Genomic DNA, 144179 nt, shown 5'->3' on the forward strand with positions numbered 1-144179 from the left:
TGGGGTAGATTGTTCCATCACTCCATAAGTCGATATGGTGCAAGCCTTCTCTCCTTATTTTTTCCCTGTGCATGGCATCTATTCTTGGACCTTTTCTTCATTTTTGAAGAGGAGCATACTCTTCTTGTAAGTCCAATGTGAAGATGGTAAAGCCTCTTCTTATTAGATTCTTCAGCCGCTTGATTGTAGGTTGCCATTGTTTTTCTCTACGTTCTCACAATGCAGCACCTTTTCATGAATCAAAACTTTGCAATGGCAGTAAAGATCTAAAATGTTCAAAAGAACAAAGATTTTATATGACATGTCTGAAGGTAGTTATGGGCACGTTGTTGGAATTAGGGTTGCAGGAAAGCACACAAAGCTTGGAGAAGAAGAAGCAAGAATGCACACAACACACAATGTATTAGATTGTGTCAATGTACAAAAGATAAGTTAGCCCTAGAATGATGGGCGTATATACAAGCTGGGGGAAAAAACCTCCTAAAGAGGGAAAAAGTGCCCCGACGGTCCTAAGTGTGTTCACACACATCACTGCCTATATATATGGCAACAAATCCCCCCTGGGGGAGTGATGGTGTGAAACGAGAGCTGGCATTCATGTATAGGGAAGTGCCATGCCCTAAGTAGATCAGTCCACAAAGGGGAGCAAGCCCAAAGCTTTGCGGAAAGCTTCGAACTTCTCATGAGGAAGTGCCTTTGTGAAAAGATTGGCGAGGTTGTCCTGTGTTGGCACATAGGCCAAGCTGATCTCTCCTGCTGAGAGTCTCTCCCTGACATAGTGATAATGCACCTCAATATGCTTTGTACGAGCATGAAAAATTGGGTTTCTCGCAACAACTGCCAATGCGCTCTGATTGTCAGTGTAGATAGAGGTGGCAGACTCCTGTCCAACACCCAAGTCAGCCATAAGCCGTCTAAGCCACACACAATCAACCGTAGCTGTGAAAGCTGCCCTGTACTCAGCTTCACAACTAGAAGTGGCCATAGTAGGTTACTTCTTGCTCAACCAAGATATGCATGAGCTACCGAGCATGAAACAAAAACCACTTGTGGACACTCTTGTGTCATAGCAACCAGCCCAATCTGAGTCCAAAAAAGCATGTAAATCTGGCGACAACAATCCCCCCCTTGGGATAAAACAACCCAAGATGTATGGTGCCACTCAAGTAGTGAAAGATGCGTTGCTGAGACCCTGGGCTATGCATAAACCTGCTCACCTGTGAGACTGCAAACTGAATGTCCGGCCTCGTAATGCATACATAAATGAGGCAACCAACAGCTGTCTGATAGAGTGTGACATCAAAGTGATCTCCAACATCATGAAGACTCAACTTCAAACCTATCTCCATTGGAGTAGCAATAGGCTTGCAGTCTTCAAGGCCAAATCTCTGCAACAATGTCTCAATATACTTTGTCTGACACAAAGCAATACCTCCATCGCACTGCTTAAATTGTATCCCCAAATAATGATGCAAATGCCCCAAATCTGACATCTCAAAAGAGGCATTCAAATCAGCAATATGACTCTCATTTGGTCCTGTGAGCAGCATGTCATTGACATAGAGAGCAACGATTAGATGTACATCATCCACACGTTCAACATACAAGTGCTTTCTGTTGGACTATTCAGAAAACCATGTGCAGTCAAATATGCATGTATCTTTTCATACCAAGCTCGTGGAGCTTGCTTTAAACCATATAAAGCCTTTTTCAACCTACACACTTTGTTTTCCTGCCCTCTTTGAACAAAACCACGAGGCTGCGATACATACACGTCCTCATGCAAATCTCCATTCAAGAACGCAGTCTTTATGTCCAATTGATGTACATTCCAACCATTATGAGCTGCCAATGCACAAATGCTACGAATGGTAGTCATACGACAAGTGGGAGCAAAGGTCTCATCAAAATCAATGTCCTTTTCTTGAGCATAACCCTTTGCAACAAGTCTAGCCTTATAGCGATCAACATTGCCATCTGGCTTTCGTTTCAACTTAAAAACCCACTTACATCCAATGACCTTTTTACCAATAGGCAAATCACACAAAGACCATGTACCATTCTTCATTATAGCATCATATTCACTTTGCATTGTAGCCAACCAATTTTTTGATTTTTGTACCTCATCAAATGAAAGAGGTTCTTCCTCTTCACACATACTTTAACAAGGCCTCACCTATACTAGTTTTGTAAGGCACTACACCTCTTTTTATAACAAAATCTTATCTTTTGGTAAGATGGCTCTGAAGTATATAAACTATTGTGCTTGATGCTAAATAGATGAAGTCTTGGAATTCATGTATATATATGTTGCGTCGGCTAGACAGAGTGTGAATAATAGCCACATAAAAGTAATTTTGACATTAATAAATGCGCAATCTTTCCCCATTACATAAAAGTAATTTTGACATTAATAAATGCGCAATCTTTCCCCATTACAATACATGCAATCTATCTTCTCTTCTTCTCTACTCTATCTTTTATCATTACGTGTGATCTATCTTCCCTCTCATCTCTCATCTCTACTCTCTACTCTCTACTCTCTACTCTCTACTCTCTCTTTGATCCTTACATGTGATCTACCTTCCCTCTTCTCTCTACTCTCTCTTTGATCCTTACATAGCGTTATGGAAGCATTCTTGGTTGGGAATGGTAGTAGGATCTCTCTTGCATGAGTTTCCCCTGTCTTTTCCATTACTTGTGAGATTGAACCAAGTATAGTGATATTCCTTGATCTCCATCAAGGTGGATCAAGGTCTCCGTCCACACCCTACCGGCTATGGAGCTCTTCGATGTGACAACATAGTGACAATCCGGGTAGTGAGCTAATGCACACATACAAGGGAGCTAAATTTTTTGACTCTTAGTCTTCATGACATATGATTTGGTAAGTTAAGTTCTAGCGTTGAATATACTTGAACTTCACGATCAAAAGCAACATTTTTATTCACAAGCAATTAACATTGGTGCTCCCCTTACTCCATGTTTCTTTAAACATTAGATTATTTTTTGGGTTCAGAATGAATACTAGCTCCCAACTCAATCCATGTTTAAAAATTAGATTGTTTTAGCATTCAGAATGGGTTCAGAATGGATAATAGCTCCCAAATCAATCCATATTTCTTTAAACAGTAGATTATTTTTGGATTCAATATGGATAGTAGCTCCCAACTCATTCCATGTTTCTTTTAACATTATACTATTTGTTGGTTCAAAATGGATAATAGCTTGTTTGATCAACTTACCATTTATTGTTGGAAAGTCTTGCCATACCCTTACTTTTTCATCCTTCGATTGGTATGTTATCAACAATGGGTCAGGTGGATGAGGTTTCTCTTCACATTTTCCTTCACATAGAAAATAGTGGTTCTTCCTTTGGTCAACTTTAGTTTTGCACTTTTATCATCACTCTAATTTATTAAATGCCATCACAAGGCTCCAAGCTAAGACAAGAGTAGGAGTCAAGGGAACATCCAAGATTGCTAACAAGAAGAAGGCTCAAGCTTTAACCTGGAGGCCAGCAACCAAAGAGCTTGAGATACAAGCCCCAAAGGCTGTAGTAGTCTCTAAAAAGACTAAAGGACCAAAAAAAGAAGAAAACATCAAAGAGCATGCAAAAACACACAACACACAAAACAGTTATCAAAGATAAGAACGTCATGACCATTAAATTATCCTAAGCTGCCTCCCTTAATAACAAAAGAGTGATCTTTCGCATAAACGAGATATTCCTAAAGAGAAGAACCACATCGATTATGAAAACCTTCCGAAGAAATCAAAGAGTACCCCAACCTCACATTGGAGAAAGAGAGAATAAGAAAAGCCCAAGAGCTTATAAGGAAGGTGCATGCTAAACAAGAGCTACTAGTACTTGAGCAAGTGGTCGAGTACAAACCACTAACCCCACCTAAGCGTATCTCTAAGACCCTGTACTAGAGCCAAACATAGAACCTAGGACCGCGTCCATGCTAAAGGCCTTAACCAAACCCATAACGATTCTCAAGAGGCCTGCAAAAGAGCAAGGACTAGAAGCTCTACCTCTCGAACCAATTCACCCAGACCCTACATTGCTAGATGTACTCACAGTGTGGGAGGAGAAATCTGGCCTTCCAAGGGTCGCCATTGTCACCACAACATTTTCTCCGAGGTGATTGGCACTGACAACGATGACATTTCTTCAGGGGCCCCGCCTCCTAGGGAAGCCTATCAATGCATATCCCTTACACATTGCAGGTCCTAGCCCACCTTAGAGAGTATACAATTCAAGTGAATGAGAATATCCGAGTGTGAATATCATCATCCAGAGAACATAGTAGGCCTCACAACCTTCTTGTCCTTCAAAGTCTAATTTTCGATAAGTTCTCTTATGCAAGGAAATTATGAACTTTAGAGAGACTTATCTGACTAGATGAATGGGGATACTTAAGAGCCCATACAACTGAACCCTGAATAACATGAAGGGAAGGGGGGATGAGCCGTTCCATGTTGCCGCCTTCCATAATCCAAAACAAAAGACATCTAAAAGTTCCCATGAACAAGATATACAAATGTCGGGTCCTACCTGGATAATCACCACATATATACCATACATGGTAATAAAGAATCATCAACAAATAAATTTTTATTGCATCTCCCCAGACCAAAATGGAACTCTGTCCTCAAAGTTTGCTTGCATCCCATGATGTTATGTAGCCTGTAGTGGCTACGTACAGGAGGCCCAACCGGCTTCCCATTTCTCCCCTGTGATTTATTTATTTATTATATTTTGTTATTTATTTATAAAATAATAAAAATAACAATACTTGAAAAATCTGATTCTAGCATGACTAGCAGGGGTAGTTCACTGCCATTAGGTGGATTAGGGGGATTTTTTCAAATGTGTTCCTCCATGTCTGGCCTATCCCAAGCCAAGACCATATTCGTCAGGTAGTGACCGCTCGCTAGAGCGAGATGATGCAATCTCTTTCAAGATCGTGAGGGACCGGGGATGTTCCCATTGACGTAGCTCCTAATGTTTCCCTATCTGTAGATGACCTCGTAGGTCCGTCCGCAGCAAACAGATAGCATGGAGTTAGTGGACGATCAGTCCTTGTGCAAGCTAATAACACTAACAACAAGAACTACTCTGAGGATGATCTTCTTGATGATAAGGATGCCTATGGAGATGGTACTCGACCCACAGATGTGGAGGTAGAGGCCGAGATGGATATCTCGAGGGGTTCCTTAGCCCAGTTGTTTGTAATAAGGACCAGCACATTGGAGAGAAACCAAACCAAGATCTTGTCTGTGTTGTTTAGTAATATTCATGACCGTTTAGACGCTAGTCCTCCTACTCCTACAAGGAGTGTTGTTGTGCGCCGAGATCTACACACAGGAGGGTGCATTTTCCTCCTACTGAGGACATAGTGCCTCGAGTAGGATCGTGGGGCTAGAGTGCCTACGAAGCAATCCGCACTGACTTCTAATCTCCTCAGGGACCTCAAGCCACCAAGCTTTGGTATCCACAACCTCAAGTAAGCACCAGAGGTGAGGCCCATAGAGGCGAGCCTGTTGTTAATAGGCAAAGCATACAAAATTTGGTGGATGAGTTTGACCGAGAGTGCTAGACTTCCGAGAACTTAGGTATAGTTTGAAATGATGTTTTGGAAATAGTTTTTGTATGTTAATGAGTTGTAGAGGTCCTCGCATGATTGGGATCAATACTTGATGATGCATTGCATCTCCCTCACATAATACATCTCCAAAACTACCTCCAGATTGTGTTGAAATTAAAGGGAATCAATGAAGACTTTACACAGATTCTCTTACATCATTTTGTTTCCATAGATGAAATAAATGTGGTTGATAAAGTTTCCATAGTTAAAACTAATTTAAGTTATGATAACTTAAATGGCCTTGATCGAGACCAATGTTCCCCAAAGCCTGTTTTGTCTTCTTTTGAACAAAACGTTAATACCAAGGCTAAAACCAAGACAATAAAACAAAAGTACGTAGTTGCTCTAACTGATTTATTGCGAGAGTTTAGGAATGTGTTTCTCGATGATCTCCCAGATGGTGTTCCTCCACCATCTAAAAAGCTTGACAATGGCATTAATGTGCTACCAGCGTCAAAACCTAGAAGAAAGCCTACTTACAGGTTAAGCCACTCTGAGATATAAAAGAAATGACAATTGGCCGAGTAAGTGAAGAAAGGGTTTATACACTCGCATTCATTGTCATGGGCTTTATCTTTGGGTAAAAAAGAAAGACATGTCTATGCGGATGTGTGTAGACTATCGTGCTCTTAATCAGATAACGATAAAAAATAAGTATTCAATGCCCCACATTGACGAGTTGTTTGATCAACTCAATGGTGAAAAGTATTTTTCTAAGATTGATCTTAGATCAGGGTATCATCACGTGAGGATTGGGGAACATGATGTTCTCAAGACTGCATTTAAGACTCGTTTTGGACATTATGAGTTCCTAGTCATGCCGTTGAGCTTGAACGAATGCTGTAGCGACATTTATGATGCTGATTGGAAAAGGTTTTATGTCCAAATTTGGGAAAATTTGTAGTAATTTTCCTTGATGCCATACTTTATATATAGTAAGTTGAAAGAAGAACACTTATAACATTTCTGCTTAGTGTTCAAACTCCTTAGGGAAAATAAGTTATTTGGGAAGGAATCCAAGTGCATTTTTTTTGCTAAGGAAATCCACTATTTAGGCCATATTGTCTCACAGAAGGTACGTGGATGGATCCTGACAAGGTCGATGCCATTGTCAGATGGCCTGAACCTAGAAGGAACAACATGCCGCCCATGCAAAACTTGAGGTCATTGTTGCCACTATCCTCACCGGCTTACAGTCCCAAAGTGCTTCCCGAGTCTTAACCTCTCATGTCTTTTACATGCATATAGTCTCATTGTATTCTCATTCCCTTATCGCATTATCTGCTAAATTGAAACACCATATAGTCTCGTTGTATGGATATAGGATGAGATGGATCCCTACTCCTGCTTCTTGGTGTTCTAAATTGAGTATTAGCACTAATTAGGAGCTGAATTAGTTGTAATTAGGCTTGTTATTATCTTTAATTAACCTTATCCCTACACAATATGCTATGTTGATTCATGAGCGTGATGAGAAACAAGGCAAACAATATATTGTATAATATAATAACAACGTACTGTACTATATTATTAGACTAATCATCACCTACTATATAGCTAACTGCATTTTATTCTCTGGATTATTAAGTATGTTCCAAGATAAAACTATTCATTGGGGGGATCCTCAATGAAGAAGTTTTGAGAAGCTCAAGGTTGCCATCGTGAAGAACAGCACTAATATTGAGCATTTTAGACCCCAATGAGCCATTTGTTTTGGAGACAAATGCTACTCGGGAGGCCATTGGGGCGGTTTTATTGCAAAGGGGACACCCACTTACATTTGAAAGCAAGAAGCTTGATCATGCTGCCTAGAGAGTTACTTGCTATCATTCATGCTCTAAAAAAGTAGCGATATTATTTGTATGGTGCTATGTTTAAGGTCCACATGGATCATGAAAGTCTCAAATGGCTTTCAAGTTAGAGTGAGTTAAAGGGTAGAAAAGCTCCATGGGAAAAGATCCTACAGGAGTTTGACCTTACACCACTCAGTTACTAGAGAGGTAAATTTAGCATAGTAGCGGATGTGCTAAGCCGCATGCCGATGGTGAACAAGTTGAGTTTCACCACCTTCAAAAGTGATTTCTTGGAGTCACTATGTGGGTTATGTGATCATGATTTATCTTTTTTAGAGGTATATGGCGTGTTGTACGCGGCCACACTTATATACAACAGCCACCTCCCTCGTTAGAAAGGAGTACTAGTCCAGAGAGATTAGTCGAGGTTTCAATGAGAAGAGGAGTGAGCGCTAGTCTGGAGTGACCAGATGAGTCTCTCGGGTCATAAACCAAGCCGGAGAGTTTGGGGGTGGGCCCTTCACAACCATTTGATACTAATTCACTTGGGGGTGATAAACTTTGTCTTGAGGGGAAAAGTATATACACTATTCCATTGAAGATGAGTGCCTGCTTTGCAAGGGTAGAGTTTGCATACCAGGAATTAGTGATTTTTGGGCCCAAATTCTTATATTGAAAGTTACGATAGTATGAGTGCTGGTCATCCTGGGATACAGAAGACCTATATGCACTAGTCAAAAGATAATTTTATTGGCCTAGTTTGTTTAAGGACATCCAATGCTTCGTGCTAAAATGCAAGAAGTGTCAGGTCAATAAGCATGAGCGCCTTAAGGTTGGAGGTTTGCTTCATCACTGGATATTACCAAAGGGAAATGGGAAAGTATTTCCATGGATTTCAGTCTACCTAGAACGAATCGAGGGAATGATTCCATTTGGGTAGTGGTTGATAGATTAACCAAGACGGTTAAGTTTATACCTGCTAAAAAGATGGTGAAAACACTTGAGTTAGCTAGGTTGTTCATCGAACATCTCATATAGTCTCTGATAGAGATAAGAAGTTTGATAGCCACTTTCGGAGGGAAGTCTTCAAAAATCTAGAAACTACATTGAGCATGAGTACAATAGACTGATGGTCAGATGATAGAAAGAGTCAACCAGGTGTTAGAAGACATGCTCTATGCATATGTCAGTAAAAAGCAATCCAATTGTTGGGAGGCGTACTTGCCACATTTTGACTTTCCTTATAACAGTTCGAATCATTCCACACCTAGATTTAGTCCATTCATATTGATGTATGGCCGTAGGGCTAGAGAAGGAGAAGTTGTAGTCTATCAAGGAGTTCCTTGAAGACATGCAAGATATGCTGCAGGTAGCAAAAGATTACATACATAGTGCACAAGATCATGCGAAGATGTATGCGGACAAGGGTCGCATAGAAGTGGCCTTTGAAGAAGGTGACTTTGTATATTTGAAAGTCCTTGCAAAGTCGAAGACTGTAAAGACGAGAAAGTGTGAAAAGTTTCACCTAGATACTGCGGTCCCTTTGAAATCCTTAAGAAGGTTGATGGATTAGCATACAAACTTGAGTTGCCAGAGAGCTGTCGAGTTCATCCTATTTTTCATGTCAGTAAACTGCGAAAAACTGTTGATCGTTAAGAGAAAGTAGTTTCTCCAAGCATTTTGGTAGAGTGATAGAATCACCATCTATTCCACATGAACCCAAGAGGATTCTCAGATTTAGAGATTGGAACATGAGGTATACTGTGTACCGTGAGGCACTTGTTAAGTGGAAAGATTGCGAAGATGAGGCTTCTTCATGTGAGTGCTTGAGAATGCTAACCAAGAACTTTTCGGAGTTCATTTTCGACGAAAACTCTTCTTAAGGGGGAGTAATGTTACGCAACCCGTAGTGGCTATGTACGGGAGGCCCAGCCGGCTTTGAGACTACTATATCCACCAAAGCGTAGACAGTCAGTGAGCCGAGGTTTACGGGTAAGGATGCCAGGATGGAGTTCCGTGGGGGTGGCCGTGCATATGTGGGCAAGGATGCCCCTATATATGCCCGACGATGGGGAGGATTCCCCATTACCTCAGGTGGTGATCCAGGGCTTCCCTCCTATGTGTGCATGGCTACATTTCTATGACGCATCAAGATCCATGCGCATGAAATGAAGCCAACTTATCTTTATTCACCCAATGTGAATATGTCCCATCAAGATCCTCTAATTCACAAGTGTCAATATAACAGTGTGCCTCCTTCAAATGGTATGGGCTAAACCATTATGGTAAAAAACAACTTACTAACCCACTTTTCATGATGGGCATTAAACTCCTTCACAATGTCACCTTTCTTCAACAACTTTGTCTTCATTTTACATCAAATGCCTTCTTTTTTGCCTGATTTGTGCCTTCAAAACATTATTCATAGCTACATGATGACATTTATCAAGATAAGGAAAATCCAAAAAATGATGCTCACCTCCACTCCTAAATGCTCTGTGGTTAAGGTCCCCCAAGTAGCAATAGGAAGCATCCCCTCAACACCATAAACCAACCTAAAAGGAGTAAAAATATTAGAAGAGCCAAGAGTACATCTACAAGACCACAATGTAGCATGAACCTTCTTATCCCATGAGTTTTTATCTTCTTATATAGCAATCATTTTACATAAAGTGTGTCTAATCTTTTTGACCAATCCATTTGTGCTAGGCTTATAAGATGTGGTGACACAATGAAAACCTATCTATCAAAGTTGCCACTACACCACCAAGAAAGTTCTGACCTTAAGCATACGCTATCTCTTTTGGGTATCCAAAATGAGTAATGATCCTCTCATGTTGCATTCTTAATAGGTCTTGCCTCAACCCATGCTCAGTGATACCACAATAACCTGATTCCTCCTAGGTGTTACAAAGAGTGTCCCAACAATGCATATCCCCCTTTTTTCAAAAGGACTAAGAGGAGGGATAGGATGAAGTGGTCCCTGTGTAGTTGACCTATTTGCAAAGGTTTGATAAATATCAAAAGTATGACAAAAGGAAAAAGCATCCTTAAGGCCAATAATACCCAATAAGGAGTTTATGAGTAGTAGCCTTGCTAGCGTAATGACCTCCACATAATCCTTCATGAAACTTCTCAAGAAGATTTTTACCATCTGTATGAGAAACCACCTTACAAAAAATCCCATCACTACCTTGGAAAAGGTTGGCTTCTATGTGCAATGCTTTGATTCTTCTTCTTTTCTACATCATTAGGAAATTTTCCCTTTGTAAGATAATCCCAAATTTCTTGAAAATCCTCTAGAACAACATCTATAACCATAAGATTCACATTAAAAAAAATCACCATCCTCTGATTTATCCCCTACATAATTATAAGCTCAAGATAAAGCATTTGTACTGATATGGCTTGGCCTATCCAAAACCTCAAACTCACATAGCAAGGTGGATTATACCTTAAAGCTCTATGATCAATGACATCAATGAACTTGTTTCCCAAAAGTTTATGGCGAAAAATTTTCACAACAAAGATAATAGTAAGAGCTTCTCTTTCAGCGTGACATCGTTGTTTCTTTCTATTGGTATGAGGTGCCAACCTGCAAAATGAATAGGGTGGTCATCCTTTTGGCGCAAAGTACTCCCAATAGCCTACAAAGACCATGCACACCAAAAACTCTCTCTCCAATTAGCTAAACTTAAGTGTAGTAGAGTGCCACCTGTAGCTTCTCAAATGCATCATATGCATTCTCATCAAGGTCAAAAGGTGAATCCTTCTTCAAGAACTTACTCTAGTGCTAAGAAATGTGAGAAAACCTTGAATAAACCTTGTATAATACCCCGCATGCCCTAAAAAAGACCTTAACTTTATCTTTATTGTAGGAAAAGGCAAGGCCAAGATCATGGAAACTTTATCTAGATCTATAGAAATCACTTTATTTAAGACAACATGACCAAGCAAATCACCTTGAGTGCATCCAAACCTGGATTTTGTTGGATTCAATGAAGCACATGCTATATCAAGCCTTTCAATCACTTTTTCAACTTGTTCAAAGTGATTAATCCTCTTCCCATACGCACAAAAATAATCAAGGAATACCCTCACAAAGTGACCAATAAAAGGCTCAAAACTCCTATTCATGAACCTTTGAAATATAGAAGGAGAATTACATAAACCAAAAGGCATCACACGATAGGAAAAAGTACCCCATGATGATGTAGGGAATGTTCTCTTTAGTTGAACCTACTTTAAAATGCGTATTTGATTATACCCACTATACCCATCTCCAAAACTATATCACTCATTGCCATAGCCACTTTATCAAGAATTTGATCACGAAAAGGAATAGGGTAATGATCCTTCTTAGTCGCTGCATTCAACTTTTTAAAATTCACACATACTCTCATCTTTCCATTCTTCTTTATTGAGATTATAATAGGAGAAACCCAATCAAACTCTTCCACAGGAAAAACAACCCAGCTTGAAGAAGCTTATCAATTTCTTGCTTTACCACAAGTGAGAAGTTAGGGTTCATGCAACCCCATATCTTCCACAATGGAATACGGCCCTTGAACCTTGGAGAGACCAAAGTCAACAACTCCCAAGTGCCTTTTTCTTCTTCAAACTTTGCTGCTTTCGCCCTTTTCCTTCATTTGTCGCTTTTGAAGAGGCTTCTCCTCTTCTACATATTTATCCTTCATTTGTCACTTTTCCTCTTCTATATCTTTATCCTTCTTGGGTCTCTTCTCTTCAGCATACGCATCAACAAGAGCTTTATCTTTATCTTCAACAACACGTTCTTCCTTAGTGGCATCTATTAAATTTAGAGGATTGAAGGAAGAAGAAGCTCTCTTAGAATAATTTCTTTGATAATGCCCTTTGCCTTGACACCCATAGCATGTAATGCGTGAATGATCAGGACGACCATGATTTCTTACCATGTTTCTAGCATCCACTTACACTAGGGGAGGCCTTCTTTCATGAGCTTGTAGAAGGTCAAGCCGTTAACTAATCCATCCTTGTACTGAGTTGAGACACCAATGCATCAAATGCATTGGAGATGGCCAAACTTTGTTTTTCTTCAATAAAGGCGATCACTTTAGGAGCATTAGAAGAAGGTGTAACCAATCGCTATAGGTAATGCATCAAATGCATTGGAGATGGCCAAACTTTGTTGTTCTTCCAATAAGGCGATCACTTTAGGAGCATTAGAAGAAGGTGTAACCATTGCTATAGGTAATGCATCAAATGCATTGGAGATGGCCAAACTTTGTTGTTCTTCAATAAAGGTGATCACTTTAGGAGCATTAGAAGAAGGTGTAACCATTGCTATAGGCAAAAGCAACAATACCTGAGGCTTTGGTTGACCTACATCGTCCTCTTCAGACTTGATTCCTGATGTAGGGCTACCTTTAAGGCCCTAGCTAAGTCTTTAGCACCTTCATACTTGACCATTTTCCATACCCTAGGCTTCAACCCAGAGATAATTTTTGCAAGATCAACCCATCAATCCCTACCATGATTAATGAGGATTCCTTGACCCTAGCTCTATGCAAATTATGTTCAATGCGCTCTCTCAACTTAGTAGTCCGTTCATCAACATAACCTTTCATCACAGAATCGTTGCTTTGAGAAAGATGTGAGACCTCAATTGATCATACTTCTTCTCAAGTGGTAAGAATTCATCCAACAAGGCTGCACTTAGCTTATCCAAGTCACTCAACACTTCTTCCTCTTGCTCTTCTAGCCACTTAAGTGCCCTTCCCTCCAAAAGTGAAGGAAATAATTCGGTCCATTCTGTAGACTTCCTATCCCCATTACCAATGCAAGCTCTTTTAAACTCACGAAGAGAAGCTTCTAGATTCCCCCTATGACTTCCATGAAAGATGGGTACTTTTCCCATTATAACTTGGATGGTGTAGAATAATAAAAAAGAAAAGGAAAAGGGAATCAACAAGGTCCCCAAAATTAATTATCTCCTTCTATTTGTATCTATCACATCCATAAGGTAGAATCCTCACTACTCTCAAGAAAAGGATTGTCATGCATACTGAGCATAAGAGGTAATTGATGCATAGAGGACAAAAACACATATCTTCCTTCCTTCTTGATTAAGGTTCACAAGATCAATATATGCACATCCCATGTTATTTCATATTCAAGTATATGAAGGATAAGGGGTTGAGCTGATTGCAAGATTTTCCTTAATCTCTTGGCACCATGTTACTTCATATTCAAGTATAGAAAGGGTAAGGGGTTGAGGTGATTACAAGGTTTTTCTTAATCTCTCAGCACCCAAAAAAATACAATAAATTGCTAAGAGACGGAATTTTTTTTAACTCGCTATAGGATTCACAAACAAGGTAGGGGAGGGTTGGAAGGGTTGATTAGGTTGAATGTGAAGATTTGGATGAAAAATTGAGACATGAAATGGGTTTTTACCTCCCCTTTTCAAATAAGATTGATCTCCCTTCAATCATGAACACTCTTAAGCCAAATAATATGCATGTTAAAGCCTTACATTATCTCTTCCATTAGCTTTACTTCCACAAATCAGCCCCACCATATCTCATCTTTGTATGAAGCATACCCAACAAGGAAATTTGTACTCGTTATGTAGTGTCCCCTTCTATACAATCTATATCATAGTTAAATATCTACTACATATGAACTAAAAACATGATGCAAAATAGCTCATTACAAAGATCTTAAAGAGTACTACAACTTTTCATTTTGAAGCACTTAAAAATTTATTCATTTGCAAAAGTTACAACCAAAATAGTGTAGCTAGGTGCCCAAAAACAGTAATTTTGAGAATCCCTTTCACATGAATTATGAATGCCCACATATACCTATAAAGCTTAAGACTACCAAAGATCCAAGGTGATAAATAAAGATATTCATTATCACTTCCAATTTTATCTTCCAACTTTAAAATACCTCTTTTGGTGGTGCTCAATTACATAGCCCAAAAAGTGACATTTTGAAACATCTTTCAGCCCTCTCCACACAATTGACTAACTCAGAGCTTATTATACTCTACATTTTAACTCAAAAAGTGGCATCCATAGACTCAATGAATACAAACCTTACTACAAATTTACTTTTTGAAGAACGTTAAAATTCTTCATAGTTTGAGAGAAATGTTCAAAATTGTGAAGGTGGGTACCAAAATAACGACTTTTTCCTTCCACATGTGAAGAAGATTCCTCACATCATAGCACCTTGTTGAGAATGATCTTTGTTGCAGTGATTTAGTCTTTGTAGTGCCTTTAAATCCCCTATATCGACCCAAAATCGATGACTTTGAGGTAAAGCTCCTCTTCTTCTCCCTTGAATTTGATGAGGTCCTAGTAGAACCAAAATATGTACACCCTCACGAATCTAAAGGCTATGGATGCTCATTTGTGCCCTTGTTGAGTGCACAATTGTTGAAGGACAATGATAAATGAGGAACAAGACTCAATTACACACATGTTAGAAGAGGTAATGAGTAGACAATGAAAGAGAACATAAACACAAGCATGAGTCACATAATATACATAGAAAAACTTACTAAATTAGAATATTACCATCAAGATCCAATGAAACTAGATTTCCATTATTAACAGACATGAAGCAGGAAAGTAATAAGCTACAAGAGTGAGGGTAGCTCTAACATCTAGGGATACTCTATGCTCCTTATATAGGAGATTTATCACCCTCTTCTCAAGAATTACTTTAAGAGATAGAAGAAGCACTCAACTTTGGATTGCCTAAGCACAGATGTCACTATCACATGCCCTTCTTGGCTACTTTTAACATGTGTCTCCTTGAATTATTTAATCAAAGTTTTGTTAACTTGGAAGATAGGATCAACCCCACCTTGATCCTATGCAAAGGCCCCTCAAATACACATGTCCATAGTCTCCTTAGTCCACAAAAGACTTCTAGAAGGATTCTTCTCTATTATGCATACTTCCACACTCCTCCACATGCTCCCCACATGCCTAAATTTCACATACCCAAAGTCTCCTTAGTTTACATAAGACTTCTAGAAGCATTTTCCTCTATTAATGCAGACCTCCACCTGCTCTCCACTAAGCTTGGCATGCGTTACAAATCTCATTTTACTAGAATTACTATTCCATGTAGACATATGGCCCATTCCTATTTTATGACTCATCACCTTTTCTTTATACATTTATCACTATAACTCATTCCAATGCATTTATAAATCATACACATGGTAAATAAGTACTCCACTCATTCTCACACCCAATATAAAATATTACATAGAAACCCTCAGAATCCTTCATGTGAAACTAAATATTGCCGGATCATCATAAAGCTGTTGACAATGATTCGTCACACCACTTCCACCACATTGCTAGCTTGTCACAGAAGTTTCTTGGGTTGCCATTAGAACCTCATGAGAAAGTCTTCGCATACTTCTTGTACAACCTCCTTTCCGATGAGAATTATTGGCATACCAAATGCCGTGTCCCACATGGATAATCACAACACATATATATTATACATTGCAATAAAGAAGCCTCAATGAAATAAAATTTTTGGTATTACACACCTATCAAAGTTAAACCACATAATTTCAATCCATATGGGGGCTATCCAAACCCAACATAAAGAGTTTCCCTTTCAAGAGGAAGAGGTCATGCTTTACGGAAAGACACTCCTAGTCAATAGAGGAAGAATTCACAGATGAGATTCAAGCCTCACATTAGATCCCCTTTTTGATAGGTGGATTAGTTGATCCCCCTTTTCTCCTCACACTCTTGTGCTCCACTTCAAATCCCGACCTCTTTAACTTCATCATCAGTTAAGGCCAACAAATCTTTTTTGAGGAAGTGGTTGCATCCCCTAGCATGAAAATGGTCTCTCAAGTTTGTAAAGGTGGACTAGTGCCAACATGTTTACGTGTAAGGTATGACTTGTAATCAGCCAAGCCCCGTGAGGGGTGGCCCAACTTCAACCCTGAGTGTGGTGCGTTCTTGCACACATAAACTCACAACAACAAAACACAAGAATATTTTTGCATCCATTCCCTAGTAGTTAAATTAAGTGGGAAAAAGATCTCTTAGAACATAAAGACAAGCCCCATGAGGGGTGGCCTAAGTGTGGTTCCTTCTTGCATATAAAGTCACAACAACAAAACACAAGAATATTCTTGCACCCATTAATTTGTAGTTAAAGTAAGTGATCAATTAAGATCTCTTAGAACATAAAGACAAAGAGCCAAAAACCAAAGAGACCTCAACATCGACTTGTCATAACAAGGATACAAACAAGTCATTCCACCACATCCACTACACCACATTTTTTTACTATTCTTCATCTCCTCCTATCCCACTGACCCTCAAGCAACCTTGGAAAGCATTGCAACTTACTTTGAATCACAGGCAAAGAAAGGTGCATTCATAAATGCCTTCAGAGATACAATTGTTCACCAACCTCATTCTCCTCAAAAACTTCTACTACAAACATTTATAGGCTTGCCATCAAGGCTTCTAAGAACAAAGCCTCCGTCAAGTAGGGAACACATTAATACCATTTTGTATCCCAATTTTGTAATGGTCTGTCAATATATTATTTTAATGTAATAAGCCACTTGCACAATTTATTATTAGCGATCATGAAGATTAACAATAGTAGAGTGGACCTTAGGGGGGCTTCACAACCGTCCGCCCAAGCGCCTTGGAAAACGAATTGTCCAAGCGGTGGCAATTCACACGAGGATGGACACAATATGTATTAAAAGCCAATGCTTTCCATCACAAGCTTGTGATTGGCCTAATGGTTAAAGGTGGACATGGGATTGCTGACGGCATGGGTTCAATAACCAATGAATGCAATTCGCGGCTCTTCTGTTGACGGACAACTTCCCATCTGACCTCTACACGCCGCCTAGTTTTTTTTGAAAAATCTATCCGTACCGTGTAAAGTGCCATGCATGGATTGGTCCACGTAGGACAACGCCCTTTCCTTGAATTTTTGGGCGGATGGTTGTGAAACCCTCCTAAGAGAGTGAGCGACCAAACGAAAGCAACATCTCAAGGTTGAGCTCGATGTAGGTAATTGGTAAGTGCTACACAACTATATTTTCATTCTAGCATAGGTTGGGGTGGGAAGCAATAGAACAATACACACATATGCTTTTGAATAGAACAATACACACAGATGCTTTTGGATAGGCCCAATGTGTGCACATGTATGCTTCTCAACAAATCGTGACATGTATGCTTTTGGATTGTGTATTTTGTTACACATACAAATTTGGATAGATTGGTACACACGTAGCCAAACAAAACTTTAAATAAAGAGGTTGGTTGCATTCAATTCTTAGGGGTCCGAGGGACAAATCAAGATACGCTCTAAAACTCTAATCCTCTACTCCAAAACCACTAGAACTTAGCTTTGATTAGGGCTCGTAAGATCGTTTACATGCTTACATGGCGTCACAAACAAAGGTACTGAGTGGTCGCCAAGGTGGAGGACATGCAATTCCAAGTGCCAGATGTGAAAGCATGACATACCCAAGTGCAACTACCCAAGCCAACCCAAGCATTGTGAAGAATAATATTGTATTATATTATATTATGCCACACCAACAGCATCATCAACAAGCAGCCACCAGCCCAGCAATAATGAACACCAAGACTAACAATCATCATCCCAACATCATATAGACAAGATATAATGGGTCCTTTTTCTCGGGAAAAAAAAAACTCCACTCACAAAAAAGACTAAAATCCATGGATATAAGGTGTTCACATAGACTACAAGAAAGGAAGACAAGAAGGATGCTGCAATGGCTCGTGATGCTGGAAAGACTTGCACTCATCAGGCACTTAAAAGTCTTCTACTGCTTCTCTGAATGCGTGTTTTCCACCTTGTCTTAGAAAGGTTTTCAAAGGTATAGTGCTAATTTATTTACTAAAGAGAAATAGATTGGCACACTGATCAACCCTAATGTGTGAAGTGTGTGCACTCATTTTATCAATTTTAAAATACTGAAAACATTTCATTCTTGAACCCTCAAAATTTGGGTCCTTCAATAGTGTTTGTTTCTAGAGACATGTCCTGAACAGTCTCCAGCAATCGTCATTATAGTCAATGGTTTTCACTTTCACTTCCAAGCATTATTTTCAAGTTGCTCTAAACTTTGACAGGCTTTCATTTACTTTTTCATTGTTTCCTGCCCTTTATTTACTTAAAGCCTTCTCATATTGATGCTGAAGGTGAGTGGCATTTAATGCACGGATTATATTTGTGTTCCAATATACCAGCTTGTCTTCTCCTTCAATATAAATACCATCCCTCATTGGTGCTTGTGCACACATGACTCATGCCACCTAATCAATTCTCTTAGCATGGTGACATATTGGTGTTTAGGAACATTGCACTCTCTTGCATCCCAACGTGAAAGGGCTAATCATCTTGAAAGACGAGCATACTGAGCTAGGAGACCCCTCAACCTTTTAGCTTCCTTGTCAAGTTTCTCAATAGCTCCAGCTTCACCTATCCGCCAGGCCCAGTTTCCAGACTAAGTACATGCCACAAACACGCCACAGTTAGATTAATCAAATGCATGTTAGATCCAAAGTCAATAGACATGCATCCACCAAGAAGATACGAGACCACTGTGGCAGGATCAAACACTTCAAAGTATCTACCCAATGCTAAACCAAGATCTGGTGCTATTGTTGCATTGCAATAAATCACATATTTATGGAAGATGCACATACACTGTACCTTGTTCATGTCTACGATTATCCGGGTCTTGACAGCTCATAGGAGGGAGGCAGTATAACAACATTAAAAAAACAACAGGAAATTTAGTGTAAGAGCTGTCCTCCCATTGCCCATCTCCAGATTATGCCAAGGGCAGGAGATAGAGACAAAGGAGCACTACCTGTTCGGAGGCCCATCATATTACAAGATATGGAGAACTACGGGATATGTCCCTTTGTCGTCGCAAGTGATATATTACAAAGATCAGAGATGCCTAGGTCTTTTTGTGCTAGAGATAGCATCACCACAGGGAGACTCAAATGAGGCTACATGCCAGGACAAAGACACACTGCAGGAACTTCTTTGGCCCACACTTGGTGACAGCTAGCATTCCAAGCAGGCAGCAGCTCCAAGGAGCAATCACCGACCAGGCAGGAGAGTACACATGTATTATCTACCCGCGCTAACAGTATCATGAGAGAAAGAGAGCACAGGTTCTTCAGAAGGCCACACACCACAAGCCTCCAGATCTGGACCCTCTTCTTACGAGCTCCAGATCAGGGATGTACTCCAGTAACATATAATGTCTCCACCACAGGAGTTTTGACACTGATGCCACCCATTCGGCTCTTGATGAGGATACCGCATGATTGATTGGATTGATACCATTGTACATGCACATTGCAGACCTCACATAGTGTGTGGGTCCTATTTTGAGTAGCTCATTTTTCCTTTCATGTTTTGTTGGCATTCAGTCACTTGGCTTTTGTAGCACAAACCTTTCTTTCTTTCTTTCTCTCTCCTTCATTTGACCCCCTTTTTCAAACTCAGCCGTAAGGCAACAATTGTGAGCATTTTGACATTGCAAGTCAATATTAGGTAATTTGGGAAAAATCTCACATTTTGGGAATCAATTACTCCATATAGTTTTGGACATATCTTAAACATACTAACTCCAAATTTGTCGGAGATCATAGATTTAGATTCTACTCTTCAAGATCTTTCCGATGATATGTCACATGAGGGGGTTTTGACAAACTTTTGGACAAGTTCACCATGCTCCCATTTTTCAAATGGGAATGGGATTTTTCCCAAATTATCTAATATGGTGTTTTGCGCCTTGTTGTGTGGAGGAGGCTGCTTATTATTCTCAGCAATTTGCATTCAATTTCAGCCATTTACATTCTGTTTCAAACTTAGTCTACTACTATCTTTTGAATTGTAAGAGCCTCAATCACTGTGACCTCACAAGCAGCAACCACACAAGTTTTGGAGCAGCTGACGTTGGCTCCGAGGATCACGAGCAGATAATGGATGTGGGCAAAAAAGATGTTGAGATATGTGGTGCCAGATGAACAAGAGAAAAAGCATGCACATTAGAAAAAGGAATAGACTAAGGGTCTAATATCAAAGATTGATTTGTAAGGTCACTTGTAAAAGGTGAAGTCAATGATCAAAAGGTGACACATGGAAAGCACAAGATTACACATGTAGTGTGAGCATTAATGAACGCATGGTTGGCACTAGGGTGCACAAAAAGCATGGATTGGAATCCTTCCCAAGACTATAAATATGGGTGTATGGAACTTGATTATTACAATGAGATTATGTGACATTTTGTGAGAATACCAATTCGTTGTTAGCATTTTATTTACTTTCTTAATTATCTCATTAGTCTTCTTAATCATGCCTTCAATCACTTGCTATGAGCCACCCTAGATCTATGCTGTTTAACATGATATCAAAGCTTGGTTGGGCTAGCCCATAGTAAGAGATTAGAAGCTTTGAGTAGGAGATTTGCAAATTTCATTTCTCTTCGATTAGTAGCTTACTTAATCCTTGGTTACTCATTAGGTTAATTAGCACTCCGTTTCTTCTTCTACTCAACTGAATAGAGAGATTTCATCTTGAGAGAGAAGGAAAAGAGCCTTGTAAATCTATTCAAATCAATTGTGTGGTAGAGCAACAAGCATCAAGAGCACATCTAGGTGAAGTTCACAGAGCCCACATCTACAAGATTAGATCCAAGAAGATGAGGTTGCAACGTTGACTACAAAAACTCAGATCTTCAAGCAACATAGCTCTCGGCAGCTCTATGTAGTAGAGCTAGTATAATTTAGAGTGCAGGCAAATTGACCAACGCAAGACTGAGAGCTGCAAACACTCGTTGGGCACCAAAGCAAAGTCAAACGCAAGAAGATTGGATATTGTTCACACATAGAAGCAGCACACAAGCAAGCTCTGGTGAAGCCCAATATCATCAAGAAGCGCATGAAGAAGCTCAAGCGCACAGAGTGACTACAGGATCTGTGTTAAGCCAACCTGGCGCGCAGATCCAAGGATATTGGTTCTCGAGAGTTCAAAAGATTCTAGCATCTCCGACCGTGGCAGCAGAGATTACAGAGAAAAACTCCACAGCGCAAGCAACTCTTGAGGCAGCATAACAGTGGTGTGAAACCACCAGCATGCAACAAACGTGTCCCAACTTCGAAGAGAGGCCTGCAGGCCTGAACAAAGACATCGTAACCAAACGCAAGCTATTGCTCAACCTTCCTCTAGCAAACGGAAGCTCGGGAAGAGAACCTCTTTTATGAGGAAGCTGATAGCGAAGCAGCACAGTCTCCACGAAGGCGAGCAAAAAAAAAAAGCAACGAGCGGCGGGCGACAGGCGGCGGCCTCCAGCACAGATTATGTGGCACACGAATTCTTCTTTGTGGTAAGGTTTTCCAATAACCTTTTTAAAAAAAATTAAAATTAATGGTGTAAAAAACCTTACACTAGAGGCGTTCATATGCAAAATCATGAAAATGGCCATGACCAGCTTAATTTGGGCATCACACAGATCATCATGGACTTCCGTAGTAACGCCATCAACAAAAACTTCACCAAATTCTACCAAATCTTTTAAAACCAACTATGAGTTAACAGTAGCCAAACGAGCACGCAAAAATTCTCTCATTATCCAAGCCAACATTGTAAAGACCACCAAATGAGTAGGCCAAAAATCATTTGAAATGTTGTAACACTCGACCACCTGAGAGTAGCCAAAGATGCACCCAGGGGAAGTGAAAAACAAACCACCTCTGAGTAACCTTTGAGCTAGAGGGTGTCCAAGCCAAACAACAGCCTCTGAGTCACCCAACCAAGTTAGAATTAAGAGGGGGAAATGAAATTTGTAAACCTCATATCCAACTACCTTGAGTAGTCCAGAGATTTGGCACCAAGGAGGAGTGTTGAGATATGTGGTGCCAAAGAGCCCAAGGAAGAGGTAGGGAGTGAGTCACATGAACAAGGGAAGAAGCATACACATTAGAAAAAGGTATAGACTAAGGGTCTAATATCAAAGGTTGATTTGTACGGTCACTTGTGAACGGTGAAGTCAATGGTTAAAAGGTGACACAGAGAAAGCACAAGGTTGCACATGTAGTGTGAGCATTAATGAACACATTATTGGCACTAGGATGCACAAAAAGCATGGATTGGAGTCCTTCGAAGACTATAAATATGGGTGTATAAAACTTGATTATTGCAATGAGAGATTGTGACATTTTGTGAGAATACCAATTTATTGTTAGCATCTTGTTTACTTTCTTAATTATCGCATTAGTCTTCTTAATCATGCCTTCAATCACTTGCTATGAGCCGCCCTAGATCTATGCTTTTTAACAAAAGAGGCCTCTCCTCTCCAAGGTCATCTAACCTTCTCTATATATGTATGTATGTGTATATATATTTCAGTCATTTACATTGTCTTTCAAACTTAGTCTACCACTCTTTTGAATTGTAAGAGCCTCAGGCACTATGACCTCACAAGAAGCAACCACAGTTTTGGAACAGCTCCGAGAATCACAAGAAGATAATGGATTAGAGCTGGGCTTAAATATAAGAAGTCAAGTAAATTCGGACCTGTGTTGCAGGGGTGTTCATTCGGGCAGAATTGTCGAGTCCCAAGATGTCTTGCATGGTAATAATAGCTGTGCGTGCTACAGATGACATTGCTGCTCTTATAAAGACCCAAGAAATATCATCTTCACTTTCAATGTCAAAATAGTCCTGCACCTATTCAAAAATCATATAGAAACAAATACAGTTGCATTATTTTGCTTGCAAAGCCACACCTCGTGCTTCTATATCACAACCTGAATACAGTTATGTACAATCATATTCAATCTCCTTGTAAAATCCCATATTGCAAATAGATGCAATCGCTTACAGTTTTTTTCTCATCTGCACTTATCCGTTGCCACCAGCCAACCATCTGTAACAAGAAAGAAGATAGCTCAATATTTATGAAGTACAACCTAGAGACAACCGAACTAGCAAGAGGGTGCTCAATAAATTGCTAAAGAAGAATGAAACTATAGATCGCTCGCTGAAGCTGTCGCCCCTACCCCTGCTCGAGCTGTCGCCTGCTCGCATCCCCCCTCCCCGCCCTCGTGACTGCCTTCCCCGCCTGCTCGCACCCCCCCCCCTCTCGCCGCGCCCTTGTGCTGCTCACGTCCCCCGCCCTTCCCTTTCGCGCTGTCCCCCCCTGCCCGCCTGCCCCGTCACCTTCGCCCCCCCCCCCGCTCCCGCCGCCCCTTCCTCCACGTCCCGCCGCCCCTGCCTGCCCCCGCCCTCCCCCCCCTTTTCACGCTTGTGCCCCCCCCCCCCCCCCCCCCCCTGCCCCCCCCCCCCCCCCCCCCCCCCGCTTTCTCCGCTGCCCCCCCTCTCTTCTCCGCCTCTGCCTTCCACCCCTCCCCATCTGTTTTCCCTCCCTGCTCCGCCTTACTTGTGCAGCTCGGTTCTTGCAGGACCCCCGTTTTTTTTCGCCTCGCCCTCGACTTTGCTTCAGACTCTGATGGAGGCTCCTCCCGCCCTACCTCAGAGGGACTCTTCCGCAGCCCCCTCGCCCGCCCCTGAGGATACCCCCATCAGGCTTTCTCTTTCGCCAGAAGAGGAAGCGAGCCTCGCCGCCGCAGAGGTGGAACGCCTCCAGGCACACTCCACCATCTGCCGTATAGTTGGCACTCGCCCCAGCAGAGGGGAGATCCGGGATCTTCTCCAGGCCCGCCTTCTTGCAGATGTGGGCAAGATCCTGGACGTTCAGTTACTAGGCCGCGGACACTACCAGATCGAGTTCGAGACAGCCCAGAGCGTGGCCCAGGTCCTAGCCATGAGTCACCTTGACATCAGGGACGCTCGAGCTTTCTTCAGACCTTGGCAGCATGGTTTCAACCCAGCACAGCAGCCGCGCAGGGAGAGCGCCTATTCCATGTCACAGTTTGCTTTCCTGGACTCCGTCGCGAGTACCTTCCGCTCCTTTCTAGGATAGGATCATTGGTGGGCTCGGTGCTTGAGATTGGCCCCATAGCAACTTCAGTGGTGGCTAGAGCAACTGGCCTGCCTTCAGTCAGAGTTTTGGTTCCTGACATCTCCTCCCTTCCGAAGGTCATTCAGTTACCTAGGATAGGGAGGGGATGGATCAATCAGAGAGTGGAGTTTTCGGGGCTCCCGAACCAGTGTTTCATATGCAGGCAAGTCGGCCACCTGGCCAAGGCCTGCCCTCGCAGGAGACCCCGACCCTCACCGCAGCAGCAGACCACCGATGGCCCGCCCACAGATGCGGCTCGGCAAGCGGCCTCCGGGACACCTGCTCAGCCCACAGAGACCTCGGATTGGCAACCTGGACAGGGGCGTCGTAGACGGAGACAACCACAGCAGCATGCCCAGAGACTGACGCAACAGCAATCTCACAGCCTCAGCATCACTGGGTTCCCATGAGGAACAGCTTTGCTCCCCTCCAGGAGGAGACCCCAGCGCAGACTGCGGATCAGGAGATGCCAACACCCCCCCCTTAGCCCCCAGCCCCCCCCTCCCCCCTCCCGCCTCGCTTCCACCTTCGCCTCCTCCCGTTCCCGCTCCCGCTTTCTTAGCGGCTCCTTCCCCACCCCCGTCTCCCCCCCCTCCTCCCCCTCCGCTCGCTTTAGCTCCCCGGGAGAGGCACTGGCAGTACCCTAGCACTCACCTGCCGTCCGGCGGGCACTGAGCACCGACCTTGCTCGAGCACCGCAGAGAAGACCTACCATGCCGATTCGTGCTTCACGGATATCCTCTATCCGCAGTCAGCTGAGTAGTCTCGACACTAGACAGCGCTCGGAGGCCTTCGACTACTCCTTCACACGCCTCTTTGGAGCGGAGGGCCCCCATGAGCCAGCACCCATCAGAGTTCATGTGGTGATACCCCCGGCCCGAGGGGAGGAGGCACTTGATTCAGCAGTGGCCTTCTCCTTCCCTCTCTGCGGCACTAGCGAGCGACCGGGAGAGTATTTTGAAGACTCAGGCAGTTGAGTTTTCTCACCATGTGAGCGATCTGGGGATGACAGACGTGATCGTCCGACTCTGGGAGTGGGCACGTTTCTTTGATACTGGGAGTGTGGATGCCTCCGGGACTCGACATTTGGTGGTTCACATAGTGGCAGACCTAGCACGCGACCCTGGCTATGTATGCATACATGAGGTTGCTCTCTCTGAGCGGGAGGCAGTTGCCATGGGACACAGCCACTGGCGTCTGGTCCGAGACTGTTGCTGCACACCGGGTGGGCAGATTCGTAGCCGCTCGGATGGGGACTACTCTCCATCCAAGCCGCTTGCGAAGGCCCGTCGTATGGCTGAGACAGCCTCCACCTCAGTGGGTCCTCCATGAGGATCATCTCATGGAATGTACAGGGCCTTGGCGGCGCACACTATGTACGTTATCGTGGTTGCTTGAGGTAGGAGCTTCAGAGATGCCTCGTTGGGGGCAGTATTGATATTCTAATGATGCACGAGCACCATTTGAGTGAGAGCAGGATTCGGAGATATGGTTCGGTGATGCCTGGTAGATGGGACAAATTTTGGTCCGCAGGTTTTGGCCCTTTGGGTGGGCAGGGAGGAGTATGTATGGTCATTGCAGATGTATGGCGGCAAGCCATTGTGGATCGTGGGGTCATTGTGCCTGGTAGAGCATAGTATGTTATTCTGAGGATGCACGATGAGCACTTTGGTGTGCTCAATGTCTATGCGCCCAACCATGCTAGTGCCAGAGCAGATTTCTGGACCCTTGTTACAGATTTCTGGACCCTTGTTACAGATGCATTGCTCGAGGCCGCACATTGGTGTGTCGGGGGAGACTTCAACATGCTTGAGGACCCGGCCGATAGGGTGGAAGGCAGTAATGTTACAGTACACGGCACGGAGCTTGCAGCTTGGGAGCGATTTTGTATGACACTGCGGATCACTGATGCATGGCAGCATGAGGCTTTCTCCCGCTCTCAGGACAGTCTTAGTTTTTCTCGGTCAGATCGCCGGCAGGGAGGGACTAACCTATCACGGATTGATCGCTTCTATGTGGGTGACAAGTTCGGGGAGCATGGTGGCTCCGTTGGCATTCTCACTGGCACCTCTTTTTCAAACCATGCGCCAGTTATTTTGACACTTGAGGAGCTTGCAGTTGAGGATCCTAGAGAGGGTACTTACAGATCCCAGTCTTCCTGAGGACATTGAGAGAATATGGCATGATAGCCAGAGCTCTGACCTGGATGCAGCATGCCAGTGCGCCCAAGGACTCATCGAGCTCGGCTCTTTTTTGCATGCTACAGCCTTGACATGGCTGGGACAGACACGAGAGCGGGAGCGTCGCTTGAGACGTAGCCTTGCTTCGCTCCAGCGTCTTCAGGAGCAGCTGCCTACATGTGAGTGGGTGGCGTCCCAGCTGAGCCAGGCACGCCAGGAGGTTAGAGAGACAGAGGAGCAGAGACATGAGTTCTACTATCATCGCCAGGCCTCTCAGTGGACGCAGCTTGGTGACAGAGTGACTGGGGAGTTTTTTGAGATTTCCGGACCCCGCCATGCTCGGGCAGGAGTACGCCAGCTCAGGAGGCAGGACGGATCTTTAGCCACTGAGCCCGGGGAGATTAGAGCCATTGCCACTGAGTTCTATAGAGACCTGCTTTCAGCGGAGCCAGCCACGGAGGCACGTGATGCTTGCAGACAGTCTGTGTGGGCCCATGTGCAGAGGAGGGTCACAGACCGTATGCGCACAGTTTTGGGTGAGCCCCTTTCAGAGGATGAGCTTGTTGAGGCTTTGAGGGTCCTTCCGCGCCATAGTTGCCCTGGGGAGGATGGATTGACGCCTGCCTTTTTTATGCGCTATTGGGACCTTTTGGGGCCAAGCCTCTGCGGGGGCTTTCAGTATGTTTTGGACACTGGGGTGATGCCGCAGAGCTTTTCAGAGGGCTTGATCTTTCTTATCCCCAAGGGGGAGGGAGTGTCAGATGATATTCAACACTGTGGAGGCCTATTACGATCCTCAATACTGTCTACAAGGTCTTAGCAAAGGCCTTGAGTTTGAGGATCCAGCCCTTCCTTGGGGAGTTGATTCATGCTACCCAGACAGGATTCGTCAAGGAGCGCAGTATCCTTGACAACATTTTCACCTTCTGGGAGGCGACGGCCCGAGCTAGATTTCTCCGTGAGGACTTGGTCGTGATGCTTCTCGATTTTGAGAAGGCATATGATAGAGTCGATTGGGGTTTCCTAGAGGGCACTATGCTTCGCCTGGGTTTTGAGCCAGACTGGATTCGAGGAGTGGCGGCTCTATATTCCACAGCTCGTAGCCAAGTGTTGATGGCAAGAGGGCGCGGGCCGAGTTTTGAGCTGACCAGATCAGTCCGCCAGGGATGCCCGCTCGCCCCGTTCCTTTTTCTCTTCTTTGCAAAGGCTATGAGCATGTATCTAACAGCAGAGGAGGTTGGTTTGAGAGGACTCCAGCTCCCAGTGCGGGGTGAGGACCTGCTCAATTCTAAGTTTGCTGATGACACAGGATTGTTTTTGCATGGCCAGGAGGCCAACCTACAGAGGGCAGAGCAGTCACTGCTGCAGGTTTTTGGTGTGGCTTCAGGAGCATTGATCAATTGGCGCAAGACAGTGGCCTTTTGGATCAGTAGCGCTCCCACTCCGGCATGGAGCCCAGACCCGGGTTTTAGATGGATTCCTCCTGGTACAGCAGTGCGGTGTTTGGGTTGCCAGATTGGACTTGATTTGTCACCTGAGCAGCAGATCGCCCCGCTTCTTCTGAGCATTCGGAAGAAGCTTTTATATTGGAGTACAGCTCGGCTATCCTTGGCTGGGAGGGTGGTGGTGGTGACAAATCAGGTGCTTTTAGCGACTAGTGCATCTTTCAAAGGATTCGGATATTGGCCGCCGCTTCTCGGAAGTGGCATATTGATCCAGACCCTGCAGATGTGGACTCTGATTGATGCATATGGGCATATGCTGCGCGCCCCTTGGCCCGGCTCCAGTGGGACCCTGGCGAGTACAAATGGCACGATCCTTATACGTCCCCTGAGGCCACAGAGATCACTTTCTTCCAGTACACTGTTCGGTTGGGGAGGCATATTTTGACTGCGAGGAGGATGGTCTCTCCAATTGCATCGGAGCATTGGCGGCTTCAGGGACTCTCACAGGAGTTCCTAGAGGATTTTTGGACTAGGCTCTGGGCTAGTCGACACGCACGCAGGATCTCGACTTTCCAGTGGCTGGTTGCCCACAGGGGCTCTGCAGTTGGCACCTGGCTTGTCTACAGTGGCATTCCGTCGGCCTGCGTTCGATGCGGCCACCCTTTGGAGACACAGAGACATTGCCTTTGGGACTGTCCACAGGCGCAGCAGATTTGGCTGAGGATGCTGCGCATTTTGGCCCCCCTCTCTCCAGAGGGCATGTATACGTGGGGAGCCGCTGCCTGGTCGACTTCGTCAGGGCCTGCTCTCGGATACGAGACGGAGCAGGACAGCCAGGCCATCAGATTCATTAGGGGCTAGCCTCGCCTTGTTCCCTCACCAAATTTCTCGTCCGCCGGCTGGACACAGGAGAGGGATTTACGATGGGAGCTCCTCAGCAGCCTCACCATCTGGTTCACCCCTCGAGAGCCTGTTGTTTCAGGGCCTTTGAGGGGAGACTGGAGCCACCAACAGAGACTGTTCGGGCTATCTGGCAGGAGTTGATTCACACCCTGCGAGGACAGTATGACCGCATCCGCCGGGGCGACTCAGATCGAGCGATCTTGTGGCGCCAGGCCTTCCACACCACTTGGCGCAGCGGCCCTTTCTATACTCTACACGCAGGTACCCCCCGTTGGGCACTACAGGCCACCTATGTGGATTTCCCCCCCTCCTATTGTATGATATAGCCTCTCAGTTATTTGTACTTTGTTGCACCTAGGGAGAGTCTCCCTAGCTGCCTTGATTGGATCTTTGCTCTGCCTTCTTATGAGCAGGAGAGGGGTTTTGTAGCCTAGTGGGCATTTTTTTATAACTAATGAAAGGATCTTTTCTCGGAAAAAAAATAAATTGCTAAAGAACTAAGGGTGGCATCAAGTGCCACCTCTCAAGTCAACCATTAAACGAACCCCCCACATCCCCCATCACCCTACCACCCCACCCCCACAGACAGAAAAAAGAGTCTTGTTGAGGCCACAAGGGTATTTCTACACATGTAACAATTTGGGATTGTGGTTTGAATCCCTCCCGAAAGACACAATAATAACACTTTCCAAGTCACCTATCAAGGTCCATCCAAATAGAGTGGATGCCGGCCGGTGGGTGCCTGTGCCCTCAAAAACCTCACTACACTGCTATCCCTGGATGCTGCGCTGCTGTCCTCTGCCACCAATGATGATGATGTCAACGACTTGCAGCGCCGCTCTGCTCTGTGTATGCCCACCATCGCCCTTGTGTGACCACTGCCTCGCCCGGTCTTCGCTCAAATCCACTTGTCACCACCTGGCTGCAGCTACAGATCACTTCCACGCATTCCTCGCGTTGATGCTTTGCACCTGCTCTTCTGCCGCTCCGCAAGCTGCCGCAGCTCCGTTGTCTACCTGGCGCCCTCGTCTGCGCGTCAACTTCACCACCCGCTTCACCCACCTGCTCGTCTGCGCACCAGTCACCTAGTGCCGTCTACCTTGTGACACCCACATGTATACTGCTTGTGCTTCAGCTCTGTGTCACCACACGATAGAGGTGCCCACATCAGCAACTGCGTCCGTCACCTTGAGCCACCTAATGTTGCTGCAGCAACGCCTTGCTTCCACTTCAGCACACCATCCTAAGCTGCACCATAGCCTCCCGTCATCAACACACCGATATCTGCGGAGCACCACGAGAGTAAAATTTGGGAATTTTCCAAAATATGGTAAAAATCATCTAATTCAAGCTGTTGCCTCTACAGAAATTAAGGTTTTTTTGTGAAAATCAGCTCTCTGCACCAACTTTAAAGCTTCTCAATTCATAAAAAATTAGGGCTTTTCTTTTTTTTTGGGGGGGGGAAATTTTCAAATTCAAGCCTCTGTTGTATGTGCAAAAATTTGGTTGTTTTGCAAAAATTGAGCTCCTACATCAACGTTGAAGCCACTACAGCATTAACAATTTGGGGCTTTTCTCAAATATGGAGGAAAACCCCAAATTGGAGTTCATGCAGACCTAAAAATTTGGGGCTTTTCCAAAAGTGAGCCCTCTACATCAAATTGGAGCTGCAACATTGAAAAAAACTTCGGCTTTCTTCTGAACAGCTCTCAATTTGTGCGATTCCGGGTTCTTTGTGGGGGGGATCTAATCTCCCATAAATATCTATGTTGTTATGTGAGTGAGTGTGTCATGGGTCTTTTGCCCAAGTCATCCCCCAAAAAATATTTATAATAAAGTGTTCGACATTTATGTCAATCTTTTATGTGTTTGTACCGCCTTGTGTTATAAGAGGCTTCAGTACTTCAATTTATCCCGTTTAGGTCCAGGTGGGGTTGATTTCTCATAGACTGATATAAGTGAGAGTCATGGGTGGTCAAGCTCTTTTGGCACCTGTTCCCTAAACCAGTCTTTGTACGTCCATGCTTATTAAGCCTCTGAGCCATGCTTGTTGAGCCTCTGAGCGTTTTGTGCCAAGATCACTAGCCTCTGAACCACGCTTACTAGCCTCTGAGCCTGGAACATGTCTTAGATGGAGCATTAGAGTGCAGTGTCCAGCCCAAATCACAATAGCTATTGAAGGTCTATCTCAGGACATCTCCACCTTCGCTCCCAAAGGGGGTTTGTTGGTTATTTCGAAGTCTATGTGTCTGTTTGAGTACCCACTTGTGTCTATGTGTGAACAGCCCGTGTTTGTGTGTGTGAACCCTAAATTATGTGAGTAAGTGAGTAAGTACAAGTGAACCACCTCTTATAGGCACTAGTGTGTTTGTGTGTAAGCAATGATGCCATTGGTTCAGCCAAGTGTCATTGCCCCATGAGTACAGTATTGAGAAAGGTAAGGAATTCAACCTATAAAAGCATGTACTTGGCATAAGCTTTAATATATCAATCAACACAGTATTGAGTCGGGCAACACATTCTCTCTAGAGCTTTTCCCTCTCTTCTCTATCGCTCTATCACTCTACACACACAATAGCCGTGATGGACATCTTTCACCCTCCTTAGCTTAGGCCTGTATAACCCTAACCCTAAGGCTCACACTCCTAACGCCTCTAAAGGGTGTTAAATGAGGTCCATCCAGATAAAGCAGATGGTCTCTGCCAATAGGGTGTGTGCTCAATGGCCTCACTACAATCAAAGATCCCACCAACTATGCTAGGCCAAAACACACGCTAAGGGATGTGAGTACAGGATCCAACGTGACGGGAGGAGAAGTAGACTACGACATTCTAGACTTGGATTTGCTGGTCGCACTTCTTAGAAATAGTAAGGAGGGACTAATAAAGCTCTGCTATGGGGAGATGTCAATGCCCACCTGGAATTTGAGGTAGTGCATAGGAGTACCTCAGGGATTCATTGGAAAGCCTCAGCCAGTTGCAAAGTGAAAGATATCCAATCAGGCCTCGATGCTAGAGTGTAAACACATAATATCCAATCGGACCTTGATGCTAGAGTGTAAAGACATAATGCCCATGGCAGGAGAAGGTACATTGTGGGATAATGTAGCAGTCAACACAAATCTTGCTAATCCACAACTGTAGGAATATATGATTGCTTATAGTTAAAAACATGGAAAAAGCAGCATCTTGTACACACCAAGGGGGGCTACTAAAAGATAGAGACAAATGATCAAAATTCCCGGCATTGAGGAGTTTGGCATACAACCAGAGTAGCGAAAAGAATTTTTAACCATTCAAGAATATTGACAAATATACAGATGGGCATCACCGACACTGGGAGCGCATCCTCTTCGAATCCCAATCAAAAGTAGGTCCACACTCTCATGCTTGTTATAACTTTCCTCAGTTTGATTGAGCACACTTCAACAACATAGAGAGCCAAAGACATTATCTTCTGCTATGGATACGAGCCTGTGAAGGATACCCCATCCAACAATCGTAGCATCATGCAAATTTATGACACTGATCGTGGTACCTTTCGACTAGAAGGAAACCATGGAGAATTACGATAAAGAAGTCTTATGCAATCAACTTGCCCAATAGGGCACGACTTTGAATGGCAGGGTCAATGATGCCTAGGTCCCCTCTATGTCGCGGCGGATCACTCTCCACGCCACCTTGGCCTGGGCTGGCCTCCCATCACAAAGTTCTAGAGGTTCGCCACCACCACGTGGCCGCGGCTAAGGAGAGCCTTGGAGAACTCCAGTACAAAAGCTTCTTCTAAATGCTCAGAAGAAATGTGGCGATTTGCTGCTCCGGGGGGATATCGATGCCCACTATGGCATCCCACATAGCAGACTGGAGTGCCCATCGGGATCCATTGGAATTTGGAAAGCCTCAACTAGGCGCCAAGTCGAGGCGGGTGTAGAGCCTACCCAAAAACCACACGACTTGTGCCTGTTGATCTGCGCTCCTGATGCACGACAAAAGATCTCAATCACCTCTGCGAATCTCTGGAGATTCCCCACATCTTCGGATAGGTATGCTCATGTGTCATCTGCAAACTCTGAGTCCAGCAGCTCTTCCTGAGTACAAAGGGGGAGATGCAATCCCTGGAGCCCCATTTCTTGAGCTGAGAGAAACTGCACATGGTCTCGGCGACAAATAGAAAGAGGCAAGGTGCTAGTGGACAACCTTGCCAGACTGAGTGAAAAAGGGGGAATTTGTCACCTCGGACTCCCTGTATGAGAACCTAACTGTGAGAGGCTGAGTAAAGTCCTGAAACACCACGGATCCATTCCACTGGAACCCCATCTGGTACATCGTGCCCTCCAAAAAACTCCAATCAACTCTATCATAAGCTTTGTCAAAGTCTAGGAGGAGCACATGAGGTCCTGCTGTCGCATCCTAGCTGAAGCTATCGCCTCCCAAAAAGTGAAGATGATGTCCGGAATGCTCCAATCCTGAACAAAACCTGTCTGAGTGTCGTGGATCAAGTCAAGGAGGAAAGGCTGGAGTCTTTGGCTGATGGCCTTGGCCAAAATTTTGTAGGCGCTCCCAAGGAGGGTGATTGGTCTCCACTGCCGGGTCTCCATTCTATCACCACCCTCCTTAGGAATCAAGTGAATCAAACCCTCTGAAAGTCTCTCTGGCATGGCACTTGTAAGTATAATCTCATTTAAGGCTGCTCGAAAGATCCCAGTGGTGAAGAAAGGATGCTGGAAGCCCATCTGCCTCCGGGCATTTTCCCCTAGGGAGGGCGGTCAATGCCTCTGCCAACTCCTCTGCTGCGAAGGGAGTCAATAAGAAGGTCTAGAGAGCGGGGGGAACCACCTCTCTCATGTGCTCCCAGAACCTCTATCGTGCATCCACCACTTGTGGGGATAATGGGGCACCCGTGAGGAGGGATCGGAAAAAATCAGTGGCAATGCCTCTCACCAAGGTGTCAAGAACCAAGGTGTGAACAAGGATTTTCCATAGAAGAAAGCTCGAGCACTTATTGGCAAAGTTTTGCTTGAAAGATGGTTCGTAACCTCCCCCCCTCACCTGCACAAACCCCCCCCCCCCCCCCCCCCCCCGTGCTGTGCGCCCCGCCTTCCCCCCCTTAATCGCTTCGCACCCCCCCCCCTCTTTCGCTGCCTACCCCCTGCTCCCCCCTCTTCCTTTTTGGGGACGCCCCCCCATCGCGAGTGTAATAAAGTAGGAACTTTATTAAATAGGGTTAATAATGGGGGCAAGTCCAGGTATAAAAGAGGGGGCTTGGCCCATGGATGTAACTTTTGATGATCATTTTTAGAAATTGAAACTCATGTTTCTTGGAGCTCATGGCTTCTCTCTTGGCTTGTGGAAGGCTATTTCCATTCTCTTGGTGTGAGAGACTAAACACACTTAGGCATCATGTTTACATGGTGATTACTCATATTTTCATGCATTACATCCCCTCATTCCAATTGGTATCAGAGCTCTTGATTTTGATCATGGGCATGCATGGGTTGTTGGGAAAATTTGCTTGAAAATTTGAGTTTCTTTTAATTTTTTTTCTCATTTTCTTGTAATCCTTGAGTGATTCTTGACAAATCTTCTCTAATCTTGCTTAATCTCATGGATATGGTGAGCATTTCATAGAAATTGCTTGAATTTTGAGTGATTTTGGCCAATTTTGTCATTTTTGGACCAAATTTTGGGCCTCTGGACCAAAAATTTGGGGCAGTCGGGCCAAAACTTAGGGCAAGTGACTAATTGCAATTAACTTTCTGCTAATCATGATTAGTAATCATCTTCTTCTTCCTCAAGCTTTCCATAGCCATGGGATGCTCTTCCTTTACCCGTTTTGATGCCAAACCTTGGGGTTTTTGTAGAGCTTTCTGAGATCTTTCATTTGAGCCTCTTCTTGCTAATTTTTTTCTCAAGATTTGGGAGCTTTTGTTCATTTCTCCATGGCTGAAAGTTGAGCTTAGTCTACCTTCCATGAACCATATCTCTCAATTGCTAAGCTTTTACATCTTCATAGGCATCATTGTTAGCATTCTCTTCTCATGAAAGGAGGCAATGAAGTGAAAATGGCGGGCTGCAGCATGCTCACGCCTAAAAATCAGCGCTGAAATTTGGGAGAGGGAGAGCTAGGCTTCACCTAGCTCTACTACCTCAAGACATGGAAGCTTTGCAATAGGGGTTCTAGCTATTATTTGGAGCATATTTTCAAGCCTTATTCAAGCACATGGGAGGTGTATTTTGGCTGCAAATTTGAGAGCAAAAGAGAGCTACGTTTTTCTTCAACAAGAGGCTTCTTCAACATTTTCAAGCATTGAAGCTTTTCCGGGACCATTGGTGAGTTGCTACATCCATCCTTTGCAAGATTTGAAGCATTTGTGAGCAATGGAATGAATTAGGGTTTTCCACATGAAGAAACCCTAATTTTCAGAAATTAACCATTTGGCTTGACCATTCACATGCCAATGATGCTTGTCTATGCATTATTGCTTGCATTTGTGCAATGGATTGCTTCCACATGAGCCTTGGCCAAACAATGGATCATATTTTTGGAGATTCTCTTCACTTTGATTCAATTGGCATGCCATTGATGGAGTATCAAGTTTACTCAATGCTTTTGGGAGCCATTCATGCTTATCTTTATGCCACATAGATGCCTTGAATCATCTACATAGCCATTCAATGCTATGACTTGCATTTTGGCATAAGAAAGCATAGCTCTTGGATCAATTTTGGGGGATTGAACTCATATTTCACAAGTGTCAATGTGTTGTTGGATGTTGTTGATGTTGGAATTTGTTTGATGGATGGTGAACACTTGGAGTGAGGAGAATGAGCATGAGTTCATGCGTATTGATTCATGAGAAAATTGTAAATGGCATGAGTCATGCCATATACTTGTAAAGTGATCTCTTCCATTACATTCACATCATTTTGTACCTACACTCACCATTGCTACCACTTCAAGTTTTCTAGAATCTAGCAATGTGTGAGGGTACCTTGGCATTGGTTGGAGAGGCCAAGGGGAGAATGTCTTGAACTCTTTGTGCCGTGATTGCCTTGGAAAAGCGGTACAAAGAGGGATTAGGTACACGGAGTGAAGAAATGGCCTCAACCTTCACCTTGGAGGAAAACTTGGTGAAGGGGTGAGAAGGGCTTGGCCGGGAGATCGGCAAGCTTCAACGCGCGTCCTCAACAATCCTCACATCGACTTTATGGATGCATTTGGGCAATGGGGCCCCCTATTCCATCATATTGTGTGGATGTTGCTAATGCCTTGATGGACAAAGATTGCATAAGAGCTTTCATGGCATTGTGGGATGCAAAGAGCATTGTATTTTGATTTCAGAAATTGCATTTTCAGTTGAGATTTGGCTCCATTTACAAAGGAGACTATGGCGAAATCTTTCCAAAATCTTGGCTATGCATGGCAATTGAGGTTGGTGAAACATTAATTGCAGACCTTGGGATGCAAAGGAAGTGCAAAAGGTGCTAACAAAGGTGCGGGAACAAGCAAGGATCATTGGGGGCACAAAAGGGTCACTTGGGCAAGAAAATTGCAGATTTACAAAACCCTAATTCAGTCCCAAACCTTTTGGACTGAATTAAAGGTGATCATACGAGCTCTTAGTGCTTCCTTAGAGCTACCCAACGAGCCCTTAACCTTTCCGTTTCGATATCTCTTTGGGGTAGAAATTAGGGTTTTTGCAGAAACAGTAAACCCTAATTCAGTCATAGGGGTTTTAAGGTCTTCAAGATCTAATCACATAGGCTCGTAGTACTCATCGAGGGCTTCGATTTGAGCTAAGAAGTTTTGCATTCGGATATTTCTAGCTCAAGTTATGCTCAAAATACTATTTCAGCCTATAACCCTATAAACCCTAAAACAGAGAATAGTAGCACTTCTCACCTCTTAAGGGTCTTTGTATAGTGGTCTAGTACACCTCATTAGCTCTCCAACAAGCTCTAGACCACTTCAATCGGACATCCCTACCTCAAGTTAGAGCCAAATCTTTGAAACCGATACTTTCCATGGGAACGAGGACAAGAGGGCGACCAAAGCATAACACCTTGACTCCCGACGAGGTAGAGGGAGGAGAAGCAATTATGGAGCAAGGAATCTTAGATGCTCCGGAAGATACTTGTGGGCATACTTCAAGGGAAGTGCATGAAGAAGTGAATGTTGGAAGTGCCCACAAGCCCACCCCACAAGCGTCACATACCATCCCCATCGATTCGATCATGCAAATGCTGATGCAAATGAATGCGAAGATGGACACGATGGCTACAAGGGTGGAGGTCAATGATAGACTTGATACTATGGCCACAAGGATGGAAGTCTTGGAAGAGAGGGTGGCTCGGCCAATGAGCCAACCTTCATTTGATAGTGGTCATGGTGTTTCACATGCAGGCAAGCAATATGGGACAGCTTTTGAAGGCCGTAGGGAAGGCAAGCTACCTATGGCACAAGAGGTTTCTCCCAAAGTAATGCATGAGCATGCCACCAAGAATGCTACTTTTGGATTCATGGCGGATGCACGGAGGCCCCTTGTCAAGGACATGTTTCATTCTTCTTTTCACTCGGGTCCATCTAATTCCAATATGCACATGATTGATGAAGAGGTGGTACTCGATTGGAACCAATTGTCCTTTGCCCAAAGACAAAGGGATGCTCATGAGAAGTGGATGGAGTTACCAAATGACATCAAGAGGGACTACAAAGACTTTGCGCAATTCATGGAATCGTATATGAAGATGCAAAGGTTCAAACCCTCTACCCAACATGATAACCCATCCCACATATCTTCCAAGGATGTCAAAGACAAGATCTCACTATCAAAGTTCAAAGGTGACGGGTCATCTCCGCAAGAGTTGGAGGAGTGGGCTACCAAGCTTGACACCTATTTCCAACTTTACCCAAAAAGTGAGCGTGATATGGTACAATTTGCTTCCCTACATCTTGAAGACTATGCTCATCAATGGTGGAGGTATATGGTCAAACAAGGGAACACGTCATCAACTTGGGAAGGATTGAAGCGGGAGATGAACTTGGCCTTCATTTCACCCCTAGTGCTTGACCGTTACCATGAAGAATGGTATGAACTTTCTCAAAAGGGGATGATGGTGAGAGATTATATCAAGAGGTTTTTGAAGCTTTCAATGTATGTGGAAGGTTTGAGTGAAGACATGAAGATGAGAAAGTTTGTGCATGGGCTTGAACATTTCATCAAGGCGGATGTGTTGGCTCAAAGGCCTAGCTCTCTCAAAGAAGCTATGAGGTTAGCCGAACTTTATGAGCCAAAGTACAAGAGGTCTCAGCCCATGACCTTCGCCATAGACACACCCAAACCAACCACTACTACTTGTAACCTTGGGAAGGATCCTACCTCCACATTACCATCCTCTACTCCGAGGTTTCCTACATCATGTGGGAGTGGACAGCCAAAGGATGGAGTGCATATTGATGCCAAAAAGGGTAGTGATCCTACGAAGAAGCCCTTTCAACATCTCAAGGAGATTCAAAGAATGGATGATCAAAACATTGAGGAGTTGAGAAGCAAAGGGCTATGCTTTAAGTGCAAAGAGAGGTGGTCACCCGGGCATGCTTGCAAATCAAAAAAGATGGTGATCACTATGATCCTCATGGACAAGGAAGAGAACAAGGATGACTCTCATGACATTGTGGAATGGGAGGATTGCAATGATGAAGTGCATGAGGATGGTGAGTTTCCTTTTGACCCGGGAGGTTGAGTTAAGGAAAATCTTGTGGATGGAGACATGCCTACCAATGCAAAAATTTCAGCTTGCATATGCTCTATCTCACAAGAGTTATTGATGGGTTGCAACAAGGACCCAAGCACACAAGGTTGGTGGGGCCTAGAGTGCTGAAACTACCTTGCCAAATGGAGGGTATTACCCATGAATATGGCTACTTGGCAATCATTGGACTATGCCCAACAATATGGCTTACTTGTGGATGATTTTCTTGGCCAAGTGGTATGGTTTACTTGAGCAAATTGGGTAATATGCGAAGAAGGGTACATGCTGTAATTTCTGGACAGCTTTGGGAAGGTCTACTATTGGGCCTACCATTCTACTCCAACAAGCTTCATTCGGTATCAAAATGGAAGACTATGATGTGGGACATATATGGCTGAGTGTACATATCATTTCCAGCCCATTTTATGGAGTTTACATGAAGAATTTTCAAGGGACTTCATCGACTAGAAGGGCTGTCATAACAGTCTCACTCATACTTTGTGGACTTGGAGCTTTGTGGACTTGTGTACATCCGGACTTCCATTGTATATGTGTTTTGGATGTACTTGAGGACTCTCAACCACTTCCCATTGATTACATTAGAGTCTCATACTTTGAGATTGTACACATTATAGATTTTGAGGACAAAATCTTTGGGAAGGGATGGTTTGTAATAAAGTAGGAACTTTATTAAATAGGGTTAATAATGGGGGCAAGTCCAGGTATAAAAGAGGGGGCTTGGCCCATGGATGTAACTTTTGATGATCATTTTTAGAAATTGAAACTCATGTTTCTTGGAGCTCATGGCTTCTCTCTTGGCTTGTGGAAGGCTATTTCCATTCTCTTGGTGTGAGAGACTAAACACACTTAGGCATCATGTTTACATGGTGATTACTCATATTTTCATGCATTACATCCCCTCATTCCATCGAGCCCGCCCCCGCCCCCTCCCCCCCCTCTTTTCTTTCCATCCTCCACTTCATTTCTCCGTCCCTCTCCTCTCCCCGCTTCCATGCAAGTTGGTGCTTTCTGGCTTCTGGGGTTCTCCGCTTTTTTCAGCAAAAGCTTCGGCCTATTCTAGTCCTCACCCTCGGGAGGACTCCATGGCAGCCACTCCATCATCCCCAAACGAAGCCGCCGTTGCTTGCATTAACTTCTCCAAGCGCACTTACTTTAGATGAGCCGCCGTTGCTTGCATTAACTTCTCTGACAGTCTTTGATGAGCGCTGAGTTTGCTGGCTGCTGAGCGCACTTACTTTAGACACTGGCTTGTTGGCTGACGAGAGCGTTGCCTTCAGCCGGGTTAGCTTGCACCAATCGTGGTTGTTGCCACCAGACGTAGCCACTAGCTGCAGTTTGCCGCCTCTTCCACTTCAAAGGCGGCGCACAGCCCAGCAGGCCCTAGCATGTGGACGCAAGGGAGAGGCCGCAGATCCTAGCGCACATCAGCAAGTCTCTCACCACTACCATCTACGACACCCTCTGGTCCCTAGCAGTGCAAGGTTTGTGCTTGTTGGATCAACTGCTAGAACAACAGGGACGATACAGGTATATGAGCTGAATGGTCCTGAGTTGAACAAGGTTACAGAGTCGGAGAAACCAACAAGCATCAAGTGTGGAACTTTTGGTGCTTCTAGCCTATTAGCAGGAGGCGCCTGGGTTTGCAGGTAGTTGCAGTAAGCGCAGAAGGGACTGTACTTCCCTTTCTCTGTCTTCTACATACTGTCGGGTAGAACTGTAGACGGCTGGAGGACTATTGGTAGGCTGCACAAGTGCAAACAGTAAGGTGCAGGAGGTACAGGAGGTGCCTGGGTTTGCAGGTAGTTGCAGAAAGCATAGAAGGGACTATACTTTCCTTTCTCTCTCTTCTGCATACTGTCGGGTAGAATTGTAGACGGCTGGAGGACTATTGGCAGGCTGCGCAGGTGCAAACAGTAAGGTGCAGGAGGTACAGTCGAGCAGAAGGTACAGTAAGGTGCATTGCCAGTTGTCAGTTCTGCCTCTGCTCCCTTTTCCCACCCACCCTTGCTCAAGGTATAGTAAGGTGCATTGCCAGTTGTCAGTTCTGCGTCTGCTCACTTTTCCCACCCACCCTTGCTCAGGCCCCCAAGGCAGCAACTAGTAGGGGAAAACATGTCTCAACCCCTAGAGGGGGAACAGGATGGTGAGACAACCTTTCACACCCCCATGAAGGCACCAAATGCCTACCGCAGAAGACTGAGGGAAGGAATCATGTCCCCTGGCTCACGAAGGATTACGAAGATGGCCCGACGAGATGAGGCCCTTTATGAGGAGCTACAGCTTCACATAAGGACAGAGATGAACACCATGCGACAGGAGCTTGAAAAGGAATGGACCGAGCAGATGCATGCCCAAAGGAAAGTGATATACAAAATGCTGAAGGAAGAGATATATGTCCAATTGAAGGGAGAAATGCAAGCCCAAGTACGGGTTGAGATGGAATTAGCCCAAGCCTTGATGCACACGGAAATGAAAAAAGAGATGTAGAAATGGAAGGATGACATGCTCCGAGAGATTGGCATAACAGTTGCATCGTACGAAGGCACTTTGAAGACATGTATGGCTGACCGCGAAAAAGACATCACAGAAATGCAAAACACTTTGGAATCATGGAAGGTAAAAGTGGCTGCAGGTGAGAAGGAATGCATTCATGGGCTGAAATTGCCAGTGCCACAAAGAAACAAATTGAGGAAGTCAACCCATGGATTGAAGTAGTAAAAAAACAGAAGGATACACCAGTCAATAAAGTAGAGGTGATGAATGCTACATTGGAAGAGGAAGCCAAGAGACGGGCACGTGCCTTACATGTACGTGTAGTTGGGTGGGAAGATAAGGGAAATCCCAAATCCCCAAGAGGATGCAAAAGCTTCTTGCAACAAAAATTGAAGCCACTGATGTACCCATTACCGGAGCATGGCGAGTAGGCAGAGATGAAACCAGGGCGAAGATATTGATCATCAGGTTTGGTGACTTGGAGAAGAAGAAGGCCTTCCTCTCCAAAAGGATGGCCCTTAAGGGGGAAAAGATTTATTTGGATGAGAACCTTACACCGGCACGGATAGCACACCGGAAGGAACACATGCCGCGTGTGCTTGAGGCAAGGAAAGAGGGGAAATGGGCGGTATACAGAGATGGTCGAGTCATCATTACGGAGAGGAGGCCCGCTTGACGGTGCACGGCCTATGAGACCTTGTGATTCACGGTGTGGAATTGCAACGGAGCCCTTAGAACAGATGCAAGATACTTTCAGGCACAGTGATATTGCTATGTATACGGAGACCCATCAGTGCACAAACAAGAGGCTTCCTGACGTCCGGGGTTATAGATGGGAATCGGTTTACCAGAGGATTTGGAGGAGTGGCAATACTTTACAGGGAGGAGCTTCGTGACAAAATACATGTGGTACATAGAGATGTAGATGCGAGGTACATGTGGGTCCGAATATGCAGAGGGGGGCTCCGTGAGCTATATGTGGCGGTATGCTTCTTTCCCTCAGCCCACTCCAGGTTTGCACCATTAGGAGAGTCGCCTTATATACCACTATATGATGATATCATGAGGTTTGCCAGCATGGGAGACATATTACTATTGGGAGACTTTAATGCACGTACAGGCACAGAGCAGACAGAGTTGTATGATACTCAAGAGGCTATGTACCGGGAGATCACGGCAGAGGATGTAGGGTTGCACAAATCAGCACAGGATGAGGGGGAGATTTTAGATTATGGCAGGCATTTTCTCACACTCGGGAGTGCACATGGGTTGGTCATATACAATGGCTTATCGAGATGGCAAGGACCAGATGCTCTCACACACTGGAACTCTAAAGGGCGAGGGAGCCCAGTGGACTACTTGATGGGATCTCCTTCATTGATACCTGATGTGCAGGGTTTCACGATTTCCAGTAGGCCCATTGGCATAGCAACCGATCATGCATACCTGAGTTTCACACTAGTAGGTAGATCCCCGTGAGATGGGCTAGTCACTCATCTACCTAGGTACCCGAGATATCAGTTTACACGTGAGACAGTTGGGGTTTATCGGGATGCAGTATCTGATGGCTTGTTTGCTTTAGACCCCCATAGCCCTCTGAACGAGATCACGAGAGGATTGGGAGGTGTTCTACATGCATCCGCCTCATATGCGTTTCCCTGCACTATGATCCCTTCCACCCACCCCCGCAGCACTGCCCCACAGAACAGTTGGTATGATGATGAGTGTCGTGAGACACGAGCACAGCTACAGCGTGAGATTGCCATTGGGTCTCACACGCATAGACAAGCCAAGATGATCTTTCGGCGCCTTGTGCGGAGGAAGAAACGAGCCTATCTGGCTAAGCTAGAGGAGGAGATCTACCAACTCTTCCTGGGGAAGGATAGCAAGAGGGCATGGAAGATGTTTCAGGAGAGACAGCCTGGTACTCCGATTACTGCACCTGAGGCATGGCATACTTATGCTAGAGAGCTATATGATGCACCAGGACAACCCCCCCACACCCCCTCCCCTCCATTGGGAGCTAGACCGGTTAGCAGCACCTTTTTTACTATGTGGATGGTGCTAGATGCGATAGACAGGTTAGAGAATGGAAAGGCACAGGATCATGATGGGCTAGTTGGAGAGCACTTCCCATATGCAGGAGACACTTTGGCTCCGCTCATCGTACATGTGTTTAATCGTGCCATTTGTGAGGGTTTCCCGACAAGCTAGACAGAGCATATGATTGTACCACTCTTTAAGAGTGGGAACCCCATGGTACCAGGCAACTACAGGACGATCATGATTGGTCATTACTTGGCCAAATTGTATGGCTCTATATTGGAGTCGGAGCTGAGCCGATGGGCAAAGAGGCATGGTCATCAAGCACATGGACAGGCTGGCTTCAGGAGAGGATTTACTACCTTGGATCACATACTGACACTTCAGGCACTTATTGAAGAGGGCAAGGCACAGAAGAGAAGGATATACTGCTGCATTGTGGACTTCCGCAAAGCCTTCGATACCGTACCACATGCCAGGCTTATGCACAGATTGCATGACATTGAGGTACCCGAGGATATGCACTAGGAGATATATGCTTTGTATGAGTCTGTGTGACAGGCAGAGTCCGAGCTCCAGGCAGACTATCTGATAGGGTGACCAGCACGATAGGGGTGAAGTAGGGATGCCCGCTATCGCCCACCCTCTTTGGACTGTACATTGATGCAGTCTCTGATTATGTAGACAGATTGGGAGGCCCGGGGGCATGCCTAGCAGGGGTCTTGATACCCATCTTGTTATATGCTTATGATAATGTTCTAATCTCAGACTGTCCGGAGGGATTACAGAGACACCTGGATGCATTACAAGCTTTCTGTGCAGATAGAGATCTGACAGTGAACCTTGGGAAAACCAAGGTTATGGTGTTTAACACCACACAGGCATGGGTGACGAGATCAGAGCCTCAGTTCACTTTCCGAGGGGAGCCGGTAGAGTACGTCAGGTCATATGTCTACTTGGGAGTTACTTTCACAGGACCGCGTTTCTCCTTGAAGGAGGCAGCAGCAGCTAGATTAGCTCGAGGGCATGCAACCTTGGGGGCACTTGAGACGCAGTGTGCACACATACAGTTTTAGGAGCCACGCACCAAATTGTGGCTATTTGATACACTTGTCACACCGACCCTCCTGTGCGGAGCTCTAATTTGGGGACCCAGTATACATCACAGATCTTAGAGAGGGAGAGATGAGGGATGGAGGCAAATGGAGAGACCACTGATTATGAAGATTGCCTGCATGATTCGGAGCAAATCATCAGTACCACATGAGATTGTTCGGGTTGAGCTGGGTGCCCCACCAGTAGTAACCGAGGCCCTATTCTAGGCAGTTACCTTTTTACATCGGCTATGGGAGCTCCCTCAGCAGAGGTACTCCCGATTGGCATTGACCTCATCCATACAGTTGGCAGAGGATGGAGATACTCATTGTTGGTACGCTCAGATGAGATCATGGTTAGACCTACATGGTTTGCGGATAGAGGCACTACCACCCTTCCAGTACAGTCTAGATTGTCCATTTTTGGATCTCACCTGCTCAGAGCAAAACCGCATGATTAGGATGGATATCATCAGAGTGGACACAAAGAGGACATGGACTAGCCCCCTTGAGCCCTTGGGCACGAAAATGGCTCATTACAAGAGCCATTTTCTACACCTCTCACCGGATGATTTTATCACCCGCCCGACGTACATGGATGTACACCTATCACATGGGAAACGTTGTGCCATTGGACAGGTCCGGACCTCATCACACCAGCTGCGGAGTGAGACAGGGCGATATGTGCATCAGATCGTGGATGACCGCATTTGTCAGCTATGCTACCAGGAGGTAGAGATAGAGGAACACTACATTTGCCGATGTACAGTCTATTACGAGATCCGAGAGAGATATCACTACCTCTTCCGAGAGGGTTTTGGGCCGTTACGCAGGGTCATGGAGTTTGAGAATCAGAGATTCCTGGGATTGTTTCTACTTGAGCTCAGGAGACACAGAGAGACCCTCTTGGCAGACAGGAGGCCGAGAGCCATGATGTACCTAGACAGAGGACCCTGATAGATTTCTTCGACACCAGCACCAGCAACCCAGCCCACACACCTCCTGATACCTCCTCCATTGGGCCATCAGGGCACCGACCACGCTCCCAAGGAGTCACTGATAGAGCAGTTATCTTATGTCGTGCTCGTTGGCCACGCCCACCAGGATCCCGACCACGGCATCCTCACCATCGCCAGATCAGAGCCATTATTGCTCGGCATCGGAGGCGCCTACCTCGCTTCTACGACTTCTCCATTCTAGACAGCCCCATGGCGGAGATACTTGATCTAAGGAGAGGGCAACACTTCAACTGATCAGCATACATGGATTTACCTGATATACATTTTTCAATATTTTCCAGTATTTTCTACTCAGTATCATCTCGGAGTCTTACAGTTCTGTTCTTATAACTGTAGGACAATCAGTTTATTGTACTTTTTAGTCTCATTTAGTTGTTCTCTTTGATGAGACACCAACTTCAGATGTACTCTCAGTTTTGGTCTCATAGGCCACTATGGCCTCTTAGAGACGTTAATATATCATTTCATTTCTGAAGCGGATCTACTGGTTCTTGCCACGACTGTTGCCTCACTTGAGACCTCCACCCTAGTCTACAAAATTGTTGGTAGCCACCCTGCACGCGGATAGCTCAGGGATCTTTTTCAAGCCAGCCTCATAGACAAACCTACAAAGATCACCGATATTCACCCTCAAGGGCACGGATACTACCAGGTGGAGTTCAACTCGCCATCGGTGTCAGACCGAGCTATGCAATTGAGCCCCCTTGCACAGCATACGTCGCAGGCCTTCTTTGCATGGTAGCAACACGGCTTCAATCCAATGTCTGACCCATTGGTTGGCGTTTCGGGCTTCCCAGTGACGGTTTGCTTCTCAAGCCTTAGGAAGGAGTACCTTCCTCTTCTCCCGGTGATTGGTGGTGCCATCAGGAGAGTGATGGAGCCCCCCCCACCGTTGCCTCGGCCCTCGCAAGGGCAACAGGGATTCCATCCCTCCACATCTCTGTAGCCTCGCCGTAGTCTGTACCGCATTGCATATCTATTCCTAGCCTCCAAGGCGACCCCATACAACAATGCGTGCAGTATTCTGGCCTTCCAAGCCAATGCTTCATTTGCAGACAAATGGGTCATTTAGCTAGAGCTTGCCCTCGGCGGCAGTCCAGGAGACCACCTCCAGGGGTTCCTCCCCCCTGGTTCTCGTGCTGACCCTCACCAAGGGGAAGAGAGAGAGGCAGGCCCTTAGACAACAGAGCAGCAGGCCCCGACTTCCGGTGACCCAGCAGATGGCGAGTGGCAGACAATTGGACCGCACCCGGGCCGCCAAACGACCACCAGAGCCGAGCGCCTCCACTGTGCGCACCAGCAGATCTCACGAGAATTCGGTTATGTCATAGAACCATTATGAGTATTTATCTCAACATTTTCCCATTGGTGACACGCCCTCTCCAGTCCTAGAGCGGGCCCCACCAGTACGGAGGCTCATCCCTCGTCGAGACCCCCACCCCCCCCGGACCCCCAGTGTTCAACGAGGCCGAACGACCTCTCTGAGCCCCTGGCGGGTCCCTCCCCTTAGCTTTCATCTCCGATGGATCCCTCATAGCAGCACCCCTCCTCGGCCACTACGCACCTCCACCCTCTCTCGCCGCCTCCCCCACACACCCCCCCCCTCCTCCCCCAGTCTCGACACCAACTATACCCGCCGCAGTGCACTGTGTGGTTTTTCACCACTCCGGGCCCTCTACGCCAGATAATGGCGCAATGATCTTCTCTTTCCCCTTCAATGCAGCCCCGAGAACAGAGTGGGATCCTGAGTTGGTGGCAGCTGCCATCCAAGGTCAAGCAGTTGAGCTCTCCCACCATCTCCATGATCTCTACATCACCGACATTCTCACCCATCTCTGGCCTCTGGCTAGGATGGAGCTTGGAGGTTCAGCCCATCGAGGCTAGGACGAGGAGATGGTAGTCTCCAGTATGGAGGTGCTTCTTTTTGTGTTCATGCATACTTCTGCTCCAGTACCTCTTCCCCCCTCTTACAGATGCCTGTACTGTGACCGATGGAGTCCACACCCCTTGCCATATTTGCTCTATTCTGTTGCAAATCTCGAGGTCTTGAATAATTTTGTTCGGAATCCTCGAGCTCACATGCCTGTCATGCCTCCAGGGGTCTTCTAAGGACAAAATAACGGGGGGGTGGGCAGAAAATGAAGTGCTTGCCAAAATACCAATCATACTCCCTCGGCTGCAAGCCCACGCATCAACATAAAATCTGTCTAGTCTAGAGAGATTGGGGCCGGTGCTCCTCCTATCCAATCTTGAGAAGCAAAGGCTCCTAGGGCTACGCCCAAACTCTGGAAGATGCCAAGGGTCATGTCCCCTGACTGCAAGAATTGTCTCCTCCCAGGCTGAGTACTCTGCTCCTAAAACTGAGGCCATGCCACCTCCGACTCTGTCCTCTGCTGCCTCTATTATGTTAAAGCCACCACCAAAGCACCAAAAGTCACCTTGAGGGAGGGCCTGCCGTACTGAGCTCCAAAACAGTGCTCTACTTGCAACAGTGTTCAGAGCGTAAACGTTGAGGAAGCCAAGGCTATCCTCTCCAATAGTAATGGTAAATCCACTGTGCATGCCCCAGGACAATGACTCATGAGCCAGTCATTGTCGGCAGCAGCTGCTCACTGACAGATATACACACCCCTCCTTGGGTCCTTGAGGGGCTGAAGGATGGATACTAGAAAGTGTGACTCGTGCCTGAAAGAATCTTCCTACATCTGCGGGTGCGTCCCTCTGAGAGATGATGCTCCTGGAGGAAAAGAATGTCTATGGGTCCCCCCATTGTGGCCCTCTGAAGCTCACCACGTAGGACGCCTTGTCTATGAAAGCACTAAGGCCCCCCTAAACCTTGAATGTTCCATGAAACAATCCGCATATCAATCTCAGTGTGGTGCGGCACTAGCGGAACTGCCGTCCGCTCGAAGAGTCTTGGGCAAATTGTTTAGACAGAGAATAATCACAAATCCGTGCGTGGGTGAAGGCACGCTAGGTGGGCACTAATCTTGTCCTCCATGTGACGCCACTCTATATGAGCACGCGTATATGCAGCTCCATTTTCTTTCAAGCTTTGCTGTGCGCACATTGGATGAGGGCTTAGGGGAGATCAGTTGTTTCTTGCAAGAGGCAGCCCAGAGCCGATTAGAGGGTTTTCGCGAGCAAGAGAAGAGTTTGAGGAGTCGTCTTGCCTCTTTACAGCAGCTTCAGGAGAGCCCGGATAGCCAGTGGATCGAGAGTCAGCTTGCTGCCGCTCGCACGGAGATTAGATCCATAGAGGAGAGGAGGGTGGAGTACATGTATCATGCCAAGGCCTCTTTTTGGACTCAGGCAGGCGACAGAGTTACAGGGGATTTCTTTGAGATAGCCAGCCCCCACAAGAGGAGAGACGGTATTCGCAGGTTGTGTGGCCGATACGGAGCTATTGTTTAAGATCCCCCCCCCAAGGTGAGAGCCATCGCCACAGACTTTTTTTGATCCCTCCTCACTGGTGCCCCAACATCTCCACAGGTGACGTGATGTACCACATGGTGGCAAGAAGTACCTGGTTGGCCACCACCACCCTGCTTGCTAGGGAGAGCGTTGCTGAGCTCCAATATAGAAGCTTCTTCTGAATACTAAGAAGAAGCGGGGCGAGGTGCTACTCGGGAGAGAGATTGATGCCAACCTGGCAATCGATATATCGAACTGGAGTGCCCCTCAAGATCCATTGGAAATTCTCAACTGGTCGCCAAGTTGGGGCGGGTGCTGAGCCTACCCAAAAACCACACAACTTGTGCCAATTGATCTGTGCTCCTAATGCGCGGCAGAAAACCTCGATCGCGTCCACAAATCTCTGTAGATTCCACACATATCCTGCAAGGAAAGTCGCTGTGTTGTCTGCAAACTCTAAGTCCAACAACTCCTCTTGCATGCGGAGGGGAAGACACAATCCTTGAAGCTTGGTCTCCTGGGTGGAGAGAAAACTACTCATAGCCTCAGCGACGAATAGGAAGAGGTAAGGTGCCAAAGGACAGCCCTGTCTAACCAAGCGAGAGAGGAAATCTGTCGCCATGGGCTCTTTGAATGAGAACCTGCCTGCGTGAGGTTGAGTAAAGTCCTGAGACTCCACGAATCCACTCCATGGGGAATCCCATCTAGCTCATAGTGCCCTCCAAAAAGCTCCAATCCACCATATCATAAGCTTTCTCAAAGTCTAGGAGTAGCACAATGAGGTCCTGTTGCCGCGTCTTGGCCGAAGCTGTCGCCTCCCGGAAGGTAAAGATGTTGTCCAGAATGCTCCGATCCTGAACAAAGCCGATCTGAGTGTCGTGGATCAAGTCTAGGAGAAAAGGCTGAAGTCTCCTGCTGATGGCCTTGGCCAAGATCTTATAGGCTATCCCTAGAAGAGTGATGGGTCTCCACTGTCGGATCTCCAATCCGTCACCACCCTCCTTGGGAATCAAGTGAATCAAGCCCTCTGAGAACCTCTCTAGCATGGCACCTGTGATCATGATCTCATTGAAGGCAGCTCGAAGGCCACCTTCCATGAGGTCCCAATGGCGAATAAAGGAGATTGGAAGCCCATCCGCCCCTGGGCATTTGTCCCTGGGAAGTGCTGTCAATGCCTTCGCCAACTCCTCAACAATAAATGGTGTCGATAAGAATGACGGAAGAGAAAGGGGAACCACCTCGCTCGTATGCCGCCAGTTCCTCTCGCGTGCTTCCACTGTGCTGGGCCTTTTCTCGAGCATGTATTGGCCAAATACAACGATTGATCGAGAATTTCTTATGGGCCAGAAGTGATGGGAGCTAGGGCCAAGGTGGCATGGAGAGTGATTCTTCAGCCTCGTTGCAGGCTGGGCCTCATTGACCTTGATATTCAGAGCAGTGCCCTGTTGGGCAAGTTGATTGTTAGAGGCCTCCTTCCCGGTGGTGAGTCCTGGAAGGATTTCCTATTGGCCCAGATTTCAGCCTGCACTCCCGAGTCTTGGGGCCCTTGACTGCAGAGTACCAGATGGATCTTCATAGAGATGCGAGCCCATGGCTTTAGCCTGGCTTTTGAGGACAAATTTGCAGCCAAATTACTTCGTGCTTGGGAGCACCTTAGGCCCGCCCTCAGACAAATAGCTCTAGCTGCATCAGAGCAGAGCTTCGGCAGCCTTTGGTCTAGAATCCCCTGATCCATTTACCCAATGGCCACATGCTAGGGGCCCGACCGCACGTTTCTTGGAGCGCCTTGAGTATGGGACCAGCCAAGTCTCTTGGAGATTGGATCGCCCACAGGCAATCACCCCCGGAGGTGCAGGAGAGAGGCCTGACAAGGATCCGGGGTAGAGATAGGCTCAACATCGACATTGACTCAGCTATTCCTTAGGAGTGGCTGACTCCCCCAGTGTGGCTAGGCGTGTTTACCAAACACGATATCCTAGTGGTGGTCCGCAGAGCAGATGAGGACAGTGGTTTGCTCACTTTCTCTATTGGATCCCATGGCCGACTAAAGAGATCTGAGCTTCCCTTGGAGGATTTTAGTGGCTTCACCTTGCAGAGTGTGAGGGTGATTGGTTTTCACGCACGGGAATGGCATATTGATCCAACGCCAGTGAAGGTGGCCAGGGAGAGATTATGGCAGCTATGGATATGGGAGTGCCGACCTCTGACATGCTTGCAGTGGGATCCGGGAGAGTGGACTTGGCATGATCCAACGGATCGGGAGGAGACTCTAGATACCCCCTTCTTTGCATATACTGCACGGCTAGGCTGCAGGATCCAGATGGCACACCGACAGCAACATCACATTGGCAATCTCAAGGCCTCTCAGAGTGTTTCCTTTCAGATTTCTGGAAGAGACTGTGGGACAGCTTTCGGCCAAGAAAGATCACCCTCTTTCTTTGGTTGATGGCACATAGGAGTTTAGCGGTCGATACTTGGCTGGAAGTTGGTGGTCGACCAACGGCTTCCCCGTGGTGCAGCCACCCACAGGAGACTCAAATTGCCTTTGATATTGCTCGAAGGCTCAGCAAATTTGGCAGGGGATTCTCTACATCTTTGCTATGGACAAGGCATCGACCCAGATCATCACATGGGGCACTGTTGCTTGGGCGACATAGGCTAGAGTGGTCACGGCTTATGAGCAGGATGGAGAGGGCTAGGCCTTCAGATCTCTCACCATCGTATTGCAACAGTACCTACAAGCAACTAGCAGCGAGGCTCATGCCAAAGATGGGAGATTTGCAGTAGCATGGCAGCCTGGCACATTTTCCGTGCTAGATACAGCGAGGCCATCGTGGGTACCCACATTGTACCGGCGGAGACCATCAGGAGCATATGGCTTGATATCATTCACACCCTCCATGGTTGGTGGGGGAAGTTACAGGGAGGTTCAGACCGCATGCAGACGCGGCGGGAAGCTTTCTTGCGACTTTGGAGGCCCGGTCCTTTCCTCAAAGATAGAGGAGGTGACCCCATTTGGCATTACAAACCACCTGTGTGGTTTCCCCACCCTGCCCACCCCCCCCCCTCCCTCCCTCTTCCCCCTTCCACCTGTATGAGATAGCCTTCTCCTCACAAAGCGGCCAGCCAGAGGAGAAGCGTCTCTTCCCCTCATGATCATTTGATTCCCGCCCTTAAATGAGGCTTTGTTGTTGTATCTAGCCCTTTGTGGCTGTTTTTTCTTTAACTAATTGAAGCATCTTTTTCCCATTTTAAAAAAAGGAGCTGGGGGCTTCTCTTTTTGCGAGGTGCATCCACCGGAGCTCTCTCTCTCCCTCCAATTTTCTGGTCGTACAGACGAGGGGGACAGCAGTTGCAGAATGCTCACACTCTCTCTCTCATAGGTCACTTTGGCCTTTTGAAGACGTTAATATAACATTTCATTTCTCTCTCTCTTTTCTTCCCTGGCAGTACAGGTGGACAGTCCTCTCTCTCTCTCTCTCTCTCTCTCATAGCCGTACAGGTGGGCAGCACTGTTCTCTTCGCTGGCCGTACTCTGTAGTAGGTGGCTGAGTGCTGATCATACAGCACGTGCAGCAGATTCTCTCTTTGCTGGCCGTACAGGTGGACAGCACACTCTCTCTCTTTCTTCGCTGCATGTACAATAGCAGCGGTGCGCTGGCCGTACAGAAACAGTTGTTTTCCTTTGCCGGACATCAGGCCGAACAGTACCACAGCTCTCTTCTCTCTCTTGTTCCTGAAGTGCAGACCGTACAGTGGTACAGCAGTCGGGCGGGTTCTTCTCTCTATTTTGCTCAGGTTGTACAACAATAGTACAGCAGCTGGGCCATTTCTTCTCCTCTCTTCACCACTCCCTCTTGGGCATTGGTTCAGGGGCTGTGTTTGGAGGTATCAGGGAATTTTTTGAGAGCGTTTTTGGGGCTGTTTTGGCACACAGTTCGGCGTTGGGTTTGACACCGCACCGGGCTGTTGATTCATATTGGTTCTTGGAGCGGTTTGTGCTTTGATTCCTGTGCAAGTGTTTGCTGAGGAAGCTTTGTGGAAAATCCGGTGCAGTTTTGCACCCGCACCTTGGTTTGGCTGTAACCCTTTTATTCATTCGAATAAGCAGTTCCTATGGGGGGGCAGCCATTTAAGCTCAGTGCTGTGTTTTGATATTGCTTATGGTTATTTCCGCTGTGTTTTCATATCTTTGTTTGGCATCTGAAGTGTCTATATATTGTTCTGGGTACCCGTCTGGTTTCACCATCTCTCCGCCTACGAGGGCCCACAATCTCAAGTAAGTCCCCCATGACTCCATCTCCGGCCTGGGTCCAAAAGGAAGCTCTGGCATTGGTATCTGTCCACCCTCCTCTCCTCGATGGATCTAATCTCTCAACAGGCGACAGCAAGCTGACTCTCAATCCACGGGCTATCGGGTGACCTCTCTTGAAGATGCTAGAGAGAAGCAAGTCCCCTCCAAATGCTCCTCTCCTGCTCACGAAATCCCTCCTTACTACTCTGTGTGGCCTCCTACAAAAAACTGATGATCTCGCCAAGGCCCGCATCCAAGCTGCACATGGCAGAACCTCAGATAAAATCCAATCCCGCCCATATCTACTCTATCCTGCCTGCAGATCTCGTGGTCCGGTATGACGTCCGAAATCCTAGTACTCAAATGCATGTCCTACTTCCAGGGGTCCTCCAACGACAGAATAACCGGAGCATGATCAACGAAAGTGGTGCCCGCCAAGATGCCAATCATTCCCGTGACCGCAAGCCCACTCATCCACATAGAATCTATCAAGTCAAGAGAGGTTGGGGACGGTGCTCCTCCTATCGGACAGTGAGAAGCAGAGGCTCCCAGGGCTACACCCAAACTTTGGTAGATGCCAAGGGTCCTGTCCCTAGGTGCTAGGATCAACTTCTCCCATGCAAAGTACTCTGCGCCTGAGACTGTGGTCCGAGTCTATCCTCTACTAACTTGATCATGTTAAAGTCTCCCCCCATGCACAACTCTATTCTAGAAGGTGGCTCTACCTACTGCAACGTTCGGGGCATACACATTGAGGAAGCCCACACAGTCCTCTCCAATCCTAATGGTAACCCACTGCGCATGCCCAAAGACTATGACACCTAAGCTTTCCGCTGACGGCAAGAGCTGCTCACTGACAAAAATACAAACTTAACCCTGCATCCCTGAGGGGCCGAAAGAGGGAGAACAAAAAGTGTGACTCCTGCCTGGTAAAATCTTCCCATAGCGAAGGGTATGCCCCTCGAAAAGATGGTGCTCTTGGAGAAAGACAATGTCGATGGGACCCCCAACTATAGCTCCATGTAGCTCTCCTCCGAGGACGCCTCGCCTCTAAAAGCACTCAGGCCCCCCTAAACCTTGAATGTTCCATGAGGCTATATGCACAGTGCATACCAAACTCTGTGGGAGGCAAAACTATCAAAACTACCCTCAACTCGAAGTGTCTTGGGCGTGGATTTCGATGGAGAGAAGTCACAATCGGTCCTGGGGCAAAGGCGCGTCAAGTGGGCGCAGATCTTGTCCTCCATGTGTCGCCACTCTGTCCGAGCGCGAGAGTAGGCATACTCTGAACTCATCGATCACAATGAAGGTATCTGTAAGAGGGGGGGAGGGGTACTACAACTGAGATATGAAGGAACACAAAGAGTAGCACCTCCAGGCTAGAAGACACCACCTCCCCGTCCTGATCTCTACAGCCTGAGCCTCCCATCTCCATGCGGGCCAAGGGCCAAAGATGGGTAAGCACGTCGGTGATGCGCAAATCATGAAGATGGTGTGAGAGCTCTATTGCCTGCCCCTGGATGGTGGCAGCAACCACCGATTCTGAATCCCACTTCATCTCTGGGGATGCACTCAAGGGAAAGGAGAAGATCATCACGCCACTCTCTGGCGTGGATGGCTTGGAATGATGAAACACCACACAGATCCGAATAGGAGCCACTATCTCATCAAAGATATCACTTTCTTCCACCGGAAAACATCGGAAGAAATCATAATCCATCGGCAGCCCCATAGGGAGAGCCCTCACTAGGGAAGCGATGATGGTCGTCTCTACGGGCTACGAGAATCGATGAGTCAGATGACGGATGGAGCTCGCTGGCTGCCTCTGCTCTAGGTCGGGTGCTACCGGAGGGCGGCGGGAGTGCTCTAGAGAGGCGGAGGGAGGGGGGAGTGTGGGCTCAGAAGAACAGGATGAGGTAGGGGGAGCTGCTCTGCAGGAAGAGTCAGAGGCAAGGAAGAAGGATGAGGAGAGGGGTGTGGGGGGAGGGGGCGGGGGGGGCTGGGCGGGTGGGGGGGGGAGAGGGGAGAGGGGAGCGGCTAGGAGTGATCCACCAGAGAGGCAAGATGCAGGGAGGTCTCACCGAGGGTTCAGCGGGGCCAACTCACCTCACTTGCATCTAAGAACCTAAGGAAGAGAGTCGACGGGGTGACGGCCGCTAGACCGAAGGGGCCAGAGGCAGGACCCTCGCAGTGGGCCGCGGGCGCCCCGGGGGGGGGGGGGGGGGGGGGAGACCATCGGAGGCGGTCTCTCGGACTAGCGCCGAGGGCAAGCTCTGGCGAGGTGTCCCATTTGCCTCCAAATGAAGCATTGGTAGCGGAGGCTTCAATACCCCACTCTCTACAGAATGGGGTCTCCCGAAGACAAGGAAGGGATATGACGTGAGGCACTATCTCCGGAGAGGTAATACATATACGAAGGGATGGAATCCCGACCACTCATGCAACGAACGAAGCAACAGTGTGGGGGTTCCATCACTCTCCCAGTGGCTCCACCGATCATTAGGAGAAGAGGAAGGTATTCCTTCCTAAGGCTTGGGAAGCAAACTGTCACGGGACAGCCTGAAACACCAGCTAGTGGGTCAGACGCAAGGTTCCATCACTCTCCCAGTGGTTCCACCGATCATCAGGAGAAGAGGAAGGTATTCCTTCCTAAGGCTTGGGAAGCAAACTGTCACGGGACAGCCTGAAACACCAGCTAGTGGGTCAGACGCAAGGTTGAAGCCATGCTACCACCTCGCAAAGAACGCCTGGGCCATATGCAATGTGATGGGGCTCAACTGCATGATGCTATCCGACGCTGCTGGCGAGTCAAACTCCACCTGGTAGTAGCCGCGCCCAAAAGGATGAATGTCTGTGACCTTTGCCAACACTCCAAGGAGGCTAGCCTGTAGAAGATCCTTGAGTTGTTTGCGCACCGGGCAGCTACCAACAATCAAGTTTATTATAAGAAAAGCTAACCAATGACCAAGCTTATTTGTCATGTTTTGTGACTAATCTCTCTTAATCTCACTAATTAAAACTTAATCCTAATTATTAGTGAAGAGACTATTCAAGGGTTGTGTCCCACCGCAAGGGTTATTATGAAGATCAATAGCCACACCATTGTATTCGGGATGTGACTCTTCACTTGTACATCTTCATGCCCTATTTAATACAGCCTTGTGTCTCAATGCAACAATACAGCTTTCCGCTCTAGGCATCTTCAATTTCAATGTTATGTCTTTAATCATGTCTTATAAATACAAATAGGCTGAGAAGTCCTCGCAGTGATATCAAAGCAAATTAAGATAGTATGCCCGCATCAAAACCATAACCCTAAAATTACAAAATCCTAACCCTAAAAAGCAGCCAACCCTAAGCCTACAATTAGATTTAGCAGGGTTTGTATGGAAGAGAACGAGAGAATGCCCAACCCAATTTCACTGCATTTGCCCAATTTTACCTGATTTTTTATTTTTCCCCAAATATTTCTACACAAAGAAAAAAAAACGATGGCAACTCACCTAGTGTTCTTGGCCTTGAACAAATGTTTGCCTGGATTTTTTTCTAGGCCATGCACATGCATAGTGCCTTCTTCTAGCTGAATCAGCCCCTTTCAACAGGAACCACCGTTTCGTTTCGAAATGCCACGACTATTGCCTTAACATAATGTTTTTTTAAAAATAAAAATTGCATGCCTGCTATAATGTAACACCTTAGCCTTATTAAAATAAGGCTTTACACTTACCTTCCAGCCACGTAAACAGCACCAAGTCTGCTCCTTGGGCTAATCCTCCAAAATCTGCTCCATACTTGGGGACTCTGTCTCCGATACCACCTCTTGAAAGCTTTCCAACATCCTTGGACACTCCCGCCTCTTGAGCTTCATCTACGAATGTTCTTTTTTTTCCCCGGGAAAGATATCCTTCTATTGGTTACCAAGGAAAACAGCCATAATGGCTAAGTACAAACTTGGATCCACATGGGGAAGCGAGAGTCATGAAACATAAAAGGGGGAGGATGCTCTTCTCCTCCAGCTGGTCGCTCTAGAAAGAAAAGGCTATCTCATACAATGGGGGGAGGTGGTCTATAGTGCCAAGTGGGCTCACCACCACTGTCAACAGTGAGAGAGGGACCATGGTGCCACATCCTGAGGAAGGCCTCTTGGTGCTTCCACATCTGGTTAGAGACACCCTGAAGTTTCCCCCACTGTCCACGGAGGGTGTGAATGATATCGAGCCAAATGCTCCGAATGGACTCTGCTGGTAGGGTGCCCTCGATGCTTCGCTAAATCAAGCTCTCGACATGTTCCACACAACTCCATAGTGAAGAAGCAGAGAATCTGCTACCAAACTTGCTGAGCCTTCGGGTAATCCCAAAGACAATGACACTCGGACTCTTGGGGATGGCCACACCTAGAACAGAATGCTGGCCTAGCTCCTATGGCCAGCCAAGTACCAACCGCTTCTCTTTAGCCGTTTCTTAAAAAATTGTTTCACGGGCTTCTCCTTGACTATGCCCCCCTGAGTCCCTTGTTAAAAATCGACACTACACTCCTTGTTCCTCTACTCACTATAAACTCCTAATCCCATGATTAATAGTTAATCCTACATGCAGATTTGCATCTAGTCCGTTCCTGAGGCTGTTTAACACACAGCATGATTTAAGCAATCATTGCATGAACCTGTTCAGTGGGATTGCGTTAGAGGGAAACCCAAAAAGCACTCTATATTCCTAGAGACTTTATATCACTCCTCCATCTAACTATGGGTGAATTCTTAGCCCAAATTACATGGATCATCGTTTGCTCCAAAAGAATGTTAGGGACGGGGTGAAGCAATGCATAAGAGGAGTAAAGAGCTATTCTCATCACCATCCAGCCCAGCAAAGGGGCAGGAAGCTGTGAGTAATGATGCAAAACTCTTGCCAGGAACAGGAAGGGAATGCAAGGATGTACAGCAGAAATGGGAGCAAGAGAATGCTAAGGAAAGAAAGCCATTGCTTTTTATAATTGGAAGGGGTAAGGCAGGTCAGAAATGGGAGCAAGAGAATGCTAAGGAAAAGAAAGCCATTGCTTTTTATAATTGGAAGGGGTAAAATTGGGGGGCAGGTCAGCACATAAGGAAGATTGGCGCAGCTCAGAACCTACCGTATTAAGCTGATAAATAATAACACCGTGCTTGTATACAAAGGTTTCCATGCACCTTCATCACAGCAATGACCCTATCAAAAGCCTCGAAAGTAACATTAACCAAATAAGAAGCAAAATCCTTACAGTATCATTGTCATGGGTTCCAGGATACACCACTTGGTCCATTTCATGGTTGTGAAGAAGGTACGGGTTACTTGAATCGCCTCCAAATGCTGGAAAGGATACCTTGTTATTCCTTGATTTTGCACAGTTAAATCCTGTGCAGTTGCAAAAAGTTCATGGACGTTTACCAAACTGAAGCACTGCCATTCCTGGGATATTAATTGCTTTGCGCAGTCTCAAAACATCTCCCGTTATGAGGCCCTGGTCAAAAACAGAAGGGCATCCCTCTTATGTTGTGTTCCTTAACAGCAGGGGTATGGCTACAAAGAGCAAATATAAAATATCTCATTTGTTTTCTATTGGGATCACCTTCATGGCTTTGTTGTGAAGAGGAAGATGCTTACAAGATCTTCCGCAATGATGTCAATTTTTCCCACAGCTTTTTTCACAGCATCAAACAGCTCCTCCCGTGGACCCATCTGTACTGATACCATTAGTTAATACACAACTTGTGATGTCTTACATTGAAATGGAGAGTCAAAAAGGAGGAGGATGCAGCTGTGAGGAATGATACGCGCCTTCCAACTTCCAACCATAGCCGTCTTCGAGTCTGTCAGAAGCAAGAGAGACAAGCACACAGGACAGTTAAATGAAAATATCCCTTTGAGACCAAGTGACTAGTTGTCATCAGTTCAAGAAGGAATGGACTTCATCGTTATAATTTTGAGCCCAGATCCCACATGCAGTGCTAGTACATGGAGCTAACCTGCAGATATGGCCCAATAGCCAGCCAGACCTCGGAAATGATCGATACGGAACTCATCATACAGATTAAATGCACGCTTCACCCTCTTAATCCACCATGAATATCCATCTTTAGCCATCGCTTTCCAATCATACAAAGGACTGTGAAGTAGCATTCCAGAAAGTTATCAAGGCAGTCTCTAGAACATCAAAACTGCTTAAGGTGGGCTTAGGAACGCACAAAAAGAGCAACATACCTTCCCCAAAGCTGCCCAGTAGCACTGAAAGCATCTGGGGGGACACCGCTGACAAGAACAGGCTTTCCTGTGGTTTTGTCCTATCAAAGCATCCAGAAGTAAGAAAAATTACATGCTTGAATTACTTTCTGTAGTTCACTAACCATGATAATAAAAGGATTTCAGTAACGATTTTGCATACTAACCAGCTCAAATTGGCCTCTGTTTGCCCAGACATCTGCACTATGACCTCCTACATAGATCGGCATGTCCCCTACGATCCGAATGCCCTTGCCATTTGCATACTTATGCAGGGCCTGCCACTGTCTTTGGAATAGAAATTGCTCAGCAACAAATGCATCAATCTGCAAAGCACTACAACTGTGAATACCCATACTTCTCAGAGAGAGATGTTGCAAACTTGATCCATGATTGCATCATGAGCTCAAAAAGGCATTTCAACGTTTTACTACCCCTGGCAGCTGATACAAGCCAAAGCATGTCAACCTACAAAATCTTTGTGCTGCTTCCGTGCATTTTCGAGAGCTTTTGCATGCCTGTCTCTAAGAGCCACAGGCCAGTTCCACCAGAACTTTTCAATCACCACACTATCAATGGCAGCAAAAAGAGCTGCATCCTCAAGCCATCCTGGCACACCATCAAAAGGATATCATCAGAATAATTATCCTATACATTTATATCTGCATTTTCAGCTTCATTAAACACAGAAACCTCATATTGAGTGCAGCAGGAGGAAGCTATGTTCTGCTTCATTAACAGACATATAAGGGTCAACTAGAAATGGCTTAAATTACCCATTTGTCCAGAATGGCATTGGGGCAAAAGGAAGTAGCTGAAAGCAGCAGCCAGTAAAATCCTTACCTCTGGTATGGAAATTAGATAGAATGGTAATTCATATTTACTATCCATGACTCATCCATGTTTACAAATCAATCAATGCATGCAAGCAAGGTTAACATTCTGCCTAAGTTAAAGGTCTAAGTGTCATTGCCCCATGAATGGCTCACCCTGCTGAGCTGCCTGCTAGCCGCTAGCACCCCACCCCACTTTTCCCCCTTCTCTCCTCCCCTGTATAAAAAATCACCCCCCAACTTCCTCTGCTTGTGTGACTCCAGTGCACCCACTCCCTTATATTTCTGCTTCTAATTGCTCACACTTCCTCAGCTGCTACCACCCTTTTCCACCTTACGCATGGGAGCCCTGCCCCCTCCCTACTGCTTGCATTTCTCATCCTTGTTTTTGCTGTATTTTCCTTTTCAAATCAGCTTTTCACTTCCCTCCTCCCCTTTCTCCTCGTACAGTTTTCCTTGCCTTTCCTTCTCCCATTTTCTTTCTTTCAACATTGTTCTTCCCCTCCCCTTTTGTGCATGCCTTGGCCTGTCAGAAGAGCTTCGTTTTAGTATTCAAGCTCCCTTGTTCTTATCCTTCAGTCTCTTCTATGGCAGCCTCTCCAAATTCTCCATGCAAGATCACGGGCGACCTTCAGGTCTTATCAACAAATGTTTGCAACTTGCAGCCCAATGCGTGATTCCACTGCTTATCTTGCTGTGTGGCATCATGGCTTTCTGGCCGGCTGAGATTCGCATCCTGCTAGATTCCTTGGTTACAAATCGCTTCCCATGCCCTCTGAAAGGGAACCTAGGACCACCTCGTCATTGGTGGTGCAAGCAGCAAGCATCCCAACACTCCAATTGATTCTTTTCAATCCAGAATGCTCCTGTAGAAAAACACCTAGCTGGCACCAACTTTCTTTACAGCTGGTGGAGTTCACAAGGCAACCAGGCAGTGCTATTAGGGGGGACACACATAATTTCTTGTGTGGCTCATTGTGATTGTAGGCTATACTAGGGGGAATAATAGCATGACATTGGATAGTGATGTGCACTTTGCCGACATGATTGTCGTGGTTGTCAAGATTGACATATTAATTCCTCTTACACCTTTAGATTCAGGGATAACATCAGTTACTCCTGGATAGATTGTCTATAACCATGTTAGATATCTATCTAAAAAACATTGACTAAGGGATTTCACCATGGTTGTTACTTCAATCGCAATCAAGATTTGTCAAAGCTCAGTGCTGGCAACTAGTGAATAGTGACTATTAGTAGTTGCTATTACTTTCTTTTTTTTTCCTTGGGAAAAAGATCCTTCTATTAGTTACCGAGAAAACCAGCTAAAATGGCTAAGGACAAATCTGTCCACAAATGGGAAATGAGTCAAGATGAACAAAGGGGAGGATGCACTTCTCCTCCGGCTGGCCGCTCTAGGAGGAGAAGGCTATCTCATACAATGGGGGGAGGGGGGAATAACCACACAGGTGGTCTGTAATGCCGAGTGGGCTCACCACCACCATTTGTAAGAAAGGGACCGTGCCGCCAGATCCTGAGGAAGGCCTCCCAACGCTTCCTCATGCGGTCTGAACCACCCTAAACCCACCCCCATCAACCTCGGAGGGTATGAATGAAACCGAGCCAAAAGCTCTAGATAGACTCCGCTAGCGGGGTGAAGGTATCTTCGATGGCTTCGCTGCATCGAGCTCTCCATATGTGCTACGCAGCTATACTATTGCAAATCTTCCATCTCTAGCTAGAACTTGGAGACCAGCGACCTATAGGGGGAGCTGGAACTAGCGTTGTGAAAATACAAAGGTGAGAGACTTGAAGGGCTAGTCCCCCACATGATGGCACGGCCTCACTGGCCCAAGAAACTGTGCCCCATGTAACAATACAGGCGAGAGCCCAATCCATAGTGAAAATACATAGGATCCTCTGCCAGACTTGTTGAGCCTTCGGGCAATCCCAAAGAAGAGTCAATGTTGATGCTAAGTCGATCTCTGCCCGGATCCCAATAAGGCCTCTCACCTAAGTCTCTCGGGGCAATTGTTTTAAGGCATGCCAATCTCCAAGTGACCTAGCGGGACCCGTACTCAAGGCTCCCAACGATACATGCGGGGGAGCCCCAAGCATGTGACCACTAGGCAAACGGACCATGCGAGAAGGCCCATCAAGAGGTGATGTATCTGATGGTGGCGAGAAAAACTTGGTTCACCACCACAACCCCACTAGCTAAAGAAAGCCTGGCTGAACTCCAGTATAGCAACTTCTTCCAAATGCTTAGAAGAAGAAGAGGGGAAAGCTGCTGTTCAAGGGAGATATCGATGCCCACCTGGCCAAGATAATGAACTAGAGTGCCCCTTGGGATCCACTGAGAAGCCTCAACTGGACGCCATGTCGGAAGAGGGAAGGGGGGGGGGGGGGGGGGGACACGGCGATGCACCAACCCAAAATCAGCACAACTTGCGTCAGGTGATCTACGCTCTGGATGCATGACAAAAGATCTCTATCGCCTGCACGAATCTCTAGAGGTTTCCCTCGTCCCTAAAGAGGTATACTACTCTGTCATCGATGAACTTGAAATCAAGCAGCTCCTCCTGCACGTGGATGGGAAGACGCAGTCCCTGAAGCCCGGTCTCCTTGATGGAGAGAAAACTACTCATGGCCTCGGCTACAAACACAAAGAGATAAGGTGCTCGTGGGCAGTTTTTCTAGACCGAGTGAGAAAGTGGAAATTTGTCATCTTCTGTGGCTCCCTAAATGAGATCCTGGCTGTGTGAAAGCCTGGTAGAGTCCAAAAACACCTCGAACCCACTCGGAAAATCTATCCTGCCCATCGTCCCCTGCTGAAAGCTCCAATCTACTTTGTCATAGGCTTTCTCAAAATCAAGAAGGAGATCAATAAGATCCTGCTCACGCATCCTGGCCGAAGCACTCGCATCCCGAAAAGTGAAGATGCTGTCGAGAATGCTCTCGGTGATAGTCAGCCATGGTGTGGAAAGAGAGATGGGAGACATAAGTGAATTGTAGAGAGAGAGAGAGAGAGAGAGAGAGGGATGTTATTTGCACAACTCAATAAGATTGATTTGATTGATTCATTAAGCTTCATCGAGTACAATGCTTTTATAGGCATAGAGCCTTTGTCTTTTGACACATTACACTATGGTAATGACACATGGCAAGGGCTATGACATCACTGCTTATTACATTCACACGTAATATCTAGCTATAAGCGGCTATAAGAGGTTGTTCACATGGCAAGGCCTATGACATCACTTCTTATTACATTCACACGTAATATCTAGCTATAAGCAACTGTAAGAGGTTGTTCACACACATGAACACACTAACACATCTAAGGGCTGTTTCACACACATACCCCGCATTGGATCCCAACAACAGTACTTGAACCCGGTGGAGAGAGTCATCTGTTCCTTGACCCTGAGTCACTTCAGTGCCTCTAGGAGTAGCATATGCTGGATGTACCTAGGTGGGCTCACAGTAGGAGGCTGCTCATACCACGCTTGGAGCCATAGAGGCAAAGAGAGTGAAATACTACTACCACGGTCGCACATCTTTTTGGACCCTGGCAGGTAATAGGGTGATAGGGGATTGCTTTGCCTCAACGGTCCACACTACCGCAGGGATGGCATGCACTATCTTCGTGGGGGAAGGTGCCGTCAAACCCTCTCAGGTCTAATCCATCACCACCAATGGCTAACCAGAAGCTAGGTCCCTTAGGAGGTCACTCTCCCATCGTAGAGTTCCAAACATGAACTCCCCACAAATGAGCCACAATCCCAACTATATAGCCCAATAACAAGTTCCCATTGCTATAAGAACTATGTGTGAATGTAATAAGAAGTGCTATCATTAGCCTTGATAACGTGTGAATGTAATAAGAATTGTTGTCATAGGCCTTGCCATGTGTTACGACCCTGTGTTTTTCCCTCTGGACAACAAGCAGGTGGGCACGGGCACGGGCACGGGATGGACAAGTGTGAACAAGCATCAGTTGAATGTGAAAAGGAAACCCATATATGGTGGCCAACCCAAGTGGGAAAGGGGACAAAAGGGATTTTAAAGTCATAAGGTTTAATAACCTTGGAAAGCTTAAAAATAAAAATAATATATTTATGGCATGCATTCTTGCCATCTGCTTTTGGCGTTTTTGAAAAAAAGCGATCACCTCTTTATAAAAGTGGAGGGTGGCGCATGGAGCAGCGGGCGCATCCCCTTGAGAGGTCGCCGTGTGGAGTTGGCACTGCTGCGGGTACGCTTGGTGCAGGTGCTGCTGCGCATGGGCTTCAGCCAGGGCTGCAGCGCACATAGGCTACAGGCTGTTGCGCACAAGGGTGACCAGGGCAGCTGCTGCTGCGCATGGGCTACAGGCAGCTGCAGCACACATGGCCACAAGGGCTGCTGTGCATGGGCTACAGGGCGCAAGTGCTGCGCATGGGCTTCAGGCAGGGCTGCTGCGCACATGGCTACAAGATGCTGCTGCGTGCAGGGGCTACAATCAGCTGACGGGCGCTAGGTGGGACTACAGCCAATCAGGGCAGTCAGGCGGGTATCATGTGGAGCACATATGGGCTTCAGCCAGCAACGGGCACAAGGCGGGAGACTCTCTACAACCAGTCGGGCAGCCAGAAGGACTGCAGGTGGCCACAGAGACGCAAGGGCTGAACAGCACGCTTGACTCTCTCTCTCTCTTGGAAGGAGGTTTTTGGCACTGTGATTGGATGGTGCATATGGGGTTTATCTATCATGGAAACAGGTTATTGGTTTTTCGAGAAGAAACAGGACTTTGGTAACGAGGAAACAGGCCTATGGTTTATGGATACAGGTCTATCAAATACAGGTCTTTGGTTTCATGTGGAAAGCATGTCTTTGGATTCATGGGGACAGGTGCTAGTTTTCTCGAGGTTACATGCAAGCTCTGACTATAGGAAGGACATGTGGTTTGGTACAGCCCTACTACTGTTTGGGAAAGGGTTTGTGGGATCCATGATAGAGATGGAGAAGGCCTTTTCAAGCAAGGAGGTGTCGTACAAGTGTGCCTTCTCCATGGAATGCTTTGCTATGATAACGAGAGTTCTTATTTGGAAGTCTAGGGTGAAAGCTATAAGGGATCCTATTGGTAGAGGATTCGACAAGTTGCACTTTGTACTCAAATTTTGTTCAGATAAAGAAATACCGCAAGGGGCGCCACTGCGTTTTGGGGCCAATCGGTGTCCTTGTACTATTTGCAGGAGCACTCTAGCTCCCCCTGTTTGTTTCCTTTTCCAGGTGCCCATGGGTGATGAAGTGTTTTGTGTGGAAATGTTTGTTTCACTGCTCATCAGATTTCAAAAGGCCGGTTTCACCATGTGTGATTGCCGTAGTGTGTGATGTATCAAAAGACAAACGCTCTAAGCCTATAAAAGCACTCTACTCGATGAAGCTTAATGAATCAATCAAACCTATCCTATTGAGTCGTGCAAATAGCATCTCTCTCTCTCTCTCTCTCTCTCTCTCTCTCTCTCTCAGACTCTCAGGAGGATCAAAGCCATCATTTTCCACCACCTCAAAACTTTCTCCCGCCCTGTCAGCCTCACTACACTGGGTACCATGTTGCAATGCCCTATGCGAGATATTGTTGGCTGATGCTAGAGCTTGAGGCTCTTTGTTTTTTTTAAGGAGCTGCGAGCGGCTAGCGGCCACTCTACTGTGCAGTAGCTAGAGCATGTGGTTTTTCTTTTTTTCTCATTCCTTCTTTTTTTTTTGGGGGGGGGGGGGGGGGGGCACCAAGGTTCCCGCCATCCAAGGTTCTTGGTGGCTAGCATGTGCTCGAGTAGCATCAGCAAGGAAAAGCCCGCACCAAGTGGCCCATTTGACGACAAACAAAACACTGCTCAAGAACTCTACCCACTGAAAGTGATAATAGCACTCGAGAGCTAGAGGATCGCGATGTAGTAAGGGAGGTTCTCCGAGGAGGCAATGAGTACTGGAAGGGTCAGGGCCCAGCTGCAGTGGGAGGGGAAAATAAAATCTGACCCAGAGAAGGGTCAAGGCCCAACTGCCCTCGCCATGGCAGTTGCCGTAGTAGGAGGGGTCCATAAAACCTGACCCAGAGAAGGGTCAGGGCCCGATTGCCCTCACCATGGGAGTTTCCGTAGTTGGAGAGGACCATAAAACCTGACCCAGAGAATGCCCAATCACCACCAAGAGAATGTGATGCTCCTTAGGGAGGCCTCAAAAGCAAACTGAGATCCGGAAAAGTGAAACACTGGCCAAAGGGTCACATTCCTGGGAGAAGTCCTGTATCCCCGGGATCTAAGAAGACAAGACATGAAGATGTTGCTACGCAATTTCTTTATGATGTGCTTCATCAGGATTTTCAGGGTGCAAAATGGGAGAAGCCAAAACCTGCATTGAAGTGTACTATCCCGAATCTTCCCAAAGTAAAAAAGTTCTTTGAATAGGCTGTGATCCTCTTCTTTCCAGGCCGGGTGCCCTCTACGGAGGATGTTGGACAGTGGTTGAATAGAGTGCTTGCAAGTTTACAAGTAGAAGGTGTTTCCTATGCAGCAACACCGGTTTGGTTGGGTTTGTACTTTGATATGCCTCTTGATGAGATCTCCTTACCCACTAAACGGCTTCCCTTGGTGAACAATTCTGATCTCTCACATGCACTGTTCCAGGATATGACTATTGACGTTATTAATGCATTACAAGCTAAAATGTATGAGAACGTAGACATTGCATGGTATCATTTTGCTACCAGTATACAAACGGTTATCAATGAATATCGCAAATGGGGAAATAAAAGACGACGTATATATCAGCTGAAGAATATGTTGCAGTTTCTAGAGGAGAATAGTCATATTCGCATGCTATCTCAGCAAGAGGAGGAACATATTGTTCATGCAAAGCTTGCGTTGGCTCACAATGATCGACGAAAATTGATGAAATGACAAGTTAGATCACACCAAAAATCCCTTTGGGATAAGGGTTGTTCATCCAAAGCTTTCTTCAAAAGCTCGCATGTCTCCAAACAAAAACAATGTATATCTAGAGTGATGAAAGAGGATAGCGATTGGACACACGGCATATATCAGCTAGAGCATGAATGTGCTATGCATTTTCAGCATGTTTTTGCGAAACCACTCGAGATGACTCCTAATATTCATAGGGCTAGGAAGAGCTTCTATCTCCTATTTCTAACATTGTGGAAATGGGTGAAATGACTAATTTGCAGTCCATGTTTTCAGCTGTAAAACTAAACAGAGCACTAAAGGCGCTTGGTAAATGGAAGACTCTAGGATGGGATGGATTAACTGTGGAGTTCTTTTGCAGTTCTGGCTTATGCTTGGAGAATCACTTTTGCTTATCATCAATGAGACTTGGAATTCAGGCATCATGCCTTCTGCTTGGCAAGAGGTGTAACTATTTGGCCCTCCTAGTTCTATTTTGCATGATAGAACCATTTCTCGGACACCAGATAGGTGGAAGAAGGCATGGGGACAAGGACAGTAAGGTTTGCTCAAGAAAAAGCACCAATCTTGGTCAAAAAGCAAGAAAAAGTAAAAAGTCAAACTAGGTTGACCGTGAGCCAAGAGCACCATTGGCAAGAGGAGACTAAGCCAAATGAAAAAGAAACAAACCTCTTTTCCAAAAAACAACTCCAGGGCCAAAAATAAAGGCCTTAAAGCAAGAACTTTTGACTAAAGTTGAGTAATATTTTACTATTAAAAAGACCAAAAGCAAAGTAAAAGGCAAAAGCAAGAAAAAGCATCACTTTTTGGCAAAAAGCAAGGCTTTCCTAAGTATAAAAGAAGCATGAGCCTCTCTTGAGCATCAAGTTGAAGAAGACCCTCTTCATCGTGTTGCCATCTTCATTGAAGCGTGGAGATCATCTTCTCCATCATCATCTACTTGATCATGAACCAAATCATGGAGTTTTTCATCACTGCCCCCGCCGCCGCTGATTCACCGTGCCTCCATCTGTCACAAGATGGGCACCCCCGAGCAATAGATAATAGACCAACACTTCAAATACCAGACAAAGCATGATAACACAGCAGAAGAACTATAAACAAAATAATAACACTTCACTGAGCCGGAACGGCTGGTCCCCCGTAGAAACTTCTTTATTGAGAGAGACGATTTTACAATAAACCAAGGTGCGGGTGCATACAGCACCAGATTTTCCACAAAGCAGATATCTGCACAACTCTTGCCCAGACAACTATCTAGTGCCAAGATACAAACATAGCACCAAACGCCATCCAAAAAACTGTCTCAAAAACAGTCCCATAATCGGCCCATAAACTATCCATAAAACAGCCCGATACGGAGCCCAAAACAGCCCCGAATTCCGTCCCAAATCAGCCCCAAGACAGAGTCATAAACAGTCCATAAATCAGCCCCAAAAGAAACTCAAATCAGCCCCAAAAACGGTCCCATATCTGCCCAGAAATGAGTCGACCAGCCCTGTCAGGCTTTGGGAGGAAGTCGACCAACCATGTGGGAGCTATGAAGGAAGTCGACTTGCTCTGTATCAACTATGGAGGTAGTTGACCAGCTATGGAGCAAGTCAACCTGCTGAAAACTGTCCAGAATCTGTTGTACGGAAAGCACAAAAGAGACGAAAGAGAGAACTGTAGTTGGCCAGCAAAGAAGAAGGCTCCAAAGGGATGTGCATGGTCAAAACAGCCCCAAATCCCTGCTTTCATAAAGTCGAGGTTCTCTATGATTGAAGTGCTTTCCCTTTTTACCCAAAATACGTGAACTTGGCCAAAAATATCAACTTTATGCTTTTCTTGGCTTGTACTCCAAGTTTCAGCCCAAAATATCAACTTTTGTGCTTTTCCCAAGCTTGTTGGCCAAGCTACATCTAGGCGCCTCCTTTTTTCCACCTGTCCATGCCCAAAATATCATATGTCTAGCCCATCTTTAATAATATGTGAACACATCAACTTATAAACATTATGAGTCACTTTGATGAATAATATCCAATGCTACTCATGCTATGTGGCCATCTCTCAGGCAAAACCATGGCAATAAAATGCTCTAACTTTCTTCCGTGGAAAATCCCCGTTCACACCTTGGTTCCGCTTAATGTGTGAAACACTGGTCAAGACTAGTGAAGGGACCAAATGGTGACATCGCTCCATCCTATAAAGCAGTTGTCCACAACTGTATAAACTTGATACCACTGAGATATCCTTGAAGTATAGCAGATGCACTGCCAATCCATAATATTTCAGCCATAAATCCAGATCCACAATCCGAAATCAGATATGGGCACAAGAGCCAACCATATAAAGAAACAATCTTTATCCATATCCCGAGTCAATAACTCTAATAATAAGCAGACACGGGCACAAGAGCCAATCTGTGTCCCAAATATCCATAATTCCATAAGCCAGATAATACAGGCACAAGAGCCAATCTGTGTCCCAAATATCCATGAATCCACGAGCTGAGTCAACCACTCTAATATTAGCCAGACATAGGCACAAGAGCCAACTATGTCCCAAATATCCATAAATCCATAAGTAGCTTTAAGTACCTGCAAAAGAAAAGTAAGTAGAATACTTAGCCACAAAACATCTTGCCATGCCATTGGACTACATAAGGACACCACACCTATGATCCATATGCATGCCCAAGCCAAGCATGCTTCACATGCCCATATGGTTCACCAGGGCAACAACCCTTCCATGAAACCATAGATGCTAACCAGGGTTTCCTCTTCCACGAGGCTTCACTCACTAGGGCAACTTCCCTTCCATGAGTTCATGTGACACTCACTAGGGTTACCACCCTTCCATGAGTTCAAAGAATTCACTCACCAGGGTTACAACCCTTCCATGAATGAATCCATCCGCAGTTGGCACAGACACAGTCCCCTGCCAACGAGATGTTAGATCACATGACCCTTGGCGTAGACATAAGTCCCTAGCCAACAAGGCATCATGTCCACTCTACCACATGCACTCCGTGTTAGTACTCAGAACATACACTTTGGAGGAGAGATGGGCTCACTCTACCACATGCACTCCGTGTTGGTACTCTAATTACACACCTTGGAGGAGAGGTGGGCTCAAATTCACTCAACCACGTGCACCCCATGATAGTATTCTGATGACACACCGTGGAGGGAGAGGTGGGCTAAGTGTAGAACATAAGATGAGAATGAGTCACAAGCATAAATATCCTCGTTCTCCATAAACATGTCTGCAACAAATAGCTTTACAGGCATTTCGGCCACCAATAGTTTTCAGCCAATAAAAGAAATCCATAGAAAATCCTTGATCCATGAGATATCCATAAATTCCAGAAATCCACTCCATCCCAAATAAAGGTAGCCAAAAACATACTCCATCCAAGCAAAAGAAGCCAAAAACTTTGTCCATAGTCCTTGGACATATCTGTAAGAAAAACCATATAAACCAAGCTTTTCAACCATAATGTTTACCTGTAACAATTCAAGACAAACAAACAACACACAATTCTCCTTGTACGGGCATACAAGGATTAAGTGTCCGAAAACACTTACAAAAATTTGCAAAAAAGCACCAACTTTGCAAAACTCAAAGTATACTTAGTTTTTCTTTGCCAGGTTCGTCATGAAGCCAAAAGAAATCTCTCTTGATAAGATATCTTGAAATATATCTCCATATAGCTTGTCTGTAAGCTTGATTTATAATCCACAATAATCCATATGGAGGAGTGCTGAACACGGGCACATAAAACCAACTCCATACTTCGAGGATAAAATGTGTGAATCCGTAAATCCTTAGACCAAGCTGTCTACTGCTCATGCTCATGACTACTTCCATAAGCTCAATAGCAACATTGTTGGTCAATGTAGTCCCCACTTTTGATCTTTTCTCTTTCTCATTGTTGGAAGAAAGCCTCTTGCTTCCAAGAAAGCCTTGGCTCTGATACCATGTCACAAGATGGGACAATCAGCACCGCATATTCCACAAAGCATTTGCACAACTCATGCCCAGATAACTATCTAGTTCCAAGATACAAACATAGCACCAAAAGCCATCCGAAAAACTGTCTCAAAAATTGGTCCATAAACTGTCCATAAAACAGCCCGGTACGGAGCCCAAAACAGCCCCGAATTCCATGCCAAATCAGCCCCAAAACAGAGCCAGACCAACCCTGTCAAGCTCTTGGAGGAAGTCGACCAGCCATGTGGGAGCTAACAAGGAAGTCGACTCGCTCTGTCTTAGCTATGGAGGTAGTTGACCAGCTCTCTATCAGCTATGGAGCAAGTCGGCATACTGAAAACAGGCCAGATTCTGTTGTACGGCCAGCGCAAGAGAGAAGAAAGAGAGAACTGTAGTCGGGTAGCAGAGAAGAAGGCTCCAGAGGGACAAATCCCTGCTTTTATAAGGTCGAGTTGCTCTATAATTGAAGTGCGTTCCTTTTTTACCCAAAATACGTGAACTTGGCCAAAAATATCAACTTTATGTTTTTCTTGGCGTGCACTCCAAGTTTCAGCCAAAATATCAACTTTTGTGCTTTTCCCAAGCTTGTTGGCCAAGTTACAAGTAGGCGCCTCCTTTTGTCCATCTGTCCGTGCCCAAAATATCATATGTCTAGCCTGTCTTTAATAATATGTGAACACACCGACTTATAAACATTATAAGTCACTTTGATGAATAAAATCCCATGCTGCTCACGCTGTGTGACCATCTCTCGGGCCAAACCATGCCAGCAAAATCCTCTAGCTTTCTTCCGTGGAAAATCCCCATTCACACCTTGGTTCTACTTAGTGTGTGAAAGATTGGTGAAGGGACCAAATGGTGACATTTTGCCACATCATCACCTATCTGTACAAATGTACACATCCTTACAGCCGTACAGAACTGTATGGATTGAAAATTTCAAAAACCCTAAAAATTTCAAAAACCCTAAAACTGCTCCAAAAATCCTAAAAAGTGCTTTTTGGAGGTTTTTATCGCCCAAAAACCATTGAAACGGGTTTTATATCAGTTTTCTTGCCAGAAAGAGCTTTTCCATGGTTTTCTTCATCAACAAGGCTGTAGGAGTTATGGGGATTACTCATGGGATCTTGGACTTGGACTTGGACTTGGACTTGAGCTTGGATTTGAACTTGGACTAGAATCTGGACTTGCACTTAGATTGGAACTCGGACTAGAACCTGGGCCTAGAACTTGGACTTGGACTTGGATTGGAACTCGGACTAGAACCTGGGCCTAGAACTTAGACTTGGGTTTGGATTTGGATCTGGACTTGGTCTTGGACGTGGACTTGGACTTGGACTTGGACCTGGACTTGGACTTGGACTTGGACTTGGACCTGGACTTGGACTTGGACTTGGATTTGGATTTGGATCTAAACGTGGACTTGGATTAGGATCTGGACTTGGACTTGGACTTGGATTTGGATATGGACCTAAAAGTAACACTTTTATAATAAAATATTCATCTCTTATGCATACCTCTATGCATGAAATTCAATTATGCTAAAAGTAACACTTTTATAATAAAATATTCATCTCTTATGCATACCTCTATGCATGAAATTCAATTATGCTAAAAGTAACTCTTTTATAATAAAATAATCATCTTCTATGCATACCTCTATGCATGAAAATCAATTATGCATAATATAAAAATCAATTTCTCTAGGATTACAATGAATATCTTTCAATTAATCTAAGATGATAATTCCTAGAATATGGTAAGAAATCCTCTTTTCATGCTTTGAATGAAATTATTTTATGCGTAATTTTTATAAAAATTTTGCCATAGCTCCACTGCTATGACTGAGATTTTAAGATGATTGCTAATCGAATTAAAAACATTCTGAATAGGAGTATCCATCCAGCGCAATATGGTTTTGTGCCCCATAGACAAATAACAATTAACATTGCTAATGTCTATGTTGGCATAGAATATGCAAAATATACCAAGCAAGATGTGCTCTTATTGCAGATTGATATTGCTAAGGTACAAGCAATACTCAGTTGGGATGTTCCCAAGATAGTCCAAGAAATCTTCTCATTTGTGGATCTTTATCAAGCCTACAATACACATATGGACAAGTTTTCTGACCTTGCAGCGCCTCTCAAAAACTTGCTCAAGGACATGAAGACTCGTCGCCAGAAAATGTCCGTTTACGGGCAAGGCTTTAGAGGCATTCCAGTCATTGAAGAAAGTTGCCTTGAGTCACTAGTCTTAAAGTTGGTATCATGGGATGATCCTTTCGAGGTGATTACCGATGCCAGTAACCTAGCCATTGGGGTTTGGAGGAATGATTGAATACGTCCCAGGTAAGGATAACCCTGTTGCCGATGCTCTAAGTCATAAAGGCACAATTCAAATTTTGCAAGAGTCCACGGTGTTTGAAATTCAAGGAAAGGACTTAGTAAGCATGAAAACACACAGTATGCGGATTTGAAAAAACTCAGGACTCAATATTAGTTGGCCCTCAGTTCAAAACCACGCCACTGCAATATACAAGATGGCTGGTTGGTTTACAAGAACCGCCTATGTGTACTCAAAGAAAAGCGCCAAGTACTTCTCCGTGATGCCTATGATTCTCTTGTCGGAGGCCATAGAGGTATCAACACTACACTAGAGAAGTTAGAGCGGTCATTTTACTAGCCCAAAATGCAACGGGATATTTACCAACACATCCAAACATGCCAGATATGTCAAAAAGTAAAAGTTCCATATACGAAACAAGCAAGGTTACTTCAGCCTTTGCCTATTCCAAAGGAACCTTGCCCACGACATTAGTATGGAGTTCGTAGACCCTCTTCTTGCATCATCTAGATCTAGAAACACATAGTGCATGACTATTGTGGATAGATTCAGTAAGTTTTGCATGCTCATTCCATGCAGACACCCATAGCTAAGGATATAGCTCGCTTCTTCATTCGGTTTTGGTACCCCACTGGTGGTTTGCAATGGACAATCACATCACACAAAGATCCGAGGTCGACATCTCATTTTTGCCATTGGAGAGCATTGTTTGACAACTTTGGGACTAAGTTGTAGCTGTCCAGTGCATTCCATCCACACACAGATGGCCAAACAGAGATATATAATCAATTGGCCTTTGATGTTCTCAAATAATTCTGCCATGACCAACAGTCCAAATGGAAACGGTATCTGTTGTTGGTACAAGTAATCCTGAATGATACTCACTCATCTAGTATTGACCAGATGCCAGTGAGGCAGCATTTGGTCGTCGGCGCTCATCTCTTTTGACGAGACAGATACCACCATCCCTTGAGACCAACAAGACTACCGAAACATTTTCGGAAATCATTGAGTCATTTAAGGAGCGCCTTGCCAAAGCTCAAGAAGCTTATACCCTTCAAGCCAACACATCCAAGAGAGATGTCAGTCCATCTCTTTTGACGAGACAGGTAACATCGTCCCTTGAGGCCAATAAGCCTACCGAAACATTTTCGGAAATAATTGAGTCAGTTAAGGAGCGCCTTACCAAAGCTCGGGAAGCTTATACCTAGCAAGCCAACAAATCGAGAAGAGATGTCAATTTTAAGGAAGGAGATTGGATATATTTCCGGATCATGAATCAACGACTGAAGCAAGTGGGCAAGCGTTGTCCAAAGCTTTTATTCTATAGTTTCGGCCCTTTTCCAGTCATTTAGAAGTTAAGTGATGTCTCTTTGAAGTTAAAATTGCCGGAAAGTTGGACTATGCACAATGTCTTTCATATTTCTTGGTTGAAACCATATGTAGATCCAACATTGCAGGATGTATCAAAAGAACAGTCGCCAGATATGATCGCCGATGCAGAAGTCATAGAGACACAACAACTCCTCCACAGATGGAAGCATGGTTCCGATCGGAGAATTTGACAATTCTATACGAAGTTCAAGGATTGAGGAACCCATGAAGCAGTATGGTTGGATGAAGAGTTCTTTCAGGAGTACCCCCAGTTATTGTGTAACATGCGAAAGCTCTGGGAGTCTTCTCTCATCCCTAAACACCTTCCTAGAATATGTTGATGCAAAATGTAAGCAAGAGATGGAGAGAAGAGAGAGAGATAGCTGAGTTTCAATATATTCATATAGTACAAAAAGGATGTACAACTTGCCTTTGGCTGCCCTTGAAAAGGTGGGAAAACACCTATCTAATCCTAGTCTATGACCACATTTCCAAAAGGAATGAGATGCTTAACAAATGAGCTCTAGGCTGCCTTTTATTGGCCCTAGAGGAACTATGCAATGGGCCGACCTGTTGTCGGCCAACTACATGGACCATCAAAAATCATCAACGCTGTCGACAGGTCATTCACGACTTTTCATCATCTAGCCAACACGGTTCTGGCCTACCTATAGCCCTCCACCAGCCTATGCTTGCCACTGTAGCTCCAAGATCAAGTCTTTTATCTATTGCACCTCAAGGATTAGCTCCTGGAATGAGCATGCACATGACATCCCCCTCCGCTAAACTTGATAACGGGATTCCAACCTTTGACCTTGGATGACTATCATCATCCCCTTGTCTAGGCCCTAGAGGAACTACGCAATTGTCCGACCTACTATCGGCTAGCTACATGGACCATCAAAAATCATCAATGCTGCCGACACGTCATTCACGACTTTTCATCATTAGGGTTACACCTACCTAATCCTAGTCTATGACCACATTCCCAAAAGGAATGAGATGTTTAACAAATGAGCTCTAGGCTGCCTTTTATAGGCCTTGGAGGAAATATGCAACTGGCCGACCTACTCTCGGCTAGCTACATCGACCATCAAAAATCATCAATGTTGTCGACAAGTCATTCATGGCTTTTCATTATCTAGCCGACAAGGTTCTCGCCCACCTATAGACCTCCATTAACTTATGACTGCCACTGTAGCTCCAAGATCAAGTCTTTTATCTACTGCACCTCAGGGATTAGCTCCTGGAACGAGCATGCACATGTCTTGTACATGACATCCCCCTCTGCTAAACTTGATGATGGGATTCCAACCTCTGACCTTGGATGACTTTCATCATCCCCTTGTCTCCTCATGGAATCCCAAACCTGTCATCCTTCCCATCCTAGCAACCTTTTCACTAAAAACCTCGCCCGGTCTCCAAATCCACTCCAAATCTGATGAAGATCTGTGCATCTGTTCCATCTTGTCCCCTATCCCTTCATGCCTTGCCCCTGAACAAGTTCTTTGTTCTTCTTTTCCTAAGTATTGTGTCTGGCACTCTCACTCCACCCCTTGGAGGATCATCCTCCCTTGGAACCCTTGCCTGAAAGCCTCTCGTGGTATGTCCCAAGTGGTATACAACTCACAGGACTGCCATTTCCCTTGGGTCTTGTGAAACACCACTAACCAACCTCTTGGGAACTTCTTCCATGTGTTGTTACTCTCCTTGGACTGTGCTCCTTCATCTGGGACTAAATCAGTGTTTAGCCTTGCTGAGCCCAATGCTCTGATACAAATGTCACATGTGGAAGCTCTGGGAGTCTTTTTTCAGCCCTAAAGACCTCGCAGAACAACCTGATGCAAAACGCAAGCAAGAGATGGAGAAAAGAGAGAGAGATAGCTGAGTTTCAGTATATTCATATAGTACAAAAAGGATGTACAACTTGGCTAGCCTTTGGCTGCCCTTGAAAAGGTGGAAAAACACCTACCTTTTTTTTTTTTCCGAGAAAAGATCCTTTCATTAGTTATATAAAAATGCCCGTAGGGCTACAAAAGATCTCTCCTGCTTCTGAAAGAGAGAAGAGCAGTGAATACATCATGGCAGCCCGGGAGACTCTCCCTAGGTGCTGCAAAATACAAGCATCAGTATAAAGAACTGAGCGGCTAAATCATACAATAGGGGGGGGGAAGAGCCAAACAGGTGGCCTGTAGTGCCAGCGGGGGGATCCCGTGTGTAGGGTGTAGAACGGGCCGCAGCGCCAAGTGGTGTGAAAGGCCTGGCGTCATAAGATCGCCTCATCCGAGTCTCCTCGGATGCGGTCGTACTGTCCTCGCAAGGTGTGGATCAACTCCTGCCAAATCCCCCGAACAGTCTCTGCTGGTGGCTCTAATCTCCCCTCGAAGGCCGTAAAGCACCGGCGGGCCCTCCAGGTGAACCAGATGGTGAGGCTGCTGAGGAGCTCCCATCGTAAATCCCTCTCCTGTGTCCAGCTGGCGGACGAGAAATCCGGTGCCGGAACCAGGCGAGGCTGGCCCCTAATAAATCTGATGGCCTTACTACCCTACTCCATCTCATAGCCCATAGCAGGCCCTGACGAAGTCGACCAAGCAACGGCACCCCACGTAAACATACCCTCTGGAGAGAGGGGGGCCAGAATACGCAGCATCCGCAGCCAAATCTGCTGAGCCTGAGGGCAGTCCCAAAGGCAATGTCTCTGTGTCTCCATAGGGTGGCCGCATCGGACGCAGGCCGCCGGAAGACCGCTGTAAACAAGCCAAGTGCCAACTGCTGAGCCCCTGTGGTGGGCGACCAGCCACTGAAAAGCCGAGATCCTGCGGGCTTGTCGACTAGCCCAGAGCCGAGCCCAGAAATCCTCCAGGAACTCCTGTGAGAGTCCCTGCAATCGCCAATGCCCCGCTGCCGCCCGCTGGAGAAACCGTCCTCCTCGCCGTCAAAATATGCCGTCCCAGCCGGACAGTATACTGGAAAAAGGTGATCTCTGTGGCCTCAAGGGATGCATAAGGATCATGCCACTCGTACTCCCCGGGGTCCCACTGCACCCGGGCCAAGGGGCGCGCTGCATATGCCCATATGCGCCAATCCGGGAGCACATCAGCAGGGTCGGGGTCAATATGCCACTTCCGAGAAGCAGCAGCCACTACCCGGATCCTCTGAAAGGTGCACTCTGCAACCAAAGGCGACTCCACCTCCACTCTCTGGAGTCTGCCCTCATCCTGAATCTCATAGTAGAGGCATCTGCCATCCTCAGTGCTAGCTCTGACAGCAATCAGGATCTCCAACTGTGTAAAGGCTCCCATCCACCGTGGGGCCACTGGCTCGAGAGGTGTGAACCACTCCTCTGTAAGTGCCTCCTGAATATCATCCCTCATAATCAACCCCCCTCTGAAGTGACTCAGCCTCTCCACCTGGATCTCCTCTGGTAGACTGCAGAAAGCCTGCCAATCTCCAAAACTACGAGCTGGGCCTGCCGCTAAAGGTCCCCAGGCTAGACGAGGCCGAGAACCCAGCATATGACCCTGCTCCATACGAACCGCTGGGCTCCAGATGAGCGGCTGCCTAGCCCGCTCCTCAACACAAGAAGGAGGCCGCTGAGAGAGCCCCGGTCTCAACAGCTCCCAAGCTCTCAGGATACTCAAAGCAAATCTGTCCTCCCATCCTCTACTGAGGCCTGTCCTCCTCATCTCTATGAAGATCCAGCGAATCTCTGGTGCCCAAGTACCCCCTGCAGGGGGCGCCCGAGCCTGCAGTCGCTGCAAGAGGAGCTCTTTCCAAGGCTCAGCGCCTGGAAGCAACCCCCGAACAATAAGCTTCCCCAATAAGGCTCTACTCTGATCGACTGGATCTATAATGCCCAAACCGCCCTGAGCCAACGGAAGTGTAATAACTGCCCATGCAACCTTTGCCCGAGCTGGCTGACCGTCCCGCCCAGACCACAGAAAGTTCCTGATCAGCCTCTGTACCTGGCTGATGCAAGAGCTCGAGAAAATCCAGCAAGACGTAATGTACCACATGGTCGCTAACAGCACCTGATTTGCCACCACCACCCTCCCAGCCAAGGATAGTCGAGCTGTACTCCAATACAATAGCTTCTTCCGAATGCTCAGAAGAAGCGGGGCAATCTGCTGCTCAGGTGACAAATCGAGGCCAATCTGGCATCCCAAATACCGCACTGCTGTGCCTGGAGGAATCCATCTAAAACCGGGGTCCGGGCTCCATGCCGGAGTGGGAGCACTACTGATCCAAAAGGCCACTGTCTTGCGCCAATTGATCAATGCTCCCGAAGCTGCACTAAAAACCTGGAGCGACTGCTCAGCCCGAATAAGATTGGCCTCTTGGCCATGCAAAAATAAGCCCGTGTCGTCTGCAAACTCAGCATCAAGCAAATCCTCCCCCCGGACTGGGAGCTGAAGTTCTCTCAAACCAACCTCCTCTGCCGTCAAGTACATACTCATAGCCTCCGCAAAGAAGAGAAAAAGGAAAGGGGCGAGAGGACACCCCTGTCGAACTGATCTGGTCAGCTCAAAACTCGGCCCCCGACCTCCTGCAATCAGCACCTGGCTGCGAGCTGTGGAATACAGAGCTGCCACCCCTCTGATCCATCCTGGCTCAAAGCCCAGGCGAAGCATAGTGCCCTCTAAGAATCGCCAATCAACTCTATCGTATGCCTTCTCAAAATCGAGAAGCATCACGACCAAGTCCTCGCCAAGAAACCTAGCTCGGGCCGTCGCCTCCCAGAAAGTAAAGATGTTGTCAAGGATACTGCGCTCCTTGACAAATCCTGTCTGAGTAGCGTGAATCAACTCCCCCAGGAAGGGCTAGATCCTCAAACTCAAGGCCTTTGCTAAGACCTTGTAGACAGTATTGAGGATCGTAATAGGCCTCCAATGCCGAATGTCATCTGATACTCCCTCCCCCTTGGGGATAAGATAGATCAAGCCCTCTGAGAAGCTCTGCGGCATCACCCCAGTGTCCAAAACATGCTGAAAGCCCCTGCGGAGGCCTGGCCCCAAAAGGTCCCAATAGTGCATAAAAAAGGCCGGCGTCAGTCCGTCCTCCCCTGGGCAACTATGTCGCGGTAGGACCCTCAAGGCCTCGGCAAGCTCAATCTCTGACAGAGGCGCACCTAGAACTGTACGCATATGGTCTGTGACCCTCCTCTGCACATGGGCCCACACAGTCTGTCTGCAAACATCTCGATCCTCAGTGGCTGGCTCTGCTGAAAGCAGGTCACTATAAAAAGCAGTGGCAATGGCTCTGATCTCCCCGAGCTCAGTAGCTACCGATCCATCCGGTCTACCAAGCTGACAGACTCCTGCTCGCGCATGACGGGGTCCAGTGATCTCAAAAAACTCCCCAGTCACTCTATCACCAAGCTGCGTCCACTGAGAGGCCTGACGATGAAAGTAAAACTCATGTCTCTGCTCCTCTACCTCTCTAACCTCCTGGCGTGCCTGGCACAGCTGGGACGCCACCCACTCACATGCAGGCTGCTGCTCCTGAAGGCACTGTAGCGAAGCAAGGCTGCGTCTCAGCCGTTGCTCCCGCTCGCGAATCTCTCCCAGTCGAGTCAAAGCTGCAGCGTGTAGAAAAGAGCTAATATCAATGAGTCCCTGGGCACACTGGCCCGCTGCATCCTGGTCAGAGCACTGACTATCATGCCAGATCCTCTCAATGTCCTCAGCGAGACTGGGATCTGCAAGTACCCTCTCTGGGATCCTCAACTGCAAGCTGGGCTCCCGTGTCCCCTCCTCCAATGTCAATATAGCTGGCGCATGATCTGAAAATGAGGTGCCAGCGAGAATACCGACGGAGCCTCCTCGCTCCCCTAACCAATCGCCCACATAAAAGCGATCAATCCGTGATAGATTAGTCCCTCCCTGCCGGCGATCCGACCGAGAGAAACTAAGACTGTCTTGAGACCGGGAGAAAGCCCCATGCTGCCATGCATCAGTGATCCTCAGTGACATGCAAAACCGGTCCCAAGCTGCAAGCTCCGTGCCGTGCACTGTAACATGACTGCCTCCCACCCTATCTGCCGGGTCCTCAAGCATGTTGAAGTCTCCCCCAACACACCAATGTGCGGCCTCTGGCAATGCATCTGTAACCTGAGTCCAGAACTCTGCTCTGGCACTAGCATGATTGGGCGCATAGATGTTGAGCACACCCAATAGCTCATCATGCATCCTCAGAATGACATACTGTGCTCTACCTGGCACAATGATCCCTCGATCCACAATGGCCTGCCGCCATACATCTGCAATAACCATGCATACTCCTCCCTGTCCACCCAAAGGACCAAACCCTGCAGACCAAAAAGTGTCCCATCTACCAGGCATCACCGAACCATATCTCCGGATCCTGCTCTCACCCAAGTGGTGCTCCTGCATCATCAAAATATCAGTGCTGCCACCAACCAGGCATCTCTAAAGCTCCTGCCTCAAGCAACCTCGATAGCGTATAAAGTGTGCTCCGCCAAGGCCCTGTACATTCCATGAGATGATCCTCATGGATGCCCTGCTGAGGTGGATGCTGTCTCAGCTGTACGGCGGGCCTTCGCAAGCGGCTTGGATGGAGAGTAGTCCCCATCCGAACGGCTGCGAATCTGCCCACCCGGTGTACTGCAAGAATCCCGGATCAGGCGCCAGTGGCTGTGGCCCATGGCGACTGCCTCCTGCTCTGACAGAGAAACCTCGTGTATACTCACATATCCAGGGTCGCGTGCCAAGTCTGCCACTATGCGCACGACCAAATGCCGAATCCCTGAGGTATCCACACTTCCGGGATCCAAGAAAAAATGAGCCAACGCCCAAAGTCGGCCTATCACATCAGTCACCTCCAGATCGCTCATGTGGTGAGAAAACTCAACTGCTTGAGTCTTCAAAGTGCTGAGAGCAAGCTCTAGAATCCACTCCCGATCACAAGGTCCACATAGAGGGAACGAGAAGGCCACCGCTGAGTCTAGTGCCTCCTCCCCGCGGGCCGGAGGTATCACTACATGAACTCGAATGGGTGCTGGCTCATGGGGGCCCTCTGCTCCAAAAAGCCGTGTAAAGGTATAATCAAAGGCCTCCGAGCGCTGTCTAATGCCCAGGCGACTCAGCCGACTGCGAATAGATGAAATCCGTGAGGCCCTAATCGGCATAGGTCTCCTCTGTGATGCTCGAGTGAGGTCAGTGCTCAACGCTCTCCGGACTGCAGGTGAGCGCCAGGGAACTGCCAGGGTCTCTCGGGAAGGTGAGGCGGGCGGAGGGGGAGGAGGGGGAGGCGAGGGAGGCGGAGAGGGAGCCGCTGCCGAAACCGGCGGGGGCGGGAGGAGGCGAAGGTGGAAGCGAGGCAGTGGGAGGGGACGGGGGTGGGGGAGGTGAAGGAGGGGGAGCTGGCATCTCCTGGTCCTCGGTCGCTGCAGGGGTCTCCTCCTGAAGGGGAGCAAAGCTGTTCCTCACAGGAACCCAGTGAGACTGTGGCTGCTGCTGCAGCGGTCTCTGTGCGTGCTGCTGTGGCTGTCTCCCTCGGCGGCGCCCCTGTCCAGGCTGCCACTCCGAGGTCTCTGTGGCCTGAGCAGGTGTCCCTGAGGCAGCCTGCCGAGCCGAATCTGTGGGCGGGCCATCAGTAGCCTGCTGCTGTGGTACGGGTCGAGGTCTCCTGCGAGGGCAGGCCTTGGCCAGATGACCGACCTGCCTGCAAATGAAGCACTGGTTCGGGAGCCCCGAAAACTCCACTCTCTGATCTATCCACCCCCCCCCCTATCCTAGGTAGCTGAATGACCTTAGGAAGGGAGGAGATGTCAGACACCAACACTCTGACCGAAGGTAGACCAGCTGCTCTGGCCACCACTGAAGCTGCTGAGGGGCCCGTCTCTAGTACCGAGCCCACCAATGCTCCGAGCCTGGAGAGGAGCGGAAGATACTCCCGGCGGAGACCAGGGAAACAAACTGTAATATGGAAGAGACGCTCTCCCTGCTCCACCGCTGCTGGGTCAAATCCATGCTGCCAAGGTCTGAAGAAAGCCCGAGCACCCCTGATGTCCAGAGGACTCATGGCAAGGACCTTGGCAACGCTCTGGGCGGCCTCAAATTCGATCTGATAATGGCCCCGGCCCAGGAGCTGTACATCCAGGATCTTGCCCACATCTGCAAGAAGGCGGGCCTGAAGAAGATCCCTGATCTCCCCTCTGCTGGGGCGAGCGCCGACTATACGGCAGATGGTGGAATGAGCCTGGAGGCGTTCCACCTCTGCGGTGAGGCTCGCTTCCTCTTCCGGCGAAAGAGAAAGGCTGATGGGGATGTCCTCGGGGGCGGGCGAGGGGGCTGCGGATGAGTCCCTCTGAGGCGAGGCGGGAGGAGTCTCCATCAGAGTCTGAAGCTCAGGCCAAGGCGAGGCGAATGCGGGAAACCTGCAAGAAACGGGCTGCCCACAAAGAGGCGGAAGACCGGATGAAAATGAAGAAAAACAAAAAACCCCCTGGGGGTGAAACGCAGCACGAAGGAGGAGGGGGGAAAACGAGGGAGAAGCCCTGAGGGGGGGGGGGGCGGCAACAAAAAAGGAGCGAAAGGGGAGGGCGCTGCTGAGGGGAGGCGGGCGAGAACAGGCGGAGAGGTGGGAGGCGGCAAACAGGCGAAGAGGAGGATGGGGGCGAAAATGCGAAGAGGCGGCTAGGAGGGGGGGACGAAAAGGCGATGAGGGGGGAGGCGCAGCAGCGAGGCAGGAAGGGGGGGCGCAACGGCGAGAAGAGGACAGGCGGGGGGTGGAGGGGCGAAAAGGCGGAGAGGCGGGGGGCGAAGAGGCGACAGAGAGAGAGGGGGGACAGGCGGGCGCGCACAGTGCAGGGTGGAGGCGGCGGGAGCTTCAGCGAGCTACGCGAGCAAGAGTCGGAAAAACACCTACCTAATCCTAGTCTATGACCACAAAATGAGATGTTTAATAGATGAGCTCTAGGCTGCCTTTTATAGGCCCTGGAGGAACTATGCAAGTGGCCAACCTGTTGTAGGCCAGCTACATGGACCATCAAAAATCATCAATGCTGCCGGCAGGTCATTCACAACTTTTCATCATCTTGCCGACAGGGTTGTGGCCCACCTATAGCCCTCCACTAGCATATGACTGCCACTATAGCTCCAAGATCAAGTCTTTTATCTGCTGCACCTCAGGGATTAGCTCCTAGAATGAGCATGCACATGTCTTGCACATGCTAAGCAAGAGGGAATGTAATGTGCACCCTACACTGGGGTACACAGTGACACGCGGACATCATCACCAGTGTAGCATTTGTACAATAATAGTACCTTTTTTAGGAACATTTGTTGTACTACCAGGACCCCGTTGTGAACCCTTAGTCCAGGAACAACTAGGAATGAGCTACGTAGGTCAGTCTCCAAGCCATAGAGGTCAGTCTGGAGTCACTACTCTTAACCCACTTGGAAAGCCCCATCCGATAAGTGCATGTAGCAATCATCCATAGCTTAGGTCTTGCATTAGAAGCATTATTAGCATGTAGGCAGACATGGGCATGAGTACAAATGAGTACTTGCAGCCCTACACTATGCCATGCGCAACCTTGGGCAGCCCATACAACAGCCAATGCAGGCTGTAGGGCATAATCGGCAGCTCCTAGTGGGTATGAAGGACAGGCCGACAGCAGCTATGGGCATCAGCACTGGCCGACAACAGTATATGGGGCAGCAACACAAACTTGTGCAAGCATTAAATGCTATTATTAGTATTTAATGTCCATGTTAAACAAGCCGACAAGGTTTATACTGGTCGACCAGTAGCCCAATGCCATATAAAAGCAAGCACCTAGTTCTCAGCCTAAAGCATCAAGCATCAAAGTAGAATTTAGTCTTCATCCTCTCTAGGCAAAGCTTGAAGCTCCTCTTCAGCATTCAGCCAACATATGTGCAGTCCTACAGCTATCTTGGACTTGCATAAGTGGCCCAAAAGAGTCTTCTACAATGCCCTTGGATTGGTGGATTCTCAGCCGACGTACGGTCTTCCTCGTCCTTGTGTTGGGCAATCATAACTCTTGTTCTCAAGCATTGTACAAAATTTCTCCAAAGAAGTAATATAAGCAAATACTCCTACTTGCACGGGGGGGCATGGGGAGCCTTTAGTGGGTAGTTGGGACCCAATACTATGTCGTCTACATTCTCTTCTCTCTCTCCACCCAACGGATGAATGCCAAAGACATCACCAAAGTAAAGGTTTAAAAAAGGCTTTGTTGCATGTTACCACGGTCAACCTCAGTGCATGTAACATAAGCATTACATATGTTGTTTGTTATTTGTCGTCTAGGAATGAACCCGTACTAGGTAAGATGCCTGGGAAACCGAAACGCTAGCCAGTGGGTCAAACGCTAGATCAAAGCCGTGCTGCCTGGCTCGGTCTGACACAGATGGCGAGTCGAACTCCACCTGGTAGTATCCATGCCCCGGAGGGTGAATATCGGTGATCTTTGCAGGTTCGCTAATGAGGCTGGCCTGTAAAAGATCCCTGAGCTGTCTGCGCGCAAGGCGGCTACCAACAATTTTGCAGACCAGGGTGGAGGCCTCAAGTGAGGCAACAGTCATGGCGAGAACCTGAAGATCCGCTTCAGAGAAGGAAATGCAAGCAACGGCAGCCTCGATCAGGGATGACGGAGCAGCTTCCATGGAGTCCTCCTAAGGGCAAAGACCAGAATAGGCCGAAGCTTGCCGAATAAAGCAAAATTCCCCTGAAGCCTAGAAGCACCAACCTACACCGCAGGGGAGAAAGCAGAGAGGCGGAGAACAAAGAGGAAGACGGAAAAAGGGGGAAGGCGGGGGGGGGGGGGGGGGGGGGGGGGGGGCGCTCTGAAAATGGGGCGGGACAAGTTAGGGGGGCGAAGGGAGGTGGCCAAAAAAACAGCATCTATTATTATGGAGATGCCTTGTGGGAATACTTCTAGTCTCCACTTTTCTGGCAAAACGACATATCTCCAATGATAGATGTTGTCGATGTGAATGACATGCAGAGTCCGTCCCGCATCTTCTTCAACATTGCACGGAGTCCAAGAATTTCTTGCAAGCATTGACTCGCAATCTCCAAGGATGTTTCCATCCTTCAAAGGAGGAAAACTCTTCTAGGTTTTTGGTGTTTTGCCATCTTGCATGGCTGGACTTTGACACTTTCATGATCTGCATGAGATACTGGGCACTCTCGACTATTTGGAGGCTAGGAACCATATTATGTTTCGACAACCTTCTATGCTTTCTTTCGTGCCAATCTTCGCCAGTCCCTACATGACTATCAACAGCCGCAGGCTATTGACAGTTTGAGGTTTGTTGTTTGTAGAACATCATCTTCGGTCCCCTATGTGGTGTTGATGGTCTTGGTATGTTTGTGTGATCTTTCTTTCTGGATAAGTGTGTGTTTAATTAAGGTAATTGCTAAGAGTTCTAAAATCCACGCTCTCGGGTTACAAGGACCTCAGAGAGTGGCATGAGAGAGACCTTATAGTCCCTCAAAGCACCCAAGCTTTCCTTTTCTGTTATTCAGCTCCCCTAGGATGGAGATCCAGCTACATGGGGAGGGAAATGCACCTTCCACCACCCGGCATTGGGAGACCCCACGGTATCTCTTCCCACGTCCTCTCCAACTTTTAAAAGAGGTTGTGAAAACGCTTTCATATACAGATGATACCCTTCTTTCTTTGGCTGGCTGACCGCATGAGTCTTGCGATGGGTACCTTGGGAAACTCAAATAGTCCTTGTGCATTCCTTCGCACACATCATTGTGTGGCCTGTCCCTTCAATATGGCATGTCACTCTGCTGAATGCTAACCCTCAGTACGCAGATGGTTAGGCTAAGGGAGTCAATTAGAAAATTGGCTTTAGAAGCACACGGAAATAAATACCTGCTATTTCCGGCTGCCTTCGAAATGCCTCCATCTCAGCTTTGATAGGACCTTTACTCTTCACAAGTTTTCTTGCAGCCTATCCAAAACAATTAAAAATGCACGAGAAAAAGCCAGCAATTCCAATCTTGAAGTAAGTGACTGCTTAACGACAGCAACAATCCACAAGTGATAAGCATTTATAACACCCTAGTATTCCAAGAAGCTTAATTCTTACCTTGGCAATCAGAGGGTCCTTGATTTCTGCAACAGCAACAAAATCTACCTTTGTCACGGGTCTGAAACAAAACATATAGAGGCCTTCTTAGTTTCACCAAAAAATATGAGCTTATATTGGGTAAGCTTGTACAAGAAGACCTTACATTTGGATGGAAATTGATGAAAAAGCACGAGAAGACAAGAATCAAACATTGGTTTTGGAAGATCTATATTCTGTAAGAGGCCATCTTCCACAAGGTCCTCCAATGAGATGAGAAGAGTGTTCCCACAGTTGGCATCCTGTCATATTAGTAAAAGTAGCACTAGAGTGAGGTGCGGACAGTAAAGCCATTTCCGTAGCCTCCACTCTTTGCAGATTTACTTCGAAATATAAATGATACCTGGCCTGCATATGGAGAACCATCCTCACCAGATTTGCGGCCAGGAGGCACCAAAGGAAGGACCTAATCGGCAATGAGACTTCACCATTGAAATTAATCATAAGGCCCAAAAAACCAAAATGCAACACTTACAAATTTCAAAAAAGACAACACTCTAATTCTCATGATTTATGGTGATATTCAACCATCAGTTACAACCTCTCTAACTCTCATGATTTATTGTCACGTGCATCCCGCACTTGGATGCCACGTAGACATTCTGTACAGAAGGTGCAGGACCTGGGATGGTGAACTGGTCCCATGTGAGCCCAGTCCGGGACGAGTCAGCCAGGGATCCATCTCAGTCGTCCGAGGTCAGGTGTGCATTGTCCTGCACAGGAGTCTAAGGTCAGGTGTGCACCGTCCTGCACATGAAGCAGTGCCAGTCCGCGCTGTGAGTCTCCCTCTGGAATGATGTCAGATGTTCTGTGTATCTGGTTGGCAACTGGATGCCAGGCCTCTGTAGGCATGTAGGATTGCATGTAGAGATGGGGCCAGCCCATAGGGCTACCCCAAGTTGGAGGATCTAGCTTGCATTTGTAGTATGGGCATGGGGGAGGTGTCCAACCACCCCCAAGGGGCCAGGAGAGCCCAAGGCTATGCCCACCAGCCAAGGCATGGGCTGGAGGGGCTGTCAGTCAGCTAGAGGTGTAGGGCTGCAAGAGAGGCAGCCGACAGGGTTAGAGGCCTTCTCAACCAGTCGGCCAGGTGTGGGGGGCAGCCCTACACCTCTACGCATGGTGCCCAGCAGCCAGGGTGCTGTCCCAGAAGGCTGGACAGCAGTGTGAACTCATGCGCAGGCTGGACAGAAGGAATAGAGTGTGAAAACACTATATTATATTTAACTCAGTCGTGGGTCTTCAGTAAACCAGCCGACTGGATGTTTTGGGAAGTATAAAAGCCCAGCCCATAGTTTCATTAGAATCATCTCACAATTCACCAAGAGCCTCAAGCATTCAAGGGCCAGGACAGCCAAGGGTTTGCTAAAGCTAAGGGGTGAAGGACTGAAGGTCAAGGGCAGGTTTTCCAGCCAAGAAAAGGTCAAGTACTCTTTGTATTTGTTTCAGATTCACATCATTCTAATAAAGCAAATACACCATCCGTGGTGGGGGCCCTACAGAGGGTAATTGGGACCCAATACTGTGTCCTTCTCCATCTCCCCCTTCTCTCTCTATTTTCTGCACATCGTCTTTCAGTTTTGTGCGTTAATTCCGTCGCGAAAAGAGTGCTGTTTTCTGAGTTTTGAAGTACCGATCCTTCTCCGAAGCTTCCGCATATTACAGTGGTATCAGAGCCTACTTCAAGGACGAAGATTCAGCAAAGAAAACCAGAAAATTTTTTCGCTCGTGTGGTTGGTTTTTAGACGCCGGTGGACTACCCCTTTCGGAGTGACTCCTGTCCCTCGAAGGACGGTTGGTTTTTAGCCTCCGGAAGCCTCCGGAAGTCTCCCACACAGACAGTGGATGGTCAGATTGCGTTCCGGAAAGGAATTGCAGATTCCCGCTATGGCGAGCTTTGGCGACGAGAGAGAACCAGAACCATGGGACCAGAGTGCACCAGGCAGCCCAGCTAGGGCACCCGGCTTGAGTGTACAAGACATGTTCCAGCAGATGATGCGAGCAATCGCAGACCAGACAACCAAGTTGGACGAGCAGAAGGCGCGGATTTTGGCTCTGGAGGAGCGTTCTCGTTCTCCAGCGTCGCGTTTTCCATCTCCTCCTCCCTCTCCTTCCGTACCCCAGATACCAGATCCTCATCACAGGGACCCTCTCGAGGGGTCACAGCCGCAGTCAAGCTCCTTGCTTGAGATGCAGATACGGGCATTGGAGATTCGACAACGAGAAGACGAAGCCATGCGACGAGTGGAACACGAGCGTTACCTCCGAGCTTTGGACGCCAGATTGACACCGGCGGCGCCCTCGAATCATTTTCCCGAGAAAATGAACTTCAGTAAGTATAATGGTAAACTCGATCCCACTACTCTGTATTCATGGTTACATCAATTTGAAGCTTACTTTGCCGCAGTTAGGAAAACAGATATTGACAAAGTGATCTTAGCCAGTTGGTATTTGGAAGGTGAGGCCATTCCTTGGTGGACTCAGTGGGCTCATGCCCACACCAGATCAGGTATGGCAGCTTATGGGTGGGACAAGTTCGTCCGTGACCTTAAGCAGCGGTTTTTACCGCCCCACTACCTTGAGCGACTCAAAGACGAGTTCAGGGGAGCGCGTCAGAACGCGCAACCAGTCCTTCAGTTTGCCAATAGAATTTCGACCTTGTGTCTACAATTAGGCTTATCTGATTCGGACAAGAAAGGGCAGTTTTTATATGGCCTGGACACGCAAATCCAATGGGAGGTGCGTATGTTTAGACCAGCCACCTTTGAGGACGCACTCTCGCTTGCGCAGAGTGCAGAAATGAAACACAATGGTGGCAAGCCCAAGACTTCCCAGCCGGCTTCTCCCAAGGCTAACACCTCGGGGGGCAAAAGCCAGAACCAGACGGGGTCTTCCCCAGGACAGAGCCCGGGAGCCTCTGGCTCCAAGAACTCGAACAATGCGTCTAAGCTTACTCCAGACCAGAAAGCGGAGGCAGGCAAGACAGGTGGCAAGTTGAGTGCTGAGGAGCTTGCTCAGTACAGGAAGGAGGGTAGATGTTACTTTTGTCACACAAAAGGACATACTTCTCGGGATTGTCCGAAGAAGCCTCCAAAGCCCGCCGCCGCCTCCACAGCTTCCGTGGTGAGCACAGCTCCCACACAGACCCCAGTGGCTACCCCTAGTTCTTCAACCCCCGGTGCTTCAGTTGGAGCAATTATTAGCCGGGAGCTCGAAGATAAGCAGAAGGGCACCCATGACCAGGAGTATGAGCGCAACGAATTGCTCAAGTCCTTTGGCTACATAGGTGGCCAGAGAGTCGTTGTCTTGTTTGACAGCGGCAGCACGGAGGATGTGATCACGGAAGAGGCCGCTAGGCGTGCCCGCTTCGAGCTCACTCCGGTGGACAAACAAGTTGAGGGATTTAGCACAGGTATGACTACGAGCGTCAAGTATGAAGCTCTCGGTGCTAAATTAGTCATTCAGGGCATAGAGTTTGTGCGTGATTTTATGGTTGCCCCTCTTGTAGGAGCAGACATAATTTTGGGGATCCAGTGGTTTCACAAGTTTCTCCCTGATGTCAAGTGGGACAAGCACACGTTCCAGATTGATCGGAATGTGTCAAACACCCCTGTGACCATTAAGTGTGAGCCAGGTATTCCAAACTTTCCGCTCATAAGCCACTTGCAGGCTAAGAGAGCAGTCAGGAAAGGCGCACATTGTGCGATGATTTACATCCAGACAGCCCAAACGGTGGCCAGTGCTTCCGAGAAGTACTCGGTTCTCCATGAAAAGTTCCAGAAGATTTTTCTTCGGGACGGTCTCCCTCCCCAGCTTCCCCCGTCCAGACCGGAGGATCACAAGATTGACCTCCTCCCAGGCTCGGAACCCCCGAGCAAGTTTCCGTATCGCCTTTCTAAGGCAATGGAATCGGAGTTGGACCACCAACTCCAAGAATTGTTGCAAGCTGGCTTCATCCGCCCCAGCGTGTCGCCGTTTGCAGCACCGATCTTGTTTGTCAAGAAGAAAGATGGGTCTTCTCGGTTGTGTGTCGATTATCGTGCACTCAACAAGCTGACTATCAAAAGCAGATTCCCGATGCCTCGAATTGACTATATTCTCGAGAGGCTGAATGGAGCTAAGGTGTTCTCTAAATTGGATTTAAAGAGTGGGTACCACCAGGTTCGGATTGTTGAGGGGGACATCCCCAAGACAGCTTTCCGTACAGAACGGGCCCACTATGAATTTGTGGTCATGCCATTTGGTTTGACTTACGCCCCAGCTACATTTAACCGCATGATGATGCGTATTTTCCGGGAGTTGATTGGAGTGTGTGTGTTCATATTTTTGGACGACATACTCATATTTTCAGCTACAGTTGAGCAGCATGACATTGATGTGGAGAAAGTCCTTAAGTTGCTGGAAAGCAACGAGCTCTATATCAATGAAAAGAAGTCAGAATTTTATCTGTTCCAGGTACATTACTTGGGATATATAATCAGTGCCGAAGGCATTCGACTTGATCCGGCTAAAGTAGCCGAGATTGTTAACTGGGAAGTACCTCAGACTGCTTATGACATTAGATCATTTGTGGGTATATGCCAGGCATATTCCACCCACATTGACAAGTTTTCTGATCTTTCGGCAGACCTCACCGATCTGCTAAAGGGAGTGAAAACAAGGAGGCAAAAGATTCGAATGACTCCACGAGCGTTGGAGGCATTCCAGAACCTCAAGGTGGCTTTGTCAGAAGCGCCTTGTCTAGCCCTTGCCTCGTGGGACGAACCATTTCAGGTGATCACCGATGCGAGTAACATCGCAATTGGAGGTGTATTGCAACAGAATGGTCATCCAGTAGCTTACATGTCTCGTAAGTTACTGCCCGCCGAAAAGAATTACTCAGTCTACGATCGTGAACTCCTAGCAGTCATTCAGGCCTTGAAACATTGGAAACATTTCCTGTATGGCCGTGACTTCGAGGTTCGCACTGACCATCAGGCATTGCGCTGGATTCAGACAATGCTAAGTGCACAGTGGAGTGATCGACAGCACCGCAAGAGTCAGATATTCCAGCAGTTTGGTGGCATGATTGAGTACCTTCCAGGAAAGGCCAATCCAGTGGCCGATGCTTTGAGCAGGAAGGGACAAGTAGCTGCGATTCAGACCACTCGACTAGACCTTGTTGGTACAGGACTAGAAGACATGAAGCACACGTACGCGGATTCCGAGGAATTCGGTACACAGTGGGAACAGGCATTGGATGCCACAGGACCATGCCATTTTCTGATACGCGATGGTTGGCTTTATTACAAAGGCCGACTGTGTGTCATGAAAACATTCCGGGCAGCTCTTCTCCATGATGCCCATGACGCCATTACAGGTGGTCATAGGGGCATGAATTCGACTCTGGAGAAGTTAGAACGGCAATACTATTGGCCAAAGATGAGGCGTGATGTGTTTACTTATGTACAACGCTGTGACATTTGTCAAAAGGTGAAAGCTCCTCGTGGAAAGAAGATAGGGTTGTTACAGCCTTTGCCAATTCCTGAGGGTCCTTTCCAAGACATTTCGATGGACTTTGTCACAAATCTGCCTCCCAGTCCGAGTAAGCGTAATACACAGTGTTTGACTATTGTTGACAGGTTCAGCAAATTTGTGATGCTTATTCCTTGCAGGGCCAATGTGACCGCCGAGGATGTTGCCCAGCTATTCATTCGGCATTGGTACCCGATTGGTGGGATTCCTAGGACCATAGTGTCAGACCGAGATGCCAAGTTTACCAGTCATTTTTGGAGGGCATTGTTTGATAATTTTGGTACTAAGTTGAATTTTTCCAGTGCATTCCACCCACAGACAGATGGCCAGACAGAGATATACAACCAGTTGGCCTTTGATGTGCTGAAGTGTTATGTCCACGATCAGCAAGGTAAGTGGGAATCGTTTTTGCCTTTAGTTCAAGCTGTTCTGAATGACTCTTTTTCTTCAGCTATTGGCAGGACTCCATATGAGGCAGCGTTTGGAAGGCCTTTCCAGTCGTCGTTAACCAGGACCTCGTCTTCAGTACCGGAGGCGAACAGAGTGACGGAGTCTTACCAAGAGATCCTAGAGTCCGTCAAAGACAGGTTGGCTAAAGCGCAAGAGGCCTACACTCGACAGGCCAATAAAGACCGAAGGGACATGAAGTTTTCGGAAGGAGATTGGGTATATCTTCGGATTATGAAGCAAAGATTAAAGCAGGTGGGCAAGCGATGCCCAAAGTTGTCTTTCAGGAGCTTCGGACCCTTCCCCATCCGGAAAAAGATTAATGAGGTGTCTATGCAGTTAAAGCTACCTCCGAGTTGGACTATGCACGATGTATTTCATGTCAGTTGGTTAAAGCCATATGCAGGTCCACCCCCTTCAGAGGTCAAAGACGAAGCGGAACCAGACATCATTGATGAAGCCGAAGTAATGGTTCCAGAACAGATCCTTCTGCACCGTTTCAAGCATGGCTCAGGCCGAAGACTACGACAGTTCCTCACGAAGTTTCAGGACCGAGGAACTCATGAAGCGGTATGGCTCGACAAGGAATTTTTCGAAGACTATCCGGCTTTATTGACGGATTATTTGGAGGCTATGCAGCTTCCGTCAAGTTAAGCAGAAGGGGATGTCACGTGCATCCCGCACTTGGATGCCACGTAGACATTCTGTACAGAAGGTGCAGGACCTGGGATGGTGAACTGGTCCCATGTGAGCCCAGTCCGGGACGAGTCAGCCAGGGATCCATCTCAGTCGTCCGAGGTCAGGTGTGCATTGTCCTGCACAGGAGTCTAAGGTCAGGTGTGCACCGTCCTGCACATGAAGCAGTGCCAGTCCGCGCTGTGAGTCTCCCTCTGGAATGATGTCAGATGTTCTGTGTATCTGGTTGGCAACTGGATGCCAGGCCTCTGTAGGCATGTAGGATTGCATGTAGAGATGGGGCCAGCCCATAGGGCTACCCCAAGTTGGAGGATCTAGCTTGCATTTGTAGTATGGGCATGGGGGAGGTGTCCAACCACCCCCAAGGGGCCAGGAGAGCCCAAGGCTATGCCCACCAGCCAAGGCATGGGCTGGAGGGGCTGTCAGCCAGCCCTAGGGCTGCAAGAGAGGCAGCCGACAGGGTTAGAGGCCTTCTCAACCAGTCGGCCAGGTGTGGGGGGCAGCCCTACACCTCTACGCATGGTGCCCAGCAGCCAGGGTGCTGTCCCAGAAGGCTGGACAGCAGTGTGAACTCATGCGCAGGCTGGACAGAAGGAATAGAGTGTGAAAACACTATATTATATTTAACTCAGTCGTGGGTCTTCAGTAAACCAGCCGACTGGATGTTTTGGGAAGTATAAAAGCCCAGCCCATAGTTTCATTAGAATCATCTCACAATTCACCAAGAGCCTCAAGCATTCAAGGGCCAGGACAGCCAAGGGTTTGCTAAAGCTAAGGGGTGAAGGACTGAAGGTCAAGGGCAGGTTTTCCAGCCAAGAAAAGGTCAAGTACTCTTTGTATTTGTTTCAGATTCACATCATTCTAATAAAGCAAATACACCATCCGTGGTGGGGGCCCTACAGAGGGTAATTGGGACCCAATACTGTGTCCTCCTCCATCTCCCCCTTCTCTCTCTATTTTCTGCACATCGTCTTTCAGTTTTGTGCGTTAATTCCGTCGCGAAAAGAGTGCTGTTTTCTGAGTTTTGAAGTACCGATCCTTCTCCGAAGCTTCCGCATATTACATTTATGGTGATATTCAACCACCAGTTACAATCTAATCAAGTGTTACTTCTATAAAAAAAACTTGTGGCTCTATAATTGTAGATCTAATCGAGTGTTACTTCTATTAAAAAAAACTTGTGGCTCTATAATTGTAGCATACTTCATAGATGAATGAGAGCTAGATTGCTACAAGATATGCTTATCAAGGGCACACAGAAGGCAGAAAAAGCAATGCCAGGGCCCTTGATAAAACAAGAGAAGCTGATAGGCTGACCATCATCATAGGCCTAAGCCTGGCATAATCGACCCTCATAGACGGTAATATGATCTATCTTATTTATCTATCTCTTGGCATTATTCGGCCTTCATAGACGGTAATATGATCTATCTTATTTATCTATCTCTTGACATTATTTGGCATTATCGCATTCTTGAGTGACTCACCTAGAGTGGTTATAATTTGAGAGCTCTTCCTTATTTCTTGGTTGATTGTATGCTCTGTTATACTTAATAGAAGACTCCTTTTGAAAGAGAAAAACCTATATCATTCCACTGTTTTATGCTCCCAGACTATAAAAGCATGATATGGCCTCAATCAGAAACCATCCCCAAACATGTGCCTACAGGATTATGAGGGAAAAGAACACTCTCTCTACTCAATATGAAACCAGCCCCAAACATGTACCTACAGGATTGTGAGGGAAAAGCACACTCTCTCTACTATGCAGACTTTCTGTATGAGATATAAACAACTTCAGAAGGCAGAAACATTCAGATGTATCCTACTATGAATACGATCGGCGGCTTCTCAATTCCAGGCCAAACTCTAAGTCTAACTCCAGGTGAAATTCCAGGAGGGAGAGCTTTGGCCATCCGGAAGGTCGGCAGCATGACCACGCATGGTTGAAATCTAGCTCAGCAGCAGCTTATCCATATAAGGAACCAGAGAGGGCACCATAACAAAGAATTAAAACAACTCAAAGAATGCAAGGAAATGAGGATATAAAGATAAAAGTTAACTCTTGCTTTACATTTGATGTTCAGCCAAGCATGTAGTAACTACATGAACAAAACACAACTTTTAATATGTTAAAGTTCTGTTGATTAAGCAAACATACAAATTAGTGGTTAAAAAGGAGGGGGAGGAGAGAGAGAGAGAGAGAGAGAGCACTGTATTATTGTCTGCTGGAGGCAAAAATGACCTATGACACCAAGGACGAACATGAGACCATTGAGGCCTTCAGACGAGGAAGGAGTGTTAAAAGAAGAAACACTGGGAGTGAACTGAAAAGAAAAATCCCCTACCGGTCAGCTGGTGTTGTGTCAGGGTCGGGTGATACATTCCAATTTCAAGGAGATATCCCACCCATGACATTCTCCCTCGCCTGTAACCCTGCCCATCAGCATTTATGGAACTACCTCAGGGTTTTTTTTTCGCCTGGCCGTAGGCCAAGATCCTCCCATAGTTACCGATTTTTCACCGCCCGTAGGTGCTTAATTATCCACCCTTAGCCGATGCCGCTGAGGAAGCACCAAGGGGAGGACCACTTGGTCCTAGGCAAACACAACGACCTGAGGGTTTGGTGGTTCAGGTTTGGGAAATTCCTGAATGAGGACCCTTCCGTCACGGATACCCATTTTGCCTGCTTTTGCAAGCTTCCCGGACTCTCTCTCTCTCTCTCTCTCTCTCTCTCTCTCTCACACACACACACACAAACAGGCGCAGGGGGGGAATCAGTTATAAATTGCAGCATGAAGAAGCCCCCCGGGGATCGAAATGTTACAGAATCCAGCATGTAAAGTACCGAGATAACATGAAAAGTAAACTACCTACCTGCCATAGAGTGCAACCGGCGGCATGGAGCCAATCAACGAATGCGAAGGCCTGCTTGCCGAGGTCGCCGATGCCGAAGGGGCCTGGGAGCGAGGTGGGATGGAGGAGGACCCCGGCGCGGCGGGGCGCCGTTTTCTTGAAAGGGTCGTCATCCGCGTAGGAAGGCGGGAGGTCGTCGCCAATGCAAGGCGAAGCCATGGCTGTGGCGCTGATGTCTTCTATTAGGGTTGGGGTTTGTACTGTTAGGGTTTCGCAAAAACGCTGTAGTAATAGAGAAGAAGACGAGGGAGCCGGAGAGAATGATGATGATGATGAGGAGGAGGAGGAGGAGGAGGAGGAGAGAATGGGCGGGGGAACGCTGCTTGGCGCTGTTCTTAGCGGTCCGCTTGCCACCCGCCGCTGCAGAGGCGCCTGTTTTCGCCAAAATGGCGTTGAAGGTGGTGCATGAGAACTTTGCTGTACCACCAGATCGAGCGTCCCGACAAATCTGCGGGCCACCTCCATCTCCGCAGAGTGCACGTGTTGGTATACGTATGGTCGCGTCGACACCATTTAACCTAGTACCATCCAAAAATTTTGTAAGCAAATTTAATCCAAATAGAAGTATACACATACTACTTCAGTAACATAGTAAATAGGTCGTCATGCATACCTCCTAGGTATTCCCTGCCTATCCAAACTCTAGTCCTAAAAGTCCTCTTTATCTTCTGCCCTTCAAGAAATAGCCTTGTCTTGCACATGACACTAAAAACCTTAATGCAAATTAATACTGTTTAAATAGTATTAATTTGCATTAATACATTGAATCAGTATTAATGCAAATTAATATTGATTCAATGTATTATGGTACAAAAAGGTGACACGAATGTCTGTACAACTCCTTGGCCCTTGGCCTACCCAAAAGGGTGGCCTCTGGCCTAATCTTGTGGAAACCCATCCTATTTCTTATGATTCAGTAATCCCAACTCTCAAAGTTCAAATTGAGACACACACATAGATGGAGGACAGAGAGAGATAGAAAGGGAGAGGGAAGGGGGAGGGGGTCAACACATATTTCACATAACCAAAAAAAACTACTTGTTGCCAAAGCCTAATGCTTGGCGAATCCTTGACTCTTAAACATGCCAAAATGCCACGTATAGTGTTTGTTCTCTTTTAGGTTCTATGTTGTTGTAGGTGCTCTCTCAAGCTCTCAGCTCACTAAAACCATACAACATACAGCTCTCATTGATAGTAGTGTAAAGCTTCACACTCTTTGCATTTCAAAAACAGAACTGATATGAGTCTTCAAACAACAATATAAAAGGGGATCAAACAACTAACTAACTATGAAAACATGATGCATTTGCGTGCAAAGACCAAACCATGCAAGATACATATAATAGATTGCATACATAGAAGATGCATCAAACCAAACAAGCTTCACAACAAATGACTGTTACCCACACTCGTTTAACATCACTCTAGATGTGTGGCTACATCTTTTGTAACTAAGCAATGTGTTTACTACTATAACAGATTTTGGGGTGTCATCAAGCTTACAACATGTGTAATATTGGTTGATCCGTACTGTGCTTACAACATATGTAATGTCGTTAATTTATACATGGTCTAAGAAACTAGCTCATTTTTTGTTTTTGGGCCCCTAAACATTCTTTAGGTGGCTGGGCATAGTAGAGAAGACTACTAATTAGTAGACTGGAGTACTGTTTAGGAGACAAAACTTTTAATTAGTAGATTGGACTACTGTTTCAGTGATTGAACTACTAGTTACTAGTTAGTAGAGTGGACTATTAATTATTAGTAGTTTGGACTACTGTTTAGGAGGCAACTACTAATTAGTAGACTGCACTATTGTTAATGGAGCATGAGGAGCTTGGGAGGCTACACTAAAAGCCAAAGCTACAAGTAAGTGCCCTAATCTTGCTCTTGATTCCATTAATTTTGGTTTTTTTCCTCAGTTAGTTAAAAATTGCATATTAGCTTAATCTCACAGTTAATCTTAGGATATTAGGATTAATTAGGCATTCTACTTGGGACTAGCTTAAGCCATCCACAAAAAGAACAAGATAAAAAAATCATCATTGAGGGGTGAAATCAATGAAAAATCAGAGAAAAACTGAACAAAAATTCATTCTCTGCTTGCTTCTCTGAGAAGTGAACGGTCGTTCACTTCACAAAGGTATGGTTGTACATTCCTAAGTCATGCCCATTCACTCCCTATGGGGTAGAATCTTTCCATATTAGCCTCATCAATGTGAGTAATGTGCATTAAAGAGAGTAGAAAGTGCATTAAAAAGGGTATAAAAGAAGTACAATTGAACTACTAGGGGAATATTTGAAGGTAGCTGCCAAAAGATATGTCATTTGGGTGCAATTAAGATACCTGCCAGTGTTTGTAAATGTACGTCTATACCTTCACAAACGTACATCCATTCCCTGATAAGTAAACACTTGTACTTTCCCAAGTGGATGCCCATTCCCCCACACTGGAAATCTTTTTATTGACACAAGTCATGGCCATACGTTTCCTAAGAGAATGATTGTTCCTCCAACAACAAGGAACATATATTCCTTTATCTATCCATGACCGTACCCTTTTGACTCACGAGTGCTTGTTCCTTGATACGTTCCTATTCTCAATTCTCAACCATACCTACATCAACATATGGTCATAACTCTCACTAAGCCACGCGCCTATATCGTTACTATAGCGAACGTCCGTTCCTTTGTGAATGAACGGATGTTCACTTTGCATAGGGCAAAAATTTCCCTATCCAGAGTGTGATTCTGCATTGTCACTTGACACATTCATGCACCTACACTTAAGGAAATTGGTGTGAAACAACCCTTTTTTTGATGACACTAAACCATCCTACGCACAATCACTCCATGAGATCTGACCCTTCGGTCAACACAACATGGAGTCAAACGGTGTTAATCCTTGATAGCACCAGTGAAAGAGAAGAACATCCAAGCATGGGACGCACTACCCCCGGCCTAGAGACAAGAGGATTGGTTGCCTAGTGCATGAACAAACCATTGACTCATGAACAAGACCCCAGATCCCTTGCACATTCACAAAGGAGTCTTGCCTTGAGACTAAGAAACTTTATCCTGGGAAACACACAATTAGAAGAGCCTCATCCGAGAGACACATGCATGGATCATAAACTAGAGAGAACTATCACACCTCCACTAGATCCTTGACCGCCGGAGGTGGGACACGGCCCAAGTAACCTAATTGAGACTGGTCCAATAGTCTGGGGAGCCATGCCAACTGCAATGTTGGTAGATTCACACTAGAATTGAAGGCCAGCACCAAGCCTAGATCAAGAACCAACACATCAAGGTCCAGAGACCTCTCACCAAAAAGAAAGAGCCTACATGGAACATTCCAATCAGTACACAGCACACATGTACAACCACTACCTGCCTCGTGGGGTGTATTTCAGATATCATGCGGATCCTTATAAAGCGCACCCTGGACCACCACCATTGAGGCACAATCCACAGATGGGATACTATCCTCTAGGCCTAGCTCCCCCACCTATCATACCTCAATCTGTAACTAACCCCAGCCATGGTAGAACTAACACTGGAAAGAATAAACCAGCCCACATCTCTAAACTTAGCACACCAAGTTTAATAGGGCTGGAGACCCCATACCTCATCTGGAGATGTTCAACCAGATTTGTGAGGCATTTGGCCATGTGGACGATTAGGTTAAGGTGAGTGCCTTCGGCCTCACCCTTGTTTGATGGAAAATCATGATAGTGGTTTTGATCATTGAAAGTGGAAGACAAGGCTACCTTTGATGCCTTAAAAGAGACTTTCAAAGTCGGGTATTCTAGATACTAGACAAGGAACTCAATGGAGTCCGATCGAATAGTTACATAATGTAAGATAGAAAAAGGGAGAATCCATCCGGACTATATCAACCAGGTGAGATATCTTCACTCTCACTGTAATGATAGAGACAAGTTCTCTGACGAAACACTGATCGGTCGATTCCTAGAGGGCCTTGAAGATGTAGCCCTGCAAAATCCCTATATCCTCGAGGGTATACCTCCTTTGAGCAATGCAGAAGTACCATGGATTTTGAGGACAATTTCAAGGGAACTCGTTTCCAAGAATTGCATAAGGGAACTTCTGAAGCTTCCTTCAAAACCACAAGTATAAAATTGGAAGGAAAGGGAAAAAAGTCCTCTTGGGGACAAAAAGTGGAGTAGCTAGTAGCTGCATTAATGTAGCAAATGATCCAACAATCGAGAAAAGGCCAAGGTCATGAGACTAAGTTGCACAACCTCATCTTTATCCCAAGAGAGAACTAGTATGGTGCTTGATTTGTTGACTAAACCACACTAGTACTGAGTGTCCGCATTTGAGACCTCAAACTACTACCACCGAAGAGCTGCTCAAGCAAGGGCTCTACCGCAGGCCTTGCCACCTAACCTGAGATAACTGCAGGCCTTTCCATCCCTAACACAACACAACACACCTCAACTTGGCTATGAAGTGGCCCCATGAGGAATCCTCAAGGTACCCAAAGTACCCTTGCTCCCCCCAGTTCTTCCACCATAACCACCATTACCTTGAGTGACCCCTGTTTACCAATTGACCATAACGAAAATTTTTGAAGAAGGCGAGGAGGGAGAAGCTATCAAAAACACCATCTTTGAACCCACTAAGCCAAGCAGCCCACCCCCACAAATCTTTAGTCACTACGTGATGGAAGGTGAGCATGTGTACCCCGTATACCTAGCAGTTGTAAATCCTAAGTCACGTGATGGAACGTGAGCATATGTACCCCATATACCTAGCAGTCATCACAACACCATGGGGACGAGACTTGGATAGCATGTCTAAATGACCGCCTATGCAATGTTATCATTGTGCCAGACCTCATCGAATAGTTGAGTGTCCAATCAAGAAAGGGATGGCTAGTGCCCCTGTGGGTACTCCCACCTTAACTCCTTTATGCATAGGCTATGGGATAGACCATATGTACAAGGATTGTCCATTAAGAATGGGTACAATGGAAAGGAAATGAAGCTAAACCTAGTACCATCATTAACTTGCTGAGTATTCGGGACGGCTTCATCCACACAGTGCCTCTGAATGTAGTCACTTGACTCTACAAAGTAGAAGGAGAGCCACAGCTCTTGCTGCCTCCCGAAGCATCTACTTTGCAAAAGGAGGAGACACCAGGACATGTAAGGATCTTATCTTCTAATGAGGTTCCTGAATAAACATGAGCAACTAGGTGCTCTCAAAAGAAAAGGGCCACAAAGATTGGTAAGGGGGATAGCCGTGTTGTTATAAAAAGTGGGTCCGACGACGGGACAGCTACTACCAATTTGTCATCTTCCTCATATGACAAAGAAAAGTTCCACCATCCACCCGTCAAGCAAGAGGGTAAATAGACCCCAATCGCAGCAAGTTGTGAACCATGAGAGAACCTTAGTTGCTCAAGAGCAAGCACGGCCGGTGCTAGGAGCTCAACCTCCTCCACCAGATATGTGGAATATGAGAATCCTGAATTAGGTATGGAGATGGTTAGCTCTCAACCATACTACATCGAAGTGGAGCCCCTCTTGTCGAACCCTACTTTGAGAACCCAAGCCTAGTTCATGACTTTAATGGAGACCCAAGCTCTTTGATGCTTTTAGGATCTCAGCCAACCAAGACTCAAGGTTATCCAGGACCATATCCTACAAAGAGACTATACCCCACGCAACAAACAGGACCATGCTATGAATGTGGTGGACCACATTGGGCAAGAGAATGTCCAAACAAGAAACGACCCCTCTTAGCTAACATAGGCACAACATCTACATTTCCACCTACAGAGAGGTTTTGCCTAGGGTGTAGCATTGACCATCTACCAAAGGATTGCTTGTTGAAGCCTGCGGATCTGGCAGCACAAAAAGCTAAAGCGTCCCTCAACTATGTTGAAGTGATTCCATCACCCACCACGACATCTGAGGAGGAGAACGAACTAGTGTTGCTAGTAGTGACTAGAGCCCAAGCGCAAAAAAGAATGTCAAAGATGTTGAGAAACCCTCTGAGATTAAGGCTCTATCCAAAGATGGAAAAGAGAGAAAGAAATCGACTCGACGTAAACCACGCAGCAAGGGGAGTAAGAAGTCGAAGGAGCAGAAGAGCTCTGATGGAGGAAAATCTATCCCAAAAGAGCTAGAAGAAATGTTGAAAACAAAACAAATAGGAGAGAAAACTCAAAATGAGTAAAAGGAAAAAATATCCGAGTCTGAGGAAAGCTCAGGAGGATCAGCCCTTGTGGACAAGGTGTACAAGCCTTTAGATGCAGCGCTTCAAGCGTATAATAGTAGGATCACAGCTCTGACCGAGCTACCTAAGAAGCTGCAAGAATATCCCAACCCTCGTGAAGAGACAATTAACTTGGCTATCCATAAGTAGTTGATTAGGCATACTCAGACTCTAATAGACGGCCCACCACCTATGTACGCAAGAGGACCTGCTTCTCTGAAGCCTAACTTAGAGACGATACCAGAAGCCATGCCAAGCATGGAAAAGGGAAGTGAAGTTGTATCTCTACATTTCCCAGAAATGCCTGAAGGAGATGATTTACCTCATACCAATGCAGACGAGTCAAAACCATTGACTACCGTGGATTTTGGAGATGAAATTCCTGAAATAGAGGAAGCAGTAGCAAGGGAGATATGGGAAGCGGTGCAAAAACAAGTTAAGGATCTAGCATCTTCTGACAAGTCACCACCGTTCTCTATAGTAGAATTCTCGAATCAAATGGTTCAAGAATTAGATGCTTTATCTCTACCAGATGATGCTCAAACTGTTGTCTCAGCTCGGAGCAACAAGCTAAGACACTGCCCTCATATTTAGGACCGTACGAAGCACATAGCCAAATCATGCGAGTACCGTCAATGAGATGACAACCTCATCAGGAACGAGACATAGGGAGTTTGCAAGCTTTAATGTCGGCACCAGTTACGTGTGCCATTCCACTCGCAGAGTTCTTAAAGCTTAGACCAAGATTGTGGGGAGAAGTGGCTACACAATTAACTCAGCAAGGATTGTGGAACCAGAACATCCAGGTTAAGGAGTTGTTGAAGGCAAAGGCTTCTAAGCTAATGCTTAAGCAAACAATTCCGGTTTCTGTAAACAAAGTTAGCAAGCATTGTGAAGACGATGAAGGAAATACTACGCTTCCTGTGGAGATTAACAAGATTGAATCTATAGCTATTCTAGATAGCGGAGCACGGGTGAGTATAGCAACAAAAACTGTATGGGAAATGTGGGAAAAATCTGCATTTGAAGTACAAGGATGAGTTTGCAATTGGCAGACGGAAATCTAGAGAGTCCCATAGGATTGCTTGAAAACGTTATAGTCAAGTCATGTGGCATTGAGTATGAACATACCTTTGCTATTGTAGACTTTAGCAAGAACACAAATAACGAAGTGATTCTAGGAAGGCCATTCATGTGCCAATTCAAAACGATTCAAGACTGGGGTTACAATTACTTGTACCTCAGACATGAGGATGTAACCACGAGGGTGAATCTGAAAAACCATGCTTATCGAGATGTGACACACTCTCTTGTGGATGAGTTTTGTGAGATCCCCCTGTTCCCACCAAGCAACAAATTCGGTACTAGCAGCGGAAGTAGCACTTCTCGTGCGGGACAGGGGTCCCACATTCGAGGCCTTGTCCACGGATATCCGGACAAGAGACTAATCCGTCGGTTTTTCCAAAACTGGACTCGAAAAAACTTCCCTTACCCGGAAAGCACGGGCAATTCCACCAAGATAACTTTTACTCTAACGTAGTCAAGACCATTACTGATCAAGCTGATCCGATTGCACCTATAAAGATACTCGTTCGGATCAAGGAAGAAACTTGCACTTGGATCATTGGAATCAACGCTTTTTTCCCCATCAAGAGGCACAGCCGCCGTTGATTCCTATCCATAGAACAATTACTATCCGGGAATTACTTTATCTATCGTAATAACAAAAATTGAGTCTCGATTTACGGATCCATCAGTCCAGCCTAACCCCATCCGTAACCCCATCCGATCCCATGGGTTAGCCAACCGCCCAACCACTGTAGTGATGGGATCCAATTTGGAATTTGGTTAGGTTTTGTCCCGAGTACCAAGGAAAAGAGTTCCAAGGCCCCCTAGCCGGAAGTTCATGCAAACATAAAATTAGGCACACCACATACACACCCAATATGAAATTGCCTTTTTCTTAGCATCAGCTAACTTTAAAACAATCCTTTAATGAAACCATAGTACCACTGATCACAATCTTCCAAATTATCCTGTTGATTCTCAAATTTCCCATCATTCCTTCATCAGAGTATCTATGGCATTATTGGCAACTAGAACGCTCACCACCTGTCCACTCAGGGGCCTTTTCAATAGTTCCTAGCCCATAATACTCAGCAATATAATCAATTATAAAAATCAAGATGGACTCTCGTTGAAGATCAGCAAGATCAACCAACAGATCCATAAAAAGAGCCATGGACTCATCCATTGAAGACCAGCAAGGTCAATCAACTAGATCCATGCCCGGTTTCAGAAAAAACAACTCTTACTCCTTGTTCCAATATCTTCCTCGACGCACGCGTGGGTATCTCTAGGCGACCTAGAGCCCAAGCACCGTATGGTCAGCACCCTCTAGGATCCTTCGCAGGTGACCTAGCGCTTCACTCATAGGCCGCTTCCTTGGTCCCTCATCCATTGTACCGGAAGCTCACCATTTTAATTGAACCGAGGCTCGTCAAGACCTCGGCCGACCTTGCTACGCGAGACGTCCACCATTGACTTTCCATCAGCAGTTGCAACTTTATCAACCCACGACCTTAATCACAAGATGGTCAAAATGCTTCCCCAGCATTCTTGACATAAAACAGCCATTTACAAACAGTATTTACAAACAGTTTACAAATACAGTTTCTATATAAACTCTCATTTTTCCACATTATCCCTCATCAATCCACATTACTTATTCCACATTCCATTTATATGTGTACTCATCCCATCACATCATTTTTCATCTCATCACTTCAGATTCCTTCACATCACATATCATATATTCACATCCATACATATATCCACATCCACATCCACATTCACATCCATACATCCACATCTATATCCATGCATCTATTTTCACATCCACATCTACATGCACATCCATACATCCACATCTATATGCGTACATTCACATCTACATGCATACATCCACATCCACATTCATACATCTACATCTACATGCATACATCCACATCTCCATGTATACATCCACATCCACATTCACATTCACATCCATACATCTACATCTACATGCATACATCCACATCTAAATCCACATCCTCATTCACATCCATACATCCACATTCACATTCACATCTACATGCATACATCCACCTCCACATTCACATCCATAATCTCACCCTATCACAACCCATATACATCTTATCCCATCACATACATTTCTTACCTCATCCCATACACATCCTGTCACTTCTTAACTCATGTTATCACATCCTGTCACTTCTTAACTCATGTTATCACATCCTAACTCATCTCATATGATCTTATCACATCTTATCACTTCCCATATCTTTTATGCATACCTCTATGCATGAAATTCAATTATGCTAAAAAGTAACACTTTTATAATAAAATAATTATCTTTTATGCATACCTCTATGCATGAAATTCACTTATGCTAAAAGTAACACTTTTATAATAAAATATTCATCTCTTATGCATACCTCTATGCATGAAATTCAATTATGCTAAAAGTAACACTTTTATAATAAAATATTCATCTCTTATGCATACCTCTATGCATGAAATTCAATTGTGCTAAAAGTAACTCTTTTATAATAAAATATTCATCTCTTATGCATACCTCTATACATGAAATTCAATTATGCTAAAAGTAACACTTTTATAATAAAATATTCATCTCTTATGCATACCTCTATGCATGAAATTCAATAAATTAGAATGATCCCCAATTGGATCATTAATCCATAATGGATTGAATCATCAATATTCATGAAATACATAAACTAAAAACATAGGGAAAGCCATTAATTTGGTCTTAAGCATAGATTAATCTTAGATTAAGAAAAAACTTTATGAAAAGCTTCATTTGGATTGAGAAATGGTCATGAGTATGACCATTTCTTGAGTGTGAGAGAGATATCACATAAAAACCATTAGAATTAAGCATAAATGGAAATTTATGTAATTCTTTACTATCATTCATTAATTACTTCAATAGCATTCAAAAAAATCCATTTCAATTAAGCTTCTCAAGCTTGAGAGGGGTTGAGAAGAGAGAAACATTGAGAAAATATAGAAAAGATCAAAATTCACCACACTTACCTTACAAATTACTTGATTCTTTGTTCACGGTAGAGGCCCCCAACCAATCAATTGGTTTAGTATGTTGATGGAGCCACCAATGGAGATTGAAGAAAGAGGGAAGCTCCAATTTCTTATAAATTGGAGAGAATTTTAGAGAATAATAAATATTCGTATTATTTCAGTATAGTTCTAGAATAGTAAAATTCTCCTCCTTTTTTTCAAAGGATTCATGTTCTATTTATAGGAGAGGGAGGCTTTAACCAAAGCTAACTGATTTCTAGAATTTTCCAATTTCAGTTTGGTTGAATTTGGACTAGATTTGGACCTAGTTTGGTTCCTTTTTGATTCGGTTTGGTTTCTTTTTGATTTGGTTTGGTTCAAGAGAGAGGAGAGATAAAAATATCACATTATTTTTGAGTTTAAAACTCATTCAAGCATGTGAAATATGCACCTCCTTCAATGGACTCCCCTTCCTTACATATGTGTCAAAATGGAATGATTATACCCAAAATATCTCATATTTTTAATATTGCTCATAGTTTTTTACTAATAAACCTTGTACATTTTCAACTCTTCATCTTATGTGAGCATTTACTCATTTTTGGATACTCAATTTATCTCATTTTTTTATATTACTCATAGTTTTTTTACTAATAATCCTTGTACATATTCAACTCTTCATCTTATGTGAGCATTTACTCATTTTTGGATACTCAATTTATCTCATTTTTTTGATATTACTCATAGTTTTTTACTAATAAACCTTGTACATATTCAACTCTTCATCTTATGTGAGCATTTACTCATTTTTGGGTATCTTCTTTTACAAATAGGATTTATCTCCTCCCTACACATGGATTGATGCTATTGGCCCATAGGAACCTTAATTGGACCATAATCCAAAAATTCCTGAAAATCTAGACCCTTAGGCTAAGGTCCTTCATATCCATTTTCAATTAATTCTAATTGCACATTGGAAAGTTCTTTTTGAATTTCTGTTTCAGGGAAACTTATTTTAATAAGATGAGTTATTTTTCTATCCAAAAATATTCATAATCTGAATATTCTCTCTCTAGAATATTTTCTCTCTCTATGCCAAAACAGGCAGAGACAAGATCTCTTATATTTCAAAAAAGTGAATTGATTACAGGGGAATATGCTGGACATTTTGAGAGGTTGGGGAGGAGTCTTACATTCTCTCCCACTTGAAAAACGCGAGATGTCCTCAACTCGCAAACTTGGGATAATTTCGCAAGATGTGCGAACATGAGACTTAGAGAAAGATTTAATTAAGATTAACCACCAAATAAAAAAGTCTCAAAGAATGTAAGGGTCAAGACAAGAACAAGATTTAAACTTTATTCATTTTTGGAACATATACAGCAAAGATAGAAGAACTCTTTACACTTCCATAAGCTCGTCCATCATATGATCACAAAAGCAGCACTCATCTCACAAGCTGCGCACGTATAAGGTAACTCATCTATGGGAATAATTCTGTTGGTTATTGTCGCACCTATCTCACTGGTATGAGGCGATCTAACAAAAGGACCTCTGAGAGGTAAGCCAAAAACGGGGTAAAGGCATATCTTCTGATGAGGAAGAAAACACGCCAGTAAGAAGACCCGCTCAGAAAACCCAAGATGTCTTGATCTCATGACGCAGTAGTATCGGGGACCCAAACCCAAGGCTTCAATAACCATTGCCAAGCAGACATTGTTACGAAAGTGCTGCTGACCCCAGGGTGTTACCCTAGTTATATCTTGATAGGTCCGCCATTTGGTCTGAGCTACAGCAGTTCCCAAGTGAGGAAAAGTGAGCGCTCATACTGTTCTATAAAATCCTTCTTCACAGACTCGCTTGCGTCTTGAAGGTGAGAAATCATCATGGATAAAACTAATTCCTGTTGCCAAGCCATGAAGGAGATTAAGAAGAAGGGAGATCGATGGAAGTAAGATTACTGTGAGCGACAGGTAAAAGTTACGACTTATATAAAGGAAGGAGCTAGCGTAACTTAGAAGCCAACGGTATCTTGTCACTGAAGTTTTACCGTCTTTCCATGATTTGGGTTTGACACATATTTCTATGAAATACATTAAGAACTTTGAGATGAGGAGGTAAAAGAACCTTGTAGGCTAAGTCACCTACTTTCATTGAATTCAGATATAAGGCTCACAATATCTGGGGGATAACTTCTTATACTCCCCAAAGAACTTCTTTTGGGCCGTACTCGAATGAAAACCAAAACCTTGGTATCCAAAACACCGATTTTCACTTCTGAACTCCCCAAAGAACTTCTTTTGGGCCGTACTCGAATGAAAACCAAAACCTTGGTATCCAAAACACCGATTTTCACTTCTGAACTCATTGTTATGAATCCTTAAAACAGGCGTGACTCCTGAGAAGTATTCTAGGAAAAGGGTCTTCCTTTTTTAAACAGAATCTTTCTTTTATTTTAGAGAGGAAATAATTATAAGATCAAAAAGGGAGATTCTTACTCCTGTATACCTCGAAGGCTGGGGAGGAATCTTACATTCTATCTACCTTGAAAAAAGTGCGAGATGTCCTCATCTCACAAGGTAGAGGACAACTCTACCTTGAAAAAAGTGCGAGATGTCCTCATCTCGCAAGGTAGAGGACAACTCTACCTTGCGAGATGTCCTCATCTCGCAAGGTAGAGGACAACTCTTTTTCTTAAGATCCAATTTTATTCTGGGGTTCCTTATATTCTTGTCAACCCAACAGAATACTGGGATAAATATCCCTTATATAGAACTCATCATTAAATAACAATTCATTCGGATCATATCATTCATATCTTTAACATAATAAATATCCCTTACATAGAACTCATCATTAAATAACAATTCATTCAGATCATATCATTCATATCTTTAACATGATAATGGTCCATTAGACCGAAACATTTCCTTCTGATGAAGATTCCTCCACGGGAATTTCAGTCAAGTAAGTTCTCAATTTGTCATCCCTTAACTTGATCTACCGGTCAAGTGTTAACAGTAACAGTTTGACAGCACAACCCACTAATCTCATAGTGATTTGCTGAAATCATTATCATCATTCTAGTTATGAATATCATCACAGGGACTCATCCCATTCATCCTCATTGTGGTTTCGCTCAGGTTATTATATTTCAACTAAATTTCAGAAATCATCATTTTTCAATCAGAATCCAAATCAATTCATCAATTCTCAAACAGAATTAAAAATCATATCAACCACATTCGAAATCATCATCTGGATAGCATTAACACTTATAATTTCAAGTCTTAGATTTACTCGTATATACTGTCAGTAAAGAGCTGCAGTTATACTCTCAGTATATACGGGTAGTCACAGCCCTTGGAATTATAAGGTAAATACCATCATGTCTAGGTCTCAAGCAAGTAAGGGATTCTATATAATTACAGTACTTCCATCTGAAGACCCAATTACCAAATTACGAATTTCAGTTTGAATATCAAATTGTATGAATCATATCACACAATTATAACCTTTTTGTGTTTCTTGATAAATTTTTGACATATTTGTCTTCTCAGTTGATCTTTATTAACCAAATGCTCTGATACCAACTATGAGATCCCCCTGTTCCCACCAAGCAACGGATTCGGTACTAGCAGCGGAAGTAGCACTTATCGTGCGGGACAGGGGTCCCACATTCAGGGCCTCGTCCCCACAGATATCCGGACAAGAGACTAATCCGTCAGTTTTTCCAAAACCGGACTCGGAAAAACTTCCCTTACCCGGAAAGCACGGGCGATTCCACGAGGATAACTTTTTACTCTAACGTAGTCAAGACCATTACTGATCAAGCTGATCTGATTGCACCTATAAAGATACTCGTTCGGATTAAGGAAGAAACTTGCACTTGGATCATTAGAATCAACGCTTTTTTTTCCCATCAAGAGGCACAGCCGTTGATTCCTATCCATAGAACAATTACTATCCGAGATTTACTTTATCTATCGTAATAACAAAAATTGAGTCTCGATTTACGGATCCATCAGTCCAGCTTAACCCCATCCGATCCCATGGGTTAGCCAACCACCAACCACTGTAGTGATGGGATCCAATTTGAAATTTGGTTAGGTTTTGTCCCGGGTACCAAGGAAAAGAGTTCCAACGCCCCCTAGTCGGAAGTTCATGCAAACATAAAATTAGGCACACCACATACACACCCAATATGAAATTGCCTTTTTCTTAGCATCAGCTAAGAAAAAGGCACACCACATACACACCCAATATGAAATTGCCTTTTTCTTAGCATCAGCTAACTTTAAAACAATCTTTTAATGAAACCATAGTACCACTGATCACAGTCTTCCAAATTATCTGGTTGATTCTCAAATTTCCCATCATTCCTCATCAGAGTATCTATGGCATCATTGGCAACTAGAACGCTTACCACTTGTCCAATAGTTTCTAGCCCATAATACTCGGCAATATAATCAGTTATAAAAATCAAGATGGACTCTCGTTGAAGATCAGCAAGATCAACCAACAGATCCATAAAAAGAGCCATGGACTCATTCATTGAAGACCAGCAAGGTCAATCAACCAGATCCATGCCCGGTTTCAGAAAAAACAACTCTTACTCCTTGTTCTAATATCTTCCTCGACGCACGCGTGGGTATCCTAGGCGACCCAGAGCCCGAGCACCGTATGGTCAGCACCCTCTAGGATCCTTCGCAGGTGACCTAGCACTTCACTCATATGCCGCTTCCTTGGTCCCTCATCCACTGTACCGAAAGCTTACCATTTTAATCAAACCGAGGCTGGTCAAGACCTCGGGCGACCTTGCTACGCGAGATGTCCACCATTGACTCTCCGTCAGCAGTTGCAACTTTATCAGTTAGGTCTCCACAACCTTAATCACAAGACGGTCAAAATGCTTCCCCAACATTCTTGACATAAAACAGCCATTTACAAACAGTATTTACAAACAATTTACAAATACAGTTTCTATATAAACTCTCATTTTTCCACATTATCCCTCATCAATCCACATTACTTATTCCACATTCCATTTATATGTGTACTCATCCCATCACATCATTTTCCATCTCATCACTTCAGATTCCTTCACATCACATATTATATATTCACATCCATACATATATCCACATCCACATCCACATTCACATCTATACATCCACATCTACATCCATGCATCTATTTTCACATCCACATCTACATGCACATTCACATCCATACATCCACATCTATATGCGTACATTCACATCTACATTCACATCTACATGCATACATCCACATCCACATTCATACATCTACATCTACATGCATACTACATCTCCATGCATACCACATCTCCATGTATACATCCACATCCACATTCACATTCACATCCATACATCTACATCTACATGCATACATCCACATCTACATCCATGCATCTACATCCACATCCTCATTCACATCCATATGTGAGGTGAAAAAAAGAAAAAAGAACCACTGCCTCTATAGCTCTTCCACCTCCCAAACTTGGAATAACACACACGAACGGGGGCACCACCAGCCACCGGCTGGAACACTCTCTCACCATTCACCACCCAACCCATGCAGACAGACAGTATAAAACAGGGGTACCATAGATCAAGCAAACACCCAGCAATATATTTCCAGAAAACACTTCATACAAGCTTCTACTCGACAGAAGCTCGACAGAAGCCTTGCTCACACCACTTACAAACACACACTCAGGCCAGTCTCTGCCGAGGATACACCACATCCCCAATCAGCGCATGATCCACATTCCTGCTTGCTGTACCAATCACATCAGAATGAACCCGGCCACTTACTTCAGAAGGCGCCCACACCAGCTAACCCCCTACTCTCTTTGACCCATCACTTCTGCATGTGTCGTCTCAGCAGTAGCTACCCAAACACATCTCTCTCACTCTGTCTCTGTGCTGATCCTTTGCCAGCCTCACAACAAATCCAAGCAGCTTATCTGCCCTGCTACCGGCCCCACCAGCTCAGTAGCAACACCTCATCTCTCTCTGCTTCACTCAGCACCCTGCTGTGTGTCCACTCTGACTAACTGAACCAAGGCCACACCACCTCAGTCCATCCACGCTCCAGCCTTCACTTATGCGGCCCACACCAGCCAACGCTTTGCTCTCCCTTCTTCACGGCGAACCTCCACTGGTCGCAAGCCCTTCAGCTCCCTTCTGCCTTCAAAGCCACTGCAGCACCTTCTCACAACCTGTCAGCCATCAGCCGCACTTCCCTCTGGCATCCCTCTGGTCTCTCATCACGCCACATCACCTCTGCAGCATCTCTCTTTGGCACCTTCTGCCACCTTGAGCCCACACGTTGGCACTCTTTTTTTCACACGGGAGGCCCCACAACCCTCTGTAGCCCGTCCACTAGCCTGCAGCTCTCTGCGCTGTCAACCAGCCTTGCCTTCTTTGCTAGTTCTTCTTCACACGGCTGCGCTCTATAACCAGTTGCAACCTGTCACCAAGTCGACCAAGGCGGCCAGTCCACTTTGGCACCTTCACACTTGTTTACGACCACAAGGCGGCCACTCTCTTGACCTGTCTCTGTCAATCGCTCCAGTCACCCGCCAGCGACCTCCACTTACACGTCCCTACACTTCACCATGGAGCCCCCGTGTCCACAAGCAGCCACTTGCGATGACTGCTCCTTGGTGTCATCAGCCAGGTCGACCACCTCTGCGTGTGACTGCGGCGGCTGTGCCCACTCTTTCCTTGCACCTTGACGCCAGCAACTCCCACACACGGCTGCTCTCTTAGCTCTCTCTCTGTAGAATGACGAGGCCCTCCACCTTCATACAAGGCGGCCCTCTCTGCCTCTACGTGATTCTTTGCTCTGTCCTGCAAGCAGCTACGCCTACCAGTCCGTCTCCTTTAACTCCAGCAGCTCGCCCTGCAGTAGCGCCAAGGCTTCCACGTTCTTGACTTCAGCACCCTTCAGCTTTCCCAGTTGGCGCCCTCCACACCAGCTTGTCGCCTCTTGTCCTTGCTGATAGCTGCTCTGCAGACTTTCCTACCCGGCCATCCTCTCTTCTGGACCCCGGCGGCGCTCTGGGTTTGCACCTGCAGCTCTCCCTCTTGCGCTAGTCTGTAGCAAACCAGTCGGCTGCGCCCGAGAACCACCTTGGCTTTGTTCTCGTCTATAGCTACACCAGAGAGTCCATGAAAACAACACGGCGGCACCTCTTTTTTCTCTCTTCGCCAGCTTTCCGCCAACTTCCAGAAGGTGCGCTGGCGGCCACCTAAAGCTCCCATGTGGCCTTACACAAATTGGCCTCGTTTTATATCATTATTCATTTTTTTATTTTCTCTAATGCCTAAGAGATGGCCACTATACACTTCCCATTTCACACCAATGCTAATTGCCACCTTGGCCCCTTCACCTCTAAATTGCCCATGCTTCCATACCACTTCAAACACAGCATGCGAGTGCCCACTCCATTTGGGGACACGCACACAATCAAAGTCATCGAGCAGCTGATATCAAAAGTCATCCATCCTATACACCTGGCAATGCATTCCATAGCAAAACCTTTATTCACACCATGCACACGCATGCCATCGAGCAGCTGATATCAAAAGTCATCCATCCTATACACCTCGCAATGCATTCCATAGCAAAACCTTTATTCACACCATGCACACGCATGTACACAAGCTCAGAATACCTCTCAGAAAAATGCCTGACATACTTTGCCAACCCCCCAGCCTGCTAGAGCATTCATGCTCAGCATCAAAAAGCATCTACACTCATCGCACAATATGTACAACCTTATGTACAAAATTCCAAATCACTGTCAAAAAACTCAGCCACCTAGATCAAAAGGAAACTGCTTCAATCCATCATCCACCTTCATAACATTCTTCCAAAAAAGTGGCATCAAAGCACACCACACGTCAACCACATGTGCTCCAAAATCACTTTCATCCATCTCTTCATAAGCGTCCATAGTCTCTCTCCATACATTCTCATCCATAGGCACCTGCTCTCGAGACAGACCTTGATATAGCATTTCTCCTACAATATACATTTTAGTTCTCAACACTTGCGGCATCATAACAGCTAACATTCAATTCAACAACATTTGAGAGGCCCAAGTCTCAACCTTTACATTTTCACACACAAGCATATCATCATTCTCCACCATAGGAGCATCCAGGTGCCTCAGTGCTCTCCAAGACAGGCATCACAACATCATCCTCCAATTCAATCTTTTCAGCATCTTTTTCAACCATGGCCTTTGTCTTCAACATCTCAGCCACATGCATAGAAGCCTTTGATACACTCACAACCATGTCTGCATCCATACAGGGAATTCCAAGCTCGCAAGCTAATTGCTCCATAGTTTCATCAACCTTCAAACTCCCAGAACACCCACTCACTTGCTTAGCTTCCAATTCCCCCAAGCATATCAGGTCTTGGAGTACACCATCTAGGACAGCATCGAGGTTCGCATCATTATTGATCAAACTCTCATCTTCACGCTCTTCTAGCTGATAGCCTTCTATACGGCATTGCCAACCCCCCAGGTGTCACTGCTGTCCAAAGACTCCTCTTCACATGAAGCATCCCATGACAGAACATCCACCTTTTCTATCACAGGTACTAGATCATCATCCAATTGCCCAAGAAAATCAATGATAACAAGGTCGTCCTCCCTGTTTTGAACATCCATATCACCAACATTCTCAATAACAATCTCACTAGCAATCTCTACCCCATCCTCCTCCCTGCTAGAGTTATCTTCAGGACTTTTTGTGTCCGGCTCATCTTCCTGCTCATCATCTGCAAATTCCAAAGTATCATCCAAGTCTTCACTTTCATGTACCTGCATACTATCACTCTCAACATTTGAAGGATCGTCAACCAAGCTTTCCACATCACTACCTTTCGTGATTCCAAGCTCGCAAGCTAATTGCTCCACAGTTTCATCAACCTTCAAACTCCCAGAACACCCACTCACTTGCTTAGCTTCCAATTCCCCCAAGCATACCAGGTCTTGGAGTACACCATCTAGGACAGCATCGAGGTTCGCATCATTATCGATCAAACTCTCATCTTCACGCTCTTCTAGCTGATAGCCTTCTACGGCATTGCCAACCCCCCAGGTGTCACTGCTGTCCAAAGACTCCTCTTCACATGAAGCATCCCATGACAGAACATCCACCTTTTCTATCATAGGTACTGGATCATCATCCAATTGCCCAAGAAAATCAATGATAACAAGGTCGTCCTCCCTGTTTTGAACATCCATATCACCAACATTCTCAATAACAATCTCACTAGCAATCTCTACCCCATCCTCCTCCCTGCTAGAGTTATCTTCAGGACTTTTTGTGTCCGGCTCATCTTCCTGCTCATCATCTGCAAATTCCAAAGTATCATCCAAGTCTTCACTTTCATGTACCTGCATACTATCACTCTCAACATTTGAAGGATCGTCAACCAAGCTTTCCACATCACTACCTTTCGTGGCCATGACATCCATTACCAAAGGAGAGTCCCTTAACAACTCTTCACCTACAAAAGACTTAGCCTGTGATCCTAAATCTTCATTCGGCTTCCCAACATGCATATCTTTCAATAAACCTATCAACATGCGAAACCTGGACTACATCCACATTATGCCCCAAGCATACGTTCTCACTTGGCTTTTCAACTGGCTTCTCATCCACCTGCACATGCTTTAAAGACTTTGGAAAAAAGTTAGAAGGCATATAAAACATCTCCCTTTGCACCTGTATCGGCCTTTGAGACTCCTGTCTAATCAAACTTTGCATAGGACTCTTATCCACCTCAACTAAGTTTACCTGCTTATCCCTTGTAGACACAACACCTTCATATGGATATATACCCATCTCCATCTGCTTCAAAATCTTGCCTTCCTTTTCCCTAGCAACCCTAACTGCATCATCAAATGACTTGGGATTCTTTAACTCAACCCTGACCCTCAAATGAGGTAGCAAACCATCAACAAACAAGCTCTTCTTCAGAAACATAGGAGGAACTTCTTGCTTCAATGTCATACACCACTTACTCCACAAACATGTAAATACCTTCACAAAATCGTCCAGTGATTGCCCATGGACCTGCTTCAAGATGCTCAACTCCTGCCAAATCACACTAGAATCCTCCACTTGCTGAAAACGCTCCAAAAGGCCTTCTTTCAACCTGTCTAAGGTCAAAACACCAACATCCTGTGCTTCAAAATCCTTGAGCCAGCTTCGGGCATCTACCTTCAAGAAAATCCTTATCAGCTTCAGAACCTGCTCTTCATCTGTCACATGATTGCTAATGCATGCCAACTCCATCTGCTCCAGGAAGTCACACACATCTTCTCCCTTCCTGCCATGAAACTCCGGATAGGACCACATCATGACAACCTGTACCAATCCTTGAGCTGTGGAACACGCCCTTCTAGGCAAAGAACAACGCCAGAGCTATCCTCAGTCAAACAATACCACAGCAACTCCTCAGTGGGGGCACCAGAAGAATGTGAGGTGAAAAAAAGAAGAAAGAACCACTGCCTCTATAGCTCTTCCACCTCCCGAACTTGGAATAACACACACGAACGGGGGCACCACCAGCCACACCGGTTGGAACACTCTCTCACCATTCACCACCCAACCCACGCCAGACAGACAGCATAAAACAGGGGTACCATAGATCAAACAAACACCCAGCAATATATTTCCAAAAAACACTTCATACAAGCTTCTACCCGACAGAAGCCTTGCTCACACCACTTACAAACACACACTCAGGCTAGTCTCTGCAAAGGATACACCACATCCCCAATCAACGCATGATCCACATGCCTGCCTGCTGTACCAATCACATCAGAATGAACCCGGCCACTTACTTCAGAAGGCGCCCACACCAGCTAACCCCCTACTCTCTTTGACCCATCACTTCTGCATGTGTCGTCTCAGCAGTAGCTACCCAAACACATCTCTCTCACTCTGTCTCTGTGCTGATCCTCTGCCAGCCTCACAACAAACCCAAGCAGCTTATCTGCCCTGCTACCGGCCCCACCAGCTTAGTAGCAACACCTCATCTCTCTCTGCTTCACTCAGCACCCTGCTCTGTGTCCACTCTGACTAACCGAACCAAGGCCACACCACCTCAGTCCGCAGCCTTCACTTATGCAACCCACACCAGCCAACGCTTTGCTCTCCCTTCTTCATGGCGAACCACTGGTCGCAAGCCCTTCAGCTCCCTTCTGCCTTCAAAGCCACTGCACCTTCTCACAACCTGTCAGCCATTAGCCGCACTTCCCTCTGGCATCCCTTTGGTCTCTCATCACGCCACATCACCTCTGCAGCATCTCTCTTTGGCACCTTCTGCCACCTTGAGCCCACACGTTGGCACTCTTTTTTTCACACGGGCCCCACAACCCTATGCAGCTTGTCCACTAGCCTGTAGCTCTCTGCGCTGTCAAACAGCCTTGCCTTCTTCGCTCGCTAGTTCTTCTTCACACGGCTGCGCTCTATAACCAGTTGCAACCTGTCACCAAGTCGACCAAGGCGGCCAGTCCACTTTGGCACCTTCACACTTGTTTACGACCACAAGGCGGCCACTCTCTTGACCTGTCTCTGTCAGTCGCTCCAGTCACCCGCCACCAGCGACCTCCACTTACACGTCCCTACACTTCACCATGGAGCCCCCGTGTCCACAAGCAGCCACCTGCGCGACTGCTCCTTGGTGTCATCAGCCAGGCCGACCACCTCTGCGTGTGACTGCCGCTGCGCCCATTCTTTCCTTGCACCTTGACGCCAGCAACTCCCACACACGGCTGCTCTCTCAGCTCTCTCTCTGCAGAATGACGAGGCCCTCCACCTTCATACAAGGCGGCCCTCTCTGCCTCTACGCGATTCTTTGCTCTGTCTTGCAAGCAGCTACGCCTACCAGTCCGTCTCCTTTAACGTTAGCAGCTCGCCCTACAGTAGCGCCAAGGCTTCCACATTCTTGACTTCAGCACCCTTCAGCTTTCCCAATTGGTGCCCTCCACACCAGCCTGTCGCCTCTTGTCCTTGCTGATAGCTGCTCTGCAGACTTTCCTACCCGGCCATCCTCTCTTCTGGACCCCGACGGCGCTCTGGTGCAGCTCTCCCTCTTGCGCTAGTCTCTGTAGCAAACCAGTCGGCTGCGCCCGAGAACCACCTTGGCTTTGTTCTCGTCTATAGCTACACCAGAGAGTCCATGAAAACAACATGGCGGCACCTCTTTTTTCTCTGTTCGCCAGCTTTCCGCCAACTTCCAGAAGGTGCGCTGGCGGCCACCTAAAGCTCCCATGTGGCCTCGTTTTATATCATTATTCATTTTTTTATTTCCTCTAATGCCTAAGAGATGGCCACTATACACTTCCCATTTCACACCAATGCTAATTGCCACCTTGGCCCCTTCACCTCTAAATTGCACATGCTTCTATACCACTTCAAACACAGCATACGAGTGCCCACTCCATTTGGGGACGCGCACACAATCAAAGCCATCGAGCAGCTGATATCACTTCTATCTAAGCTTACTCCGGGCAGGCAAACACTCAGGTCTAAAACAAAAGTCATCCATCCTGTACACCTGGCAATGTATTCCATAGCAAAACCTTTATTCACACCATGCACACGCATGTACACAAGCTCAGAATACCTCTCAGAAAAATGCCCGACACACCATACATCCACATTCACATTCACATCTACATGCATACATCCACCTCCACATTCACATCCATAATCTCACCCTATCACAACCCATATACATCTTATCCCATCACATACATTTTTTACCTCATCCCATACACATCCTATCACTTCTTAACTCATGTTATCACATCCTAACTCATCTCATATGCATCTTATCACATCTTATCACTTCCCATATCTTTTATGCATACCTCTATGCATGAAATTCAATTATGCTAAAAGTAACACTTTTATAATAAAATAATTATCTTTTATGCATACCTCTATGCATGAAATTCAATTATGCTAAAAGTAACACTTTTATAATAAAATATTCATCTCTTATGCATACCTCTATGCATGAAATTCAATTATGCTAAAAGTAACTCTTTTATAATAAAATATTTTTCTCTTATGCATACCTCTATGCATGAAATTCAATTATGCTAAAAGTAACTCTTTTATAATAAAATATTCATCTCTTATGCATACCTCTGCATGAAATTCAATTATGCTAAAAGTAACACTTTTATAATAAAATATTCATCTCTTATGCATACCTCTATGCATGAAATTCAATTATGCTAAAAGTAACACTTTTATAATAAAATATTCATCTCTTATGCATACCTCTATGCATGAAATTCAATTATGCTAAAAGTAACTCTTTTATAATAAAATAATCATCTTCTATGCATACCTCTATGCATGAAAATCAATTATGCATAATATAAAAATCAATTTCTCTAGGATTACAATGAATATCTTTCAATTAATCTAGGATGATAATTCCTAGAATATGGTAAGAAATCCTCTTTTCATGCTTTGAATGAAATTATTTTATGCGTAATTTTTATAAAAATTTTGCCATAGCTCCACTGCTATGACTGATAAATCTCAATTTTTCTAAGGGATAAAGCTTATCATTAAGGAAAAAATTAGAATGATCCCCAATTGGATCATTAATCCATAATGGATTGAATCATCAATATTCATGAAATACATAAACTAAAAACATAGGGAAAGCCATTAATTTGGTCTTAAGCATAGATTAATCTTGGATTAAGAAAAAACTTTATGAAAAGCTTCATTTGGATTGAGAAATGGTCATGAGTATGACCATTTCTTGAGTGTGAGAGAGATATTACATAAAAACCATTAGAATTAAGCATAAATGGAAATTTATGTAATTCTTTACTATCATTCATTAATTACTTCAATAGCATTCAAAAAAAACCATTTCAATTAAGCTTCTCAAGCTTGAGAGGGGTTGAGAAGAGAGAAACATTGAGAAAATATAGAAAAGATCGAAATTCACCACACTTACCTTACAAATTGCTTGATTCTTTGTTCACAGTAGAGGCCCCCAACCAATCAATTGGTTTCATATGTTGATGGAGCCACCAATGGAGATTGAAGAAAGAGGGAAGCTCCAATTTCTTACAAATTGGAGAGAATTTTAGAGAATAGTAAATATTAGCATTATTTCAGTATAGTTCTAGAATAGTAAAATTCTCCTCCTTTTTTTCAAAGGATTCATGTTCTATTTATAGGAGAGGGAGGCTCTAACCAAAGCTAACTGATTTCTAGAATTTTTTAATTTTAGTTTGGTTGAATTTAGACTAGATTTGGACCTAGTTTGGTTCCTTTTTGATTCGGTTTGGTTTCTTTTTGATTTGGTTTGGTTCAAGAGAGAGGAGAGATAAAAATATCACATTATTTTTGAGTTTAAAACTCATTCAAGCATGTGAAATATACACCTCCTTCAATGGACTCCCCTTCCTTACATATGTGTCAAAATGGAATGATTATACCCAAAATATCTCATATTTTTAATATTGCTCATAGTTTTTTACTAATAAACCTTGTACATTTTCAACTCTTCATCTTATGTGAGCATTTACTCATTTTTGGATACTCAATTTATCTCATTTTTTTTATATTACTCATAGTTTTTTACTAATAATCCTTGTACATATTCAACTCTTCATCTTATATGAGCATTTACTCATTTTTGGATACTCAATTTATCTCATTTTTTTGATATTACTCATAGTTTTTTACTAATAAACCTTGTACATATTCAACTCTTCATCTTATGTGAGCATTTACTCATTTTTGGGTATCTTCTTTTACAAATAGGATTTATCTCCTCCCTACACATGGATTGATGCTATTGGCCCATAGGAACCTTAATTGGACCATAATCCAAAAATTCATGAAAATCTAGACCCTTAGGCTAAGGTCCTTCATATCCATTTTCAATTAATTGGAAATTTCTTTGAATTTCTGTTTCAGGGGAACTTATTTTAATAAGATGAGTTATTTTTCTATCCAAAAATATTCATAATCTGAATATTCTCTCTCTAGAATATTTTCTCTCTCTATGCTAAAACAGGCAGAGACAAGATCTCTTATATTTCAGAAAAGGGAATTGATTACAGGGGAATATGCTGGACATTTTGAGAGGCTGGGGAGGAATCTTACAAGTTTGACTCCACTTCTTCAGAAGCATCGGGAGCAACTATGTCTGAAGAAAGAGATGATCTATGGATCTGTGGAGCATCTTGTCGAGACTTGCAACCTGGAAATGTTACCATAGACAGAAGTGTGACGGATGAGGCATATATCCCTATACCTTTTCTTGAGAACTTGATAGATCCCTTAGAATGGAACCATGTTTTAGCTACCATAGACACTTGTGCATTGCCAAGGCAAACACAGTTCTGTGATCCAGATGGGTATGACATTATTCCCGTAAGAATGCTAAGACCGATCTATGCAGAGGAACCTCAAGAAGTCCCTAGATATGAAGCAAACAAATCATTATTGCTAGGAGATATGGTATCTATAGAGGAAGTATCCCCTCTTGAGTATGGCTCAGCTGACGAAGGAGATGAGGATAGATGCTTAGAATCCTCTGATGAGAAGGATTTTGATGACGATGCCATAGTCCCTGAATCAGAGTTAGAGAAGATAAGATTGTTGTTAAAGGGCAGAGAGGTCTTGCTGAGTATTCCTAGTGACAAACCAAAACATAAGTTTTGCAAGAGTCACCGGAAGTTTCGCAAACAGGAAGTCAAGGAAAAGAGACAACAACAACAAAAAGAAAGAGAAGATGTGGGTGGATAAAGAGGACTTTGTTTCACCTCCAAACTTTGTAGGGAAGAACGAGTACTTGTACTACTTGGGAGCTGATGAATGATTGCATGAAAGACGAGATGAAATAGAGATACGGCTTCCAATTAGTGCAAAAGCTAAACGAGAAGGAGAGTGAAAACCCAAAGAAGAAGAAGAAACGAAAACTAAAGCTAAAATCTGAGGCTTCAGTGCATTCAGTCAAGATTGAACAAAGCACCATGATGAGAGTGGAGCGTAAAGCTCTAGTGCAAGAACGGAAGAGAATGCTAAAAGCAACATGGTCTTCTATGAGTGATGACTCGGAGGAAGAAGAGGATACCACAAATATCCCCTCAAACTTCAAGAAATTCACCATACAAGATCGAAAAATAGTCTTGCAACAACCTATTCGACAGAAACCTGAGGAACCAGGAGTTTCCTATGATGGCCCTGAGGATGCCAAGAAAATAGACGTGGCAGAACCAAGCGAAGAGCCACGTAACGTGTGGATTGCCACAGACTTATTCCAAGTGGAGGAAGAATTGCTAATCTCTACTCTGAGAGAGTATCGAGATATATTTGCTTGGAGTTACAAAGCCCTTAAGGGGGTAGATCCAAAGATCTGCCAGCATACGATACCCATGCGAGAGGATGCCAAGCCATCCAAGCAGCATCCTTACACGTATAACGATAATTTTGCCAAAAAGATCAAAGAAGAGATTGACAAGCTGTTAGCGGCTGAATTTATTTATGATATTGAACATACAGAATGGGTTTCACCGATTGTGGTAGTACCTAAGAAGAATGGAAAACTAGGGACCACTATCCGCTTCCACTCACTGATCATGTATTGGAGAGGGTAGCTGGTAAGAAGGCATACAGTTTTCTTGATGGATTTTCGGGCTACAACCAGGTATCTATTGATCCCATGGATCAACACAAAACCGCATTTGCTACTACAGAATGGGGAGTGTTTGCATATAGAGTCATGCCTTTTGGTTTGACTAATGCTCCAGCCACCTTTCAGAGGCTGATGAGCCATGCGTTCAAAGAATACCTGCGATTATTTCTTGAAATATTCATGGATGACTTGTGTGTGCATTCTATCGACAGAGAAGAACACATAGAGCATCTCAAAAAAATCTTTGAGAAATGCAGAGTGTATCGCATATGCCTTAACCTTGATAAATGCAAGTTTATGGTTAGGCAAGGGAAGATTCTAGGCCACATTGTGTCTAGGAATGGTATATCCATAGATGCGGAGAAGATAGCTGTTATTGTTGAGCTACCTAGACCTTACAATGCAAAAGGGGTACAAGTTTTCATGGGTCATTGCGGCTACTATCGTAGATTTATCTACATGTACACTGAAATAGCACGGCCATTGTACGCACTCCTTGTTGTATTTGAATGGACAGAGGATTGTGAAGGAGCCTTTGAAAAGCTGAAGAAAGCAATAGTGATAGCACCTGTTCTCAGGTCGCCGGATTGGGATAATTTATTCCACGTACATATAGATGCTTCGGCTTTTACAATTGGCTATATTTTAGCTCAACCAGGCGAGAACAAAATGGACTTTCAAGTCTCATATGCTAGCCGCCAGTTGAATAGTGCTGAAAAGAATTACACCACCACGGAAAGAGAAGGCTTAGCTATGATCTATGCTGTGAAGAAGTTTCGGCATTACCTTTTGGCCAACAAATTTACATTCTTTGTAGATCATCGAGCTTTGCTTTACCTTGTGAACAAGCCATGTGCAACCGGAAGGATTGTACGTTGGTTTGTTATTCTACTTGAGTTTGAATTTGAAGTAGCGGTAAAGAAGGGAAAAATGCATCAGCGGGCTGATCATCTTTCCAGGATAACTTCAAGAGAAGCACCCATTTGTGCAGATGATGATATTCCTGACGCTACTCTATTCTTGGTTGAGACAGCACTAAGATGGGCAGAACCCATCATTCAAGTTTTAACGACGACAGGATTTGTTAACTCCATTAGTCCCACCAATGAAAAGATAATGACCTTAGAGCATTGTGCTCCTTATAAGCTTCTTTCTGGACGATTGTATAAATTGGGAAAAGATGGAATACTCCGTCTATGCCCTGACCCTGATCAATATGATGAGATTATCTCATATGTCCACATGAGCTTAGGAGGCAAACATGTCTGCTGGAAAGGATACGGTTAAAAGAGTTTTGTGGGAAGGCTATTGGTGGCCAACACTTCATGCTGATACAGAAGAGTACGTACGGAATTGTAAAACTTGTCAACAAAGGAAACCCATTCCTCATGTGACTCTCTGTTTTATATTTCAACAACACCCAATTGGAGTTCGTACATTGTGAAGTATTTGACGCAAGGTCATACGGACGATAAGATGCGTAGGCATAGAAAGAGAGCCATAGAGGTAGAAGCAGCGAGTTTTCAGATTATTGAAGGCCAGCTGTAGAAAAGGGGGCAAAGATGGAAACCTACGGACTTGTGTTTGTGAGAGTGACTACCTTAGCATATTGACTCATGCACATTTAGGAGTTGGGGGTGGACATTTCTGTGGAGAAACAACTGCCAAACTTATACTATGGTTAGGACTATGGTGGCCTACGCTTTTTCATGATGCAACAGAGTATGTTAAACGATGTGATCAATGTCGAAGAGCCAAACCTCCTACCAAGTATGAGGACATGCCATTGAGACCAATTATGGGGGTTAGAGCTTTTGCAAAATGGGAATTGATTTTGTGGGACCGATTAAACCACCAGCACGCCATACACATGCTGAGTATATCATTGTAGCCACAAATTATCTTATGAAGTGGGTAGAAGTAAAAGCCACAGTAAAAAACAATGCTAGGACCACTGTAAAGTTTTTATACGAACATGTGTTTACACGCTATGGTTTACCTATTGAGATTGTGAGTGACCAAGGTGTGCATTTTGTCAATGAAGTCATTGCCTTTCTTTTGGAAGACTTTATGGTCATCCATAAGAGGTCAGCGCCTTATCACCCGCCGCAAGCAAATGGTCAAGCTGAGAGCACAAACAAGACTCTTTGCACTGCGCTTACAAAGATTGTTGAGGGACATAGAACAGATTGGGAACAGAAACTTCACTCAGTTTTGTGGGCTTACCGAATTGCTTACAAAACATCCATAGGCACGACACCTTTTTTTGGATTGGACGCTAGCCTTCCGATAGAATTTATTGTACCTACACTTCGAGTTGCAAAACAACTTGAGTGGACGGATCATGAATTCTCTACACGGATTGATGAATTGGAGAGGCTAGATGAAGACAGGCTATTGGCAGTCATTGGCATGTATGCTGAAAAATGACGGCAAAAGCATTGGCATGATACGCATGTGAAGACAGGTCGCTTTAGGAGAGGTGATCTAGTGTTGCTTTATACATTGAAGAAACAAAAACGCAAGCTGAAAATGCGAGGACTTGGTCCATTTGTAATCAACGAGCTTAGTGCGAGTGGTGCAGTAAGGTTGGAAACCTTAAATGGAGAGCCAATGACTAACTTCATCAATGGTAGCCGCTTGAAGCGCTATGAAGAACCTCTAACAGATGATATGCTGATACGCATACATGCTAGCCAGACACGTAAAAAAGCTCAAGCTTTGTTACAAAGTCAAGCAAAAGAAGAAGCTCAGGCTAGAGTAGCACTAGCACGAGAGCGCCGCAAGGCAGCTATTATCATGGCCATCCACTTGAATGATGATGAAGATCCCTTTCATATTGAAGTAAGGATCCCTACTCAAAGAGCAATCTTTGTAGCGTCTGCACTTATAGATTCGGGAGCCGACTGCAATGTTTTGTCTTATGAAGCGTGGACATCATTAGGCCATCCTTTGCTCACCAATGCATCATTGAACTTCCAGAGTTTCTCTAGTGATGAAACCCCAAGTGCTATATTAATATGTCCATTCAGGATCAATCTATGCATGTGACTTTTTATGTTGCTAACACGAGCCAAGCAGTGGTGGATGTTGTTTTAGGTAGATCATGGATTAGAACCACCAAGATGCGGATTGGACTGGAACGCACGACAATACACCTTGTTGGTAAATTCTACTCACCTTACAGGATCAAGTGCTTCGGCACTCCCATCTTTTCAAAAGGTGGAGACCATCACTATCGTGATGGTTGTCTCTATCACTACCGTGATAGAGACAACCTTAGAAGATCCAATGATTTGGGTGAATAATGACAATGACAGTACTCAAGGATGGCATGTGCCAACATCTCTCTTAATGGCTACGGAAGGGGGAGGCACTTAGAATTCAAATCTGGTTACCTAAAGCAGCTCGCAAACCAAGACCCAATGCCGCCAAGGAATACAAAGCCAAAGAGGAGGTTTACCAGAGCCAACAGTTTCACCTCCAACAAGACCACTCAACAACGGTGGATCCCAAAGAAGGTTTTGCAAGCACAAGGCTACTACGAGGGTGCTACTACCTTGTGGCTACCAAAGAAGAATGCAAGGACTACTGCAGCAAAACATAATTATGTTCCTGAATCTACTCAAGAACAAAAGCGGTCAATACCACCTCACTTCCAGAAACCAAATCAACACTGGAAACCACGCCTTACCAAGCCTGAAAGAGTCCAGGTGGAAACACAAGCTGACGCGTCAATCGGACAGCATTAGAAGGTCTCGAACAGGAAGAGATACTCCAAACTGACATGGGAAGAAAAAGGCAAGTGGGTACCTTTACTCACTTCTATCTCAGAGGCAACAAAAGGTCTCAAACAGGAAGAGATACTCCAAACTGACATGGGAAGAAAAAGGCAAGTGGGTACCTTTACTCACTTCTATCTCAGAGGCAACACATCAGAAGGAGGATATTGCAACCGAATCAAGTTCAGAGTCTATTCCTCACAAAACACAAGCAATGTCAAAGTTTGTCTTACAAAACCGACAACTTTCAATCAGGCTCCTACACAAGTAGACTCTCTGACTATCAAGGAAAGAGCGTTCTTCCTACAACTCCAACTATTTGGAATGTCGTCAGTATTCTACTCTTTCCCTAATCAGATTACATTATCAGCCATAAGTCTACAGGCATAGGTGTCAGAGTCTGGCACTCTGAAGCCCCAAGAAAATTTTGAAAGCCCAATGGGATGGCCAGAACACAGTTACCATATGGTTGCCAAAGCTCAGAAGTGTTCAAACATCTCCATTCACACCTCCTCTTATTTGTCCCAATGCATTTCCTATGCCTGTCGCTAAAATCTCACCACCGACTAAACTTCAATCTCTTGCACGTACACTGAAATGGGTACCAAAAAGAGTCCAACGAAAAGGAACCTGTGCCATTCCTGAACACCCCACAAACAATTTGCATAATGTTACATCCCAAAAGCAAACTCATTCTTGAAAGAGCTATCATGCTACAAAAGCTTCTTTTTGGTAAGTCATCTATCGAATCTATTAGCTCTATTTCCGTCATGCCTGTACATGCTAGCATTCTTCGTTCAACTTGCATTAAGTAAAAAATCTAAACACTTCCTTATGTGTTGTGCAGAATAACCAAATGGAGACTTGGCTGGACACATGTAGTCCATCTTTGGACCTAGATAGCACTCACCCTAACATCAAGGGGCCTACAGCATTGCACCTTTTCAGACGCACTTCCGATATTTTTATGCCCCAGTAGGTGAGGATTGCTGTGGAAGACAATTTGTGGCGTTATACTACTAGCAACATCATCCGTTTCCACACTGCCGCGACTGTGCTCGTATGGTATTGGGGAATGCTTCCCATATATGTTGGCAGTGTCGCACATATTTTCGTCGCTATGGCACTGGTATGATGCAGCAGATCATGGGGGTCACACCCCAACGACATAATCTCTGGGCAATTATGATGCCACAACATGGACCCAACCAACAAAGACTCCCGAAAGAGGAAAGAGCTCAAACATGGCGCGAGGACACCCTTCGTTTGCTAACCCCTCCCATTTTGTAGGTTCTTCTTTCCCATGAATCTACGTGTCAGTTTTGGCTCAATGTGAGTGAGTCTTTAGAATGGTTTCAAAACCACAGATGCCTCTTTAGTGTAAGATCCCTGTTCCCACCGAGCAACAGATTCGGGATACTAGCAGCGGAAGTAGCACTTCTCGCGCGGGACAGGGGTCCCACATTCGGGGCCTCACCCATGGATATCCGGATAAGAGACTAATCCGTCGGTTGTTCCAAAACTAAACCCGGAAAAACTTCCTTTACCGGAAAGCACGGGTGATTCCACCAGGATAACTTTTTACTCTAACGTAGTCAAGATCATTTCTGATCGAGCTGATCCAATTACATCTATAAGATACTTGGTCAGATCAAGGAAGAAACTTGTACTTGGATCATTGGGATCAACGCTTTTTTCCCCATTCAAGAGGCACAGCCGTTGATTCCTATCCATAGAACAGTTACTGTCCGGGATTTATTTTATCTATCGTAAAAACAAAAGTTTGAGTCTCGATTTGCGGATCCATCAGTCCAGCCTAACCCCATCCAGTCCCATGGGTTAGCCAACCGCCCAACCACTGTAGTGATGGGATCCAATTACGAATTTGGTTAGGTTTTGTCCCGGGTACCAAGGAAAAGAGTTCCAAGGCCCCCTAGCCGGATGTTCATGCAAAAATAAAACTAGTCACACCACTCACACACCCAATATGAAATTGCCTTTTCACAGATTCAACCAGTTTAAAACAATCCTTTAATAAAACCATAGTATCACTGATCACCATCTTCCAATTTATCTAGTTGATTCTTAATTTTTCCATCATTCCTTCATCAGAGTATCTATGGCATCATTGGCAACTAGGACGCTCACCACCTGTCCACTCAGGGGCCGTTTCCTAATCCCTAGTCCATAATACTCGGCAATATAATCACTTATCAAGATGGACTCTCGTTGAAGATCAGCTAGATCAACCAACAGATCCATATAAAGAGCCATGGACTCATCCATTGAAGACCAGCAAGGTCAATCAACCAGATCCATGCCCGATTTCAGAAAACAACTCCTACTCTTGTTCCAATATCTTCCTCGACGCACGCGCGGGTATCCTAGGCGAGACCCAGAGCCCGAGCACCGTATGGTCAGCGCCCTCTAGGATCCTTCGCAGGTGACCTAGCGCTTCACTCATAGGCTGCTTCCTTGGCCCCTCATCCACCATACCGGAAGCTCACCATTTTAATCGCACCGAGGCTGGTCAAGACCTCGGCCGACCTTGCTACGCGAGACGTCCTTCATTGACTCTCCGTTCAGCAGTTGCAACTTTATCAGTTAGGTCTCCACGACCTTAATCACAAGATGGTCAAAATGCTCCCCCAGCATTCTTGACATAAAACAGTCATTTACAAACAACATTTACAAACAGTCTACAATACAATTTCTATTTTAACTTTCATTTTTCCACATTATCCCTCATCAATCCACATTACTTATTCCATATTCCATTTATATGTATACTCATCCCATCACATCATTTTCCATCTCATCACTTCAGATTCCTTCACATCACATATCATATATTCACATCCATACATATATCCACATCCACATCCACATTCACATCCATACATCCACATCTACATCCATACATCTATTTTCACATCCACATCTACATGGACATTCATGCATCCACATCCATATATCCACATCTACATGCACATTCACATCCATACATCCACATCTATATGCATACATCCACATCTCTATGCATACATCCACATCCACATTCACATTCACCTCCATACATCTACATCTACATGCATACATCCACCTCCACATTCACATCCACATCTATACATCTACATCTACATGCATACATCCACCTCCACATCCACATCCACATCTACATCTACATGCATCCATCCACCTCCACATCCACATCCACATCTATACATCTACATCTACATGCATACATCCACATCTTCATTCACATCTACATCTATACATCTACATCTACATGCATACATCCACATCTCTATGCATACATCCACATCCACATTCACATTCACCTCCATACATCTACATCTACATGCATACATCCACCTCCACATTCACATCCACATCTATATATCTACATTTACATGCATACATCCACCTCCACATCTACATTCACATCTACATCTACATGCATACATCCACCTCCACATCCACATCTACATCTATACATCTACATCTACATGCATACATCCACATCTCCATTCACATCTACATCTATACATCTACTTCTACATGCATCCATCCACCTCCACCTCCACTTCCACATCTACATCTATACATCTACATCTACATGCATACATCCACGTCTCCATTCACATCTATATCTATACATCTACTTCTACATGCATCCATCCACCTCCACATCCACATCTACATCTATACATCTACATCTACATGTATACATCCACATCTCCATTCACATCTACATCTATACATCTACTTCTACATGCATCCATCCACCTCCACATCCATATCTACATATATACATCTACATCTACATGCATACATTCACATCTCCATTCACATCTACATCTACATGCATCCATTCACATCTCCATTCACATCTACATCTATACATCTACATCTACATGCATCCATCCACATCTCCATTTACGTCCTCATCTATACATCTGCATCTACATGCATACATCCACAAAATCTAGACCCTTAGACTAAGGTTACCTATTTCCAATTAATTCCAATTGCACATTGGAAAATTCTTTTTGAATTTCTGTTTCAGGGGAACTTATTTTAATAAGATGAGTTATTTTTCTATCCAAAAATATTCATAATCTGAATATTCTCTCTCTAGAATAAATTTCTCTCTCTAGGCTAAAACAGTTAGAAACAAGGTCTTTATATTTCTGAAGAGGGATTGATTTCAGGGGAATATGCTAGACATCAAAAAGGGTTGGGGGAGGAATCTTACATTTAGCCTTCCTACTGTTCCCATACCATATGTTAGTGAAGATGCACTTCTTCCCTTGCCATCTTCTCCATGGGTAGGATTACGTTCTGGGTTATCTTTACATCGTGAAGCTATTGAAGCTAAGGTAAGCTTTGGATTTGAATATATTGGGTTTTGCTATTAGGGAATAGCTCTGTTGTTCTAACCATTCCATGCCATTAGGATCACCCAATATTACCCAATGTCCATTAGGAGGTCACACTCCAAAAGTGATGGTTTTGGAGGTTTGGATGTGTTTAGGTTGAAGTGTTTTATGTTATATTGAAGCTTGTTTATATTAGGTTAGGTCATTCTATTTATATAGATTAGAAGAGGGAAATCATGACTTCATGGGCCTTTTACATAATTTTGAATCCCATAAGGCTTTGATTTTTTTGCATCAGCCAAAGAATATTTTTTAGCACTTTTTATTAGGAGTGGAATCCACTTCAAAAACATAAGCCTTGGGCTCCATTAAGTGTGAATTATTAGAGTGATGGAGCTATGATTTTTAGTTCATGCAAGGATGGAGTGATCCAAAGGGGACATACCAGGCAAAAGAAGACTAGATGTACCACTTGACAATGCAAAAGCTTGCAAAGAAAAAGAAGCATGATTTTGGGCAAGCTTATGGAGGAGTCTTTTGGTGAATCAATGCCAAAGCAACATTTTCAAAGGCACTTGACTTCTAATCAAGGGAATGTGTGGGTTCTCAATTGCTACGCAACTGTTCCCTCGTGTGTGCCAGTGTATAAGGGTGTAAAAAAGTGTCATTCACAGTGTCGTGAAAGCTGTCATCATCAGAATTGTCATCTGAGTTGTCATCAAAAGTGTCATTCAAGTTGTCTCAGAAGTGTCATTCAAGTTGTCTCAGAAGTGTCATTTAGGTTGGGATTTGAAGAGTCGATTAGGATTTGAAGTCACTAAAGAATCGGTTAGTCAGTTATGGAAAGAGTCGCCTAGGAGTCTTTTTAAAAGGCATAGCCTTCTTGTAATCGTGTGGATGGGAAGTTGAATAACCAGTTTTTAGTTTTTCTCTCTCTCTCTATCTCAATCTCTTTGGTTCTGTCCCTGTGCCATGCTGTTTTGAGAGTCGTGTGTGAGCATTTTCCCTGTTGGGGGGATGTGGCCCTCAACACATGGCCACCTTCTTCTGCAGCATCGACTGTGATTTGTACTCCAGCTCCTTGGTTTTGGCTATGGCACTCATTATCATACCATACTGTTTTTGATTTAGTGCACTCAATTGATTAATTGTACTCTGGGCCTTTGTTTCATACTTCTCTATTGAAGAGAGAGTGTGTGAGAGAATTTTTTGGTCCATAGAACGCCGGGTTTTGTCTGCCACATCTTTCACCTTGTGCATGTTACCTATTTTAGGGATCTCTTCATCCATCCTTGGCTTCAAGCTAGTGTTGAGAGATCCATCCCTAGGCAATCCTGCACTACATTTTTTAAAAATTTTATTGGCTCCCCCTCCACACGCACAATGTTGGTTTCTAAAAATTGATTAATCAATTTTCCTCCATCTTTTGGGTCATGCGGCTCCTCCCACTAACGTCGAGAAGTTTTTTGAACCCGCACCTTCTTGCCCATTCTTGATGCTCCTTCTTCCTCGTGTCTGGGATGAACATGGGCATGCAGAGGCTTTTCTCTGGTTTTTTGTCGAGCCTAAGCATCTTGTTGATCTTCCGCATGGTGCTATTTTCTGAAAGAGTGTTGCAGATGGGTAAGAGTGTTTCGAGCAAGAGAGAAGAATAAGAATGTGAGTGTTTGTATTTTTTTTGATGTTTTCTCTTTTTAGCTTCCTTTTTTAGGGTGTTGTCGTTTTCAGCTTCCCTGTTTTCGATGTGATGTGATGTGAATTTTGTATTTTTTTTGATGTTTTCTCTTTTTAGCTTCCTTTTTTAGGGTGTTGTCATTTTCAGCTTCCCTGTTTTCGATGTGATGTGAATTTTGATTTACATCATCATGCCCACCGCCTTGGTTTAATGCTATTAAGGTGTTTTTACCATCTTTCTACCTTACCGTTGCGAGTGGAGTTTTAATGATGTGTGACACTTGTCCTTCATGCAGTTGCTTATGTGGCCTTTTGCATTGTTGATGTGGCTCGGGCTGGCATATTCTTGGTCACTTGCTTTTTTGTCATCCGGACTTTGATTTGTTGCAGGAATCAGAGCTTTTGTGGTCTAGCTATCCTTGCGGACTAGCCACCCTTCCATAGTTTTGTGATTTTTTGAATCTTCTGCATCGACCTCTACTAGTGAGATAATGCCATAGCATATGCTTCGGACCGGCTCTGGTCTTCCGCTTCTTATTTTTTCGGTGGGATTTCCACTAGTTGGCCTTTGTATTTCCTCATCCTAAAGCTATTGATTGTTTTTGGAAAAGGTGTACCATCCAAGTTTTCTAAGGTAAAAGCATTTTGGCTGACCGGGTCTTTCACTATGAATGGTCCTATCCCCATCGGATCTTGAATTTTCCAGAATGAGGTCCTAACTTGGCATTGTAGACTAATACAAGGTCCCCTTTCTCAAAACCTTATGCACTTGAGAGCCTATCAGTCCAAGCCTTTCTTCGTCGTTGCACTATCTCTACTTTTAAAGAGCTGATTTGCCTCTCCTCTAAGGATAGGAGTTCTTGTATTCTATGCTCCCAGGATTCTTCCATTGGAAGCTTCTCCTGAATGGCCACTCTCAAACTGGGTAACACATACTCCATAGGCATGACTACTTTCAAACCATAAACTAGTTTGAATGGTGGTTGCCTAGTTGCAACCTTGAATGATGTCCGGAATGCCCATAGGGTAGCATCTAACTTCTGGTCCCAATAATGTTTATTGGCATTTATGATTTTCTTTAGAATTTTGGTCACTACCATGTTGGTAGATTCTGCCTGGCACATTAGGGCCAAAAATGAAAAAAAGGGATGTGTAAGGATTGGATTAACTTTCTTAATCAAAGTGATTTAACTAAAATAGTAGAGATAAATATCTATAATAAATGTGCCTCTTTTACCTATATTAAATGCGCCTCTTTTACCTATATTAAATGTGCCTCTTTTAGCTATATTAAATGCGCCTCTTTTACCTATGTTTAGAGGAGAGTGTCTTTAATATGCCATCCATCACATATCTATAGTCTTAAATTCACCTATCGTTTTGGTGGCCCTCATACCTACTCTAGTACATGTTTTCTAAAATAAGCTAATTTCAAATATTTGAATACATAATGTGAGATCCCTGTTCCCACCGCGCAACGGATTCGAGGTACTAGCAGCAGAAGTAGCACTTCTTGCACGAGGCAGGGTCCCACACTCGGGGCCTCGTCCATGGATATCCGGACAAGAGACTAATCCGTCAGTTTTTTCCAAAACCGAACCCGAAAAAACTCCCCTTATCCAGAAAGCACGGGCGATTCCTCCAGGATAACTTTTTACTCTAACGTAGTCAAGACCATTACTGATCAAACTGATCCGACTGCACCTATAAAGATACTCGGTCAGATCAAAGAAGAAACTTGCACTTGGATCATTGGGATCAACGCTTTTTTTCCCATCAAGAGGCACAGTCGTTGATTCCTATCCATAGAACAATTACTATTCGGGATTTACTTCATCTATCATAATAACAGAATTTTTGAGTCTCAATTTACGGATCCATCAGTCCAGCCTAACCCCATCCAGTCCCATGGGTTAGCCAACCGCCCAACCACTGTAGTGATGGGATCCAAATTAGAATTTGATTTTTGTCCCGAGTACCAGGGAAAAGAGTTCCCAGGCTCCCTAGCCGGATGTTCATGCAAAAATAAAACTAGTCACACCACTTACACACCCAATATGAAATTGCCTTTTTTAAACAGATTCAACCAGTTTTAAAACAATCCTTTAATGAAACCATAGTATCACTGATCACAATCTTCCAATTTATCCGGTTGATTCTTAATTTCCCATCATTCCTTCATCAGAGTATCTATGGCATCATTGGCAACCAGAATGCTCACCACCTGTCCACTCAGGGGTCTTTTCAGGGGTCTTTTCAATAGTTCCTAGCCCATAATACTCGGCAATATAATCACTTATAAAAATCAAGATGGACTCTCGTTGAAGATCAGCAAGATCAACCAACAGATCCATATAAAGCGCCATGGACTCATCCATTGAAGACCAGCAAGGTCAATCAACCAAATCCATGCCCAGTTTCAGAAAACAACTCTTACTCCTTGTTCCAATATCTTCCTCGACGCACGTGTGGGTATCCTAGGCGACGACCCAGAGCCCGAGCACCGTATGGTCAGCACCCTCTAGGATCCTTCGCAGGTGACCTAGAGCTTCACTCATAGGCCGCTTCCTTGGTCCCTCATCCACCGTACCGGAAGCTCACCATTTTGATCGAACCGAGGCTGGCCGACTTTGCTATGCGAGACGTCCTCCATTGACTCTCCGTCAGCAGTTGCAACTTTATCAGTTAGGTCTCCTTAATCACAAGACGGTCAAAATGCTTCCCCAGCATTCTTGACATAAAACAGCCATTTACAAACAACATTTACAAACAGTTTACAAATACAATTTCTATATTAACTCTCATTTTTCCATATTATCCCTCATCATCAATCCACATTACTTATTCCATATTCCATTTATATGTGTACTCATCCCATCACATCATTTTCCATCTCATCACTTCAGATTCCTTCACATCACATATCATATTTTCACATCGCACATTCATGCATCCTCATCCATACAACCACATCTACATGCACATTCATGCATCCTCATCCATACAACCACATCTACATGCACATTCACATCCATACATCCACATCTATATGCGTACATTCACATCTACATGCATACATCCACATCCACATTCATACATCTACATCTACATGCATATATCCACATCCACATTCACATCCACATCTACATCTACATGCATACATCCACATCTCCATGCATACATCCACATCTACATTCACATTCACATCCATACATCTACATCTACATGCATACATCCACCTCCACATTCACATCCACATCTATACATCTACATCTACATGCATACATCCACCTCCACATTCACATCCACATCTATACATCTACATCTACATGCATACATCCACATCTCCATGCATACATCCACATCCACATTCACATTCACATCCATACATCTACATCTACATGCATACATCCACATCTCCATGCATACATCCACATCCACATTCACATTCACATTCACATCCATACATCTACATCTACTTGCATACATCCACCTCCACATTCACATCCACATCTATACATCTACTTGCATACATCCACCTCCACATTCACATCCACATCTATACATCTACATCTACATGCATACATCCACCTCCACATTCACATCCACATCTATACATCTACATCTCCATGCATACATCCACCTCCACATTCACATCCACATCTATACATCTACATCTACATGCATACATCCACATCCACATTCACATTCACATCCATACATCTACATCTACATGCATACATCCACCTCCACATTCACTTCCATATCTATACATCTACATTCCCATTCACATCCATACATCTACATCTACATGCATACATCCACCTCCACATTCACATCCACATCTATACATCTACATCTACATGTATACATCCACCTCCACATTCACATCCACATCTATACATCTACATCTACATGCATACATCCACATCTCCATGCATACATCCACATCCACATTCACATTCACATCCATACATCTACATCTACATGCATACATCCACCTTCACATTCACATCCACATCTATACATCTACATTCCCATTCTCATCCATACATCTACATCTACATCTACATTCCCATTCTCATCCATACATCTACATCTACATGCATACATCCACCTCCACATTCACATCCACATCTATACATCTACATCTACATGCATACATCCACATCTCCATGCATACATCCACATCCACATTCACATTCACATCCATACATCTACATCTACATCTACATGCATACATCCACCTCCACATTCACATCCACATCTATACATCTACATCTACATGCATACATCCACATCTCCATGATTACAATAAATTCTTTTAATTAATCTAGGATGATAATTCCTAGAATATGGTAGGAAGTTCTCTTTTCATGCTTTGAATGAAATTATTTTATGTGTAATTTGTCTATCCACAGCAGCATTGACATCACATTTGTTTGCAAACGAGTAAGCATTTTTTGGTTTTCTTTAGGTATTCCTTGTTGAAGTCCTCCGTTTTCTTGCTTCCACTTGCTTCTAAAAAATATATAGTGATTTCTCTTGAGTCATCCTCCTTTTTCTTGCCTTGCCTTTTTTCTATTCCCTTAGTAGTTTGAATTCTCACCTTTTCCTATTGTTCCCACTCCACAACTACCTTTTGCAGCCTTTGGGTGAGTCTTGATTACCAAGTGGAGTTATCACTACACCAGATTAAGTTGCCTTAGCCTTTGTTACTACCAAGATATCATGAACCTCCATCTGCGTGTTCTCTGCTTGCATCATGTTGGCACTTGGCAGATTCTCCTTGAGCTACATCAATCTTCATGATGCTTTTTCTTCATGGCACATTCCACTTTGGTATGTCCAGGCTGTTTACAATAGTAGCATGTGAAGTTAGTGGTTCCTCCAAAGCGTCAGCCTCTTCTCCCTGAAAAATTTTCGCGACCTCTATTCCCATACCTTCCCATTCTAAGGGGTCTTCTTTCTGCTCCCTCTATGTTGTTCATTATAGGAGCTCTATTTTTCATGTTATACCTATAGCTCCATGTATTGTGGTTGTACATGTTATAAATGGAACAAGTTGGAGGCACAGTGCATTCCTCTTTGAGGAATGCACTGTTACAAATGGAACAAGTTGGAGGCACAGTGCATTCCTCTTTGAGGTGGCCTTGTTTGCATTGTGAACAGAGCACATTTTTAAAAAAATCTGCACCTTTGCTCTTTTTCATTTCTTGCACTAGCTACTTTACCTACTGCATCAACTCTTTAGATCTTGCTTGTACCTTTTTGGATTTCTTCTTTTTGTCTTTCTTTTTTGTTATGCCACTCGAGTGTCCTGCAAAAAGTCACTTGAATTGTCCACTTCAGTTTGGTGATGCTCTTCCTGGGCTTCCTCTTTTGTTTCCTTTCTTGACTTCTTTTTTTTGCCCTTTTGGCTAGATCCATCACTTCCTTGTTCTTCTTCAGTTTTTGCTTGCTTTGTGATGACTACTCTGTGGATGTCCGGCTTAAGCCCTTAGACAAACCAATCAGCAACAATTTGCATCGAGGGTCAGGTTTTTTCTGCCACGCTCTGCCTCAAGCTCAATAGCTTTGTTGCATAAGCTTCCAAATCCATGTCCTCTTGTCAAGGCTCTCTCATTTGATCATAAAGTTGAATTGGAGACTTGATCTTGCAGAATCTTCCCAGAAAGGAAATCATGACTTCTTCATAGGTCTGGAAATGGTTGTCCTGATATCTTGACACCCACTCCGTGGCTTTGTCTTTGAAGGTATTCATGAAGGCATCTGTGCGGATTTCACTCAGCTATGGTTCTTCTAAATCTCGAGGTTTGGCCACTTTCTAGTATTGCTCAAACCTCCTCAGATGCAGATCTGTATCTTCCCCTTTATTACCTGAGAACGTTGGGAAATTTTTGGCTAATGATGCCATGGCTCCCTTGAACCTTCTCCAAGGGTTTTCTTGTGGTTGTTCTTCTTAGTTTTGTTGCTCCACCCTTTCTGCGTCTTCCAGACCTGGATTGTGCACTGCTTCTCATTCTTAGCACTCCTTTTCTTGGTCCAAATTTTACCTAAGTTCTGATGCTTCCTCTTGCTCGTGCAGGTTAGCAGATGTTTCCACATTGTCTTCTTGATTATGACGGTGCGAAGCACTCCCAACTACGAGCTTCCTAGAGGGTCTCTTGGAAGGCATTACTTTTCATCTTCTCTAGATTTTTGAACATACAAGAAGCATGCTTGAAATCAGGTTGGGTTGTGTGGTGAAAGGGTCTTCGTATTGACTTTTTTGGAAAATTCCTTTCATATTGTGGTTTCACCGTGGATTTTTTCCAAATGGGTTCACACTTTCCCTTTCCCACTGGTGTGGAATGCTACCCAGCAGAGGTTTGTTCCTAGCAGGATCGCCAATTGTTTCTCGCTGCTTTCCCTATCGCGAAATGGTAAGACAACAGTCTGGTGTATCATACTAGTCATGCGAGATGTGTGGACTCCCGCTAGAGATTCTCAAACACCAACCCTTATGTGGTCATGGGGAACATTCTAATCTCCGCTCAGCTGGGCACGCTTAAGCACAGTGTTTCCTAGTTCTCAGTCTGCATCACTCCTTTCCATTTCACACTCACACTCTCTCATACACAGCATGTACACTTAAGCAGAAACACAACAAGTTCAGATATCACAGAGTAACATGTGACACAGAAGAGAAAAGTAATGGCAAGTGTGCTCTTAGTTTCATTCTGAAAGAATTACAGAGTAACACAGAATAGATACCTAGTATAGATCACCACTTGCAAGATTCTAACATGCTATCAAGCTTCATGACATAACTGTCAACTAACATTGAGAGCTTACAAGACTATACTTCATCACACATCACTCAGACAATGAGGCGTACACACTCTATATCCTCTACAGTAGTTGGTCACCCTTTTAAATTGTGTCTTCTTGATCTTGGCAACTCATTTAGAATGAATTAGAGTAGTTTTTAACTACTCATAAACAATCTAAAAGAATTTACCATTATTTTAATAGCACAAAGTCACAAAAATGTCATTTTCTTAATCTCTAGCTTATCAAGCCTAGAGTTTATCTTTGAATTACGAGACTATCATTGAGAAGCATCCTTTTTCAACAAGGGATTTAGCCATAAAGAATAGCCATAAAGATGGCTATTCTTTTAGAGAGAGATTTACTTAAAGAAAGTATTACAAATAAGCATACAAATTAACTTTCTCTTAATTAAATATTAAGACTTTAAGAGAAAGCTTGATTTGAATTTTAAGAGAAAGCTTGATTTGAATTAAACCAATTGTTTAGAAAGCTTCTCAAGCTTGAGAGGGGTTGAGAAGAAGAAAGTTATTGAGAAAATAGGGAAAAACCATAAAATTTGATTTTGCCTCCAAGTTTGGCTTGATTCTCTAATTGCATTGAAGTCCCCGATCAATCAATTGGTCCACCAAGAGGAGAAGAGCAACTCCAAGAGCTGTTGTAGAGAGAGAGAGCTCCAAGCTCCCAAGAGAGAGGAAAATTTAAAGGATAATAGAAAATATGATTATTTTAATATAATACTGGCATAGTATAGCTCCAATATTCAATTACAAATGACTGAGGGTCTATTTATAGGTGAGGGAGGCCACTAACCAAGTCCAACTGGGTTCTAGAATTTTTCAGGTTTAGTTTGACTCAATTTGGACAAGCTTCAGTTTGGCTCCCTTTTTGATTTGGCTCAAGAGAGAGGAGAGATATAAATATCACAATTTTTTTAAATTAAAAATCCTTCCACACATGTGAAAGAGGTCCCTACCTCAAGAGTCCCCCTTTCCTTACCAAGGTGTCAAAAATGCATCATTATTCTAAAATATCTCATTTTTTTAGTAATATCTCATAATTTTTAACTAATAAACCTTGTACTTAGTCAACTCTTCATCTTATGTGAGCATTTACTCATTTTTGGGTATTTTCTTTTATTATTTTGGATTTATCTCATCCCAACACTTGGATTAGTCCAATTGGTCCATTGGAACCTTAATTGGACCATAATCCAAAAATTTCTAAAAATGTAGACCCTTAGGCTAAGGTCCCTTTTAAAAATATAGACCCTTAGGCTAAGGTCCCTTCTAAAAATATAGACCCTTAGGCTAAGGTCTCTTATACCATTTTCAATTAATTTCTAATGCACATTGGAAAGTTCATTTTGAACTTTTGTTTCACGGGAATCCATTTAGACACTAGGAGGAATTTTATATCCCAAGATATCTCAATTTTGGATTATCTCTCTCTAGATATTATCTCTCTCTACGCCAAAACAGGGTAAAACAAGATCTTTCTTCTATTTCAGAGAGGAAAATAATTACAAGAACGGAAGGGGAGATTCTTACACCTTTACACCTCAAAAGCTAGAGGAAGGAATCTTACATTACCCAATGTTATATAGGTTGATAAAGTCCTAAGAGCTTGTGATTCCATAAAGTTGACAATTCCTATGTAAGGCTAGGATACAACGAAGTTAATGTCATCAATGTCCATGATTGTGTACACACTTGTGGAGGACGATTATCTTACAAAGTGGGTACAGTGAGGGTTATCTTCTTGCTATCACATTAAAGCTTTCTTCTTGTTTGCAAGGAGGGTTATCTTCTTAGAACACAAGTGGGTGTAAGGAGGGTTATCTTCTTTCTATCACAAATCTTTTTAAATGAGCAAGATGATTTCAGCATAGAGTCCTTGAAAGTTGATGAACTGGGAATGGACGATAGAGAAGTTAGTGAACTGGGCATGGAGGAGATAGAAGTTAGCAAATTGGGCACAAAGGAGATAGAAGATAGAAGCTTATGAATTGGTCACATGGAGGTGTAATCTTTGGTTGCAATCCATGAGGGACTAAAATAGGTGACACATGGCAAGCTTGCTCATGTAGAGAGGTAAGCTAAGGAGGCCATGTGATTAGATTCGTCTCTCTTGTAGATCTCTCATCGTTGGATGTAGTAGAATTAAAGGTTTAAAATGATGTTTGAACTTAGCGGGTGATAGGAGTGGTCATGTGGAACTCAACATAAAGGTATATTCCTGATAAAAGAAGCATAAAACTGGGATGAACAATTGAGATGAAAGGCCAATTTGGGATGAGGGACAAGATGGATGTGTGAATACCCAATGTTATATAGGTTGATAAAGTCCTTATGGAAGTGTTTGTACACAATACTATGGAGCAAAATGCTATGCCTTGATAAAGGCCTTGTGGGAGTGTTTTTGCACAATACTGTGGAGCAAGATACTATGTCTTGTGTAGAGAAGCTATAGAGCACACAATTTAGGAGAGTATATTGATAATTGTGCAAAATACAAAGTCCCTAGAATTTTCGTTTGACATATTTTCTCATTGAGTCTTTGCAATATCTCTCTCCTCTTGTGGTGTTTAAGTTTATGTTTTCTCTTCAAAATTTGATGTGCGCGCATTGTTTGAAATATTCTTTGAGTCAAGTGGATATTTCTCATTGAGTCTTTGCAATTCATATCTCATCTCGTGGTGTTAAACTTTAAGTTTTTGAGAGTAATGGTCAATTTATCTTACGTTGATCTTTATAGTTCATTAAAATCCTAAAGTCATTTACGTTCATGCAGATATGGCAGAAGCACAAGCAAACGAGCATCAAGAGTTAGCCAAGAAGGCATATGAGTGAATGAAGGCCCTTGCACATGGACTGACAGCCCGCGAAGCTACGAGAACAGCATGCAGGTTGTCGAAATGGACAAATCCTACTTATGCCCAATGGAAAGACATAAATAAACGCGTAACCACAGAGACGATCAAGGAAATATGGCCATGTCCAGATGGCGGGATTAAGAAGGGAAGATGGAAGGTTTCGCGTTGCACTCAGAATGATATCAAAATTAATGTCGAGCGCATTTTCTTGGAGGTGTACGGTCGTCCTCTCCATAACGCCGACGCTCCACTCTATTTTGCTAAGATGCTATATGTACAATTTATCCTAGAAACTCCAGTGGACTTCGCCTCCAGAGAGGCCACTGTCAGCACCCCACGACATAGGTGAAGAGACAGTGACATTCACAAGGGAGGAATTTGCTCTCATGGTGGAGGGCATTGGATTGGAGTTAAACAAGGTCAAAGAAAGCTTAGGGGCACAGCTAGCAGAGAAGGAGAAAGAAGTTGTATGATTATCTCAAGCGTCAACTCCTCCCGCGGCCAATAGAGGGATTCAAGAGCAGCTCACAAAGATCAGCCAAGATGTACAGACCCTCTCTTCGCGTATAGCTCCTGTGTGCCAAGGGAACCACATCTCTCATTTTTTGGTCTGAGGCTACTAGTTCCTCCACCCCCCAATGTCCTGAATGTTACAAAGTATTTGATGGGTGGAGCGGCCAATATATACTGCCCTGTGGACACTACTTCCACTTAATATGTCTAGTGAGGCACATGCAAAGTATTTCCACATGTGCATTGTGCAGATTACCTACGTAGCTCAAATGCAAAGCTGAATGACTCCAACTTTGTCCCTAAATCTCTGCAAGTATTAGCTACGAACCACACCCTGCCCTCAATTCAAAGAACTAAGGATGAGTGGCTCAATAGCCTTAGGAGTGCCTACAATGAAAGACGACAGT

The 144179-nt window shown here is 45.1% G+C and overlaps 1 protein-coding gene and 1 long non-coding RNA gene across 2 annotated transcripts; one reads left to right on the forward strand and one right to left on the reverse strand.

Moving 5' to 3' along the window:
* Positions 1-18415: 18415 nt before the first annotated feature.
* LOC147619221 (4-alpha-glucanotransferase, chloroplastic/amyloplastic-like) lies at positions 18416-97064 on the reverse strand. The gene is made up of 16 exons (XM_086772863.1): positions 96593-97064; positions 87402-87464; positions 87212-87300; positions 87020-87080; positions 86803-86881; positions 59910-60046; positions 59605-59763; positions 59420-59499; positions 59185-59324; positions 58997-59028; positions 58823-58897; positions 58607-58679; positions 58440-58528; positions 23388-23432; positions 23081-23233; positions 18416-18986 (listed from the first exon to the last, which is right to left on the reverse strand). Exons 1-16 carry the CDS (start codon positions 96788-96790, stop codon positions 18876-18878), a joined length of 1584 nt encoding a protein of 527 aa, XP_086628989.1. The 5' UTR covers positions 96791-97064; the 3' UTR covers positions 18416-18875.
* LOC147619222 (uncharacterized) lies at positions 20491-22729 on the forward strand. Its single transcript, XR_015261824.1, has 2 exons — positions 20491-21890; positions 22017-22729. It is a non-coding gene; the product is annotated as an uncharacterized LOC147619222 (long non-coding RNA).
* Positions 97065-144179: the final 47115 nt, after the last annotated feature.

Source organism: Cibotium barometz, chromosome 33, assembly GCF_041138505.1.
Source record: "Cibotium barometz isolate CiBa-2024 chromosome 33, ASM4113850v1, whole genome shotgun sequence".
NCBI classification, from domain to species: domain Eukaryota; kingdom Viridiplantae; phylum Streptophyta; class Polypodiopsida; order Cyatheales; family Cibotiaceae; genus Cibotium; species Cibotium barometz.

Excerpts from the sequence above, each read along its gene's own strand:
- LOC147619221 (XM_086772863.1), bottom strand. The coding sequence starts at position 96,790 with ATGGCTTCGCCTTGCATTGGCGACGACCTCCCGCCTTCCTACGCGGAT. Across the intron at positions 59,029-59,184 it reads CTATTGGGCCATATCTGCAG|ACTCGAAGACGGCTATGGTT; the intron begins GTTAGCTCCATG and ends TGCTTCTGACAG. Across the intron at positions 58,680-58,822 it reads ACATCATTGCGGAAGATCTT|GGCCTCATAACGGGAGATGT; the intron begins GTAAGCATCTTC and ends GTTTTTGACCAG.